This window comes from Cucumis melo, chromosome 4 (genome assembly GCF_025177605.1).
Source record: "Cucumis melo cultivar AY chromosome 4, USDA_Cmelo_AY_1.0, whole genome shotgun sequence".
NCBI classification, from domain to species: Eukaryota; Viridiplantae; Streptophyta; class Magnoliopsida; order Cucurbitales; family Cucurbitaceae; genus Cucumis; species Cucumis melo.
This window is the reverse complement of record NC_066860.1, coordinates 20751740-20895918: the sequence shown is the minus strand read 5'-3', so window position 1 is coordinate 20895918 and position 144179 is coordinate 20751740. Positions and strand designations below refer to the sequence as shown.

General features: G+C 32.6%; 6 protein-coding genes, 1 long non-coding RNA gene and 1 other non-coding gene across 28 annotated transcripts in view; 5 read left to right on the top strand and 3 right to left on the bottom strand.

Annotated features, from left to right (window-relative positions):
* LOC103499226 (GEM-like protein 2) overlaps positions 1–182 on the top strand; it is a 5013-nt gene extending 4831 nt beyond the window's left edge. For all 7 annotated transcript variants that reach the window (XM_051083735.1, XM_051083734.1, XM_051083733.1 and 4 more), the window contains one exon: positions 1–182. This exon is cut by the window's left edge and continues 214 nt beyond it. The gene's annotated coding sequence lies outside the window, so the exon portion shown is untranslated.
* A 25659-nt stretch (positions 183–25841) lies between these two features.
* On the top strand, positions 25842–28227 carry LOC103499224 (U-box domain-containing protein 9). Its single transcript, XM_008462172.3, has 2 exons — positions 25842–26457; positions 26878–28227. Exons 1-2 carry the CDS (start codon positions 26170–26172, stop codon positions 27973–27975), a joined length of 1386 nt encoding a protein of 461 aa, XP_008460394.1. The 5' UTR covers positions 25842–26169; the 3' UTR covers positions 27976–28227.
* A 3135-nt stretch (positions 28228–31362) lies between these two features.
* Positions 31363–52488, bottom strand: LOC103499262 (E3 ubiquitin-protein ligase CHIP). Its single transcript, XM_051083732.1, has 8 exons — positions 52131–52488; positions 51900–51967; positions 51674–51737; positions 50149–50220; positions 32809–32942; positions 32061–32214; positions 31885–31995; positions 31363–31806 (listed from the first exon to the last, which is right to left on the bottom strand). The coding sequence occupies exons 1-8, from the start codon at positions 52245–52247 to the stop codon at positions 31681–31683; spliced, it is 846 nt and encodes a 281-aa protein (XP_050939689.1). The 5' UTR covers positions 52248–52488; the 3' UTR covers positions 31363–31680.
* A 12178-nt stretch (positions 52489–64666) lies between these two features.
* Positions 64667–64739, top strand: TRNAE-CUC (transfer RNA glutamic acid (anticodon CUC)). The gene has a single exon. It is a non-coding gene; the product is annotated as a tRNA-Glu (tRNA).
* Positions 64740–72604: 7865 nt separating this feature from the next.
* LOC103503176 (uncharacterized) lies at positions 72605–77391 on the bottom strand. Of its 6 annotated transcripts, XR_007820250.1 has the most exons (11): positions 77119–77391; positions 76970–77041; positions 76770–76893; positions 76614–76688; positions 76455–76485; positions 76167–76242; positions 75799–75890; positions 75534–75589; positions 74032–74094; positions 73686–73765; positions 72605–72809 (listed from the first exon to the last, which is right to left on the bottom strand). It is a non-coding gene; the product is annotated as an uncharacterized LOC103503176 (long non-coding RNA). The 6 variants fall into 6 exon arrangements; XR_007820246.1 differs by having other exon boundaries at positions 75799–76242; positions 76970–77029; XR_007820251.1 differs by having other exon boundaries at positions 75799–76242; positions 76970–77021.
* Positions 77392–92490: 15099 nt separating this feature from the next.
* Positions 92491–96304, top strand: LOC103499222 (uncharacterized). Its single transcript, XM_008462171.3, has 6 exons — positions 92491–92958; positions 93865–94064; positions 94909–95049; positions 95179–95259; positions 95650–95777; positions 96150–96304. The coding sequence occupies exons 1-6, from the start codon at positions 92649–92651 to the stop codon at positions 96181–96183; spliced, it is 894 nt and encodes a 297-aa protein (XP_008460393.1). The 5' UTR covers positions 92491–92648; the 3' UTR covers positions 96184–96304.
* Positions 96305–119975: 23671 nt separating this feature from the next.
* On the top strand, positions 119976–121587 carry LOC103499221 (uncharacterized). The gene is made up of 2 exons (XM_008462170.3): positions 119976–120856; positions 120993–121587. Exons 1-2 carry the CDS (start codon positions 120370–120372, stop codon positions 121406–121408), a joined length of 903 nt encoding a protein of 300 aa, XP_008460392.2. The 5' UTR covers positions 119976–120369; the 3' UTR covers positions 121409–121587.
* Positions 121588–122310: 723 nt separating this feature from the next.
* LOC103499220 (uncharacterized) lies at positions 122311–125619 on the bottom strand. 10 transcript variants are annotated; one of them, XM_008462162.3, is made up of 5 exons: positions 125155–125582; positions 124414–124526; positions 123953–124055; positions 123386–123560; positions 122311–122607 (listed from the first exon to the last, which is right to left on the bottom strand). In XM_008462162.3, exons 2-5 carry the CDS (start codon positions 124492–124494, stop codon positions 122568–122570), a joined length of 399 nt encoding a protein of 132 aa, XP_008460384.2. In that variant the 5' UTR covers positions 124495–124526; positions 125155–125582; the 3' UTR covers positions 122311–122567. The 10 variants fall into 10 exon arrangements, with proteins under 10 accessions (XP_008460384.2, XP_050939262.1, XP_008460389.2 ...); XM_051083305.1 differs by having other exon boundaries at positions 125167–125582; XM_008462167.3 differs by having other exon boundaries at positions 125227–125581.
* Positions 125620–144179: the final 18560 nt, after the last annotated feature.

The window sequence follows — 144179 nt, the reverse complement described above, 5'->3', positions numbered from 1 at the left end:
CCTATCATAATCTCGTGCGTGTCTAAACCAACACTTAACTTCTATACTCTTTGCATGTACTTTTTTGTTTCAGTCAACTGAGATAGCTGATAATAATCATTTGATGCAATGCAAATAATATCTTATGAGACACATATCCTCGAGATTCATTTACTAATGCAAATAATATCTTATGAGATACATATCCTCGAGATTCATTTACTAATGCAAATAATATCTTTAATCAGAAATTTGTGTTATTTTTATAAATAGTTTTTATAAAATAAAGTTTAGATTGTATCTTACACTTGTGAAATGTAAGCAACCCTTTGACTTTAGATTATTATTGATTACTTTAATGCTGATTTGTGCAGAAATTGTAGTGGAGATCTTTATGATCTTTTATTTCACCTTTTCTTTTTCTTTTTTGGTATCTTCCAAAGCCAAATTCATATGTTATGCCCTAACTTTTAGGGCATATATTTCATCTTCCATTTTTATGACAATAACCATATTTTCTTTTTTGGACAAACTTTAAGCCAGAATATTGATCCATGACCATGAGCAATAAACACCTTATATTGTATAAATGTCTAGAAAGAAAAGAATCTAAACAATATATATATTCACACAATAAAATGAATGAAACAAAAGATGTGAAAGAGAACTAGATGCTTGCAATTTCACTTTAATAGGTCTTTTTGAGGAACTGTTTAGTGCCACTGAATTTGAAGAATCTGTTCTTATTGGGAAAAAGGGAAAAAAAAAAAAAAAAAACCCCATCAGTTAAAAATTAAAATAATAATAGGAATATTTTCTTTTGTTTCTTTTTATTGTTGTTGTTGTTAAAAAAAATCCATAAGCTCTCCTTTATGCTTTTTGGAGACATCTTTGAAAATACAAGCAATAGAATGGAGAGTATGCAAGTAGAATTTCTTTTTTTTTTTTTTCTTTTTTTTTTTAAGAAAAAGTAGAAAATTTTAGAATATGAAAACATCATCAAGAATGAGATATTTGTCTTTGGAATATGATGGAATAGAAAAGAAATAGTGAAGTGTTTTTTAATATGCAACAATGGGAAACATTACTATAATTTGCACCAAAATAAGGAGTTCAAGACATCTTAATTCTGTACATATTTCAATATATGGAATATACTTTGATATACTTTTCTTTTCTTTTGTAGTCCAACCAAATACGCGATAAGAGATAAACTTATGACTTCTTTATTAAGAATACGTTGTATATGATATGTCCGAAGAGTTGTATTTGTGTTAGCTTGGGTTTATTTAACTCCTTAAAGATTTGTCCTAAAAAAAAAATCTTTTGCTTAGAAAGTTAATTTAACCCGTTTTAGAATAATATTGAGTGTTTTTTTACAAATAGGATACATTGTTACTCATGTTTTGATGAGACAATTACAACTATTTTTATTTTAATTGCTCGTGTTAACTTTTAAAAATCTCACCATTCCAAACATAGTAAATTAAGATACATATCTTTTTCTCATAGATTAAAATTTTGAATTATCAACCTTGCATGTTCTTAATTTTTTCAAAAAAAAAATCTCTTAATCTTTTTTTAACTTTCACGCTTAAAAATCTAATTTATAGCACATCTTTCTAAAGTTTGCAATACTTTATCTGTTTGTAATTTGTATTTATTCATGGAATTGCCATAAAATGTAGTTTACAAAAATATCATTTCTTAGTTTCAAGTTAAAGTAAACTTAGTTCAACGATAATTAATAACATCCCACCATCGTAGAATTGTTGCAATCAAACTAAAATTTCTTAGTTTTGGATAACACAAATCTAACGTAGACTTGACTTTTGATTTGACAAGTAATCTAAAGATTTTTTTTTCCTTTTTTTAAGGATTGAAAATGGTTGAAAAATATAGGTTTTATATTTTGCAAAAGAATGATCGAGTTTTCCATCCATGTGATTAAGGCGTTCATTAAGGACTTAATCTCATCATTTTAACTTTTGACACAAATAATTTTGTGTCTCTCTTTCTTTTGAGATGATGATCCACTAAGCCAAATTTACTCATAACTTTTGGTTGATTATATTCCAAAAGTAAATACCAAAAAAAGAAAAGAAAAAGGGCATTTTAGAGAACAGCAAAAATGCTTTGATAAACTGGCAAGCAACTTCATCCTTTTCCCTCCTTACCGACCAATTTCATACTTTTAAAATAAATTAAAATGAAAGCAGAAGAACGAAAATAACCTTTCAATTATAGAAGGAAAAAAAAAGGAAGAAAAAAGAAGAAGAAGAAGAAGAAGAAGATTAAAATTAAAGCAGCAAAAATAATGTTTAAAGGAAATAAAAGTTTAAGAAAATGAAAAGTAATGTTCAGAATGAAATTACAAAATTAGGCTTGGGGCGTGTTTGGACAAACAGTCTTAAACAAATAAAATAAAATGAGACTGACATACCACCATATTTCTTTTCTTTTTATTATTATTATTATTATTATTATTATTATTATTATTATTATTATACTTTTTTTATTTGTTTAATTTTAATTATTAATTAAATATTAAATTATTGTTTTTGTGAATTTTAGTGAAACCGAAACTTCTCTTCTCATCTCTTCTCTTCTCTTGTTTTGTTGTTTTGGTGGCTTCTTATTTCTTAGTATTATTTAAATATCAGAATTAGTGTAATTAATGTATATAATCATTCAAGGTGACGTCGCGCCGCCCCACTCTCACTTAGACTCACTAACCCCTTCTTTTTTATTTTTTACTTTTTTTTTTTTTGTTTTTTGCTAACAAAAGAAGGGATTATTAATCCACTTTACTCATTTTTTAGTTTTCTAATTTCCCTTTTTCTTTTTTATATACAATACTATAATAATATTGAGTGTGAGCTTCAAATTCAATCTTTCAACTTTAAAGTTTCGAATAAATATCTTTTATTTACCTAATTTGGTTCTATTTCCACATCTTTTGATTAGTAAATTTAAACCTTTTGATTATTATATACATTTATTAATTAAATCGCAATATGGTTCTAACCCTTTTTTCAATCTTTATAACTTCCCTAACCCCCAACCATACTATAAATTTAACCACTTTACTTATATTTCACTATATATATATATATATATATATTATCTATTTATAATCTACACGCATGGCTATGAATTAGTATCTTCTTGAATTTTTAAATGCATAGAAAATAAATCATTTGTTATATATCACAAATAACAAAATAATAAAAACTAAAACTTAAAACCTATTTGTAATTAATGTTTAGAGGTCTTTTTAATAATATAAAAAAAATGGCAAGTTATTTACACTCTATAAAACAATTTCAGAAACGGAGAAAGTTCATAAGCCCACAATGCGAAATACAAAAAATACCTCAATAAACACGCGATTAATCATCCGCGCACGCGATTAATGTTAATAAACGATTATTAGACGGCATCATGTAGAATAATATACAATTGATACACGATCTTGTAAATTACCAAATACATAAACGATCAACAATAAACGCTAAACGATAACAAAATACTTTAACGATCGTGTAAATTATCTTTAACGATTATATCATATGTACATCTGATCATGTTTGAAAATATAAACAATAATCATACACGATTCTGTACATTATATAAATGATATCATATATATAAACGATAAGGTAATAAACAGTAAACGATGACGAAAAAGTTTAAGTATACATGATCGTGTAGAGAAATTTCAACGATCGTTTATATAAGTATAAACGAACTTTTACAGAAACTCCAATAACTCGTAATTACAAAAATGTCATCAAAATGAAGGGGTATAAAAAGGTGAAGGAACTTGCTCATACTTTTTCTTTCATCGTCTTCCTCGTCAATCGTTTATATCCTAGTAACTACTTCAACAGAACTGTCGCGATCGACGATCTAACTTGCATACAAAAAGGTTTGAATCTATATTCATTTTGATCTATCTCCATCATCCACATATATCTAGCACGATCTATATCGCATACAAAGAGGCCTTAATTTATATTCATTTCGATCAATCTATATGCATGATCTATCCCACATACAAACATGTTTGTTTCTATACTGATTGTATATATTTCATTGAATATAATTTATAGTAGTTTTCTTTTTTACAAATAGATAGTGAGCAAGAATCAACAAGCATCGTGTAGAAAATCAATAAAGTGTAAAGCAAAGACAGAATAAAGAAAAATAAAGAAAGAAAAAGGAATAAAGATAACAAACTAGAATGTGAATATCTGTGTGTATAACGTTGTATATTTGTGTATCTTTTTCTTTATAACGCTCTATATTTGTAAATTTGTTTAAACTTACCCTTGTTTGAAACATACTATTTATTATGTCATTCAACAGGTGAAACACTATCCAAATGATATTATTATGAAAGATGAACAAAAAAAAAACCTTAGAATTACTGTATACTACAATTTAGAAACATTGAATCAGATCAAGTCAAAAATAGACAAAAAAAATTTCTCTCGAGTTTTGACAAACAGTCCTTTTGGTCAGTTCCTTAACATTAAAATGACCAAAATACCAACACAATTCCTGAATTTTCTATTAAGAAAACAATGTCATACAAAAAAAACTAATGTCTTTGCTTTCAACTTCAATGGACATATAGCAGAATTAGGCTGAAAGACTTTTGTTTTGTGACTAGACTAAAAGGTCACAAATTTCTTGAGTTAAATCTAGGAGAAATAAAAGAAAATGGTTTGAAAAATGCTATTTTCCGTCATGATGACTTTATAACAAGAAGAAATATAGAAAGAACTTTCAAAGCGTTGTGCAACGAGGAAGACTCATTGAAAGAAAAACTAGTTAACCTCTATATCTTAGAAGCATTTTTAATTCCTAAGTAGCAACACAACCACATAAATCTCCTACACCTATACATATTGGATAATGAAGAAATCTTCAAAGGCTATCCATGGAGAAGGTTATCATATCAGTTCTTGAAAAAAATATCCTATAGTGACAAGGATGATGTATACCTTCAAGGGTTTCCCCTAGCTTTAGTCTATTGGGCTTTTGAGAAAATACTAAGACTTTCCAATTTAGATGTTGGGTTTGGAAGAAAGCTTGCAATGGAAGGGCCACCAATTGTAACATGGGAATGTTTGGAAACTGGAAGACTCTAAACATCGACATTTTTTAATATGAGAATGTAAGTAAACTTAGAGCATGCTTTATATATGTCTATCTAAATAGACAATGAAAGACTTTCTATCCATGTCTATCTTGATTTTCTATCAATGTCTATCTTGAATAGATTATGATATAAATCTATCACTGTTTATCAATACCTTTGCTACTTTTTCACTAATAATCTAATATCATTTTATTTGTAGTTCTCCATGACACCTCTAGACTCATCAGAAGAAGAGTCTCAAACAATTTTGAGATATTTCAAAAATATTGAGAAGCAGGAAAGAAAAAAAAAAAAGCAGAGCAAAAAGGAAAAAAAAATAGAAAGAAATGGAAAAAACAATGAAACGGAAAAAAAAACAATAAAACGATATATAATAAGTGAAATCAGAAAAAATCAAGAAAAAATAGAAACAGAACAAATATTATTAAGACAAGGAATAAAAGAAACTAAAAACATGTTGACAATGGTTATGACAAGCTTGAATGTTTCACCACCATCAACCAAACTTCAACAACAACAGAATAAGAAAGAAATTGCATATACAAAAGTCGTGGAGAAAAATAGACCACCTACTTGTAGCCTTGATCTTCTTGGTGATGATGAACAAGTTAATACAATGGTTAAGTATGCAACAACACATTGCCCTACGATTAGTGCCTTATTCATTATGTACTCCTTTGTTTTGTTTAATGTTCCTCAATTTTTAAATAAAATAAAACACGATTTTGTTGTTTCTTTTTCTTTACAGGAAACTGTTGTTTTGGAAACAGAAAGTAGTTTGGAAACAATAGCAACTACAAACTTAGAAACACCCAAAACACAAATATTGCCACAGGTTTAACTCTTTTCCAAACAATAAATATAACTCGTATAGACAACTATAATTTATTTGTCCAGATGTGTTTTCTTCATGATGTCTCTCAACATTCTTACTTTATGTGCTTGCAGATTGATGAAGAAGACGAAAAGAACAACTGGTTTATTCATTTAGGAACACCAAAAACATATGTATTGACACAAGTTTTAATTTGTTTAATATACAACTGGTTTCATGATCGTTTAATATAACTAAACGATCGTTTAACATAACCAAACGGTCGTTTAACATAACCAAACGGTCGTTTAACATAACCAAACGATCGTTTAAAATAACTAAACTAATTAAACGATCGTTTATATATTTTACACGACTGTTCGTTTAGTTTGTAATTCTTTAATTTATGTTTTTTTTAATTTTTTGCTACTCAACTGGTTTCATGATCGTATATAGATATTTAAACAATCTTTATATTGCACGGTTGTCTACATTTTGTTGCACAATCATTTTGACAGCACATTCTCTTTTTACATTCAGATAATTGAATTTAAAGATGGAGAAAAAGAAGAAGTTAAAAATAGGAGCCAGGAAGACAAAAAAAACGAAGCCAGATTCAATTGGGAAATATTGTAATCGTTGAAGAAAAAAATAGAAAAACAAGGGGAAGAAAATACAAAAGATACAACAAAAGAAAAACAAAAGTTGATCGAAGAAGATGAGTTTGATAAAAGTGAAACTGAAGAAGAAATTGACACTGATAGCAGTCAAGAACCACAAGAAGTTGAAACAAAAGGAAACAAAAGAGAAATTAAAGAAATGCAAAAGGAAAATAATGCTAGTCAGCAAAAAAAGACAGAAGTCTCAACACAAGAAGAAAGAACTCAAGAATACACTGATACTACTCCATTCTTCGACCTACAAATTTCTCAATATTTTAGAAATGATTTATAGTGTTTGTAAAGCTTCAAATCTTTAAATTTAACTTTCGAAAATTTCTTTATTTTATACTTGAGAAATCTGTATTCCATTTCACTCTTTATATCCTACACTATCTTGTAAAACGTATAAAAGGATCAATTACATTTATTACCACGATCGTTTATATTCAACAACACTATCGTTTAATCGTATAAATACATAGTCGCTTAAATAATATACTCCACGATCATGTAAATTGTACAACATCATCGTTTAACAACATCTTATAAATGATATCCTACACAATCGTTTAGTTGTACAACATCATCGTTTAACATTATATGTTTTTTCCACCGTTTAACAATGCGATCACTTACATTTTTTTTACTTAATTACATGATCGTTTATATATATATATATATTAAACAGTAAGAAATGAAATTCAACATTTTTAAAAAAGCACGTGAATTTACAATATTGCTCCTTTGGTAAAAACAACTAATATATACATACCACCTTCTTCGTTTTCCGTCACTTCGCAATACACAAAAGCAATGATCACTCAGCATTTCGTCTCAAAGATTCTCCATTCCATTTTCCTCTCAGTCCATTTTATCTTCAATTTCAAAAGGTATTTTGCTGAATTTTTCATACTATAACATTATGCTTTGTCTTCTTTATATTTCAAACGTTTCCAATTATGTCCTGAAAACTATCGTTTTATTCTTAAATTCTTATTCTCAAGCGTTTAGGTTTCCAGATTCGTTTAAACTTCTATTCTATAGATCGTTAAATGTTTCAATTTATCATTACTTGTCGATTAACTATATTACGAATGTCTTTCTGTTTGGATTAAACGATGTATTACATCAAGTAAAGGATAGTTTAATTTTAGGGTTTATAGTTTAGTGCTTTATAAACGATCGTGTACATAACGAAAGTATATTATGATCATTATTTTCAGAATAGCTGTATCTAGCGACAAGTACTTCCCTGCCACTGTCTCATGCCAAGTGCACAAGATTGACAGTCTTATTAAGGATAAATTGACCAAAGAACAACTGTAGACGTTCAACAAAAAAAATTTTGGTCCATTGCTGAATGTCAACATGGTCTTCAACGGCCAGTTGATCCACCATTTCTTGTTGAGGCAGATACTTGAAGAAGCCAACACAGATGGAATATGTTTTTCAGTTTTGGGGAAAAACGCCTGTATCACCCAATAGGAATTGATCAACATCATAACTGGATTGTGGCCAACAAATATAACATTTGAAAAAGAATATGATAATAAGCACCTACAATGCCTTCTATTTGAATCAGAAAACAAGAAAATAATAACATGCTTGGAAGTTGAGGAAATTTTCAAGAATTTTGAATTTACAAATGATCACGATGCTGTGAAAGTTGCCTTGGCCGTCTTTATAGAAACTGTGATGGTCGGGAAGGATAAGAAAACACAGTTTGACATGGATATTTTGGGAATAGTGATGATGATGAAGTATTTAAGAGCTTTGATTGATCAACTTTCTTCTACACTCGTCTGCTCAACAGTTTAAAGACAAGTCTACAAGGGAAAAAAGAAGCATATGGGCTAAAAAAGACAAAAAGTTTCAAAGCAATGACATACTACAACATCAAAGGCTAGGTGCTTGCTTTTCAGGTGATTTTTATTTGTTTATACACTTTAATTAAATGCAAATTAAACATCAAAGTTTAACATATTTGTTTAAATATTTTAGGTATGTGCTTATGAAGTACTCTCAACTGCAAGTGAGCACCTGGCCACAAAAAAAAAAAAATAAGAGATCAATCCCTAGGATATTGAAATGGACTTGTACACAAGCTCCATCTTACAAAATGCTGCAGAAGAACATATTCAACAACAAAAATGTAAGTAAAACTTGTCAGCGATCGTTTAATACAATTACACGATCGTTTACATTTTAACATATACGATTGTTTAGCTTAATGCAATATCGTTTATATTGAATACCATATGTAGTATCATATTATTTTATAAACGATCGTTTATATTAACAATTCTTTGATTGTAACATTGCTGACTGTTGTTAAACCTGAAGCTATCAACCCAAGAGAAAGCTTTCATAGAGAGTCGAATTCGAGGGGATGATAACATGGAAATGGAGGACGATGAATCTATTTGAGATATTAACAACAGTGATACCAATACTCCTGATCATGCAATGAACAATCAATCATTGGAGCTATCAGATTCATCTACACGAAGGAAACAAAGTCAAAACAGTGGCTGACTAGTCTCAAATGCATTCAATCACCAACAAAAAACGTTGCAGATCAAAGAAGTCCAATGACAAAGAACAACAAAGTCATTTGCAATCCTACAAAAAACTGAAGAAGGAAATAAAAAAAGTTCATAAGGATTTATCCACACTAACTTCTATAGTCTATAGGATGGATGACACAATCAAAAAGCAGTCATTGGAGCTATCTAAAATGAAGCAGATGTTGGAGAGATTGGTCTAGGTAAACTTTGTTTTTAGAAAGTATTTCGCTTATCGGTTGTTTAAATAAACGATCGTTTAACTAAAATACATGATCGCCTATTACATTTGAAAGATCGTTTATCAAAGTTACATGATCGTTTAGATATGATACATCATCATTTACTTTTATATACACGATCGTTTAACAATCCATTATTTTTTAATTTTATTTTCGTTTTTATTTGTTTATTAGAATCAAAATCAAAATCAAGGGAATGAACATGCTCATCATCGACAATGATAATCATCAGAATAGAGAAGATATGATCACCAATGACCAACCATATGTTGAAGAACAATATACTGAAGAACAACATACTGAACATCAAGAGGAAACCCAAAGGTTAATATTTCATTCATTGTTTACTGATTTATATTGTTGAAAATTGCTTACATTCTAAATAAGTAACTATATTTTTTCTTATTCTCATTTTTTTCTCATTTTCTTTAGGGAACATGAAGAGGAATCAGGTAGTGATATTAGCATAGATGGTAGGGATGCAAACTTTTTATTGACTATAAGACATTTATCGAATAATATAAATAGTCGAAGTCATAAAGAAAAAGACCTGCCAAAAATGATTACTGCCCTTCCACTTATGAGCCAATCTCTTCCACTTTGTGAGATACTACCATCATCAAGTAATACTCTCAAACAACTTGCAATGGCTCCATTAGATCAAACTGTACAAATTCATGAAGTGTCACCATCAATTTCAATTGTAAATGAAGAATCTCAAATAGTATGTATACACAACAAATGTGTAGTCCTTTGAATTAGGAGTTTGTTTCTTATCTAATATTATGCATTGTAAGAAATACAAAAAAAATGATCAAGCAGTTACTTTAGCTGAGATAGAAAAAGAAAATCAACAAATAACTGAGGATCAAACAATTGGAAATGTGCAGCAATCTACCTCAACTGAAAAAATAGAATCTCAATTGGTATGTATACACAACAAAATGTGTAGTCCTTTAAATTAATAGTTTGTTACTTGTCTAATATCATACATTATAGGAAAGATCAAAACAACAGGTTGAGATTAAAAAAATGATGAAGCAGTTACTTTGGTTGAAAATGAACCAGTAACGGAGAAAGAAAGTTCTGCAATTGATTTAGAATCTCTATTGGTATGTATATAAAAGAACTTTGAAGTACTTTGCATCAATTATTATTGTTTTTTATTTTTTCCTTAGTTAACAACATTGTGCATTATAGGAAATAAATGAACAACAAAAACCAATGAAGAGAAGGAAGCTATGTAAAGTAGTAAATATAATGGTGCCTGATCAAGATCAACAAGTTAATCCATCCACAATATCTACTGAGGTCATATCAGAACCTACAATACATGTCTCAGATGTTGAAATCAGAGATGTAGATAGATATGATCCCATGTGGCAAGTGGATCCAAAATTATGGAAGGCATATTTATCTTGGAAAAGATTAAAAAAAACAATTCATGAAGAAAGACAAATAGTCTCCACAACCAAAAAGAAAGAATTTTTCAAAAAGCTTGAAGAAAATACATGAATACTAAGAGATGTAAGTACCCTTTCCAAATTTTATTTTATATATAAAACTACACGATCAAGTACAACATACTTTATCTAACCAAACAATCGTTTATATATATTACACGATCGCTTAGTAAGGAAAATAATGTTGTAAACGATCACTTATATTTGCTAAACGATCGCTTCTGTTCACGAAACAATCGTTTATATATATTACACAATCGCTTAGTAAGTAAACGATCACTTGTATTTGCTAAACGATCGCTTAAACTCTCATTTCTATTCACTAAATGATCGTTTAATTTTTTTTTGTAGACCATGGATTTGCTATTGTCCCACTTGCCGAAAAAAATGTTGCATATCAAGCAACTTTGCAAGTATACTTTTAGAGTAATAGATTCGACATTTATAGTAAGTTGTTATTCTTTAATTTTTTTTTCTATAGAAGATAAACTGCACGATTATACTTTGACTAAATTTTTTTACTTGTTCTTCAAGACTAGAATCAATAAACCACACTGCATAGTTTGGCAACGACTTTTTGATAGTCATGTGCTGACAACAGACAGTAAGAAAGTTGAATGGACAGACACAACAACACACTTAGAGCTATGGAATGATCAAGATTTGGAATACTATTTTAATACAATTCTTGGTGATTTCCAAGACAAAGAAGGATGAGGAGATGTCAACTACATGATTGGTTGTATCAACATAAGAGAACATCGGTTGGCTATTGCAGCTGATATGAGGAAATGCAAGATCTACGTGTTCGACTCAATGCCAAATTATGTTGAGAAAAAACTTGTTGATGAAGCTCTTCAAATGCGTGCACGATGCATCCTCTCACTCACAATTGCAATTGCAATGAATCTCCATTCAAAACGCTTCAAATATAGCCTTTGGCTAGTAGTCAGATCCAATACCACATTACAGAAAGGGCGTTCATTAGATTGTGGCATTTTTTGTTCAAAACTTATTGAATGCCTTGTAATAAATGCTGACCATAATTGTCTAACTATGGAAAACATGAAACTATTTAGACAACAGTATGTACTGGAACTTTGGGCAAATAAATACTTTTGGTAAATAAATGTTTACTTAGTTCTTGTACTTTTGACTGAATGTTTGTATTCGCTTAGAAAAATATCACAAAACAATTGTATAAAGATATAAAAACATTCGTGTAGAGAAATGTTTATCGTGCATATATCTTTAAGTGATCATTTAGTAAGGTCTAAACGATCATCTTAATACACATAAAAAATATTAAACGATCATTTATAAACCACAGTAATATCTAAAAGAATATTAAACGATTTCATAAACGTGCATGTATAGAATATTAAACAATCGTTTATGTGTATCACACTAATGTAAAAGATCGTGTATATATCTTTAAGCGATCGTTTAGTAAGGTCTAAACGATCATCGTAATACACATAAAAAATATTAAGCGATCGTTTATAAATTACAGTAATATCTAAAAGAATATTAAGTGATTTCATAAACGCGCATGTATAGAATATTAAGCGATCGTTTATGTGTATCACACTAATGTAAAAGATCGTGCATATATCTTTAAGCGATTTTTTAGTAAGGTCTAAACGATCATCTTAATACACATAAAAAATATTAAACGATCGTTTGTAAACCATAGTAACATCTAAAAGAATATTAAGCGATTTCATAAACGTGCATGTATAGAATATTAAGCGATCGTTTATGTGTATCACACTAGTGTAAAAGATCGTGCATATATCTTTAAGCGATCGTTTAGTAAAGTCTAAACGATCTTCTTAATACACATTAACAATATTAAGCGATCGGTTATAAACCACAATAATATCTAAAAGAATATTAAGCGATTTCATAAACGTGCACGTATAGATATTAAACGATCGTTTATGTGTATCACACTAATGTAAAAGATCGTACATATATCTTTAAGCGATCGTTTAGTAAAGTCTAAACGATCTTCTTAATACACATTAACAATATTAAACGATCGTTTATATATCTAATGTCTAAACGATATCAACTCTTCATCAAATTTAATATCAAACATGTATACATAATAATGAAAGAGAGAGAGTATGCATTTTCATTAATTGTTCAAACCTTGTCTTGCTTACAAGTCCTACTATTATGTCCTTTACGATTACAATTGGAACATCTGGTTGAACTACTAAATTCGCCAACATATGAAATTCTTTGTTTTCTTGGTCTTCCAACTTTCCGTTTAAAGAATGGAGGTAATATTTTCATGATAGAATCTACAACTCTCCAATCAAAATGAGATCCAACAGGTTGAATACAACCATTGTATGTTGCTGATAGTGTTTCTCTATAATAAAATTTAGATACATAAGAATAGGTATCTAAATTAAGCATTCGTAGAACAGCAAAAGCATGTGCATAAGGAATTTCTTTAACATCCCATACTCGGTAACTACAACATCCCACTTTTAACTTCACAATAAACTGTTGATTTCCATCTGTTACTTGGTATTCAGTTGTACTTATTGGATCAACGTAATACATAACACAAATAAGGACAATTAATAAAATAAGAAGAAATAAATTTCAATCTCTGTATACATTAGATATATATATAGATATCAATCTACCAGTGCCTATCTGAGATAGGAACATATAAATTGCTATCTTTATTTATTGGATAGACAACGATAAAAATCTATGTCTAACTGTCCAAGATTAAAAAAAAATCTTACCAATAATCTTCTCGACTTTTCATGTTCTAAACGCAGAACGTTCTTAGCCCAAGAAGTTAAATGACTCTTCACTGTAGAAGCAGCTTTACTTCGTTCATAAAACCACTGTTGCAATACATCCCTAATTGAACAAAGCATCGTTGCCATAGGTAGTTCTCTAAGATCTTTAAACACCGAATTTACACTTTCTGCACAATTTGATGTTATCATTCTATACCTTTGTCTACGTGAATATGTCCGAGACCACTTCTCAAAACCAACACTACTAAGATATCTCTAAGTTTTGAACAAACTGACTCCATGCATCTTATGTGGTACTCAAATTCTTCAACAGTGTAGGCATAAGCACAGCTAAAGAAATACTTATCAAGTAGTAGATCCTTAAAATGGAGTTTCAAGTTACTTAAAAGATGTTTTGTAAACACACAATACTCAACATTAGGAAACACTCTTAAAACTCCTTTGGGGATGCTAAGATGCTTATCAGAAACAATGACTAAATTAGCTTGCTCTGAAAAACTACCTCGTGTCTTCTAAAAAAATCATGTACATGATACATCATTTTCAAAATCTACAATGACAAAAGCAAGATGGAAGATTTGATTGTTACCATCTTGTGATGAGGTTGTTAGTAGGATGCCACCAAACTTACACTTAAAAAATGTCCCATCAACAGAAATAATAGATCTACCATATTTTCACCCCTCAATTGATGCACCAAAAGTCATAAAGCAAAACTTGAAATTACCCCTATCATCCATTTCTAAAGCAGTGCATGTACCTATAATAAATAAAAACACATTTCTATCAGCACAAACAAAAAAGAACAGAAAGAATTTGAAAGATGCCAATATTGGTCTATCTAGATAGACTGTGATATTAGTCTATCCACATCTATCTGCAAATCAATTTAAATTTGATATAAAAAACTGATCATACCTAGATTAGATTCAACCAATTTATCAAAGAATATTGGAATCAATGCATACGATTCAACTGTGTCACCATGTAATAGCTTTACCATATATTCTTTTGCCCTCCAAGCTTTCTGGTAACTTATATTAACTCCAAAATTTGTACGAGCCTTATGCACAATTTCTTTAGGAATGGAACGATCAGTAGACATGAATCTAAAATTATCTATCAAACAATTGTCAATTACTTTTGAAGAAGCTTGCATGTGAGAACTTTGGGCAGTACTCAATGAACAATCATGGTCATAAGTGTATTTTCGTAGCATCCACAAATCACTCTTCTTATAACGAGATGCCCTTACATACCATTTGCAGCATTCTTGCAGACATCTAAATTCAAGAGACCTCAAATTTGATACTGTAGTCCTAAATTGAAAGTTGTTCTTCACTGCTATTATGCAAAAACACTTTGAAAGCACTTCTTTACTTTCAAATAAACTTTTTTCCTTCAAATCAAAATAATAAGAGATGTCTCTTATAACTTCATCATTTGAAACAGAAGAAGAAAAACCTATATTCAGTGACATATCAACATTCTCTCGTACATTGCTAGATGAAGAAGATGTTCCCAAACAATTAACACTTATGTGGGCAACTAATGGATGTTTACTAGTTGCATCTATAGCATAGCAAAAGCTAAATACCAAGCAACATAATTGTCCTTCTTTATCGACACCACAGTTTGAACATTACTTTTACCAAAATCAAGTAAAACAGATAATTCTACTAATTCATCCAATTCAAGTTGTTCACATGTCAAAGCAACCAAAGAATTAAAGTTGACTCGCATATCTACCAAAATTCCGGACACCGAGTAATTCTCATAAACATTGTAGTCATTCCATTGACCTACGTAAAAAACAACAATAGGAATAAACATTCTAATCTGAAATATATATATATATATATATATATATAATTAAGTATTTAGATGTAATAAGAGAATTACTAAACGATCGTTTAACACCAATAGACGATCGTATATAATAAATTAAATCATTGTATAGAATAAGCTATAGACGATCGTTTAAACCATCGTATTCAATTTGATACACTATCATTTAAAGATACTGATCGTTTAAACCATCTTATTCAATTTGATACACTATCGTTTAAAGATACTAATCGTTTAAACCATCATATTGAATTTGATACACGATCGTTTAAAGACGCTGATCGTTTAAACAACGTATTGAATTTGATACACGATCGTTTAAAGACGCTGATCGTTAAACAATCATATTAAATTTGATACACGATCATTTAAAGACGCTGATCATACAAAATATTGAAAATTTTCGTGTTCATATAACAAAACGATCGTCTGACAATCATGTTGATAGAGGTAAACGATCAAGTAATTCAATGAAAATTATCCTAAAAAACTTCAAACTATCGATATTCGTAATCAAATACAAGATGTCCTACAGTAGTACCTACATATTCTAAACATTTTATCTTCACGCCGAAATATATAATTATGAATGAAATTTTATAATCAACTAAATAGTTTAAAGAAAAAATACTATTTAGAATACTCACCGAAACCAACATAACTGAGACGATATTAATAGAGCAATATACACGATCTTGATTGTCCAAGATGACAAGAAGAGAAACGATGTTATCGAATATGATGGATATTAGAGCGAATATTGTCGAAAATTACGAAAAATGCAAAGAATGATCAAGATGAAAGATATATAAAAGACGAGATGAATAACTCGAAAACGATGATCGTGAAAAAATCGAGAAGAAGAAGAAAATTAGATTTGAAATATCGTTATAAAAGATTAAGGTCAAATAAAGAATTCTGAAAAAGTAATTTGTCTTAATGGATTTGTTATACGAACCGTAAATAGTTTACAGTTTTGTTACATTTATGTAAGCTTTCCTAATATTTATCAAAAATAATAATATTTTAAAAAATAACATTTTAACGATAATTGACTGAAATAATTTTATTAACTTGTGTAATTAAGAAAGTAATAAATTTCTAAGATAAAGTAAATTTTATTATATTTATAAATGTTTAAATGGTTTTCAATTTAAAACAGCTTGGTTGGTAATAAATAATTTAAGTTTCATTATTTACGAATAAATAATAATACGACACGTTTATTTATTCATTTCTTTGCTAACTATCCCATCACTTGAACATTTGAATATTCATATTATAATGCACAAAAGATCAAAACTAAATTGAAAATCCAATTATTTGTCAGTACTGGTTTGTATGATGATGAATTATTCCACATGACATTGCTGAAATTAATCCAACCAATAATTTTTAAAAAGAGTTCAAAATATAGGTAAATAATAAAATTTGAATATTGATAAAGACACCTAATTTTTTGGCATATTATATATTTGAGTGTTGGATTTGAATGGAAATAGTGGAAAGAAAAAAAGAAGAAATGTGTATGAGTGAGAAACCCTGGCATGGGACACGGTGTGAGAGTGAGGGAATTATTTGGCAATAGTTGAGGTTGAAAATGAGAACAGGTGGCGAAGTGATCTGACCTGCCACGAGGCTGATTGGTCCACGTGTGGGGCCCGCTTCTCCTATTTGACGGCAAAGGTGTCCTCTAGTGAGGGGTCCGTCCACACTTAGTCCACCTCATTCCTTCCAAGCACGAGATAACGACGGGTCCGTATTATTAATTGTATGTTTCAAAACCAAACCTTTCTCCCTCTCAAAACACTTGGTTATTAACTTCCTATTTCCTAAACCCTAGAACTTGATATCAACCCTTTCTAACGCCTTTTTCTTTTCTTACCTCTCCAATCAACTACTCAACTTTAATTATTAACTATAAATATTAAATATCACTCTCTTCATCCAAAATAAAATAATTAAAACATCTTCGTTTGGTATCACTTTGAAAAAGAATTAACAACATTTTTTTAATATCAAAAGCTTAAACCAACTAAATCGGCGGTTTATCAATTTGTACTCTTTCATAAAAAAAAATCAACAATAGTTGATTTAGCGACAATTTAGTAAAAAAAAAAACTGACTATGACCAATTAATCCTTACTCCTAAATATTACTTTATACTTCGAACATAAACTTATATAGTATTAAAAAAATTTAAAGAAACATAGATAATAAAGATTAAAAATATAAATGTAAGAAATTTTAAACAAAATTGAAAACATAGGAACTCAAAACTATTAAGTTAAAATTTCAAAATTAAAGAACGACAAAAAGTTAGCTATTGACTTAATGCACGAGTGAGTCCGTGGCGGTGAGAGTAGCGGCGGTGGCGGCGGGGGGTGCTCATGTATGGCCTAAACGACACCGTATGAAGTACGATGAAGACCGCTCAATACGCGTTGAAAATCTTCCATATCAAATACCATGTTGTTGGCACTTCAAGATTTGACACGTGTTCTTTTATTTCCCTTCAACAAAAGTATAATTTCCTTGAATAAATATTAAATTGTTTTTTTTTTTTTTTAATTTTGATTTATGTGTGTTTGGATCTTGATTCCAATATTTTATTTCCTCTATCTATCCCCTCATAATTCATTAGATCTACTTTCCTAGTTTAAGATGTTTATTAATTACTCTCATCCCAAAAAGAAAAAAAAAATTATTCCTATATATATGTCTTTATTTTGTATAAACTTATTCTACGCTGTCATATTTTAATTCAAATAAATTGATGGTGATTAACAGAGTAGTTGTGGTATCAATATCTTTCTTCCATTCAAGAATTTGAGTCTCCAATATTAACTTATACTTGAGAAAAATGTAATTAGTAATTAGTATGTTGTTTCATCCTTTTACTCAAAGGTATATTCTTTTATAAAAGATAATTACATTAATATGTGAAGGAGAGATTTGAAGAACCTCTTACCTCTTATCTCTTACCTCACATATAAAAATTATTTGATTATGTTTTAATATAAGTTACTGATTTGAAAATTATCAATAGAGCAAAACATGAAAACATATATGTATTATAGATCTGAGCCCAACGAATTCACGTTGTCTCCTTAAGCCAAATTTACTCACCCTAGTGCTTGAGTTTTGAGAGCAATTGTCTCTTAGTATAAAACATATCACCTTTCTTCTAAGAGTAGACTTTGTCTAGAAGATCAGCGAACAAAACTTTGTAGATCTACCGAACATGAAGATTGTGGATAATGGAGAGAAAAACTTTTTGTAAGAAGACAAAAATTATTGGAACCAAATAGAAAAGAACTATATTTATAGATTTATTCGTGACCATTCGAAAAGTCGTCTCCTTTTTCTATAATGCTTTTCATGAAGTGATGCATCCACTCATGATGCATCCATTCATGAAGAAACACGAATAATAACCATTTATTCCAACAATTACCCGCATAAATGGTAAGTTGACAAATGGAATAAGTATTCAGTATTTTCTAATGGAGAACCTGCATGAGGATAAGTAGTATAAACTTTGAACTTTCCCTAGTGAACATCAATCAAGTTTACTCGGTTGATCAGTGAACATGATGCCTTGAACTGTCAACCGTTCTAGAGTAAACTAAAACAATAGATGTCACACAGCTTCTCATTATAACAAAGTTTGTTCTCATGATTGTGTTTGTTTTGGCCTTGAACATTGTCTTGTCTCATGAGTGTTTTAGAGAATTTTCCTTAAAATTCTCACAGAAGCAGCCCCTTCACACTGACATAGGTGATTCCTGTACAGAACATCGTATATGCTCTTTTTTATTAATAATTATCATTCACAGAAATCATTAAAAGCACGATGTTTACCCTAAAACTATACTAGCACTACCTCATCATTTGTAGAATTGGTGAAAGATTTTAATGCAGTGTTTATTACGTTACCTAGAGATCGGTTTTCCCATTGAACCTAGATCTTGGGATCTCCAGTCAACTAGGTTGGGTTGCCTCTCTAGGTAACTTCATATTATAGGCTTTAATCTCATTCTTTTTTATGAACTTTCAACAAATTCCCTAGTTAGGTCTTTCGTAAGTGGATCCGCAATTTATCTTTTGTCTTACAAAGTCCATTGTCATAATTCCACTAGAAAGTAGTTGTCTAATTGTATTATGTCTCTGTCGTATATGTCGAGACTTACCACTATACATAATATTATGTCCTTCCAATAGCTGTCTGGCTATCACTGTGTATACATATTGCAGGCACCAGTTTAGACCAGTTGGGAATATCTTCCAAAAAATTTTGAAGTCATTCTGCTTCTTCTCCAGCCTTATCTAAAGCTATAAATTCATATTTTCATTGTGGATTTTCAAGATATAGCCATATCTAAAGCTATACATGTTTGTTTGAAAGATTTTCAAGATATAGCCCCACCTCCAAGGATAAAAATGTAACCTCGTATTGTGAGATTCATTCGTTATAGCATTAAGAGAACTTTTTTGTAATCTTTCTTCACAAGACATTTTGTGTGGAAAAATATTCTCAAAAAATGTTGCATTCCTTGATTCCATTGTATTAACATGTATATTTGAAATATCTGATTTATGAACTAGAAATTGATATGCACAATTGTTGCTAGTAAAACCAATGAATATGTAATCAACAATTTTTTGTCCTATTTTTAACCATTTTATGTTTAGGTATTGCAACATTTGCTAGGCACCCCCACACTTTTAAGAATTCGTATGAAGGTTTTCTTCTTTTCCATTTTTCACAAAATTTTCCTGTGTTTTCATATAGGAAATCCTTATACAATATAACTAACCTTCAAACATGGGGGACATATCACAAAATGCGTCATATCACAAATTTGGAATCATTCATTTAAAAGATCATAAAATTTCCAACCATAAACCTGATTGTTATGGCATTTTCTTTCGTGTGTGTGTATGTGTGTATGTATATATGTATGTATGTATGTATGTATGTATGTATGTATGTATGTGTGTGTGTGTGTGTGTGTGTGTGTGTGTGTGTGTGTGTATATATATATATAGCTTACTAATAGTTCTCATAAATTCTTGTCAAATTCACCACAATAATCATTATATAGTGTATTATCTAATCCACTCCAGGTGTGATTGTTGCATATGTATGTTGAATATAATTTTTATGCCTCAAGTGCAAGCAACTTTTCTTTATTCGCTTCTTCTTTAACATTGCAATAACATGAATTTTCAATATTAAAGCCAAAGAATAACATTTCTTATGGCCATCAATTGCAATTATTGCCATTAAATTTCTCATATAAATTACTTCCATGATTTCCACCAATAATATGTGGTACAACAATTTTAAATTGTTGATAACATTTATGTGAAATTAATCACTGAACATTTGTGAAACAAAGTAAATAACTTTACCAAACAGGTTCTCACAAACCAAAATCAAATAAAAGCACAACAAATAAAACTAAAGACATTATTCCATTAGGCTTGAAATGTAAAATGTCATGAGAACATTAGGCTTAACACCCAATGTGCATACACAATATACAAAAATAAGCCAATAATGACATAAATAATACAATACTTATGGCTTATTATCAAATACACACATATCTATTAATACAAAACTAGTGCAGAACATAAAAAATAATCCACTGAACATATGCCAAATGGCGAACTCATGCCAAAATTATACAAGTGACAAAAGAAAATTATTAAAATCTTGCCAAAGGGAAAATTTTAAAAGTCATTTGCCCAAAGGTAAAGTACATAACAATCCACTAAAATTTAAAATCATTTGAAACTCTTCATGCAAATATCAATTGAATGAAAACTAACAATAATTTTCATGTTTTGCATAGAGAACATCGTTGTGGAATAATATACAATGTACGAAATTCTAATAATAATTTTCATGATTTGCATACAGAACACCTTTGTGGAATAATATACATATATATGAAATTCTAAAACAGAATCTCAACATGATCCAACAACATATCGATATATGAATATTTCCACAATTTCTCAATTTCAATAATTCAAAGCCTCGTAACAAAAATAATGGAATTTTCAATATTATCATAAAAGAGAAATTCGTCTTAAGATTGTTACGAAAATTATCAACACATCAAAACAGGAAAACATATATGTATTATAGATCTGAACTCAACGAATTCACGTTGTCTCCTTAAGACAAATTTACTCATCTTAGTGCAGTTTTGAGAGTAATTGTCTCCCAATATAGAACATATCACCTTTCTTCTAAGAGTAGCACTTTGTCTAGAAAATTAATGAACAAAACTTTGTGGATCTACCGAACGTGAAGATTGTGGATAATGGAGAGAAAATCATTTTGGAAGAAGACAAAAATTATTGGAACCAAATAGAAAAGGATCGTATTTATAGACTTATTCGTAGCCATTCGAAAAGTCGTATTTTTTTTTTATAATATTTTTCTTGAAAAAAACACAAATAGTTATTAATTTTCATGAAGTGATACATCAATTCATAATACATCCATTCATGAAGAAACACGAACAATAATCATTTATTCCTACAGTTACAACTAACCATACCAATTTGAGCATGACCAAGTAATCAAGAAGACCTTAGATAGTATCTTTCACATACTCTTTTTTAATCCAAGTTTTTAAGAACAATGATATAATAATATAAATAAAAAAGAAATACAAAAAATTATATCTAATAAAAATAGATAAGTTAAAATGTTAAGAGAGAAAAGAATGTATAGAGAGAGAAAAAAGAATAGTGATGATAAAAAGAAATAATGAAACATTATTAATCACATGGTTCAAATAATGTATCTAAAGAAATGGAGAAACCAAATAATGTGACATAACTCTCTCACACACATGGAGAGAAGCTTAATGATTGAACTGAAAAAAAATAAGAATGAAGAATAGAAGAATTTTAAAACTATACATTATTTTTAATTATTTTATTTAGTTTGAAAAAATTGATGTGGATAAATTTTTGAAGGAAAAATAAAAGAAAAAAAAATGGCAATGGAAGAATCCCACGCGGCATGCCAGCTGTATTGGCATAGATTCCGTGATTGCCCCTACATCCCTACCCCACCTCTTTTTTTTATTATCCTTTTTACACAAATAATAAATCATCATTTCATCACCCTCTCCCCCCATTCATTTTTCACCTTTTCCATATTCAACATTTATATCCATTTTTTACGATAACAACAACTAAATAATACAATATAAATTTAGTTATATTTATATTAATAAAACAAATCCTTCATAATGAAAAACAATACATATTGTACAATTTGTATATATAATTCTAATATTCACTCATGTTATGTGTATCACACTATTTTCTACCTTTTCAATATACTTTTTTTTTTCTTTGACTAAAATCTAGGGTTGGTATAGTTTTTTTCTTTTTATCATTATATTTTCTAATCTATACAAACCTAATAAACAAACTATTTCAAATTAGGGGTTTTATAGAATAATAAGAAAAAAAATAAACAAACTATTTACGTTCCATAAATAAATCAAAATTTATTATAATTTGTTTTTCTATGATTTTGCCAATTTTGCTATAATTTTCCTTCAAATTTATATGCAATTATTACTATTGATGACTATTTCTATAAACTTTATTATGACATTGTTTTTATCTTTAAGCTAGTTTGTAGGTTTTGTTATCAATTTTTTTAAAAAATTAAACCAAAATTTGAAAACTAAAAATAATAGTTTTCAAAATCTTGTTTTGAATTTTAGATCTGAATCATAAATTCAAGTGTTTTTTTTTTTGTTTACTTATAATAGATATGAAAAAAGAGTAAGAATAAATTTTGAAAAGAGAAATAAAAGTGAGAGATTTATGAAAAAGAAGGCATTTAATTATTATTATTTTTTTTTTAAGATTTGATGATTTGATTTTAGTAGACTAAACTCTGGAAATCTAATTCATACTAAAAGCATTTTGAACTAAAACTATAAGATAAGAAAGGAATTTGATGGTTTGAAAACCTAAACAATGGACTAATTAAGAGACCAAGAAATGAAAAGTTGAAAGTTGAACAAACAAAATTATGAGTAAAAAAAGTAATATCATTATTCTTCATTTGTCTCCTTTCACTTTTATTTATTTATATTTATTCTATTCTTTAGTTTTCATTTGGTTTTTAAGTTTTAAAAACAATAAATTAAGTTTTAAAATTTTAAGAGTTTTTGAGTTAGAATTGTGTTTCAACCCTATTTATGTTTTAATCTTAAATTTTCATGAAACACTTGCTTTAAATTAATTTAAAATAATTATGATTTAATTTTTTAATATCAATAAAATTTTAGTAAAGCTTGATTAATTACATTAATTCTCTTTAAGTTAATTTTAAAATAACACTTTCATATTACTATTAATTAACAGACATAAACTTAAAAACTAGATGCGGATATTTAATAAAAATCCAATGATAAAATTGTAAATGTTAAAATTTAAAAACCAAAATAGAATACAACTCAAATTTTAAAAGTAAGATAGTAAGATTATGAAATTTATGAACCAAATTGAAATTAAATTCAATACTTAAAAACTAGACGTTGTCAAAGTTGTAAAAATTATGGCATTGATTAAGATAGAAATGAAAATTAGTTAAAAGAAGTAGATCTAAAATATTCTTTCGAAATTAAAAAAAGAAAATGTGATTCAGAATTTATTTAAAGATTTGGTAATATATATATATAAAAAAAAAAAAAAAAAAAAAACTAAAACTTGGTCAAAGACGTTGTTTTCAAAGTTGATTCATTTAATTTAAATGTGTTTAAATTAAAGTAAATAATTATTATGTTTCCTTTTATATTAAAGTCACTATTTTAGAACGTTATATATATATATATATATATATATATATATATATATATATATATAAAATCCATATTACAATTTGAGAAATAATAATTTTAAATTGTAAGGGGATATTTGAAAAAAGAAACAATAGGAAATAAATTTAGTATATAGAAGTTCGATTGAAAAAAAGTGAGAGAGATAGGGAGGAAAAGTTATGTTGTTTGATTTGAAATTAATAACCGAAAAGAATAGAACAATAAATAGAGGTAAGGGAAAGGCGTGTGAAATTTGTGTCTCTTAATTACTCAAACAATTGAATCAACATTATCAATGCACACAAAATTCTAATTAGGAAATTAATTGTTTATTAAATAAGGAATTTCTTTTCTTTAATTTTAGTATTTATTTAATGAGGGTTACCTAAATTCCATCTCCTTTTCTTTTCATATTTTATTATAACGCGGTTAAAATAAATATTCCATTCCCATTCCCATTCCCATTCCCATATATACATATTTTTTTTAATTTTAATATTTTATTCCAAAATGTCTATTTTAGATCAATTAAAATAAAATTAAAGAAAACAAAAACGTGTAAAAATGAAGATTTAAAGGTTAGACATCTAAGAAATTAGTATATTGCATATTCATGCTCACAAAAAATTTATTCAAAGTTATGTGAATGTAGAAGATATTTTACTCTTTCACGTTCTCATATTAAGAAGACTATATAAAATAAAATAAAAATATTTCTTTTATTAATTCAAAAATTAGTGTGTATATATATTACCATTTTATGCTTAATTAGTGTGTGAAAAAAAAAAATAAAGAAAATATTGGAAATATTTCAAATAAAACAAAACCACAAAATGCATTTTTTTTTTCATTTTACTATATTTAAATAAATTAACCATTTTTTAACCTAATCTTTTGTAAAAATAGCCCAAAAAAATGGAGCAAACTAAAAAAAAAAAGGGGGGGGGGGGTTTAAAAACACTTTTAATATTTAAATTGCAAGGATTCTTATCGTTAAAAATATGGTTAAAGTTCAACTAAAATTCTTACCCATAAGAATGGATAAATGGAAAGGAATCAAATTTGTTTTTAAAAAACTGTAAAGAATGATGATTGATTAGTTAGTAAAAGAATTTTACGGTTAAGTGGAAATAGTTTAAATACTAAATTGTTACAAATAAAAAATTACATTTCAAACTAAATTTGATTAACCAAATTGTAACTTAAAAAATAAAAAATAACGAAAAATTAATTAAGAAGTTTGACAAAATATTATTTTATTTTAGAAATGTAGGAAAATAATATTTAAAATTAAAAAAAAAAAGACAAAAAAAAAAAGAAAAGAAAAGAAAAGAAAAGAAAAGGAAAGGAAAAAAAAAAAAAAAAAAAAAGGATAATTGGATTAGAAGAAGAGAAGGGGTTGAGAAATTAGAAGAGAGTATTATTATATGTGTGGTAGTGGTAGCTGTAGATTTCATTTTATCGCTTTTTAAAGTTGAAAGAAACTAAGAAATTCCTCAAAAATTGAAACAAACTCTCAACAAAAAGAAAACTTCTCCTTTCTCTCTCTCCCTCTCTCTCTGCCTTTAATGGCGGATTGAGCTTCTTCAACTATTACACGTATAGAAGGGCAAGAACGAGAAGCACAAGAAGAACCCAAGAAGCTTAAGCCTTTTCAAATCAAACATGCCAACTTCCATTTTCAATCATCTTCCTCCCTTCTAGCCGACCCCCCACTCTTTTTCTCTCTTCTTTCTTCCTCCACTATTCCAACACTTCTTCCATGGCCAAAACAGGTGTCTTTGATTCTGATCCTACTGTTATCGGCAAAGCCACTGAGTTGAAGAAAGAGTTACAAACACTCATTCTTGCTATCATTGATGACGACAATTACTCCACCGACACCATCGATAACGCTAAAGACATCCTTTCTGCTCTCAAGGAACTGAAACTCAGGAAGAGATCCCGTTCTTCTTCTAATCTTTTCCACAATCTCATTTCTCCCCAAGAATTTCGTTGTCCTCTTTCTAGAGAACTCATGAGAGATCCTGTCATTCTCTCCACTGGCGAGGTTTGTCATCATTTCTTTTTCTTTTATTTTCTTTTCCTTTTTACCTTCATCTTCTAGGTCTTGTAATTAATTCCTAATTCTCGGTTCTTGCTTCTTTGTTCTTGACAAGATTTTTAGCCTTTTGGATTACGATTTTTAATTTTACTTGTTGTATGTTTATTGACATTGCATCTTTTGTATTTTTTTTTTTTTAAATTTAAATGAATTTAAACCCTTTGTATTGGATCTTCTGTTACTCTTAATTGTATAGAATAGAGTAGGAGGACGAGACGTTCTTGATGGATCTTTTGTTATATTATATGTATGGTTTTGGTTTTGGTGGGGACTGGATATGGATATGATCTTCTTGCCCATTATTATGAATCGTTTGATTTTCATTTCATTATGTTGGTTTTTGAGTTTTCTTCTTCTTATTTGCAGACATATGACAGACCCTTCATTCAGAAATGGTTAAATTCAGGGAACAGGACTTGCCCTAGAACTCAACAAGTTCTTTCGCACACCGATCTCACTCCCAATCACTTGATTCGTGAAATGATCTCTCAGTGGTGTGCAACTCGGGGAATTGAGTTGCAAGATCGTGTCCGTGTTCATTATCTTGATGACGATGTCATAACAGAGGCTGATCGAGACCGTTTTCTCATGTTACTTGAGAAAATGTCTATGACAATATCTGAACAGAAAGAAGCTGCAAAGGAGCTACGAATGTTGACGAAGCGAATGCCTTCATTTCGAGCACTTTTTGGTGAGTCCCTTGATGCCATATCTTTGTTGCTTAGTCCACTTAGTGGAGATAAGTCACAAAGTAATAGTAATATTCACACGGATCTGCAAGAAGATGTGATCACAACCCTCTTGAATTTGTCGATCCATGACAACAACAAGAAGCTTGTTGCTGAAACACCCTATGCAATACCTCTTCTAATGGAAGCGTTAAGATCAGGAACCATGGAAACAAGGAGCAATGCAGCTGCAGCCCTATTTACTCTATCTGCTCTCGACCCAAACAAAGCAATCATTGGGAAAGCTGGTGCCTTGAAACCACTTATCGAGCTTTTGGACTTGGGGCATCCATTATCAATCAAAGACGCTGCTTCAGCAATATTCAATCTTTGTATACTTCATGAAAACAAAGCAAGAGCCGTGCGTGATGGTGCAGTTCGAGTGCTTCTGAAAAAGATCATGAGCCAGATGCATGTTGATGAGTTGTTGGCTATTCTTGCAATGCTATCATGCCATCAAAGAGCTATTGAAGAAATTGGAGAACTAGGAGCTGTCCCGTTCTTACTCAGAATTATCAGGGAAAGTTCTTGTTCACGTAATAAGGAAAATTGCATTGTGATCATCCATTCTGTCTGCTTATACGATCGAACCAAATGGAAGGAAATGAGGGAAGAAGAGAAATGCTATCGAACCATCTCTGAACTTGCTCAGAATGGGACTTCAAGGGCAAAGAGAAAAGCCAGTGGCGTACTTGAAAGAATAAACAGGGTAGTTAATATGACCCATACCGCCTAATGAAATTCCTCGGCATTAAAAACTTGTAGATTCTGCATCTAAATCCAGCACTCTCCGTCTTTGCTAAGACTCGGTCGTCTGTTTGGATAATCTTCAATCATCTTTTTTTTTTTTTTTTTTTTTTTTGTATATTCTCTTATCCTGTGGAGTCTAATGTTAGATTTCACTGCCAGGTTCATCAGTTTAGTCACTGTGAATAAATGTGAAGTGAGTTCTATTGATAAAGGTTCTGTTTTAGTTTTTGCTTTCTTCTTTTGATATTGTTCATTTTGTCACTCCTGCGCTTTACAAATGCTAGTTTTTCTCATCTTTCTCTGTTTTATTGAATTGAACTGCTGATAACTGATAAGTTTAGAGCCTGTTCAATAGGAAGTGAACAAATGTGATTGGAGAGAAAAAGAGTAGGATATCATTTGTTGCATTGCATATGTTCCTAGGTGGTACCAAATGGGATCTCAAACATTGGACAAGAAAAGTAATGTGCATCATTTTGGATGGTGTTTGTGATATCTCTACTCGTAGTGTGTGGACCCTTTGAAGGTGAAAGGAATAGGAACATGGGATGCGTTAACACCTTTTTGTGAAGATAGTTCACTCTTTTAACCACCTCCCTTTTTGTTCATAGTGGAGTGAACCCTTAGACTTACCCCAACATCTCTTGAATTGCTTTATAGATTCATTGTCCGTTTCGTTCATTCTCTTCTCCCCCACCGGTGACTTTCACATTTTCAATTTATTCCATAACAAAATTTGGTGGTCTACAAATGTGGATTCAACGTAAATGACATAAATAGTAAGACTGATGAGTGATAAAGGTTCGATCTCCTCCCACTTAATGGTAAGGTACAAATAATGAGATGAAAATATCAATTTTATTTAGTTTGAAATAGTGAGATGAAATCAAAGCAGTTTGGTTTCCAGTTCCATTTTATTTCGAGAAAAGTCGATTCATGTCGCTGCTGCCAGCTTCATGTTTGGATTCTTTTACTAAATATTCTCTTTTATTTACCCTTCATTTACACATTTATAATTATATCATTTTCAAAGGTCAGATGGACAAAAACAAAAAAAAGACTTGAATATTTCATTAGAACCCAAACCTTATTCTTCTTCTTCTTCAATTACTTGTAATGCACCACAAGCATTTCTTTTTTTGGGCAAACTTCAATTGTTCTTTTTTTTTTTGTATATTGTTTCACTTCCATCCTCAAGTCTAGCCCATTAAGTCCTTTTGTCCTTTTGTTTGTATTGTATCCATGTTAAAATAAAATAGCTTAACTGACGTAAAAGTATATACTATCTATCAACTTTGTAGTTATCAACTTTACAGTTATAAATTTGATCAAAGAATGAAATGAAAGAAGAGAAGAGAAGGGGTCTACCATGTGGCATATAATGCAAAGTATGGGGTTTGGCAGTATATCCAAACAGCATAGCATTATATATGTTGAAATTAATCCAATCTCATTACACAACAATGCCACACCCCCTTGTTTCTATATGATATTTTCACTCACTCTAAAAAAACCAACTTCTCTTTTCCTTTTTTGTTTTTCTAAAAAACCAATTTAAGCAAAAACAATGCTAAAGAATAAGACAGAAACAATACTGTTGGGGACTTTGGACAACATTAATCAATACTGTTGGTCCATCAAACTATCACAGCCATTAACAGATTGAAAAACTTTCTAACACTAATGCTCCACCCTTATGAACTTTGTAATTTGAAATATCTTCTTTCAATTTTGGCCACCTTTACTCTTATGGAAACATAGATCAATGAGAATCATGAACCCTACGTCAAAATTTGGATGAAATAAACGCAATCCGATTGGTTAGTTTAGAGTGTCTCAATTCAATTATGTTACAGAATCGTTTCCTACCGCTACCATTATCAATATAATTACTAACATGATTATCATTATTGTTACTGTTACAATGGAAAATGTTGAAGTACGACATCTCTACCGTTATCCATACCAACACCGCTTGACCCTCAATGATAGAGGTAACGGTAACAATAACAGTAAGTTTTACAAAACAATCTAGTTAAGTTTGCGATTCAAGCTCATTACCATTAGTCCACTAATGAAATTTCATTACAATTATATCATTTTCCATTACGGTTTGGTAAACGTGACCTTAGTTAAAAATTACTTAGACTCGATTAGAATTAAACATCAACTTGTTGGTTTTAGTTACCATTTACTATGTCACGAGATTTAAGGGAGAAAAAGGTGAAAGATTATAGATAATAGAACAAATCAATCATATCATTGAATGTTAGTTGCACTCTGAAAATGAGAATTGAGGCATAAGAATGACTTTGGGGATGAAACCCTGAGAAAATGTGTTTGATAACAATTGAAAACTCAACAAATATCAAAATGGCTCTACAATTTAAGTAAATCATAAGTTTTTGGTCCTAAAACTACTCTAAACTTTTTTGTGTTTGGTTGCACTCAAGAATAAGAGGGAACATAGAAATCAAAATAAACCAACCTTCTAGTGGTAGCTTAACCATTGCCCTGATTATTGATTAAAAATGAACTCTAAGAACCACAAAAATTGGCTTGTTAGATTAAAAACAACTCATTAACATTAGATAAATTATTATATATACAATAAATAAGCCCTTAAAATTATATACAATAAACATATCGACTTGGTAGTAAGTCTTCCCGATTGTTTACTTTGCATCCATTCTTTAACCTTACCATTACCATTTAGAGTCAATCGATAAAGATATATGTAACAACGAAAAATTACGGTATCTCTTAATGCATCTCACATTAAATTTAATCATATTAATCGTTATTAGCTCTGCAATTGAATGCAAATTTGCATGAACCCCACATTTAATTAGGATTTCAGTAATAGATCAACGAACGCAATAAAACGAAAATTTCAATTGATAAATTATGTTTCCCCTAAAATAATCACTATTATTCAATTGGTTAAGTCGTTAAGAAGTATTTAAAGTCCCCTCATGTCTAACTAAAAAGCTATTAAAAGAAAAAAAGAGATTAAAATATATTTTGGAATTTGTTCAATTCTACTTCCAACTTCAATTCCAACTTGTAGTACTCTTAATAAATCGCAGTCTCACAAAGTTGAACCTGTAAAAATAATAATTCATAGAATAAAATATAAAAAGTGATATGTTTCCAAATGAAAATGCTAGCGGTTAATAAAAAGATTGAAAAGAATAGACAATTAAGTAGTAGTAAGAGCAATATCCAAATTACAGAACCAAAATTGAACAAATCTCTGAAATCTCTAATAAGTAGAGACACCAAATTGGTATTCTAAAAAATGGAGGGGGCAAAAAAAAGATAAAAATGGACAGTTTATCCAAATTTAAAGGCAGCTTTAGAAAGGAAGAAATGCGAGCTAAACAGAGCCTTCCAACAACTAAGCCATAATGGTTTTTAAGTAATAACTGTACAGCAAGATTAATAAGTTCGCAGTAACAATCTGCACAAAAGCAATTCAAAAAGACAGGACCTCACATACTTAATTGACGGTACAGCCTCACAATGTCATGGAAAGCACGATATCTTATGACAAACAGTTTGACAATCCATACAGACGAATTGAGGAGATAATCATCACATTAATGACACGGAATCGAAGTATTTCCATTCGTCCATGACAGGCATTACCATCAACTTGATTGAGTTCCCATTCAAAAAACAAATTGCCTTATTCCGTATTATAAGCCCATCCATGCTTATCTAGAAAGGATTGTACTGCTTCCTTGATGGCTAAGTTTGGTATAAGTTGGGACTCGTCGAGCAGCTCCCGCGTTATGGGATCGAAGTTACCAACCTAGATAAGGGAGAAAATAGTCAGGATTGTGGATACAGGACATGTAAGAGAGGGATTGTGATGTGAGAAAATTTCAACCTTATTAAAATGGTCGAGAATCACTGCTCTCTCGTATGTAACCCCGCTGGGAGTAATAACAGGATCGCGAAGAATATCGAGTGTGATTTTACAACAAAGATAATCAGGTACCTGAAAATATCAAATTAGCACCTCCACAATGGTTTAAATTGCAGATGTTATGCCAACATGCTTACCTCTGATGGCGAATCTGCCTCAGCAACTTTTTCAAACACACTTCTTAGCGATTTTAATTGTTTCCGATGAGCAATTTCAGCTTCATCTACGAACCCTTCTAGTTCAGATTGGTCAAGAAAATATTTTTGTTCAAGTGCAGCCTCACAAGCTTCTCTGAGAAACAATACATGTAGATTGGCCAAAATCAAAAAGGAAACGGAATGGACAATACCAGAGAAACCCCATCTTCCTTTCATTTCTTCTTTTCTAATGCCTTCCATATTTTCAGAATTTCCGGCGGGGAAAAGAAAGCTTATTTCAAGGTTTGCAGAAATGTGACAATCATTGACATCAATAGTGTGCACCCATCCAACTAGGGGTGTTCAGTGTTTGTGGAATGAGTTGAAACACTTTTTAGACTCAATACAATTGCCTGGGTCGTAAGTTTTTTCAACCAATATAACCCTTATTGGGTTAGTTCGAGTTTCTCATGTCATTTATTTCAATTTTTGTTTAAAAAATAATTAAAAGAAATTCCTAAGTGCTAAAAATTGTTTTTAGGAGTTTTGTTGAAGAATAGATTATTCAAAAGAATCATGGAATTAAATAAAATTAAAATAAATAAATGTAATTGTAATTGTATCACAAGTAAAAGACATACTTTTTAAAATTTATTATTAGTTCGAGTTGGTTTGAGTCATTGAATTTTTTGAACATCCAACTCTGAAAAGTGAAAACGAAAAGACTGAACTCAGAAAAACAACTTACTTCAATGTCTGCAATTCCCATGAACGTTCGGTGGATGCTTGTTCCCACTCCCTGTATTTTGCTTTAGCAAGTTCCTGCCATATCTCCTCTACTATATAACTCTTTGGATTTTCACCCCTACCAAGATCCAAAGCCTATAAAAGATGAGGTCGAATCAAATTTATGTTAGCATGACAAAGATGTCATCTTTACGAAAACTACATGCTCATTGTTTAATTAACGAACCAACAAATGGTTTTATAACTGAGATACAAAGCTATAAGCTCACTGACAAGATGCAACATGCATGCAAACTAAGTCTAATATTTTGAGTACAGTAATGGTTGGGTGGATTCGAATCACCGACTTCGTGGTCGTTAACACATACAAATGTCAGTTGAGCTATGTTCTTTTTTATTAAAAATCTATAATATTGTTGCATTCAAAACCCGAGGATGCCTCTTAAATTCTTGAGAGAACTAATTTAACCAAAGCGTTCTCAGTAGAAATTCATTCCAAATTTATTGTCTCTAAGTTCTTTTCTTGATTTTACATTCTTCCCTTGAACACAGATTAATTTTCATTATAGCAATGAGAGGTTGTTTCTAGTAAAAAAGATTACCGCAGCCCCCCAATCAGAATGCAGTATATTAGCTCTACGCTTTCTCTCACTAGACCTCTCCCCACCTAACCACACTGTAAACCCAGTATTTCCATCCTTTGCCAATGGCCAGGAAAAAATCCTCTTTCACTTTCGACGAAAACCTTCAACATAGCACCTGACAAACGAAAATATGTACATGCATTCCGTACACTGAACAACAGCGCGATCACATTTTCTCCTTCACCATTCTGCCTCATGCCCTTAAATGGCTAGCTTTGACCGTCCGACAACTCATTGAATCTCCATTCAACCAGAAATTTATCAAGAAAGAAAGAAAAGATGGCCACGTTTTCTGGGTTGAGAAGATATCGAACCAAAGAGGACACTGTGCGGAGATTGCAAAATTAGAAAGCAATGGAGGTTGTCATAAATTGATTGTTCTAGCCGGAGCAGAGATGATAGAAAAGGATGGCACCTTTTTATCAACCTCATCACCAAAGACACTAACCAAGTATGTCACAAGGGATTTATTGCAACTACAGCCCATTCCAACCACCACATTAACTCCCCATCATACAAATTGGTGCTAAAGAATGACTCTAATGACGCTAGATGGCCAGAACCAACCCACCCCATTACGTCTTTGAAAAGTTATGTCTCTCGAAGGCTGTAATTATTTATAGATCATGCTTCCACGATGATGGGCATGATTTATTAAAAGCCCTTAGACAAAACATCAGTGATTTTTGCACCATCAGTCCCCTTCAAGCAGATCAGGCTATCCTTAATTGTGCAGATGAAGAGCAAGCGAGGAATATCATTCAAAACCGTGGATGGAAAAATAATGGGGGCTTCCAAGTCAGATTTGCGAAATGGGACCATGAGATTTTCATGAAAGAAGTCCCTTCCAGGTTGGATAAAAGTAAAAAAAAAATTGATTGACTTGTGGAGCATCAAAAACTTTGAACTCATCGGAAAAGCCTGTGGAGGTCTCTATAACATTGCAAGAAACTCTTTCTAGGATGGATATGTTGGAAGCTTGCCTAAAGTGAACGAAAATCATACAGGTTCCCTCCCAGCTTTTGTTCATTTGCCATCAACATTCAAGAAGGCAATGATCAAATTGACCCATTTTTTCAGCTGGATAATTTTCTCGGATTCATCACCAACGTCCATGGTCATCGTTCAAAAAAGCCACACATGCCCACGCACACACAAGACAAGATATCATGGTTACAAATCACAAAATCACGCCTGATTTGCAGTCAACTAGCCAACCTACCTCTGCTTTGCCTAAGACCTTATCGTACCAACCTTCTCTGAACCTCTGCAGCCACCAACGACACCGTCATCATCAACTGATCACAAACTTAATCCCAATCCTTTAATCACCGGACGAGATGACAACTTTACCCCTAACCTTAATTTAGAGAAGACTGATGGGTTGGGCCATTTACCTATCTACTCTACCCCACTGACCAACAACCACCCCATGGGCCTACCCACCATATCCTACCCAACAGTCCATTATCTCTACAAACTATCTACCACCAAACAAACCAACCGATTGCCCCAGCAAGCCTACATCTGTGAAAAGCCCAAACCGCTCAAGCTCCACCAAACCCATACCCACCCGCGAAACCCACCCAAATGCTAAACTCAACCATAACACTCAACAGCCCAACTTACCCAGACCATCACTGTTTCATCTAATCTTGATAGACTGACCCACCCAGTTTCCACCGTGGCTATTTGCCCGGCCACCAAGGCAGTTGTTATCAACGGCAAACAAACCTTCCTTCTTCGAATTACATGGCACGATACTAAAAATACTACTAAAGTCCACCAATATACGGGTGCATTTGGATCGACTTTCTAAGTATTTATAAACACTTTTGTTACATTTACGAACACTTTTTTGAACACTTAGAAAGTCGATCCAAACATGCACTAAATCAAAATGTCACTTTTCCAATTCTTATTTAGAGTCGGTATCAACAAGTAAGATCCTCATACCCCCTTATCGAAAATCCCTACTGATTTCTATGAAGAGGAGAATGAAAAACAATTTGACACTGTGGATGATTATCAGACTCATCAGACTTATTCTGCGACGGAAAGAGCTAACAAAATATTTGCAAGGGATGATATCAAAAACAAATATAAATCCTTACTCCATCTGAGTCTGTGCACTTTGGCATCGTAGCTTTGGGAAAATGGCCTTTGTATCATGGCCATTCCTAAAATACAGAAGAAGGGAGGAAAGCCCACTTCAAAATCCAGAAGGATAAAAAGAGAATTGAAAAACCTCATGTCCTCTAAAAATTACAACAGGGAGCCTATACTCTCTGTTCGGGATGGGTCGACTTCTATCCAATGATTATCTTATCATGGAACATTCAAGGCCTCTACTCGAGGAAGAAAAAAGCGATCATAAAGGACCTTCTCAACAAAAGCAATGCCACTATTGTTATTCTCCAAGAAACCAAAAAATTGGATATCAACTGCCATCTTATCAAGTCCATTTGGAGCTCAAGGTACATAGCCTGGACTTCTTTAGATGCAGTGAACAGGGCTCGTGGCATTTGATCCTCTAGAATGATCCTGCCATTCATGTCAATGAGGTCATTGGAGGTAAATACACCCTATCCATTCATCTTTTTCTCACAGATGGTTACACTTTTTGGTTGATAGGTGTATATTGACCCTCCAAAGCCAAAGATAGAAATCCTTTTTGGAAGGAACTATATGATCTATTGTATCTTTGCAATGAACATTGGATCATCAGGGGAGACTTCAATGTCTTGCGATGGTCATTTGAAAATCCAGTGGCAAGCCCAAAACTACTAGCATGGATCAGTGTAATAAATTCCTCCATGATTGCTCTCTTATTTGCTCATCATTGTCGAATGGGAAATACACTTGATCTAACCTGAGCCACACATGTCAACCTACCTACACACTACCTATCTCTTTTTAAAATATCTTCTACAACATGCGATAGAATTGAGAAGCTATATAGAAGATTCTTGTGGAGTCGGCATAATAATAAAAGAGGTGTTCGCTCTATCAATTGGCATCCTGTTCAACTTCCTATTACCAAAGGAGGCTTTGGATTGACTGACTTGAAAAAAAGAAACAAAGGATTATTGGCTAAGCGGATTTGGAGATACCAATTTGAGAACGATGCTCTTTGGATAGGCCTTACAGATGCAAAATATGGCTCTTGTCTCCTGCCACAAAGCAAAACCTTCAACCCTCTATTGGATCTCAAATCCAACACAGAATTCTCAAGAAGGGAATGAACAATTTTATTGAAAATTCAATGTAAACTGATTACAGGATCAGAAGCAGAACCAAATGAATTACAAACTCGAATTCATTCCCAAACCAATCTCTCACTGTAACCCTATCTCTCAAGAGCCCACAGTAAGAACTACCACAATGAAAATATTCACTAACTAACTTTCTCTCTCATCTATCTATTTATACTCTTCTAAGTGGTCCCCTTATAACCGACTAACAAATTTCCTATCACTTTTTATTTACAGCCTTCTTCCATCTCTGATATTGATGAATAATCGGTGGTCTAACATTACATTCCTGCTCCAATTTCACCTTGTCCTCAAGGTGGTAATCGGAAATGATTGTTGAAAATCATCATATTTTTCCCATGTAGCCTCATGACTCAGAAGTCCTTTCCAGCTCATGAATACCTCCTATTCTCTATCATTTTTCTGGTACTCATAGGCCTCATCTGAAACTGCTAACTATTCGTGGTTTTCTGTCATGTATGGAACCAAGTCCTGCGGATTCTGGCATTAACCGAAGACTCAATTAAGAAATATGAAACACAAAGTGAATAGTTGCAGAGGACGGCAACTCCAACTTATAAGCTACAGCTCCTATCCTTTTAAGGATTTTATATGGCCAAAATATTTGAATGAAAGTTTCTCATTTCTTCGTTTCCTCATAGTAACTTGTCTATATGGTCTTAATTTCAAATAAACCATATCACCTTCCTCAAATTCAACATGTCTTCTCTTTAAATCAGCATAGGTTTTCATCTTGTCTTAAGCCACTCTTAAGTGTTCCTTCGGTGCTCCCAAAGCTATATCTCTTAGCTTTAGTTGATCATCAAGTATAGAATTAATTGTGTTGTGATCTCCATAAAACACCAATGGTAGAGGGGTTCTGCCATACACAGCCTGAAAAGGAGAAACTCCAAGTGACCTCTGGTATGTTGTGTTATACCAGTATTCCACCCAATGAATCCATTTGATCCATTCTTTCAACCTCTCCCCACAAAAACAACACAAATAAGCTTCTACCAACTCAACCACCTCTGTCTACCCATCCGTTTGAGGATGGTATGTTGTGCTCCTGTTTAATTTCGCTCCAGCCAAACGAAATAACTCCCTCCAGAAATGGCTCAAGAAAATTTTGTCTCGATCAGATACAATCAACTGCAGAAAACCATGCAATCTAACCACCTCCTTGACAAACAGTTCTGCCACAGTTTTGGCATCAAAGGGATGTTTCAATGTAAGAAAATGGTCATACTTACTAAACCAATCCACCACTACCAAAATTACTTCAAATCCAGCTGCTTTGGGTAATCATTCAATGAAATCTATTTGAAATGTCATCCCAAATTCTGCCTGGAATCTCTAACGGTGTTAATAAGCCCGCTGGTGACAAGGACAAGGATTTATTTCGTTGACACACTGCACACTCTTCACAATGTTTATGTACATCTCCCCCTTCATCTATCAAAATAATTTCCCTATTAGTCTTTTATATGTTCGCAAGAAACTCGAGTGACCCCCAAATACAGAGTCATAGTACGTATAAAGAATAGTTGGGATCAAAGTCGAATTCTTTGCAACGACCAACCTCCCTTTATACTGTAGCATATCTTGCTGTAGTGTATACTTCTGTACCTCTTCTCCTCTGATTCTTCTTATAATCTCCTTAAGATGATCATCCTTTTCCACTTCTTCTTTGATGACCTCTAAATCAATCATTCCTGGGGCTGTCAATTGATTTAGATGTACCATGGAAGACACTCTGGACAGAGCATCAGCTGCTTTGTTTTCCAATCCAGACTTGTACACGACCTCAAATGAATATCCTAACAACTTTGCAATCCATTTCTGGTATTGCGGTTGAATTACTCGTTGTTCAAGTAAAAATTTAACGGATCTCTGGTCAGTCTTCACCATAAATCTTCTTCCCAACAAATATGGACGCCACGTTGAACAACCAAGACTACAGCCATCAGTTCCCTTTCATATACAAGCTTGGCACGATCCCTTAAAGCCAAAGTGTGGCTGAAAAATGCAATTGGTCTCTTGTTCTACATTAATACTGCTCCCACACCATATCCCGATGCGTCTGTTTCCACTTCAAAAGGCATATTAAAGTCTGGTAACGTCAAAACTGGCAATGTCATCATGGGTTCCTTTAATCTGTCAAATGCCAAATGGGCTTCCTCATTCCATTTAAAAGCTCCCAATTTCGATAACTGAGTCAAAGGAGCGGCAATAGAACCATAATTCTACACAAATCTCTGGTAACCAGTAAGCCCTAAAAATCCCCACAATTCCCTCACGTTCGTTGGTACTAGCCACTGTTTAATGGATCTGATTTTTTCTGGATCAACTTCTACACCTTGAACTGAAACAATGTGGCCAAGATACTCCACCTTCTGAAAAGCAAAACTACACTTCTTGTTAGCATACAGTTTATGCTCACGTAATACTTCAGACACCAGTTCTAAATGATATATATGCTCTTCCAGTCCTCTGCTGTATATCAAAATATCATAAAAAAATACCAGGACAAATTTCCTCAAATATGACCGAAAAATAGAATTCATAAGAGACTGAAATGTAGCTGGTGCATTTGTTAAACCAAAGGGCATCACTAAAATTTCATAGTGTCCCTCATGTGTTCTAAATGCAATTTTTTCTATATCTTATGCATTCTTACTTGATGGTACCCAACTTTTAGATCAATTTTAGAAAAGAGATTTGCACCATTAAGTTCATCAAATAATTCCTCTATAACAGGAATGGGAAACTTATCTGGTATTGTTACGTCGTTGAGTGCACGATAATCCACACAGAATCTCCAGCTTCCATCTTTTTTCTTGACAAGTAACACTGGACTAGAATAAAGACTAGTGCTTCGTTGTATGATTCCAGGAGACAGCATTTAAATTTTGCATCGAAGAGACGTTTACTCGGACCTTCCTTCTTGGCTTCACCATTCACAGTACTCCTTTGTGTAATCGTTCTCATTGGAGTTGTATCATTACTCTTTCCATCGTTTGAAGTTGAAGTTGTATTCGCTTTATTATACTTGGCCGGGTTGTACAAATACTTCCCTCCTAAATATCCGTACAAATTAGCTTCTCTCCGAATAATCTCTCTAATTTCTGCCTTCAAAGCTAATCGCACCATTTGTGGTAGGCCAACTGGTTCTGAGTATTCGACTTCCGTTCTAATCCACGGAAAAAGGCCATTCGTAAAAGTCTCTTCTAAAACTTTATTTGAAAGATCGGACAATGGCGCCACATGTCGATCAAATAAACTCCGATGTTCCTCAATTGTCGTTTGCTTAAACGCGAAAAATCTGCCATACAGAGAACCTTCGCGGACTAATCAGAATCTCTCTAACAACCTCCCTTTTAAGTTTGACCAATCGGTAAACTTGTCGCACTATTCTTGCGAGTGATACCAGTCAAGTGTCGGCCCATTGAAACTTATAACCGGAACAGTGATCTTCTTGAAATCGGTTAATTTGTGAAATTGGAAATACCGATCGGCTCGGAATAACCACAAGTCTGGATCATTTCCATTAAAAACAAGCATTTCAACTTTTTTAAATTTGTTTCGCTCGACTGTCTATCTTTTTCGTTCTTCGATTCTTTTTTTGTTTCATCATTGAAATCTTCGCTAACCGCCACTTCTTTCATCTTACTCGACAATCCTTCCATGTCGGAAGTCATAACTGATTTATCGTTAACAATGCTTTCAATATACTTCATAAGTACCTGGTGTTGCTGCTGCTAAGTGTCGGCTTTTGAACTCAACCAATCCAAGTTTTTCATCAACACTTGTTGATGTTGTTGCTGCTTTTCGTTCTACACATTCAGGCGTTCTATGGTTTTCACGATCGTCGACAGCTTTTTCTTCCATCACCGGCAACTTCTGTAAGTCGATCTTCATTTCCGAAACCTCCTGCTCCATCGATCCAAATCTTTCCTCGTGTTTCTTAGCCATTTTCTTTGGTTTCTCCAGATTTGTGCTCTGATACCAATATGTTGGATCTCAAATTCAACACAGAATTCTCAAGAAGAGAATAAACAATTTTATTAAAAATTCAATGAAAACTGGTTACAAGATCAGAAGTAGAACCAAATGAACTACAAACTGTAATTCATTCCCGAACCAATCTCTCACTGTAACCTTATCTCTCAAGAGCGCACAGTAGAAACTACCACAATGAAAATATTCACCAACTAACTTTCTCTCTCATCTATCTATTTATACTCTTCTAAGTGGTCCCCCCTTGTAACCGACTAACAAATTTCCTATCACTTTTTATTTACATCCTTCTTCCTTCTCTGATATTGATGAATAATCGGTGGTCTAACACCCTTGTGAAGGCCCATGGTCATATGATGCTAAGATGGCTGATTTGATTCTTGATAACATTGAGTTTCTGATTGGAAACGGTGAGAAAACATCATTTTGGAATGACTGTTAGGCTGGATCCATCCCTCTCAAGATCCCTTTTCAAAGACTTTATACTTAATCGAAGAGTAAGGAGGCAGTTGTTGCTCATTGTTGGAACTTGACCTAAGGCTGAAATTGACGAATGGGCAGTGACCATTTTACTTTCCCCTGGAACTTGTTGGATAATGACCCATGGAAATGGAAATTGGAAAGCTCTGGTACATTTACATCAAAATCGACAATCCAACACATTGCTCAGTGTGGTGAAGATAGCAATACTGGCCTTTACAAGCATATTGGAAAGGCCCTATTCCAGTCATGGAGGCGTCAACACCCATGGTGTCTTATAAAACAGGCACCTTGGATGATTTTTGCTCTTAGTTGGTGTTTCTTGTGCCATAATTGTGGGGATTCTATTATAAATCTCTTTTTTTTTTTTATGAATATGCTCAATCCTTTTGGATGATGATTCTCTCGTATTTTAAATACCACATTGTCTTCCCAAACGACTCTCTCACTCTAATGAATATGCTCCTTATTGGCCATCCATTCAGAAACAAAAAAAGAGGCATTTTGGTGCTTCATCATCAAAGCTTTCTTTTTTTCGATAGAAACGGCTTTCATTGAGAATAGAATGAAAGAATACAATGGTATCCAAAAAAAAACAAGCCCCAAAAAAACCCCACCAAAGAAAGGGTTTCCAACTAGGTAAAATACTGCCTAAAGAGTAATTACAAAAAGCCTTCAATACGGAAGCTCAAAGAGAAACATGAAATTTCACCAATGACCAAATGTCATAAGGGTCCCTCTTCACCCCAAACACTATTGCTTCTCTCACCCCAGATAACAGCACACATCCCAACAAACCAAAGGAAATGCCCTTAAGGCGGATGAAGAGGGAATTCCCCACTCATCAGACGAACGTCCCTCTAACAAGCTAATGAAATGCAAATACTATACTTCCGAAGATAAGGAATCCGACTTCACTCACTTTTTCGATCATCTTTTGTATACAACCTTCACTTGATGTAAATTCACCCCACTTTCGTGATTACGACCTTACTTCTGTTATTTCACCACAGAATAGTATTTTGTAATCTCTTGTGCATAGGTGCCCTTTAGTAATTCCATCCTATCATCCTATCAATCCTATCATTGATAGGTTGTGATCACAAGAGTTGCAAATCTTTTCAAATTTGATTACCTCTGTTTCCTACCTAATGAATAATGATGCTGTCGTTACTTTCCTTTAGTTCACATTCTTGAAAAAAATAATTTAATCGAAACATTCTTAGAAGAAATAACTGAACACCACAAAATGTTTGATAAGATTTTCGTGTACTAATTAGTGGGTACTCCTAAAGGTATAGGGAAATTGCATACTCTTCCAAATTTTTTGGTTGCCTGTATATTCTTAGAACTCAAGGATACAATTGTACAACCTATAGAACAGATTCTATCCAATGGTTGCCTGTATTTTCTAATAATGCAGTAGCTAAATTGTAGCCATTAAACTTCAAGTCTTTGCAAAAGGTTCTGACTGTGTTACCATTGTGATGGGAAGACTTGTGATAGGGCACAAAGTGACAGGACGATGTGAATACATCAGGGAAAAGAAGATTCTTTGGTTTCAACTTATTACTACAGGATCCTTTTGGAATCTATGGTTATAAAGAAGCAAAAGAACATATGGCATTGGAAACTTAGAGAATGCTTCGGACACTGCTGTCAAACAACTATTAAGACAATTGGAAGTGAATCCAAAGGAAATACAGCCGAATACAAGAAAAATAGAAGTATTCAGGACTGTCAAGTTGCCCTTTCCAAACTGTTGAATTAGCAGCAAGACAAAAGTGGAGGAGGTTCTCGTCTGTAAAGGACCATGAAAGGAGTTCAGTCAGAGACTATGAAAACGAGGAGCTGTAGCATGACTGCCCAAGCAAGCATCCATCCCTTTGCTCTTTGTTCACGATAACATCTTAATCTTAAATATCTTTCCAGACATCTGTTAAGACCCTCACAATCCAAGTGATGATGGTGAGTTGTGTACTAGCAAACAATAATCTTTTGTCATAGTGCAACAAATTTTAGGCATACTACATATAATTTAAACTGAACAAGTCTTAAATGTTTCAAATTGACCTAATAGTGCACTTTCTTTTCCTATTAAGATCAAACTACCCAGTGTATCCCTCCTCCATTCAGAGTCATTACAAAAAATTTCCTCTCCATTTAAATGATTAAATAAGCATTTCCAAGATCAAATGATCAGAACCAAAGTATCTCAATTTCCCCCTAAATTTTAGGTTGAATATTTTTCAAAGTCGTGTCCAAAATTGAAAAAAGAAAATATCTTTTTTAGATGCGCTTTTTAGTGTGTCAGACACGTGTCCAATAATGTCCAATATGGATACTTTGCTGAAATCAGTGTGTTCATGCATCATAGTTCATATTTCATAACATTAATCCATCAAGATCATACTTATAAAATATAAGATATCCAACACCTTTTGCTAAACCGGTGCACTTTCCACCACAAACTCCAGCTGGAGCTGCTCCAGAACTCTTCAAATTACATCCCATTGATGATTGTCCATATTGTATCCATCAGAATTTCAACATTCCTCTCTACTCCCATTAGCATCAAAGGTCGTTTGTTACATGGATGGCTCAAACTATAACTTTTTTGTTTTGTTTCTAACCATTCTTCAGAATCTTATTGCTCTAATTTCTTCACGTTCATGTTTCTCAAAGCATTAGTGTATCTAAATACAAGCAAAATGAGAAGAGACTCCCTACCATCTTTTTAATCACTCCTAAACAAAAACTGCACGTCTAGCCAATGGCAGTTGCTTTCACATAACAATGATCCCGTTTCATTGAATTACTTGCTGTCACCATCTCTTTTACCCTGTAACTACAACAAACTATTAGGGACTCCCACATTTTGGTTGCAGCATTAATGCCTATTTTCCCCTATTCTCCTCACAAAATTTACATATATCATAGTAGATAATGCACTTCCTTTGGTGGAGGATTGTCTTTTTCTTTGCTTTTTTGGTGAAAAAATTGTCTTCGCCACTCAAAAATTGGAATCTTCCTACACACAGTTGGCTAAAAGAAAAGATGACATAGTAGGAATAATATTTTCACGTCAACTAAGTTCCATGAGGATTATTTGTAATGCATATGGGCCTTTCAATATGTTGTGTCAACTTTTCAATGAGCATTTTCAGAAAAGTTTAGTCAAGGGAAACACAAACTTCTAAAGTGTACAATGTTGGAACTCCAGCAAATTGAAATTATTTTCTGTATAGAATTTCTTTCTAACAATCTTTAGAATTGTAAAAAATACAACCCTAGGATACAAGAACAATTCAGTCTTCTCTCAACCAGAAGAATTCTGAATATGCTAACAAACTTCACAAAACAGAACATAAACTTTCCCCCCAAAAGACAACTGTCTTTTAAACAAGATTTTCCACTCAAGGACAGCTGTCACTCCACTAACTTTCCCGCCACTAACCTATTTAAATCTCACGTGCTAAAATTCTATTTCTTCCTTCTACTATACACATGTTTAATAAGAGGTCTAACAATACCCCCCCCCCCCCTTTAAATTCACCTTGTCCTCAAGGTGAAAAGCTGGATACTTAATCTTCATTTCATCATAAGATTCCCAAGAAGCTTCATGCTTAGGAAGTCCTTTCCAACATACTAAGACTTCCCATTGCCCAACCACTGTCTCACGATAATCAACAGCTTCTTCCGGATCAGACTTCCACACATAATTCTCATCAACAAATTGAATAGTTGGTTGAGACCCCTCATGATGTCCCACCATTTTCCTCAACTGTGAAACATGAAATACAGAATGAATCTTAGAACTTTCTGGCAGCTGTAATCGATAAGCCACTGGCCCAATCCTTTCAACAATTTTATATGGACCAAAGAAACGTGGGGCAAGTTTTTCATTTCGTCTACTGCGCACTGACAGTTGGCGATAAGGACGAATACGTAAAAACACATATTCTCCCACAGAATATTCCACAGCTCTTCTTTTCTTATCTGCATACAGTTTCATTTGTTCCTGTGCCAACCGTAAATGCTCCCGCAAAGAAACCAAAACAAGATCTCTTTCTTGCAACATCTCTTCAACAGTGGAATTCTTAGACAGTGTACTACCATAGGACAAAAGCGTAGGAGGCTGCCTACCATAAACTACCTGAAATGGAGTCATTCCAATAGAACGCTGAAAAGTAGTGTTATACCAATATTCTGTCCACGGCAGCCATTTAGACCAATCCTTAGGCTTTTCATTACAAAAGCACCTCAAATAAGTTTCCACTCCTCTGTTGACAACCTCAGTTTGGCCATCCGATTGAGGATGGTAAGCGGTGCTCTTGTTCAATTTTGTGCCTGACAAACGAAATATTTCAGACCAAAATTGGCTCAGAAATATCTTGTCTCTATCCGAAACAATGGATAATGGAAATCCATGCAACCTCACTATCTCCTTCACAAATAACTCAGCCACTGATTTAGCAGTATACGGATGTTTCAGGGGTAGAAAATGTCCATACTTACTCAATCTATCTACCACAACCAGAATTACTTCAAATCCACTTGATTTTGGTAGGCCTTCTACAAAATCCATTGAAATATCACTCCAGACAGCTTGAGGTATTTCCAATGGAACTAATAAACCAGCTGGTGATAGAGCCAAAGACTTACTCCTTTGACATGTTAAACACTCTTCACAGTGTTTTTTAATATCAGTCTTCATCCCTTCCCAAAACAATTCCGCTGCTGCTCTTTTATAAGTTCTTAAGAAACCAGAATGACCTCCAACAACAGAATTATGAAAAGTATCAAGAATTACTGGTATTAATGAAGATTGTTTCAGAATTACCAGACGGTTCTTATACATCAGCAAGCCTCTCTGCATGGAGTAGTTCTTCTCAGCCAGTTCCTCCCCTTGCTCTAACTGTTTTATAATCTTCTCATATTTTGGATCTTGATACACTTCCTTTTTAATCACCTCTAAGTCAACAGTTATTGGAATAGATAATCCAAACAGTTGCACCCCTTCCGGTTTCCTGGATAAAGCATCTGCTGCACCATTGTCAACTCCGGGTTTGTAAACTACTTCAAATGAATAGCCTAATAATTTAGCTATCCATTTTTGGTACTGTGGCTGAATGATCCTCTGATCAAGTAAGAATTTAAGTGCTTTCTGATCTGTTTTCACCTTAAACTTCCCTATCAACAAATAGGGTCGCCACCTTTGAACCGCCAAAACAACAGCCATGAGTTCCCTTTCATACACTGGTCGAGCACGGTCCCTTAATGCTAATGTGTGACTGTAAAATGCTATTGGTCTTCCATCTTGGACCAGAACAGCTCCAACCCCATAACCCGAAGCATCAGCTTCTATTTCGAATTGCTTAGAAAAGTCAGGTAAAGCTAATACCGGCAATGTTATCATTGCTGATTTTAGTCGTTCGAAAGCTAATGTGGCTTCCTCATTCCAATGAAATCCTCCCTTCTTTAACTGTTGAGTTAATGGGGCAGCAATAGTCCCATAATTTCGTACAAAGCGTCGGTAATATCCTGTTAGTCCCAAAAACCCTCGGATCTCCTTAACATTTGTAGGTTGTGGCCAATTAGAAATAGACCTAATCTTCTCCGGATCCACAGCTACTCCTTCCCCTGAAATCACATGGCCCAAATACTCAATTTTTTTCTGTGCAAATTGACACTTCTTCTGGTTAGCATATAACTCATTCTGCCTTAGAAGTGACAGCACCTTTTTCATGTGAAATTCATGTTCTTCCTCACTTCTACTATAGACTAATATGTCATCAAAGAAAACCAATACAAACTTCCTGAGAAATGGCTTGAATATATTATTCATCAATGCTTGAAAAGTGGCTGGAGCATTGGTCAGCCCGAAGGGCATTACTAAAAATTCATAATGACCTTCATGTGTTCGAAAAGCCGTTTTCTCAACATCCTCATCGATCATCCTGATTTGATGGTAACCGGACTTCAAATCAATCTTAGAAAACAAGATTGCCCCACCAAGTTCATCAAATAACTCTTCCACCACCGGAATGGGAAACTTATCTGGAATGGTGGCATTATTGACAGCCCTATAGTCCACACAAAATCGCCAGCTCCCATCTTTTTTCTTAACCAGTAATACAGGACTTGAATATGGACTAGTACTCGGCCTTATTACCCCCGAATTCAGCATTTCTTTGACTAGTTTCTCCATCTCTTCTTTTTGGTGAAAACCATATCGATACGGACGCACATTAATCGGGTTAGTTCCCTCCTTCAAGTGGATATGATGTTCTATTCCTCTTCGAGGTGGTAATTTCTCTGGCCATTCAAAAACATCTTGAAATTGTTTGATGACTGAACTGATGGATCCATCGCTCAAAGCATTGCTCACAGCTTCTGTACTGAACAAGCTGTATTCATTTCCCTCTAAGAGCTTGACTTGCAACGATCTACATTCTATCAAATATCCAGTATCCTTGTCTTCCCAGTTTTTTATCAATTTTTTAAGACTAATCCTTGCCTTCGTTAAACTAGGATCTCCTTTGATCTTGACTTCTTTCCCATCAGCTATGAAAGTCATTGATAGATTTTTCCAATCTACTGTGGTTACTCCCAAGGAATATAACCATTGCATTCCCAAAATAACATCAACTCCACCAAGCTCCAATGGAAGAAAATCCTCTACTATTTTCCAACCACTCATCTGCACTTCCAATTTTTCACAAACTCCCTTTCCTTGTACAGCAGCTCCAGATCCTAAGATCACACCGTAATGAGATGTTTCTTTAATGGACAAGGATAGTTTCTTCACCAATTTTTCTGACACAAAATTATGTGTCGCACCACAATCAATCAAAATTACCACTTCTTCACCAAATAGTTTGCCTCTCACTTTCATAGTACCCGGATCGTTTAAGCCTACTACCGAGTTGATTGATAACTCAACCACAGTAGCAACATCTTCTTTGAGCTCTATGCAATTCAATTCTGTTCTTTCGTTTTCTTCTTCAACAATTTCATATTCATCTCTTTCAGCCGTCACAACAAACATCCTCAGCTCCCGTTGTTCTCTTAGTTTACATTTATGATCAGCAGAGTATTTTTCGTTACAATGAAAACATAATCCTTTCTCTTTTCTGGCCTGAAATTCAGCATCAGGTAGTCTTTTATAAGTCCCTTCTCTTCGGTTCTCATTCGGAACAGAACTTCTCAAGGTAATAGTTCGTATAGGGAAAACAGTGTTGTTCTTATTGTCCCCTGCTACAGCTCCAATAGATGCCTTTCCCACAACATTATTATTCACTGATAACTTTCCCCCTGAATATCCACTCATTTTAGCTTCGACCCTTGCTAACTCTCTGTTTTCAACCAACTGGGCTGCTTCCATCATTTCTGCCAGACTTTTCGGTCGACAGAAGAAAACTTCAGACCTCACCCACGGTAATAACCCATTCATAAATGTGTCTAAAATTACTCGTTCTGGTAAATCATTCACCGGGGCTACCATTTTGTCAAACAAATTGATATACTCCTCCACAGTACCTTCTTGTTTAATTCTCAAAAACTGCCCAGAAAGTGTACCATCCTTGTTGGATCGAAAACGAATGAGCAACCTCTCCTTCATATTCGACCAACTAGTGAACTTATCTCTTTCTTCTTGTGAACGAAACCAATTTAACGCCGGTCCATCAAAACTAATTGTAGATACTAACATTTTCTCAGAATCAGTTAGTTTATGAATTTGAAAATACCTCTCTGCTCGGAAAAGCCAAGAATCCGGATCTTCTCCCGTAAAAACCGGCATCTCAATCTTCTTAAATTTGTTTCGATCAGCAGCGCCGTCGTCACTGTCGATCCTTCGATCATTTCTGTCTGCTCCAAAATTTCGGCCCGATTCAATCGCTTTACTGGAAGATGCATCGTCTTCCTTTCCTTTCATCTTTTCAAACTCCTTCGCGGCTGATTCTGTCTCCAGTCGACTCATCGTCGATCTCTCTTTCGTATTTGATTCAACAATCGTGAACAATAATTGCTGTTGTTTCTCCGACTGAAGCCTCATTAATTCCAGACTTTTCGCAATTTCGCTTAAACTCATTTCGATCGCCGGCACCTTGCTCAGTTCCTTCTTCATTCCGGCAATTTCTTGATCAATGCATTCCAATCGCTCCTCAATCCGCGTCTGTACCATGTTTCCTCTGTTTTTCGGAATCCTTGGCTCTGATACCAAAATGTTGGAACTCCAGCAAATTGAAATTATTTTCTGTATAGAATTTCTTTCTAACAATCTTTAGAATTGTAAAAAATACAACCCTAGGATACAAGAACAATTCAGTCTTCTCTCAACCAGAAGAATTCTGAATATGCTAACAAACTTCACAAAACAGAACATAAACTTTCCCCCCAAAAGACAACTGTCTTTTAAACAAGATTTTCCACTCAAGGACAGCTGTCACTCCACTAACTTTCCCGCCACTAACCTATTTAAATCTCACGTGCTAAAATTCTATTTCTTCCTTCTACTATACACATGTTTAATAAGAGGTCTAACATACAAGTTTATAATTGATTGATCTCAAAAAATATACATAGCAAAGGGTAATCAAGTGAGTCAAGGTTAGAGCCAAAAGTTTCCATAGGAGAGGAAAAGTTTTACATCTAAACTACTTTTTATCAATAGTTTCTGAAAATTCTGGAGCGGAAAATTAGAGAGCAGCTGAAATTTTTTTTTTTTTCTGTTTTATTTAATTCTTCAATCTAAGAAGAGTCAAGAGAGGCAATCCCCCCCCCCCCAAACTACACTGTCTTATTAAGGCTGTAAATGCAAGAGTTATTTTTGCAATTCACTATTTTTCAATTGAATCTCCAATCCGGTTTTCTATCAGATGACATCGATTCTTTACGAGAAGGGGAAAAAGCGGGAACAATAAAAAGATGAACAGTTACCTTCTCCAAATGTTTGATTCCTTCCGGATATTCTTTATTTTGTAATAACGCTAATCCTAACATGTAATGTGCCTGCACATAAAAAGAATTGCCAACAATTTTTTAAAAAAAAATTAAAGGAAAACATTAAAAAAGGGAGTTGAAGAAGCGAGAAGAGAGGATTATAGACAAGAATCCAAGATAAGATAAATACAAAACAAAACTGAAATGACACAGAGGGAGGGGGGATGAGTTATTACTTTCTCTCTTTCTCTCTTTCTTTTCTTTCCCCCTCTCGTTTTCAGGTGAGAAACCAAGCTTTAATTGAGACAAATGAAAGAATACAAAAGGGCATAGAAAGAATATACAAGGGCATACAAAAAACAAACCCAACAAAAAGAGGTGACCAACAAAAGTTACAGAACTCAAAATCGAACTAAGATCATAATTACAAAAAGACCTAGTGTCCATCTGACAGAACGCCCGCATGGAGGCATTAAAACTCACCACCTCCCAAAACCTCCTCATGGGACCTCTCCAGCTCTCTAAAAAACTTATTGTATCTCTTGAGCCAAGCTCCCCACAAAACATGAAAAGAAAAATTAATGTGCCACAAAACTTACCCAACTCTCTAAAGAGCAAACATCATAGCACCTCCTTAAAATTACTGAGGTAACTTTAACTCAAGTAAGACCTCCAACTTCCAACCATATAAAACACTGTGACAAAATATTCTTCTAAACTTTAAGATATTCTATTCATATTGATGAAATATTCTTATATCCCCCATTACATTTATTAGCATCCACTAGCTATCTGCATCGTGGATACTTCTCTTGGATTGAAGCTCCATGTGTAAAATTAATTCTAAGTTTGGGTCTATATGCTGCTTTCTCTTTCTCTCACACCCTTTGTAGTTTTTTATTGTATCTCTCACACACACACGTGTATATAATAAAAAGAAAAAACACTTTAGTTTGGTTTTTGGTTAATGCCCAATAAAGACTCCGACACTCCTATGCTTGTTGGACATATAACACTTCAAATTTGTTCATATATGTAAAGGAAGCAACACAAACAATTTTGTTTGGTAGCGTGCAATAGAGAAGAGACTCTTACACTTCGACACTTGTAGGATACTTCTGGTTTGTTCATAGAAAAAATGTGGGTTATGTGCGAGATGTATAAATTGTGAATGTGAGTCAGAAAATTTGTTAAGCATATATCCAACCACTATTGAACATGATAAATAGACATAAATAGTAGACAAAAAACTTATAGATTTCAAAGGAGAAATACATCAAACTCCTATTTAGGCATATAAATGCAGAAGTTCATGGATTTTGAATTTTATTCCAATATAGATACAACAAATACTTAAAAGAAATGTATATTGATAAACATGCCCGTGCCCAAGATTTCAAGAAAATTAGGTCTCACCATATCCATATCATGTCGTGTTAGTTTCCCAATCAACACTGCCTTATTGGACTCTAAGAAACAACCAAATTTCCAATGTTTAAAGAATATACCGCAAAAGCAGTACCTTTACAGAACTGCTATCAAGCTGAATAGCTCTCCGACAATCCTCCTCCACCTTCTTCCAATCACTATACACCATTGGAAAGAAATTATCACATCAATAAATTTTCAATTCTCTCGGAAGGAAATGAGGCAGGAAATAAAGAGAAACAATGTAGAAACCAAAAAGAAAAAGAATGTGCATATATATATATATAAATAAAGGAATAAGGATAGGTGCCCGTACATACTTCCGCTTGCGATGACACAAAGCACGGTTCGTCAAGTACACAGGAACATTGGGGCATAGAGTAATCGCCTAAATATCCAACCACCAAGAAGAATATCACAAAATCAACACCAAAAAAAAAAAAAAACTAAAGAACCCCACAATGAAATAATTCGATTTTGATACAATCCCAAACATTCTGAGGAAACCCAAATAGAAACTAGAAAGAAGGATTGAAGAGATAGAGAGAAACCTCGGTATAAGCTTCAATGGCAGCTCCAATTCGACCCTTTTGAAAATAGTGGTTCCCATCTTTCCTGAGAATCTCAGCCTGTTTTGCAGCGCCAGACAAGGGGACTCCTGGCCCCATAACCAATCAAGGAAATCAAAGCTGTGGTTAATGTAAATACGGGTTTTCTTTGGTTCCACAGATACAGAACATATAGAACTTTGTAGAAATGTAATTTTAGATGATTAATTATGGAAATGAGGAAGACGAAGAAGAAAAAAGAGAAGAAAGAGTTTTCTTGTGAAGAAAGGGTTAAGGTTCAGACAGTTTCACCCAAAAAGATGAGTTGACGCCAAAGTTGACATCTTTCCCTTTATTTATTTGTTTGTTTATTATTATTATTTTTGCCAAGTCTATTGTTTATTATTCATTTATCAATTTGTTTATCATTATTCCTTTATTTATTTTATGTGGATAACTTGAAATCCCTTTTATTAATATACTAATGATTTTAAAGTTGTAAATATTAGTTGGTTTGTAGCAAACAATTTAGAATTTTTCTTTATATATATTTGTGAATGTGTTCATGTCAGCCTCCACTAATCTTATACCATAATTTGTTCGATGCTACCATACTTAGATATCAAAGAAATTCTCATAAAATTAATTTTTAGATGACCATTATGAATTCAGCTAGACTTTTTATTCTGTTAATAAGATCATGTTGCCTTTTTTATTGCAAGGTTATTTATACCTACTTTTTAGAGTTGTAATAATTTAATTTGTCTAGTTTACCATTTTGTAAATCCTATTTTCGTCTGAAAAATTCGACTCTAGTATTTTAAAATCGTCTATTTTCTAGTCTATGAATGCTAAAGAGGTGTCTACTTTGATCCTAAAACTAAGATTCATTGGATGTTTAAACAAAATTGTGTTTTAAAAAACCTATCAAAGAAATTGGGCCATCTATTCTAAAAATTCTAGTGTTTCAATTTTGGATTAGGGAGTAAATCACTCATAGGACTACTTAAATGGCTTTCAAAATTTTGGTCATTTACGATTCTCCCGCATCGGTTGTTGGCATTTTAATTCATTAACTTTAATGCTTTGTTTCTTCAAGTTTGAGGTGTTTTTTGATTCATTGAGGTACTTTTTTCTTCTCTTCTTTCACATTCTTCTATTTTTATTTTTTTCTCGTTTTTGTGATTTGTGTAGGTAATAATTTTTAAATGTTTATTTTCTATATGAGTTGCATTTATTTGATTCTACTAAATTTTCATCTGATTTGCTAAAATTCTAATTTCTTTTAGTATCTAGTCATTTGAAAATATAATATAATGCTCAAAATTAAAGTAATTTTTAATTTAATTATCTTAATTTTATTTAATTATGTTTGAGTTTATTGAGTGTTAGTTTAAGTTATTTGAATGATAATTATTTGTTTTTTTTTTCAATTGAAATTAGAATTAATTAAATATTTGTTTTGGTGAATATTTAATTCATAAGTGGATTCGAGTATGGTTAGAATTATGGTTAATTATGTATATTTATATACATAATTATTATGGAAAATGATAAAAACAATTTTTTTTATGTAAAATTATTGTGAAAGATAATTAATTATTTTTTAGAAAGATAAATATTGCTGAGGAGGAGGTTGATATGATTGGGTAAAGGAGGAAAGGGAAGAAATAAGATTTATTTAAAAAGAAAATTGATAATTATATATTGGAATATAATTATTAAAAAAAATGAAAATATAACAAAGCAGCAAAGTATTTATGAAATTTATTGGGTTAAAAGTCTTTTAAAAACTATAACAAAGCAGCAAAGTATTTATGCACTATATAGAACTGTTCCGAAAACGGAAAAAGTCCACAGACCCACCGTGGAAAATACCAAAAATGTCATGTCAACCACGCGGTCAACAAAGTGCGCGTAATATATTTGGTACATGATCTGGTTATTGTTTGGTATATGATCGTTTAGATTTGGTTGTTTAGATATGATTACAATTTATTTTTTCAATTCTATCATTGGACTGTGGTGTTTAAGCTACCTTTGGCTATTAGGATGTGTACCTACATGTATGGTGTGCTTCAGGATCACTGTCTTTCACAGATTTACGACTGTGTATGTTCAACAGAACCACCAGTCTGTCATGCCATTATTCATATATGAGTGGTCCGACGTGATCACTTACAACTTGATATCATGTGTGTTCATTCAGGTTCATCGACCGATGAAAATGTTCCTACGGGATCACTAGATTGCATGTGTTCCATCGGACACACAATAATTTTTAGTACCTCCTAATGGGAAGTTAACAAATCACCTAATTAGACTAGTAGTGGGTCATTTAATGAGTATGTTTTTATACTCATCATTTTTCTATATTTAATATTTCCGGCAAGGACATATAAAATAGAAAGTTGACAAGCGATATGAATGGCCCTGGACATGTCATATGGGGACTCGATTTTACTTTCACTTTTCATTGTTCGTTTTGAATATTTTGATCTTAAAATATTTTTATTTATTTTTTCTTTAAAATTAGTTAGACTCAGTTGGGACATTTTTCATGATATTCTTACTGATTTCGCCAAATTATGTTTTATGAACAGTTGCTTGAAAATTGTTTTAATAAAAATTTAGTTTTACTCCTTCCAAGAAAGTGTCAAAATTGTGATCATTTAAAGTAACGATCTCAATTTAGTATAAAAAAATTGGATAGTTACATACAATCAGATCACCTCATCCTAATTTTAAATACTTAACACAAACAAACTTAACAAGAGAAATCAAAGTAAATATTTTTTCAAAGTTTAGGGACTAAAACAAACTCTCCAAAAATCTAGGAAAAGAAATAAAACAAGATTAAAAAAATTTAAAACTTTTGTTTTTTTGTTGTGAAAATTATTATTAAGGTTTAATTGAAATTATTTCATAAATCCAATTGCTATGTAATAAAAAATTATGAATAATTTTGAAGATATTTTAAACTACATTGTTATGGATTTTAAAGTATATGTACTAAACAAATTCTAAACTTGGGCAAGAATATCAATTTTTATGCTCTTATTCAGATTTTGTTTTAAAAATAGTGCGGGAAGCTTATAACTTTTAGCAATTTGGTAGGAGCGGATTTGAATCAAAGACCTTTTGGTCTTTAGTACATCAAAATGTCAATTAAGTTAAGACTTGTTGTGTAAAACCTATAATTTTTTTTAATTAGACTCTTAAATAGTAACAAGTGAATCAAATTCGACACTTAGATTACTTTTAAAAATCATAATGCTTCAATTCTTCTACGTGTCTGAACTTTTTGAAATGTCAAATTTTGTTTGAATAATTAGAGTTGATGCATGAATGATTTTTATAAATAAATTCATTCGGAACCAAAATTGATCATCTAATGTCAGTTTATGAGTTTAATGGATAAAATTATAAGTTTTAACTTTAGTCAAACAATATATTATAATTGGCAAAATAATTAAATACAATAGTAAAATCATGAGCAGATATTTTTGGACTTTAGTAATATTTTTTTATTTTTTGTAAATATATAATCATGAGTGAAAATTTTGAAGAACTAAATATATGTTGATCCTCTAAATTAGAATTTAACTATGATATGAAATTAATTATTAACATATATTATTATTTGTTTTGAAAAAAAACGTAAATTTAGAATATACATTTAAACTTAGTATTTAGCACACACTTCTAGATTTAGTTGGAAAATGTAGCTTATTCATTTAAGTATTTATTGAAATAGATTACCAAGAATTGTAAAAAAGATATACATTGATAATCTAAACAAAATAAAATCTTTATCAATAATAAGTAGAGTCTTTGTCATATACACTTTTAAAATTTAACTTTATTCTATAAATAAAGTTTGAAATGAAAACCGTTTACATGAGATTTCAGAAAAAATGTGATTCGTGGAATTGAACTTTGTATTGATTTATGTATGTTGTGGATATAATCTCTAGTATTTACTTCTTTTCGAACACAAATAAAACTTAGAATTTCTTAATCTTCGATCTTTAGGAAGTTATGGTTGCAAGTCTATTTGAGCTTCAAACTTCTGAAAATCAAAGAAAGTTTAATCTTCCTAGTCTTCAATCTTTGAGAAGATGATGATCTCGAAGTTGATAAGAACTTGTATGTCTTGAGAGTTTTTAGAATTTTGAAACTTCAAATTTTCAAAGCTTCAATTCTTTCCCCAACCAAAGATTTTCAAAATGAATGGGAAAGTCTCTATTAATAGAGAATTTACATGGGTTTCGGTGGGCTTCAGGGCTTGGGCCCATTTATTTATTGGGCTTGAGTTTAGACTCGTTTGCTTGTTGGACTTGGGTCCATTTGCTTGGTGGGCTTGGACTCGGGCCCACCATTTCTTTGGTCCAAATTTTCATCCAGGGTTTGAATTGGGTTAGATCTAAGAAAACTTGACTATCAAAATACAATCAAATTATAATCATCACAAATTTGCTGTGATAACGTAACGCAATTTAATTTGCTAAAATTTCTTATTCAACAAATCCCTCTTTTTTTAGATTCGTGCACATGTATGGGTGGGTGAATCTCAAAAACGATAAGCGGAAACAAAAAATACAATTAATTTGTTATTGACTTTTGCTTCATTGCTAATATGTCAAATTAACTGCACTATGCATTTGGACATAATGTGATTAAAATGCTATATGAAGAAGTTTAGAATATGACCTAATGTCAACTTTGTAGAGAATTTTGAATTTAATTCAATTATTTAAAATTTAAATCACTTGGAATATGACCAAGAAATAAATTGAAATGAAATTGGAATATGGCCAACTCATCCACGTATGAATTTAAGTTAAAACTTTGAATTTTTTTTTTTTTTTTTTTGCATAATGTCCTAATTTGAATTTTTAGCAAATTTTGTGCTACTTGAATTACACTCAAACTTAAAATTTGAAAAGTTTGTCTTTTTTTTTTTCTTTTACTTAATTTATGAATTTATGATTTAGGATAAAAATTTAAAAGACTAAAAAAATGATTGGAGGAATTTTTTTCAAGATTTGTGGTTTTTTTTTAAAATTTTAAATTTAATTACGAGGAGGATATGAATTGTATAAAAAAAAAAAGAATGTCATTATTTTTTCCTTAATGGACTTTTTTGAAGAAATTTGAAAACAAAACAACTCATAATTCTCATCTCCTCTATTTTTTTAAACCATTGCTTATGTGTTTTTGGTCTTCCAACTTTTTTCTTCTTGCTTCATATTTGGGAGAGAAGAAAATCTGATTTGCTTCATCCATTTGGAGTTGGAGCAAGCGTCGATAGTGATTGTTTTTTATTCGATTTGTTTAAATAGTCATCGAAGATAAACTACTGTCCAACTCATTTTTTTGGAGTGGTGCAAGAAAATATAAAGAGGAGAAAAAAAGTGGAGAAAACAGAAAAAGAAAGAAGAGAGGAATAGAAAGATTGAGAGAGATGGGGGCAGTGGAGAGGATGGTAGGAAAAACTTTTTTCCTTTCTTTCATCTTATTTTTACATTTTTTTCAATTTTTTTTCATTTTCTTATGTATTTTTTAGTTTATTTCTTTTCATTTTTCTATTTTTCCTTTCTTCTGTTCGTGTCTCTTTTCTCTTTTCTCTTTTTTTTTTTTTTTTATTTCTTTTTTTCTTTTTTCTTTTTTTTTTTTATTTTTCTTTTTCTTTTTTGTTTTCTTCTTTTTTGTTTTTGTTTTTTGTTTTTCTTGCTTTTTTTTCAATTACTTCTTTTTCTTTTTTTTTTTCAATAGTTTTTTTACACAAAATTTTTAGTTTTTTTTTTAAAAAGTTTTCTTTTCTCTTTACTCTTTTGTCTTTGTTGCAATTTTTTCTTTAATAATTTTTCTTACTCATCACATTCTTTTGTATTTTTTCTTTCTTTTTTTCCCTAATAATAACATATCCCTTTTTTTTTTCAGGTGTAAAGCTATAAGAGTTTGAAGACGGAGTACTTGAACAAATTTGAAGATAGAGCACTTGAACAAATTTGAAAATGGAGCACACACCAAGCTTGATTGAAGGAGAAGCGAGACTACACCAATGTATCAGCTGTAACACATGGAAAATGATGCTCCTATCAACGATGATCCTATCGACTTGAACCACATTAAAGATGAAGATGATGATTCTATCGACTTCAACCGTATTAAAGATGCAAATGATCGTCTCGACTGCGCCATTGAAGATAGAAATGATGATCCATGAAGATGATGATCATCTCAATTGCACCGTATTGAAGATGAAGATGATGACGTCTCGACTACGCCGCATTAAAGATGAAGATGATGCTCGTCTCGGTTGCGCCGCATTGAATATGAAGATGACGACCGTCTCTACTGCGTTGCATTGAAGATGAAGATGACAACCACATGTAAGATGAAGATGATAATCGTCTCTGCTGCGCTGCATTGAAAATGGAGATGACAACTGCCTCTGCTGCGCCGCATTGAAGATGAAGATGAAGACCTCCTCTACTGTGTCGCATTGAAGATGAAGATGACGACCGCTTCTGCTGTACCGCATTGAAGATGAAGATCATGATTGTCTCTACTACGCTGCATTGAAGATGAAGATGATGATCGTCTCGACTGTGTAACATTGAAGACGAATATGATGATCCTCTTGGCTGCAACACATCAAAGATAAAGATGAAGATTCTCTTGGCTACAACACATTGAAGATGAAAATGATGATGATGATCCTCTTGGCTGCAACATATGGCAGAAGATGAAGATCCTCTTGGTAGCAACACTTTGAAGATGAAGATGATGGTCCTTTCGGCTACAACACATGGGAGAAGATGAAGATGAAGATCCTTTTGGCTGCAACACATGAGAGACGATGAAGATGAAAATGATTATCTTCTTGGCTGCAACATATTGAAGATGAAGATGAAGATGAAGATCCTCTCGACTGTAACACATATGAGAAGATGAAGATGAAGATCCTTTTAGTTGTGGCTGTATTGAAGACGAAGATGAAGATGATCCTCTCAGCTGTGGTCGCATTGAAGATGAAGATGAAGATAATCCTTTCGACTATGATCGTATTTAAGGAAAAGATGAAGATGAAGATGATTCTCTCGGTTGCGGTCGTATTGAAGACGAAGATGAATATGGTCCTCTCAGTTGCGCTTGCATTAAAAATGAAGATGAAGATAATCCTTCCGGCTGCGACCGTATTGAAGACAAAGATGATGATCCTCTCAACTGCAACACATGGGAGATGATGAAGATCTTCGCCTGCAACATATCGAAGAAGAGCAAAGTTTAGTGATAGACATTTTGGAGAGGAGGCGAAGCCACACTTGCACCGATGAAGTTTAAAGCCTCTGAATTGGAAGCTTTGACTTTGCCCTATTTTTCTCCATTCTTTTTTTCATTGCAATTCTTGTAAGCACAAGATTTTTTTGTTGAACGATAATGAATTTTTTTTATTCTGGTGTGCTTGCTCCTTGATCTCATTTTTTATTGCTTACATATTCTTTACTATGAGATCACAATGAAGCAAATTTTTTTTTTTGCGTGCGACTGAACTTAAAGTAAAATTTAAGCTGCATACGTACCATTTTTATAACATAGGGATCAAGTCATAACGTAGTTCAACTTTTTTTCATTCACCTTTTGATCTCTTGTGGACTAGGAGCACCATCCAATTTAGACTCTTATGATAAGGAGCGTTGCATACTTATTAACTTTAATTTTCATCAAAAATTTGTTCATCCCCTTCGTTTGTAGGATTGGTGAATATAATAAGTCTTGATTTCACTGTCAAGGAACATTCTGTATTTATGTCAACAAATAGCTTCCTCTTCATGCATGATGGTACACAACTGTAAATCTTATCGTCATTGTTTTCTTCATGAAATTGTTTTTCCTTCAAAGTTTTCATCTCTCTTTCATGTTGATCGCTTGTCATCTTTAAACGACCAAAAGCAAATGATGAAGGTTGATCTTTCTTTGTGTTGAGATACTTAGTCTTTTGAAAATAGAAGTTCGAGCGGAAGTGGACGTAGGACATCGACTTTCTTCTTATTTTGTGGCTATACTCAATCTTTGAAAGACTGAAGATCGAGTAGTTGAAGGCTTGATATGATCAAGGACAGAAGTTCTTTGCTTAGTTTCATTCGAATTGTCGACTTTTTTAGAAGATGCATAATTGTTGTCGACTTCTACTATGCTAACAGCATGACATGCTGTGACTTTTAATACTTCTGTTAGATGATCATCAAGGAAGATTCTTGGGATAAATTCTATCAAAGTTCTCGACCATCGAGATCGAAGGAAGTCCTCGTCTTTTTCTTTGATACGCTTAGACTTTCACATTTTCTTATTCCTTTTTCCTTTCTTTTTATGGGAGATGCTTCATTTTGCATGATTTTGATGGAATGACGACTCCTTTTGATGGAATGACGACTCCTTTTGAATGAAATTTGGTTGTCTCCCTTTTTGACGAGTCACGACTATCCATCCTTCGTCATCATCCTTACCATGCGCTTCTTTGTTTTGAAAGTCTATCGTCACGATCCTTTGTTGGAATTGGACAACTATAGATTCGGAAGTCCTAAACTGAATTAAGCTTTTCCTTTGATCATAAAATTGTGTTGATGATGGAACACTTGAAGTTATCTCGACTGCAACATGATTCGTTTGTGCTACTTCATCAGTATCCAACTCGATCTTCTTTGCACAAGCCAACTTTAGAATCAGCTCCTTCAACACGAAACACTTGTCAACAGGGTGACTCTGATGTTGTTAAGATCATCTACTTTTCTTGCTTGTTCTAGTCGTCTGCATTTTGGCAACTGAATAAGTTGGTTCTCTAGCAGTTGCTCTAACATGTTGCGACATCAGAGTCAGAAAATGGATAAACTTTTTTCTGTCTTTCTTTAAGAGTTAGGCTTTGTTTTTCGTCGCCATCATGCTTCTTTCAATTTTTGTTTCTTTTCTTTTAGAGAAGGATTTCAAGGGAGTTGCATGAATAACCATAGACTCGTTTATGATACTATTTGCTATCTTTTTAGTGTCATCTATTTCATTCTTGTCACTCCTCATTTTTGGAATCAAGAAATATTTTGCTCCTCTGTTGGCAATACTCAATTCCATATCATGGGCACAAGTTGTCAATTTTTCAAATGTGCAGGGTTTTATTCTCTGCAAAATATAGAGAAATTCCCAATACATGCCTTGGGTGCACATCTCCACTGCAGATAGTTAGGTGAGTCGATCCTTACAGTCAAGACTCAGAGCTCTCCATCGGTTGATATAGTCAATGACTTGCTCTCCCTTTCGTTGTCTTGTGTTCGTAAGCTCCATCATACTAACGATACGTCAAGTGCTGTAGAAGCGGTTGAGAAAGTCCTTCCCAAGTTGCTCTCAACTATCAGTGGATTCAGGCTCTAGGTCGATGTTCCAATCGAAGGCATTTCCTTTGAGAGTTCGAACGAACTATTTTATCGATAAATTCCCTTGTGTACCATTAGTTTCACATGTTTCAATGAAATGAGCAACATGTTGTTTTGGGTTGTCCTTTTCATAAAATTGTTAAAACTTTGGTGGTTGGTATCCATTTGGCATTCTGAGATTGTCGATCCTCTTCGTATATGGCTTGAAATACAAAGAGAAAGTTTAAGCAAGTCCACCATATTGAATTTTGATGGAGTTTGCTATCATCTCCTACAACTGCTGAACAGACAACGATGTAATTGAGGTTGAATTTTGTGGTTGACTTTCTTGCATAACTGCCTTCCCTATGTCAGTATCCTTGACAGTATATGTATGGCTTGATTCAGCAACATCATGACTTTCAATATGATTCTTCAGAGATGCAATCTCATAATCCCTTTCTTCAACTACCTTCATGACCATGTTCACCTTCTTTTCAAGCTCTACCATTCTATTTTTACTTGTATCCACGTCAGTTACCATAACTGACATTATATTTGGGCGAGGTGTCTCCTCACTTGAGTATTTAGAAAACGAATTGTGTTCGTCAATCACATGATTTTCTTTGATTATAATTCCACCTTTTGGTGGCTTTGATAATTGTTCCCAAATATTCTTTGCGACGCCAAAGGGTGGCATATCCTCATATGATTGAGTCTCCCTTAAGCAGCTGCGAGTATTTGGCCGCATGCTGATGTCGTTTAGAGCTTTGGAAGTATTGCCTTTAGATGTCATGATTTCTTCAAATGTTCTTCAAATGTTCTTCAAAAAGAGAAATAGATGAAAGGTAGAGACTGTCCCACTGGGCGTACAAAACTGTTCACATGAGATTTCAGAAAAAATGTGATTCATGGAATTGAACTTTGTATTGATTTATGTATGTTGTGAATATAATCTCTAGTATTTACTCATTTGATTATTTCTCTCGAATACAAATGAAACTTAGAACTTCTTGATTTTCGATCTTTAGGAAGTTATGGTTGTGAGTTTATTTGAGCTTCAATCTTTTGGAATTCAAGGAAAGTTTAATCTTCCTAGTCTTCAATCTTTAAGAAGATGATGATCTTGAGGTTGATAAGAACTTGCACGTCTTGAGAGCTTTTAGAAGTTTGAAACTTCAATTCTTCAGAGCTTCAATTCTTTCTTCAACCAAAGATCTCCAAAATAAATGAGAAGATCTCTACTAATAGAGAATTTCCATGGGCTACAGGTGGGCTTGAGCCAATTTACTTGTTGGGCTTGAGCTTGGGCTCATTTGCCTATTAAGCTTTGGCTCGGGCCCATTTGCTTGGTGATTTGAGCTTGGGCTCGGGCCCACATGTTTGGCGGGCTCGAGCCCATCATTTCTTTAGCTCAATTTTTCATTAGGGGCTTGAATTGGTTGGATATGAGAAAACTTAACTATCAAAATCCAACCAAATTATAATTATCACAATTTTGTTGTGATAACAATGACACGGTTTAAGTGGCCAAAATTTCTTGTTCAACCGAAACAATATTTATTAAGGAACAATAATTAAATTCAAGCTAGGCCAGTGAAAACTAGTTATAAAGTAGGCAATAACATATTTCACTTAAAAAAGAGAAAACTACCCGGTACATTAGAAAACATTTGAGTGCAATAAATAAAGCATAAGTGCTCTTTCAAAAATAAATAAAATCAAATCAAATTCAGTGAGTTAGGCTACATTGTTACTAATACGGTTGTAATCTTTGCAAATAATATCCAAATTAGTGGAGCATCAATAACCAATTTGGGTTTCAAATATGATAAATGAATATGTTTATTTGGTTTATTCCATCAAAATCAACAACAAAAAAGAACAATCTTAGCAAAGTTAGTAAGGTGGTTGTAACGTAACTTCAAAGTTAGAGCTTTAATTTTCCAACTCTCTATATATCGTAGGAAAAAAGTCTTGCAGTGTCGTGGCGTTCGAAGCTCTATCTACACACATCCTTTAGTGTCGTGGCGCTGCTTGGTTATATATATATAATGTTTTTTGGTGCCAGTCGAGGGCATATCTAATCCCAGCCATTTCCCTTATGTTTTCTCCATATTTTCTAAGTTCTTTTTGCTAGTTTATGTTGCCGAACTCTCCCACGTCATCTAGCATGTAGATAAAAGGCTAAGGTACTCATTCTAGCTTGAGTTTTTTAGAAAACTTCCTTTTTTTTTTCCCTTTGAACTTGTTTCTATCGTAGTTTGGTTTCAATTCTATTATTGAATCATTTGTTATATGTTCATACACATGAAGAATGTATGAGTTCTGCTTTCAATTGAATTTTTGACTTGTGACAATTTTGATAAGATTTAGTTAGAAGTAATAGGTCAGGTTAGTTTGTTATTTTATTTGATAAACATTGTTCTAATCACCTTAGGATTGCACCTAATGAATATCAATTAGAAGCATGAAAATTAGGCATTCCACTTAAGGATTCTTTGAACTTAATGCTATTGAAAAATTCAATTACGCATGCTTAATCGTGTTGAATTAGACCAATTAGAACCTTGGGATAGTTTAGTTACCTTAAGTAATTAAATTGGTTAGGTGAAAAAGTTACATAGAAGCAAGTACTAATAATTCAATTAACTCATTCTTTGAATTGAGAGAGATCGATATAACCCAAGCTAGACTCTTTTGACATAAAATTTCTATAATTTACTCCATCTCATGAATTTTAGTTTTTTGGCAACTGAATTCAATCTAAACCTCCCTCAGTTACCTTGGTTTAGAAATTACTTTGTTTGAGAGATTAGTGGGCTCCCTAAGTTTGACTAAAACTTACCACTAAGACTAGTGCTTGATGAGTATTTTGGTAATTTATTTAGCAGGAGGATACGAAGAAGACAATGAGGAAAGGGAAGAACTTCGGTGGCCTTCATAAGAAGCTGTTTGGGAATTAAGGAAAGGATGGAGGAGGCAAAACTGCATTGGCAGAGACAAGAGAGGTGAAGAGAGCGAGAAAGGTGAAAGGGTATAATACTAAGAATAAGCATAGATGTGAGATTGTTAATAATGTTTTGTAAATTTAGGATTAAAAAAAATAATATGACTGAAGCTTCAGGTTCCGTTGTAGTCTAGTTGGTTAGGATACTCGGCTCTCACCCGAGAGACCCGGGTTCAAGTCCCGGCAACGGAATTCTTTTTGTTTGATGATTGTATCGATGTGTACTTATTTTAAACTACAGCGTCATTAACATGAGATGATGCATCAAGTCAAATTGCTCACTGGACTTTACTCATTTCCATATCCTCTTGTACGGTTCATGTTTATGTTTGGCCTAACATGGTAAATAACCCTTTTCAAACTTCCATTTTACAAAATAACTAGACCTATTTACATCAGCATAAATACCAAAACTAATTTTAATTTAGCTTCATTTTCATAAATATTACAGACATTTGTCTAAATATTTTTGTTTGTCATTTCTTTCTATCTTCTTTCTTTTGCAATTTTTCTTTTCATTTCCATCGTCTTTTTCTTCTTCTTTTGTAATTTTTCTGTTATTTGGTTCGTGTACCAAATATAAAAAGATTGTGCATAGTGATGGATTTAGAAAATATATTAACAGGGAGTTAGAGTATAGAAAATAAACTACATAAGCAAGATTTGAACCTAGGTTGGAGGGGAATTATCAATTAGGGTAACCACTAAGCTAAGTATAAATATTAAAAATATTAAAAATTAAGGGTATGTTTGGGGTGGGATTTTAGGAGGAAAAGGATTAGGAAATTTGATTTGGCCCAAGGATTATGATAAATGGGGATTAGGGTTATCCTAATCCCTAAATAACCATATCTTATCATCTCTTTTACTTTCTTACAACCCTACATTACCCTACCCAAATAACCTAATCCAAATCTAAATGATCGTGTAAGAAAGAATACAAAATCTAAACGATCGTTTACCAAATATATTATGTCTGTTGGGTGCCAATTAATTACAGGACATTTTTAGTATTTTTCATTTTGGTCTTGTGGACATTTTCTGTTTTCGAAATTGTTCTAATTATTTTGTGGTTTTATTATATTTTTTAAACGACCATGGCAAAAGTATCCAAGTAGTATCTACAATTAATTTATTTAAAAAAATACCTATTTTTTAAAATCATAACAACCTAGGTTTATTGGTATTTAAAATATATTTTATTCAAAGAAAATAAAATTTAATTGAAACTCCTAAAAACCAATTCAAACTCATTAAAATGAGCTAAAAAAAACTCGAATGTGATCTAAATACTTCAAATAAACTATTGTCCTATTCTTCTGAGATTAAAACATGTTATCAATATTATATCACAACAAACAAAAACTCATATATATATATATATATATATATTATGGATTTGAGCTCAACGAGTTCACGTTGTCTCCTTAAGACAAATTTACTCAACCTAATGCTTGATTTTTGAGAGTAATTGTCTCCTAGGATAGATCATATCAACTTTCTTCTAAGAGTAGCACCTCGTCTAAAAGATCATCGAACAAAACTCTGTGGATCTAGCGAACTTCAAGATTGTGGATGGAGAGAATTCTTTTTGAAAAAAACAAGAGATCATAGACAATGATCTCATCATCAACAAAATAAAAAATGACTTTATTTATAGACTTATTCGTGGTCATTCGAAAAATCATGTCATTTTCTATAATATAGATATTAGTTCTCATGAAGTGATGCATTCACCCATGATGCATCCATTCATAAAAAAACACAAACAATAACCATTTATTCCAACAAAACACACTAATCACAAGAAACATTTCATTGCAAATTTTGATTGATTGACGGTTAATCCTTGTTGAGAGATATTAAAAAAAAAAAGAACAGCTATGATAAAAAATATGCAAAATTTTGGTTTTGCAACCATTGAAGGAGTATTTTCGGAAAATTCTTTTACAACCATATTAATTAAAAAAGCATTAAAGAATCAAAAGGTAAAGATAGAAAAAAGAGATAGTTAATTGAAAGAAATATATAAAATAATTACTTGAAAAGAAAAGGAGCAAATTTTATTTGATATTTGGAAAAAAAAATAAACATTTGATTTGGAAAAAAAAATTAGTTACACGTTAATAAGAGATTGCCATGGAGAGTTTTGTGAAAGTTTTTTGGTGTGTTAATAATAAGATATCTAAATTGGATAATCAAGCCATCTAAATTGGGCTTGATCTATGCTAAAGTGGTTAATTGTAGCAGGAGAGTTGATGCCATGAGACTCCTAAAATAAAGTGGTTAATATCAACACAATCGTCCATAAGAGGAATCACTACGTACGTACGTACGTATGTATGTATGTATGTATGTATGTATGTTGAAATGATATTGTAATACAACTAAGGAGTGGAGGTTTGAACTGGAGACCTCTTGTCCTCGGATATATATAAATGCCAGATGAGTTGAGCTCATGTTGCCTAACTGTTATATATTCTTCACTATTTGTTATGAGTTCTCCCTAAGGAACACATACATGAATATAGATACACGATACGACATGACGACACATCGATTTTTAAAATTGTAGGACACGATATGACGAGGACACATTATTTTTTAAAAAAGTTTATTTATTTTTTATTATTAAAATAATATTAAAAACTAACCCAAAATACTTTAACTTTCTTACCCACTATTAAAAATAATTTATTACAAATTTTCAATAAAAATAATTACAAATATGTTGATTATTAAGTTGCTTGTTTGTATGTCATTCGTGTTTAGTTCTTTCATGGATTTAATGTTATAGTTCATTTGATAAAAATGGCATACCTTAATTTATTTTGTTGCTTAATTCTAATGCTATATCGTGTTGTGTACCACTTTTCCTCTCTCTTGTCCAAGTGTAAGCGAAAAGAGTTTCTTGGGTAAGTCAGAGTCGCTGCGATTTTTCCCACTTGAACTTCTAGATTTCGAATAGTGGCGGTTTGGCTCTTTAAAAGGACAAAAGGACATAATTTTTATGCATGTGTTCTTGACATCATTCTTATGCATGTACTCTTTCAGAAGACCCTCCATAAAAGAATTTGAAGAGGATACGATATTCTGATGTCGTGGAGGAGGGTTATGTGGTATAGAGTTATGGTGATTTTGGTGATATCCAGATGTCTCTCTGCGTCCACTATATTGGTTATCTTGTCTGTTTTATTATTGAACATTTCCTACCCACCCAAAGCTAGGGTGATTTTTCCGTCATGGATTGTAAGTGTTTGAGAAAGGGTCAGACTTCACATAAGCTATAGACTCATTATTTTGTGAGCATGTGTTCGTGTCATGTGGACCATCACATCCTACACATTCAATATCCTCTAGCCTCTTGGCCGCTTGAACTTGATTCCCTCCTACATTAACCTGCGTTGATGTCATAGTTTGGAGAAAATTGTTCATCTTAATCGCCCAGTTACTACAACTTTCCATGTCTTGTTGTCAATAGATTTTAAAAATGCTATCATCCTTGCTTTCTAGTAGGCGTAGTTAGAGTCAACCAGAACAGGGGGTCTTGTAGTTGAACTTCCTTCGTGAACAATTTCCATATCATAAACAGACTTCGCAACTGCTATGATACCAAAAAAAAAATGAAAACTTTAACTTGATGTCTTAAGTTAACACCCGAGTTAATAACTGAGGGAACAATTGAGGAAATAAATAGTAATGATAACAATCATTTCACTAGACATTGGTAACCCAATTCAATGACAGGACATCTACATCTAGGGCATCCTTGACCAATGGTAAGAAATCATATATTGCTTTGTGATATAATTCATGATTATAGAGTAGTGATCCACAATACAAACATCATCACATATACTCAACATGTTGTACATAGTGATACTGATATACTGATATATATATATCAGAACAATGATCACTCATAATCACACGCCATAATAACAACGAGAGAAATACTTCCCCTTAATCAGAAGTCACCATGCAATAAGTCTATCAAGCTTTACTTGATCGTCTTTGATCTCTCTTAACTAAGAATCTCTTCACACATACATAGTGTAGAATTGACGATAATCAGCTTTAGAAAATACTCAATCTCAATATCCACCATGGGCAACCCTGGACAAAATAAAAGCCAAACAAACAGCAGCCCAACAGAAATAAAAAAAATAGGACCAAATCCCAATAACCAACCAAAGTGGAAATATCCCAAACTAGAATAGATAAATAATTAAATAAATAAGAGGAAGAGGGACCATAATTCTAAAAAACCTCCCATCTGAACCAGCTTCCTTTATTTGTCTAAGCAAGCACACCAGAAACCACCAACAGACAACAAACAAGCCACTGAACCAGCGCACTCTGTAGCTTATAGAGATAAAATAACAAGAAGAACCAACCAGGTAGAAAATGAGAATTGAACACAACCCTGATAGAAAACATCCAGCCAACACCATTTAAAGAAAACAATTATATATCCAAGCAACTAATTCATTAAAAAATAGAGAACAAAACTACAACCATTAACAGAAGAGTCAACATAATCCAAAATCCACATAAACAACCTCCACTAAGATCCAAAAACTACTCCCCTTGCTTGTTGGAAAAATAAAGCTACGAGTAAGAGGATGAGGATCAAAAGAACCAACACGAGAGGAAGAGACCAATGCCTGAAGATCATGCAACAGAAAATCTACAACAGAAAGACGATCCGTTAAACTATGTATTACACCACATAATGCCTGATGGAGACACTAAGATTCCGAGGTTCATCAGAAAAAAGACCCAATAACTCAAAATGTCAACTCAGTAAATAAAATATCATACCATCAGTAGACATCCACACATTAGAAGAAAAGGTCTGAGAACTACCTCGTGAAAGACGAAAACTGGAAGACAAATCAGGAACTTGAGATCCCTGAAATAGTCTGTAGCTTAAAGCCATAGTTTTAGGATTAAGGCCAACAGAATCTAATGCCGTAAGAATAGAGGAGTATTGAGACAACATAATTTCACTTAGCAACCAAGGAAAACATATTGGGATGTTGATGCCGAACGTATCAACATGGCATAAAACATGCTTATAGACAAAATCACTAGCGTCAATTGTAGATCTAATTCCAACTAAATAAATCAAGTTTGCAAGAGCAGTAGAAATTGTAGAAGCATGAGTGGAAGGATACTAGTTAGTAATAGAAATCTTATGCAGAATGACATATTTCACACTTAAGGAAACAACCGACAATTGACCATCAAAGGGCCAAGAATGCATAGTCCCACCAAACAACTCTACAACCAATTGTCAGGAGAAGGAGGCACATGAAAATAGTCATCTGGTAAGGAAACATCCAGAAAATTATTAATAAGACTACGAGAGATGGTGAAGCAATGATCACGCCCATGAACTTTTTGGTACTCATTAGCACTTGAATTATTAAAATTAGTAGGTAATTAGTTCATAAGTAATTCCCTAATTAGATAAGGGTAAAATGGACCAACCTCAATAACAGTGCGCAAAAGACCAGCCTCAGTAATAGTGCATGAGTGATGCTTGTAAAAAATCTTTAACTCATTAGCAACTCAATGTTGAATCACGTACTTCCACTTATGCACACTATCTTCTGAATGGAAAGAGACTCCATTAATTAGAAAAATTGGAACATTTGGAGAAAGTTTGCGCCGTCTAGCCTTAGTAGTAATCACCTTTTTCCCTTTGGTAGGTGGTGTACGAGGAATTTTTAGGACTAAAGAGGGAACAAAAGGTGGAACAAATGTGAGGCTCTGATCGCGTGCTACCGATGCAATAAAGGTCCTGTGATAAAAACACAATGCGAAAAAACTCATGAAAGTAATTTGCTATTCGTAAAAGGGTTATGCGATGGATGGTCTCTATGCGAAGGGGTTACACGGCAAACAATTAGGCAATTTGAGCTTTCTCACGAAGAAGCAGTGATATGAGTCTTGTGTCAGAAAGCCAACAATTGATGTGACCTTTCTGCCCAATCCAAATTTAGGATAAGAAATGAGCATATACTGTGGCATTTTGAGATTGGATCACTTCTCGCTGTCGGCAAAGATAATCATTTTGACATGGAAAAATTCACCAGAGAGACCTATAAATAGAGAAATTTTGGCCATTTTGAAGTTGCTTTTACCCTGAGGTTTCTTAGGAAAGAACTAAGGAAATATCTAAGACTTCCAAAGATTCAAAACGAGCTTGATCTCTGTGAGGATGATAAAGAAGTGTAAGGAAACTCTTAACCGAGGAGGCTAGGTAGAAGAGCTAGTTGATTGTGACTGTGAGTTGTTCTTCTTCTTATAAAAATGTTTCCAAAATGAAAAGGATTCCTAAAATGTGTTTGAAACCTTAAATGTATTTCTATTGAAACCATGAACTATATGATTTCTCTTACGCTTTCCAATTCATTTATAAGTCATATGCATTTTAAGAATTGAACTTATTATGAATTGAAATGATGTATTCTGGAGAATGCATGAGATTTGATAAAGTTTGAAATAAGATGATTTGTGTACCCTATGCAATAAAAATACCTTATACTTGATGTGTGATCTGGTAAGGGATGCCTTATCCTTGTTGTGTGATATAAGATAATATGCTCTATTTTTGCTGTGTAATCTAGAATACAATGTCCTATTCATGCTGTATGGTCTTGAATAGGATACCTCATACTTGCAGTGTGATCTGGTATGGGATGCCCTTTTCTTACTATGAGATCTGGCATTGGAAAACATTTTATATGTAATGGAATTGATGGAACTTGCTAAATGCGTTGAGATTACTCCACATAGTTGCAACGTGGCAAAAGAGTGTGCTAAACGCTTGAGTTGAGGAAAGAGTACAAAGATGTAATTAAACATACAAAATGATTACGTGAGATGATTATGTCATACATTATAAACAAGCTATGCGATATGAATTACGATAAAAGAATTGAAAAGAAATGATCTCCATGAGTTATGATGAAAGATTTTAACAAGGAGATAATTTCAAAATGATTTATAGAAATGGTCGATGATATTATATTGTGAATCACCTAGAAAATGAGATTTGGTTTGATTTAAACTCAATGTTTTATTGATGATACTGTATATTATTTATACCATATGATTTGACAAAATGGATTTGAAGCGTTAAGGCAAACTTGAATTATTAAGGCAATTGATAAAAGATCCCAATCATTAGACGTTTTCGTCTAACCTTTCAAATGCTTTATTTTATTCTCCCTCCCCTCCCCCCCCTCCCCCCCCCCAAGATAGCGAAGGACATCCAGTGTTGGACTTGCAGCCTTGATGCCTACCGTGTTTCCTTAACCACATCATTTTGGTAGTGGCCACTGTCAACTTGCATAACATGTAGTACCTAGGCGTGAGAAATACAAGTGTTTTTTGGGTCATGATTTGTAGTTTTGTGATGAATGTTGAAAAACCACTAGTAGAAAAATGGCCTATAATGACAGTTAAATGTTGTCATTAAAGGTTTTCATGACAGTTTTTTGCAGTCATTGATGTGGGAGTCATGAAAAGTATCTTATGACAGTTGTAAAAAACTGTCACGAAATGCGGTTTTCATGACATATAATAAATGTCACGAATGAAATATTTTATGATAGATTATAACTGTCATTATTTAGTTACGATGATAGTTAATAACTATCACAGTTTACATTTTATGACAGGTTGTAACTGTCATTATTTATTTTCGATGATAGTTAATAACTATCATTGTTTATATTTTATGATGAAGGATAACTGTCATAATTTACATTTTATGACGGAGGATAATTGTCATTGTTAATATTATATGACTGATATTAAATGTCATTATTTATGATTTATGACACTTTAACATTCATTATTTAACTTACCATGACTTTAATTAAATGTCAATAAAACTTTTTCAATGACAACTTTATTTTTCAATTTAAATGTCGTATTTGTGTTTTTAGTCACTGTTTTCAACAGCCCTCTTTCTTATTGAATCCTGTATTTCTTGTCGCCCTGCCATTACACATACCATTACAGACCAATACAATCACATATAGAAAAACGGTGAACGCTTTAATAGAAAGAAACACACTTTGTAATATTGCTTTAATTGTTGGTACAAATGTATTTTGGTATGAACAAACTATTTAAATAACTACATTTGAACAAAAAAAATTCCTACCAAACCTATAAAAAAGTCTATACATCAATGAATTGGCGTACATATGGCTTCATTGCTCCAATGGATTGTGGCAAAACCTAATAAGATAAGAAAAGGAAAAAAAATGATTGAACAAGACAACACATTCACCCACGTAAACACATCACATTCACTTCATGATGAACAACACACTTCAACAACATAGAGCACATACACACTTCAAGAATAATAACTTCTAAGCTTAACTAAATTCATCCCCAAAACTAAGCTAAATTATATACACACTTGAACAACACTTCATGATCAACAAAACACTTTAACACTTCATAATCAATAACACACTTGAACAACACTTTTTTATCAACAACACTTTTCAATAACACTTCATGATCAACAACACACTTCAACAACATTTTTTTATCAACACACTTCAACAACACTTCATGATCAACAACACACATCAACATAGAGCACATACTTAGCTAAATTACATACACACTTCAACAACATTTTTTTATCAACACTTTTCAAGAACACTTCAAATTCAATAACACACTTCAACAACATTTTTTTATCAACAACACACATCAACAACACACTTCAACAACATAGAGCACATACTTAGCTAAATTACATACACACTTGAAGAATAATAACTTCTAAGCTTAGCTAAATTCGGCCCACAAACTAAGCTAAATTACATACACACTTCAACAACACTTCATGATCAACAACATACTTAGCTAAATTACATACACACTTCAACAACACATAAGCGCAAACACCAAATTCAGCCCGCAAACTTACCTAAATTACATACACAGTTCAAGAACACATAATCACAAACACCAAATTCAGCCCACATACTTAACAAAACTCAAAGCCAAAACACCTACAAGCATATCAATGGCTAAAAGTAAAAAAATTGATCGAATGATGCACTAGCACAAAGTACAAAAGGAGAGAAAACCAACCTTTTGAATGAAAATGGATTATGAAGTGCTGGGATTTGAAGTAGAAGGTTGAGAACAACTTTTAGCGCCTGGCAAGTAAACTAGAGCGTCTCATCTTAGCAAAAAGTGTATTCAAGTTACAGATACTAAATCAGTGGAGATTTTAATCAACAACATATGCAAGTATATAATTTGATGAACTTCAAAAACTGCATTTTCCAAAAGATATCGAAAAGGTTAGTACTTCTTCCTTGACTAAAAACCAATTTGAACCTAAACATAACATGATTATATGAACATAGTTACATATCAAACCATTTTAGAATGTTACATACAATTAAAGAATACAAGAGTGATGGAAGCTTACACATTGTCTCTACAAATTTAACTCCAAGTCCGATCGTGATAATCTTTCGGTGCCAAAGGACACCTAAAAAAATACATAATGTAAAGAAGGGAAGCTATACTTTCGACCCATGAAGAGTGAAAAGTGGACAAAGAGATTACCCTAAAGGCATTTAAAACCAAAATGTTTTCAGTAGTGTAGGAACCTTAAAAAGTTCTTGACAAATAATGCACAAAGAATAAGTCCAAATCACATACCTTAACTATAGAAGATGTGCTAAAAATAATAATTTTACATGCCTAGACCATTATTGCAGGGCCTCCATTATTGTAAAGAAGGGGAGCTACTTTCAGAAGAATAATCTCCCACCATCTTTCAACATATAATCAGTGATACCAAATATTAAGAAAAAAAGTATACCTGGAACTTGTTGGGTAGACAAACAATTCAAGAGGAAATAATAGGTCAAAACATATGCACCAAGCAAATCTAAAACATAAGATACTTCTTTCACAAGTTAAAAACTCAGGTAGACTTCAATCTCACACTTCTTAATAAAAGAAAGTTGGATCACATAAGAAACGATTACATAATAAAAGAATTTGTTTGCAGAAGTAGACAGTGTACAAGATAAGAGTGTCAACATGGGTACATATTATACTTTCCATCTCAAAATAAAAAAATAGAAACATATGAATATCATGGAATGTATATGAGGTAACCATTTCTATAAACGACTCTTGTTTTATTGTTGAAGTTATAGACAAATGTGAAAGAAAATATGTTATTACAAAAAGAACAAAATTGTGACTACAAAATTATACAATTGGAAGACAAATTCATTAATGAACTAGACAAAGTTAATAATAGGGTGGTAGAAGGACAAACCATGCATTTTAACTCAACAAGAAGGACAAATCCGATGGAGATACACCTAACCATTTTCCAATCAAAAACTCGTTTGAAATTGCTTAAATTGCTTTTTATCCATGCACGTACGTCGTCGTACATATATTCATGGTTTTTTTTTCATTTTACTCATGGGTTAATTGTTTTTGTTTGCTAGGGTGATGCAAAGTAGACAATACTCTCAAAAGTACCGACTCAAACAACTTCATTATATTACACAACTTGAATCAGAACTCAAAGAAAAATTAATATAAGAATATAAAAAAAATAGATGACTCTTATGCAAACTTAACACCAAAAATATGGTTTTGAGTACTAGAGATCTAGTAGGTCAGAGAAATGACGTGATTATATTAGTGACTACTAAAGTCTATGATACCCAAATCTGCAACAAGAATCTGGGCATCTTCTATTTGAGTAATCAATACTTGAACTCCTCTTTAGAAATTAGTGGAAATGAGGTTAGGTGAAAGCTTACAAACATACTTTAAGAATTAGTGGATCCGCTCACATATAGTTATCAAAAAAATAAGAGAGAACACGTGGGACGGTTGCTCACGTAGCTATCAAAATAGTTTAATTTCTTAATGCAGTTTAGATGATAGCAGAAATACCTGTTATACTCAGTAGCACACCTCTGAGAGACACCCAACCATCCATCCCTCGCCTTCTAAAATAGCAAACAATATACACAAGTGAAAAAGGCTCTTATAATGGTTTTATCATATTTCCAAAACATCTTTATAAAGAATTATAGTATTTATTATTGGGTAAATGAAAGGCTACTCAACCAAAAAGAATAAAAAGTTTAAGTAATAAACTCGGAAAGCACACTAAATGCCATTCTAAACAAAAGATAAAGAATATAGAATATAGTACCTGTGCCAAACCTCCCCAATGCAAAAGCTGACATTTCTCGAAGTTGTACATCAGGTGACTAAAGCAGCTCAATTAAGGGTCAAACAACACCTCTTTGTACAATATTAATATGCAAATTTTTTATTCATTCAGTAAGAAAATCAAGTAAAAGGAGGAGGATGAGAAATAAAAATTGAAGGGTGAAAGACATTCTTTGTAATAAAACAAATATTTAATGAAGTAATGGTATATACACACAACAACACTCTTATAAAGTGAATAATTTACCCTTCTGTTTTCCAATAAATCAAATTTAATAGGTATACAGATTCTCAACTCTCCATTTCAAAATTGTTGCTATAAAATAATAAATCATCAAGTTTATTCACCTTACAATCCAAATCAGTTGCCGCAAATTGTCCAAGTAATAATGTTGCCTCCCTTTGCCTCTCAGAGCAACAAGAACTAACACAAAAGAGTAAACATGATTTAGACTACTGGAGATCAACTTTGTCTTCACAGCATAACTAGTTATGATTGACAGAGCTACGATAGACTAGAGGAAAATTGAGATGATGGGCATGAGATATGGGTTGAAGCAGTAATATACAAAACAAGATTCCTGAAATTACAAGTAGTGAAGCAGTAACAAACAAAAGTTCTGAAGATTGGCATACCTGAGTAATTCAATAACAGGTTGCAAAGCTCCTGCGATAAGAACTTCTCTCTTTATATTGGGGGATGAGTGCACAATTCATATTTTATAGAATGCAAACCAAATATCGCTCCATTAAAAAGTACTAAATATTCCAGTTTGTGACTTGAGAAAATCTTACTGCTTCATAATGTATAGCAACATCCTCAGAATGAAGCATCAAAATCAGTGTGGGGAGAGCATTGCACTCAACAATCTGCCAGTTAGCGAAGATAACAAATGATTTACATGTTAAACCTAAAGTTAAACATCCAATTTGAAGTAAAATGCCAATTACCTGGTTTTTATTCTCATCATTCTTAAAGGCCAATGTTCATAATGCCCCAGCAGTAGTCTTTCAACCTTGGTGTCAGTAAAATTCAAGCAACTCAACAAGCGGAGGAATATTCCCACCTTCCATCCTAAATATTTAAATCCTCATTGAGAACAGGCTTCAATGAAACTTATAAAACTTAAAAGTGAATCAACTAAACATACCTAACTCGCGTTTTGATGAAAATGTTCTCATGCGCAAGATTTGTAATGGCATCTGCAGTTCTACGAATAACACTGTTTACAGTTCAAGAAGAACCCAAAAACCAACATAAGAAGTCGACAAGAAGTTCAAAGGGTTTAAAAAAACTTACAGATACAATACCGTGAGTATGAGAACCAGCGAGGTAGAGCTTGAATTGACAAGGGAGAGAGGTTCATAGGGAGAAGAGGAAGGAGCACAAAATTTGGGATGCTGCAGTGCTGTTGTGCCCTAGCGGAGGAAGAAGAAGAGGAAGAAGATGGTGAGGGAGCCGTCGATGAGAGAATAAGAGTGGACACCGCTGTGGGCATGGGGAAGATTGGGGTTAGGATTTTTAAGATTGCCCAGCCGTCGTCGATTGAAGAAGGAAAGAGTTTTTGGAGCCTTTCGTGGAGATGAAGAGAGAAAGGAGATAAAAAAATATATAATTAACAATTAAATTATTTTATTATTTATATTCAATGACAGTTAAAATTTGTCATAGATTTATGACAGTTAAAAATTGTCATAAATTTTTCAAATCCGAAAAATTCCGCCTTTTCACGCCAAAAACGCGCATTTTGACCTTTTATGACAATTTTTTCTTTCCTCCTTTTAATTTTGGATGCAATGAACTGTCATAGTAGATACCTTTTCTTGTAGTGAACGTACTAAATGTGGTTGTATTCGTAGTATCAATGAAATTTCTACAATTCATCCATCCACATTTTGCGTAAAATTTCCTTGTGATTACCTTTTAATTCTGCTTAATAGGCGTTCGATGCGTTACTTCATGGAGAATCTCACCTAGAATGTCTAGGTGGTCTCATTCCCATTCCATCGCATAGAGTGAACTAGAGCAGGGCGTGACAACAAATGATGAGACAAGTTGAGAAGTTGTACGAGGATTAGATGTAGCACGAGAAACAACAGGATGAATATCAAACTAATCAATAGAACAAAAAATAGAAGGATAAGCAGCTGGATCAATAGGGAGATCAATGGAAGTAGCACCAACAGGATCAGAGGTAAAAGTAGGCACATAAGAGGCAGAAAAGGAATGTAAGTAGAATTATCAATAGGATCAGGAACAGAAGCAACAAAAGAAGTATCAAGAACTACAGATTCAACAAATGAACCAGAGGCCATCAAAAGCAAAATCATTAGTACTAGAATCAACCGAAGAGTCAAGATGAGCAGACTCAACATTTGAATAACATGAAGGAGAGAAAGAATCACCAGGAGCATCAGACATAAGAGTCGTAAGAGGAGCAATAGGAGCAACAGAAGCAGCAACATCGGATGTAGGAGGAACCCAATCAGATTGAGAAACAAACAGATGTCGTAATAACTTAGGCAAAAAATATAACATGATCATCATCATTAGAGGAATCAGAGACAGACTCAATGGGAACCCTATTTTGAGCAAGAACCCTAGTAGAACTCATGGTAGGAGGTTGGAACGAACTAGAAAGCTTGTGAGATAAGACAAATGTTGAAGCAGCAGAAACATGGGGAGGCTTGATAACACTAGAAATAGATCGCTCTTATGAGAACTAGAAGTAGAAAGAGCCACAAAGGCACCAACAAACGAACCAACATAATCATGCAACAAACCAGATGACTATGAAGCTTGTCGAAAAGCAACCTGACTACAATGATGCATCAATGGACTTTGAACCAAAACCATCTTGAACCTTTTAGGTTTTGGAGGAATAACAGGTTCAGAGTTGGAGTGGGAAGAAGTTGACATTACAACAGGTGAAACAGAAGCAACAAATCGATAATGCCCTTAGTGAGTGGAAACCATTTTGACAAATGAAGACACTACAAGTCACCAAAGTGCAACAATTGAAGTGACGGACATGACTGGTAATCAATGGAAGTAAACACAACCCAAGGGAGAAGAAGAGTCTTGCGAAAATGAAAAATCAAAGAAAGCAAATTTAAATATCTACCTTGTGGGTCGAATAATTGAAAGAGGCCCAAAAATAATAACCCCATAGAAAAGCCTAAAAAAAACCCACAAAGAAACTTTAATTGCTATGGATGTATTTACAAACAACAAGCCCAGTCCGTAAATCTTAAAAGATAGTGGTGTCCAAGGGTTTAATGATAATATTATCAAACTGAACAAGATTTCAAACATGGTTTAAAACAATCACTTCTGTTTTAACCAATTCTCGTATAAAGTGATAGAGAATAACAATGTGTTTAATACGATTACACTGAATAGGATTCTTGGATATGCTGATCGCATTCATGTTATCACAATATAGCACCATAGAATTTTGAGAAATCTCATATTAAAAAAGCATCTATTTCATCCACACCAGTTGAGTACAACTACTACTAGCTGCAATATATTCTACCTCTACTATAGAGAGAGATACACAATTATGTTGCTTGTTGAACCAAGCAATCAAGTTATTCCCTAGAAAAAAAACCACCTGAAGTACTCCTGCAGTCTTCAAAACACCCTGCCTAATCTGCTTTACAGTACCAACAAGCATCGAGGTAGTATCAAAAGAGTACCATAGACCATACTCCATGGTAACGAGTGTTGGGCTTTATGTCCTAAGACTTGTAGATAGTAAATATAATCAATTGACCGTTATTAATAAAGTGTTTTATTATTATAGTTTCAATAAATGTTATTGATTATATTATTAGTTTTGTCTTAATAACCTAAATCCAGTAAACTAACATCCTAAGTTGTTTGATGAATCTTAAACAGTATGTAGAGACATACGGGGATCAATGCTTAAGATCAGCTTAAAGGGTCTATACTATAGGGTTAAGATTAGGTACCTTATCCTGTTAACACTATGGATACAGCTCATTTTGTATTTGATACAAACACATTGATCCAATGCGTTTATGTATGCGACATGCGAGTGAGGGTATCCTATGCAATGAGTTTGCATAAGACTGGATCACAAAATAATAATCACTAGATGTAACTCCGTTAACTAGTTGGATTTCTATTTCATTAGGATGACCTCGGTGACTTAGTCTTAATCCTGAGTGTATTATGAACTCCTGTTTGCGAGGGATTGTCCTTTGATTTGTAAGGGTGAGAGTGGCCAGATTACCGACTCAATATGCTTATCATTTTGGAAACAAGATCGAGTGGGAAGCTAGGAACATAATCACACAAGATGGAATTCACTCATTCCCACCTTTAGCGTAAGTAGATAAGTGTTCTCGTAAATGGTGTCTCTGAGACTTGAACAAAGGGTCCTACCCTCTCTATGGTACAAGAGAGGTTTCTGTTTAGTGGTTGGATCATAAACAGGTTGTTTATTAGAGGAGTACTGGTATTTAAGGACTAGAAGTAACCCAGGGGTAAAACGGTAATTTGACCCAGCTGGTGTTATGAACACTTGTGAAGGACTAACTTACTGGTATTGGTCTATATCCGTGGACACATAAATATATCTACAATGAGAAGAGTTCAGTTGTGAGTCTTTAGTGGAGTATATACACAGTTAACAAATATAGATTAATGTGGTTAATGAGTTTAGTTAATTAATCTCATATCGTTGTAGCTTCTGATCTGTAGGTCCATTAGGTCCTCTTCCTAGCTCATAAAGAGTATTGAGATTTATTTATATTGGTTGTAATTTAAAATGTTCAAATTTACTTTGGAAATTAATATAATGTATATTGATACATTATAATATAAAGTTTATATTTTAATTAGATTTTATTATATAAATTCAATTTTGGATATGATTCAAAATTAAATTACGATAGAATAAAATATTTGAATGAGTTCAAATATTAGTTTAATGTGAATTAGATTCATATTAAAACTATAGGTTAAAATTTAATGTGTATTTGATATATATTAAAACTATAGGTTATGAGAGAAATTTATATTTGAATATGATTCAAATTTTGGATTAAATTAAATATAAGATATTTAATTTAGAAATTAATTAATTTGAGAATTAATTAATAGTTTAGTTTAATTTGATTAATTAAATTAATTAAATTAAACTATAGGTTATGCGAGAGATATTCATTTAAATATGATTTAAATGAAATATTAATTAAATATTATTCAATTAATTATTAATTTAATTTAATTTAATTAATTATTTTAATATATATTAATTTAATATTTATTTATTAAATTAATAGGAACGTGGGTGTTTTTCCCACGTTTTCATATATTCTCTCAACTTCCCACTTCTTCCGTCTGAAGAAGATGGAATTTTTGCGTAACAAAAGTTTTGAGGGGTGAGTTTTATGAAGACTGAGACACTCCCATTCTCTCTGAAAAATTTTTCTCTGTAAAGAAAAATTCCTTCAATCCAATTTGGTTCCCATAAACAATCTCATTCAAAGAATAGAAAGGTTTCCAAGTGGTGGTGCCCCAAGTTGGTGTTTAGTAGATTTAGAGTCGTCAACAAAAGTAAGTTCTTCTTCTCTGTATTTTCTTCAAAGCATGTTTAACCATAAAAAGTTAGTTTTGTAATTTTTGCCAATGTATTGGTATTTTTTAAGGTTTCAATTAAAATTGGGTCTCAATAATTCTTCCGTTATAAAGGGCTTTTTATCCCTTCACCAAGAATGTATTTTAGAATTCTTTTAGCATAGTGAGGATGAAAAGCACAAGGATCTGATTGATAATGAGCACAAACTCAAACTACAAAGGTAATATCAGATCTACTAGCAGTTAAGTATAAAAGACTTCCAATAATACTGCAATACATACTCTCATCAACTTTTTCTCTAGAATCATCTTCTGATATTTTGGTATGGGAAGCAGCAGACATCCTTTTAGGTTTAGACTTATCAAGACAAAACTTCTTGACCATGCTTTTAACGTACTTCTCTTGAGATAGAAAATTCCCATTATGACACTGTCAATTTTGGAAACCCAAAAAGAAAGTCAGCTCACCTACCATGCTTATTTTGAATTTGGATTGCATTTGACCAACAAACCTCGTCACAAGAGCTTTAGGCGATCCATCAAATATGATACATCAACATACAATTGTGCAACAAAAAATTCTTGTCCCGAATGTTTGATAAACATATTCCTGTCAACTCTTCCTCTACAACAACCTTGTTGAGAAATAAACTCAGCTAAGCGCTCTTACGAAGCCCAAGGAGCTTGCTTAAGCCCACACAATGTTTTGTGCTGTTTATACACATGATCTGGATTTAAGGGATCCACAAAACCTTTTCGTTGAGCAACATGCAGTTCTTCATTGAGAAAACAATTTAAGAACACATTTTTAACTCCATTTGATACAACTTAACTTTGCGAATAAAACCTAAACCAAGTAGCAATCGAATGGCCTCAAGACATGCAACTGGGACAAATGTTTCACAAAAATCCACACCTTCAATTTGAGCATATCCTTGTGCAACAAGGCAAGCCTTGTTCTTGGTGACAAATCTTTACTCATCAATTTTATTTCAAAATACCCACTATGTTTTACTAATATTAGCTCGAGCCGATTTTGGAACCAACTCTCAGACTTGGTTATGTTCAAATTAAAGTAACTCCTCTTGCATAGCAACAATCCACTATTCATCCTTCAAAGCTTTCTTAATATTGGTAGGTCCAATAGGGGACATATAACAAACATTCATAATCATTTTAGCATAATCACGACGTTTCTTTTTACAAGCTGTAATTCCATTGTATATCTCTTATATAACACAGTTGGATGAATGATTATTGATAATGTGAGCTGACGGAGAAATTGCTTTGACAACTGATGAAACAGTTAAATTAATGTCTATGGAGTCATCCCCAGAGTCAATAACTGGCGGATCGACAACGGGAGCACTGTTTGGCTCATTGACAGTTAAGGACACTACGGAGTTAGTCCTCCTACTATTGACTGGAGTAGAATTATTTGAACTACATTTACCATTAGGAGATGAACTCATAGGGAAGAAAACATGATCATTATCTCTATGCTTTACCGATCATTCAATTGTGTCATTATTGACAACGTTTATAGACTCCATAATAGTTCTGTTGCGTTTATTAAACACTTTGAAAGCTCTGCTATTTGTAAAGTAACCAAGAAACATCCTTTCATCTGACTTAGAGTCCTATTTACGATGAAACTCCCTATCTTTCCTAGAATATAATAAGTACTATCGAAAACATGAAAATACCTTATATTTAGCATACATCCGTTCCACAATTGATAGTTGGTGAATGACATACCGGGATGAAGAGAAATATGATTACTGTGAATGTGGTAGACACTATTCAAAACTTCTGTCCAAAAGTATAAAGGAAGAGACTTGTCATACAGCATTACAAGAGCCATTTCCTGCAACGTTATGTTTTTGCGCTCATCAACCTCACTCTTTTCAGGGGTTAAAGGAGCTGGAAATTCATGAAAAATGCCTTCATTTAACAAAAGTCATCAAAGACGGCATTTTCAAATTCTAGCTTCGAAATACTCAAATTCTCGAGACATGAATTGTAACTTGTCACGAACTTTTGTCTAAAAGACTCTATTGTTGAAGCTGCTTCTTTACTTTTTCTGATTGTGATGTGATTTCAATAACCATAATATTCATATTTGCATTTTGATGTCATTTCTCTTTACCCTGGTAAAGTTTTATCTTTTATTGATCTTTCCCGAAGTGGTAAGCTTATTACATTCATCTTTTTCTATAATCCTTCATCATTGTTCTTCTTATATTATAGCTATACTATACGTATATCTGTAAATATACTATTTTTTGAGTTTTGCATTTCAACCTTAATATTGAAGCTTCAGCTACCACATTCCCCTTCGCAATTGAGTTTTAAATTTTATATCATAATTAAAGTCTAAACTTTACCTTGTTCTTGTTTTTTTTTTCAACCATTTTTTTTCCATTTTTGAGTGAGGTTCAATCCTAATCTTGAAGCTTCATTTATCCGGTGCTTCTAAAGTTCAAGGCACGATAAAGCTCATCAGTCATAGGCAAAAAAAAAAAAAAAAAAAAAAGAAGTAAAAGCGCAGATTGTTGTTTGTGAGGCTGACCATATAATACTATATAAAGAAAAGAAATCATAGTTGTCATGGACATGAAAGCAAGCCTCTAAACATAAGGAATTTTGCTTTCAAGCTTAGTAAATTTGACTATTTTAGTTAATAAAGAAGGAAAAGTCGTAGTTATTTTACTAGTTTTCGAAAATAATTAAAGAGTCTAAGGGCTAAGGCTTTGAGCCTTGGGGCTTCACAAAAGGTGTGCACCTTATTTTTTTAAAACATAGCATCTACCACATGCTCTCTTAACAAAGCTCAATAAGGATCATAGGTATAATACAAAACTCGGGGTGTAAAATATGGGTTGGGTTGGGTTGGGAAATTAATTCGGGTTATTTAGGTTGCCAACCCAACCAACCTGTTTACACCCCTAACCAAAGAAACTAAATTATTTGACAATTGTTATCTCTGGGATTTTGATTTGGAGAATGTTGTGTACAGCTTGTCTAAACTAGATGAAGCAAGTTGTGGCATAAGTATCTAGGACACATAATTCTTTCTTCCAAGGGTCAATCAGAAAGGGGATCCAGTACCGCGAGAGTTCAAACAAGGGTAAAAAATGAGCAGTTTGCTAGATCTGCATAAGAGATTGGTAGGCCAGATAGAGCAGGGTTTAGTGATCCAGAAAAGATATACGGAATAGAATGACTGAAGAAATTAGGAGCCACTATGTTTGAGGGTTCCACAGATCTGGCTGGCGCTGAGGTTTGGTTAAATATGCTAGAGAAATGTTTTGATGTGATGAGTTGTCTTGAGGAACAAAAAGTCAAATTGGCCATATTCCTACTGCAAAGAGAGGCAAAGGAATGATGGAAATCCATATTACCCAAGCGTAGTGATGTACGTACTTTAGACTGGCAGACTTCTAGAGTCATATTTGAAGATAAGTATTATTCTAGCACATACTGTGAGGCAAAGAGGGATAAGTTTCTGGGGTTGAAGCAAGGGTCACTTTTAATGGTCAAGTACGAGAGGAAGTATATCGAACTTTCACGGTACGTTGATGTTATTGTGGCATCTGAGAGTGACACGTGCTGAAGGTTTGAAAGAAGGTTGCATTTTGAGATACGCACCCTAGTTACAGTCATTGCTAAGTGGACAAATTTTTCAGAGTTAATGGAGATTGCTCTTCGTGGAGCAGTGTATAGTAGAGGAGAAGTCAACAATGAAGCTTAATCGTGGGGCTTCAACAGCTAGCAATTATTGAGGTCGTGAAAGCGGAGGTTTACATATGGGGTAAATGTTTCAGGCCGTTAAGACTTTAAGAGTTGGTTTAGAGGCCAAGTATCGAGATATATGAGTTCAGATAGTGCTTATTAAAGGTAGAACAAGAGAATACCTAGTCAATCTGCTAGATCAGTAGTAAGATCACAGATAGGTTAGGAGTCTGTTGCTAGTGTAGTCAGGTGAACCCCATGTAAGAGTTGTGGCGAGAATAATCGAGGTCAGTGTCTTGTTGGTGCTAGTATGTGTTACCAGTGTGGACAAAAGATTATAGTATTCTATTTTCACTAATAAGTCCTCAGTAACTACTTTATTGAATAAAATATAATTTTAAATCACAAACTACGAGTTTTATGACATAAATTTCAACAAAGTCTTAGGCATTTGATTATATATTCAAATAAGAAAACTAATACATAAAAAAAAAAGTCCCACAGTATTCTTTAGGTTACATGTCAAAATAAATAAAATTAACTGAAATCTTAGGGATTTGATTACCTATTCAAAGATGAAGAGTTACCCTAATGACCCAATTGACGATAGAGGCGTGCATTGTAGAGAGACAAAAGTAGCTACTTGGATTCATTGGCAGTATACGAGTCGACTGTCTGTCACACCCCACCCCAAAAATTACTTTATGCAACCAAGTGGAGGTGTTCTGCCTAGACATTCAACACATCACACCCATGTGATAAAATGTTAATCGCCTAATAAATGAAAATGAATGCATACATAAATGTAAAATACAAAAATTGACATAAGTGAAACAATAATCTTCATTGATAATTAAACCAGGAAAATACATTTAAGTTTCAGTACACAAATTTTTCAAAAGAGCTAAGTACAGACTTAAGACCAGTGACTTGACTCTTCTCGCCTAGCTCTACATGCTATGTAAGGTAACAGTGGCCACTGCCAAATGATGCGATTACAAAGGCATAGCAGACAATCAAGGTTGCAAGTTCAACGTAGGATATTCTTTGCTACCTGGAGGGGGGATAAAACAAACATTGAAAAGTTAGACGAAAACGTCTAGTGAGTGAGATCTTTTATCATCATCCTTTTTTCATCAAAATCATGTTAATGCGTCATAAACATTTTGCCAAATCAGGCGGTGCAAATAGTCTTTAGCATTATCGAGAGATTGCTTTTAAACCCAAATCATTACTAAACCATTTAACATAATTATCAAGGAATACGTTACGTTTCAGTTCTTTCATCGCAATTCATATTTCAGAATCATTCTGCATCTTTGTACGCTTTCCTCGGCTCAAGCATTTACCACACTCTTTTGCCAGGTTGCAGCTACTCAGAGTAACCTTAACACATTTGGCAAGTTCCATAAATTTCACTTCACATAATGCATTTTCCAATGCTAGATCGCACAGCAAGTATGGGGCATCCTACTTAAGAACACATAACATGAATAAAACATTTTATTCCATATCAGACAACAAGAATAGAGCATCTTATTCCATATCACATAGCAAGATAAGTCATTCTTATCGTATAGGGTACAAAAGATCATTTCCTTTAATCTTATCAAATTCCATGCATTCTTTATTATTTCGTCACATTATCCTAATCCAACAGATGTTCAATTCATATTTAAGGCATAAACATTTTGAGAATTGGAAAGCATAAGGTAAATCATATAGCTCATGGTCTAAAGGAAATACGTTCAAGAATTCAAACACATTTTGGAGATCCTTTTTATTTTGAAAATATTTAATAAGAAAAACCACTCACACTCAACAATCGACTAGCTCCTTCGCCTGACTCCTAGGCCAAGAACTTCCTTGCAAATGTTCTGTTGGTACTCAAGCTTTAGGGAATTCCTGGAATCTTGGGAAATTTCCTCAATTCTTTCTTAACTGAACACTGGGTACAAAAACAATCCCAATTGACTGGATTCCTTCTTATTTATAGGCTTCTCCAGTGACTTTTTCACTTAGAAATGATGACCTATGTTGGTGATGAGAACGGTCTAATCAAGAACGCCACATGTCTCCGCCAAATCCTTATCCTGGATTTGGATTGGACGACGAGGTCAAATCAATCGTCGACATACTAGCACAAGGACTGCACTATCTTCTAAGTGGAGTAGGCTCAACGCCTAATCGTTCGTCGCACCGTCTCTCTCTACTTTCTTTATCGCATCACTTTCCCGCAATATGCGAGTAACTCTTTAATGATAGTCTCCTTACACTAATTATTCCCTTTGCTTGAATCTCAGTGCATCAAGAAAAACGCGTTTAGGGTCTCAAACTGTTATATTATTTTAAATATAATATTTATTATTAATGTGGCTCATGTGCATTATATGTTATTTTATCTCTTTTGAGCCTATTATTTTATTAGGTAAAAAGATAATGCCCTAATTAAACAGCATGATGGTTTAGGGATTGATACTCCCATTGCCTCATTTAAGTACTTTATTCTTCTCCACAAAGAAACCTAATTAAGTTCTAAAGGGAAATCAAGTGAGAGAAACACAATCCCTCGGAAGACTATTCATGGATCAAGGTATGTTATTCTTTGGCCAAATTTAATTTGTTAATCGTTTAGTTCAAATATCTTGGTATTTACTATTTCATACAATGTTAGGGATTTATTGTGTAATCATGAAAATAAACTTACATAAATGTGTGGCGGAAAAAAGCAGGTTGTACGACGATGAAGCAGTAGGCTAGCTGTATGACGATGAAGGAGGGTCTCATGAAGGAAGGTCAAGTGAGAGAAACACAATCCCTAAAAAAAGATCATTCATGGATCAATGTATGCTATATTCTCTAACTAAATTTAATTTGTGAATCATCTAGTTCAAATATTCTTGGTATTTATTATTTTATACAATGTTAGGGTTTTATTATGTAATCATGAAAATAAACTTACATGCAAAGAGCAGGTTGTACGAAGACGAAGGAGAAGGCTAGCTGTGCAGCGACAGAGGAGCAGGCTAGGCGGAGGGGAACAAAGATGATAAGAAGAGATAGAGAGAATAGAGGTGGAGTTTTTAAAATTGATAAAAACAAGAGGAACAAAAAATCAGGGGAGCAAAAAGAATAGGGGGGGGACAATAAAGAGAATAGAGTTTTTAACAAATTGTGGGGAAATAAAAATGTGGATTTAAAAGTTTTTGCCCACGCCTATTGCGTTGACAAATATTGAAAATTTCTTTACACGTAAAATGCATGGGCAAAATTAAAAAATCAGCATTGCTAGAACTCCAACCTAATAATTTTTACTAAGAGCACATAACTTTTTGCTTATACATATATTTTCGATCACAAAAATGATGTTTTGCTCACTCATTAAAAATGTGTGGACAAAAGATACATTTGTTGACATGTATTGCTACGAAGTTCTTATAGTATTAGAATGATCCAATGTAGAGGCCTGTTAGTATAGATATTTGATCCTTGTCTTCTTCTATATACATAATGGGAATTATATTTCATTTTAATGATACTTTCCATACATTCCTTATACTTTTTGTGAAAGTTATATTAGGAGTTGTTTCTAAAAATAAGTGTACAAAATATGCTTTACGATTTTTGTTATAATAAAATTTTAAAAAATCACAATTACGATTGAAAATTTACACTCCCTCTCTTTTATTTCTTTTTACGTTATTGTGTAATATTGCCACAATCGTGGAGAATAAATTACTTAAAAAGAATTAGTGTCATATTTACTTCAGACCAAAGGTAATTCATCAAATCTTAATTTAAAAAGTGGATCTTATGTTTGTTGTTTACAAGTGTCATGTAATCGTAAGGGCTGATTAAAATAATAGCAAATTTACAGGTTTACTTTTAATGACAAAAGTTTATTTAAATTGTTAATATAACAAAATTGTAAAAATTTGAAAAAAAACCTGCAAAAATGTCTTAAATGCCCCTACTCTAATAAAAAAACTCAATCTCAAATACAATTATTCCAAAACAAAAAATACCTCATAATTGAATCAAGCTCTCCAACCACAATTATTTCAGCCCCCACCTAGTTTTACTCTACCAAAACAATCAAAGCACTTAAAACCATCAAATCATCAATTTCCCCTAAACTCTTTGTCTTCTTCATCTCCATTGAAGCCAATTTGTAAAGCTTCCTTCGTTCGTCTTCTTCATCACCATTGATGTAAATTACCCTCGAAAAAGTAACAACCATTCACAATAAATCCTCTCAATTGAAAGAAAAGCCTACACCTTCAATCTTTGTAGAAACAAAATTTGTTTTGCTTCTTCTTCTTTCATTCAAATTCGGTTCTTGCAACTTAGTTAAATTGATGGTTAATAAAACATGCCCAATTACCTTGACATGCCCAATTACCTTGACAACATTCTCAATTCTTGATAGACCGATGCAAACAGTCATTCACGATGGGCGCAAACAGTCATTCACCACGATGGTCATTCACCACCATTAATTGATTGCGATAGCATCTTGATTTTCTCCTCTAAAAAATATCAATACATAACAAATTTTAAAATACCAAATAAGATACTTTTAATAAAAAAAAATCAAATTGTTACAAACCGAAAATCCCATCACAATAAAAAACTAAATTACTATTTGATTAAGACGAATCTTAATTTTCTTTAAAAGAATTCTTAAATTTATAGAACAATTTCAATCAATTTCAAACCCCAACAACTTCAATTGAATAAGAAATAAAATTATTAATAAATAAATAATAATTTTCTTATATAAATTATTAGTAAAAAAATAATAAATTATGATTTGATTAATAAAAACCTCAAATTTAAAAAATATAACAAATTTCAAATCCCAACAATTTCAATTAAATATCAAATAATCTTAAAATTTATAAGATAATTTTTCCCATCTTTTAAAATTAGGAATTCAATAACATAAATTTATTTTTTTCTAAAAAGATATGCTTTTACTTTACATTTAAATAACAAACATAAATAATCATTTAACAAAAGAAAATCCTTATCATCTAAAAATTATACCCTCTAAACTTGGTTTACCATTCTAATTGAATTAAATAAATAATTTTTTTTGTTAAGATTGAAAAATAAATTTCAATACGCAAGATAGAAAAATTAGTATATCGACAAAAGTGAAAGCTTAAGCGTACTTAAATTTTAAAGAATTTAATCAAACTTTACCATTCAAAAAATGAAGAATGTAAATACAAAATACATCGTATTTACCTCCAAATATAGAATTTTTTAAAATAAAAAAATATGAATAAATGTAATTTGCACTGAGATTAAGGAATCTATTCTAAAATATAATTTCAAATTGTTATTAAAAATATATATTATGTATTATTTAATAATAATTACCAAGATTGTTAACAAATTGTTTAAATTATAATATCAAATTGTTATTAAAAATGTATATTATGTGTTATTAAAAATATATAATTGGTTTCGCGAAGCGACTAAAAATTAATTCAAGACGTCTAAAAATAATTAACTGAAAACTATTGTCCTAAAATATTATTAAATTGGTAAGATTTGAGGGAAATGATAAGAAATTTAAATTCAAGTTAGATTTTGAAAAGCAAAATAAGAATAAATTCAAAACGTATAAAGTGGAAACGGTTATACTAAATTATTATTAAATCAGCACGATTTTAGGAGAATGAAGGAGCTGAAAATTCAAATTGTTATCGTTAGCATCATTTTAGATATAAGGTATAAGATTTGAATTCAAAACAACGATTTAAGTTTAGCGTCATTTAGGGATACGTATTATGTATTATTTTAGAGATAACAATTGTAGATTTTTTATTTAAAATAACAATGTGAGGCGTCGTTATAGAGAGAATAAATCTCAAATATGTATTATGTATTATTTATGTCAATTTTTTATAAATAGTTTGAAGAATAAAAATTCAAAATAGTTGAATTTATCTTTGTCATTATTCTAGAGATACGAGGTATATTTTGAATTCAAATTGACAATTTTAGGAGATGATATAAAATCTAAATTTAATTTTATATTAAAAATATGTATTATGTATTATTTAATAAAATTTTAATAAATACTATGAAATCTAAAGAATCCGAAGTATTGTATTTGTATTTTTCATTATTTTAGGGGTATTATCTAAAATTTGAATTCAAATCGTTATTAAACATATATATTATGAATTATAAAAATATAAAAAATTGTTAATTGATTGATTTAAATTTTAATAATTTGTAAATCTGGTTGAAACGAGAGCCATATATCTAGGGGATGTTGAATGCAATTTTTTCCAACAAGAAAATATCATATTTAGTTAAGATTTACAAAAAATGAGTGTTGTTTAAAAATACACTGTGATCGGTAATATTTTACCTAATTTTTTGACTTATACAATGAGAAGAATTGCCATTTATAGAGGGTATATTCGGACAAAAAAGTCAAAAAAAAAATCTCCAGTTTTGCCATAAATCAAATTATTTTTGGGATTTGCTATTTTTCATTTCCCTATTTATACGGTTATCTCTAATCATAGGGATGGTAATGGATTGTGAGGCTCATATAGCTAAATCTAAAATTAACAAACATAATTTGATTGCAAAGTCGAGAATGATCAATTCGATTGCATTTAAAAATTATAGTGGACTCTTATTTTTTTTTGAAAAGCGAATACAAATAAGATTAGATTATTGATATTATAATTTCAGTTGATGATGGCAAAAATTAAACAAAAGGCTTTGTTTTGAAAGGTATTGAATGAGTTAAGAGAAAATTATAAATGTCCAAACCTAAGGATCAAGATATAAACACCAAATTAGCAAAAGGAAACAAATAATGAGGACAACCTACCAAACATAAAATATAAATAACTTACAACTCAAAAGGGAAAAATGATTTGAAGGAGAGGAGCCTTGTTCTGCCCCCGCGCGCGCGCACACACGCAAACATGATATTATGAACTCTGTGTTTTTAAAAACATGTTAGATTTTATTTGTAACTCCTAACGAAAGGCCATCCAATGACACCAATCTTGCTACAACCTTTTGGATTTTTTTTTCTTATTAGGTTCTATAATACACAAAAATAAATAAATAGCATATCCAACAAGGTTGATGCTGTAAAAACAAAAACCACCCTATCTTTATCATTAATTTACTTCCTACCTCAATTTTAGTATTAATTTTTTTTTTAATTAACACAATTTAAATTATAATTATTTCCAAAATTACTCTAAATTTATACCTTTTTTGTCATTTTTTCTAAAAAAGAAAAAAGAAAGACTGGATGAGTTCATTTCACCGTATCTCTTACCAATTTCAATTAAATGTTCTTCTCTGCATAAATGGCAACCATTTCAACCCCATCGGAAAATCCTTCACATCCATTTCCCCCAATTCTTCCCCTCTTAAAAGCGCCTCTCTCTCTCTCTTTGTCTCTCAATTCATCCTCTCGATTTATCTCTTTGTAGATGACTTCCCTTGGTTCTTATCCGATCAATTTCGGTTCGGGTAGGGTTCCGATCTCGAGCGACGGCGATGAATCGAAGAAAAATCGCCCGATTTGGAGGAGAAGGATGAGTCAAGCGGTGGCGGAATGGTTGAAGCGGCGATCCTTCGCGGCGAGGATTGGTATTTTGGTGGCCGTTGCGATGTTTGCGTTGGTGATTTTGAAGCATACTGTTCACAATCATAATTACTTCTTTATGGCCGGAGAATCAATTCACGCCGTCGGGCTTCTCGTCCTCGCTTACAAGCTCACCACTCATAAAACCTGCTCCGGCGAGTTCTTCTTTCTCCTTATTTTTTTTTTTTTTTAAATTTTGGGATTTGTGTTTGAAAATGCCGCCAATAATTGAAATTTTAGTAGGTTGTTTGTTTGGTGAGGATTAAGAATTTCTTACATTAGGGTTTTTTCCTTTTTCTTTTGGCGATTTTAAAGGTCAATTGATTTTCTTTTTAAAAATAAAATAAATGAAAATGTTTTTTCCAATATATTTATAATATTTGGTTTTTAAGTTTTAAAATATCTTTCTTTATTTGTGACATTTGAATTTAATTGCTATTTTTTTTATTAAGCCTCTTTGATACCTATTTTTCTAGTTTCTAAAAATTAAGATTAATTTCTTCCCATGTTTTGCTTTCTAAAATCAAAAATAATTTTTTTTAATTTTAAAATTTTGACTCAGTTTTTGAAAGTAGCAGTAAAAAAGCATTTAATAAAATACAAAATTTAAAGTTGGAACAAATATTTTTAGATTTAATTTTCAAAAACTAAAAACCAATATTTACGAAACATGGCTTAGGTTTTGAACTTTTTTTTCAACTTGGTAGGTTTTGAGATGTACAATTTTATTTTATGTTTTGCTTTTACTAAATACCTTCTTTTAAATGTTTATGAATAATTATTCTTCACTCAATTTTCATCACTATTAAATTTAATTTAAAAAAAAAAAAAAAAACTTAATGTCATAATTATTTGAAGTTAATTAACTGAAAGTCAAAGTCAAATGCTAAGCGTGGAATAGGAAGGTGTATAGCATATTAAAATTTAGGAATCAAATAAAAATTTGAAAGGCAAAGTGTAGGAGAGATAGCGTAACTATGATTCAATGGTACCCAATTGAATAAACATACATAATAAATATGTGGTTTCTTATAGGGGTATTTTTTTGGTAATGAAAACAGGTCTATCTTCAAAAAGTCAAGAACTCACAGCATTGTTCCTTGTTGTAAGATTGGTGTGTGGGACAATAATGGAAGTTGATATTTACACACTTTTGGACCTCATTACTTTCCTCTCCACTGCTTGGGTTATCTACATGATTCGCTTCAAGTTGAAAAACACCTATTCCAAATCCCTTGACAACTTCCATTTGTATTATGTCGTAAGTACAATCTTTCCCTTTCTCTCCTCGTTTCTATTCCCTATCTTCACAAAATATTTATACAACTAACTGACCTTATGCTAACTTATCACCTTCATGCTTCTTTTAGTTTAGTGGTCATGACTTTGGACATAAATTGTACTAAACTAGATAGGTGCCTCATCACTTTTAGTTTTGGTCTATCTATTTTCAAAATGTTCGTTTTGGTCACTTTACTTCTGAAAATCTCAATTTATACCTCTAAACTTTGAGAATTTAAACTCACTGTCTACATTTACCTTTGAAAAGCGTCAATGCATCCATTGTTATACATTTTGACTTCTTCACATGTCAGATTAATGGAATGAATATAATTAGAATTGGTACATGGACTATTTTCTAAGGAACCCTAATTGATAGTCCATACGTTGATTCGTTTATAGAAGTCCCGGTGTTTATTCACAAAATAACGTCTTACACTACGTTTATCCCAAGCAGACCATGATATAGGGTATAAATTGATAACTTACCAAAAATTTCATTGTTTTAAATTGATAATTCTAATTAAGTTTAAGAGTATCAATTGATATTTTTGGTATGTAATTTAAAAAAGTGACCATACTTTAACTTCTATTTGTGAAATTCAACATCATTAATTCAATAAAAAAAACGTTTAATTCCAATATATGGCTAATGTGGAGAATAAGAAGTGTTTCGTGCAAAAAATTTCAATCCAAAAATAGATAGATCATAGTAAACTGGTATTTAAACATAATTAAATATACGGGCATTTATGAGTTAGCATTTAACTTTGATTATTTTTAGAGTAAAATTGATTTGATATTTAGTTATTGTGTGAAATTAGGTGGTGCCTTCTATGGTTCTTTCATTCTTCATTTTTCCTTACACACACCATAATTACGTGGTTCGTGTGTTGTGGGCGTTTGGTGTTTACTTAGAATCTTTTTCAGTGTTGCCTCAGCTTAGGCTTATGCAAAATGCTAAGGTAATTTAACCTCAATTTCTTTCAGTTTTTTTTTTTTTTTTTTTTTTTTTTTATTATTATTTGATTTATCAAAATGATACTACTTTAATAATTTATTGGTTCCATTTTGATAATGCATTTGTTTGGCAGATGATTGAGCCTTTCACAGCCCATTATGTGTTTGCTTTGGGGATTTCTAGATTCTTGGCTTTTGCTCATTGGATTATTCAGGTTTTTTTCCATAGCAATCTCATGCATTACCCTTTGTTTTTTCCTTTTCTTTTTTCTTTTTTTATTTTAGATTATAATAATATTCTAAATACAACTTCCAAATCCAATTACAATTTTTATGTCTTGTATTTATATTGTAAAAACTAAATATTTCTTCTGTTTCAAAAACTTATTTCCATTTTCTAAATATTAACTAAAAATACAAAATATCTTTACCTTGAAAATATGAAAACAATTATAACAAATTGGAAAAACTCATACAACTCTTTTCAAACCCTATAAAATATTACCAATATGGGACCTAAATATTTTATCTAATTACATTCGCATTTTTTAGACAATAATTCTCAAAATTTATTATCATATAATTGTATTAAATATTTTTTTTAGGTATATGAAACTCGTGGAGAATATTTGTTATTGGTTGGGAATGGTTATTTTTGGTTCATGGCGGCTTTCATTGCGGAAATGATTCAATCCTTTATCTTAACCGACTTCTGTTATTACTATATAAAAAGGTAAAGATTCTTCCTTTTTCAAATTTCAAAATTGTAAAATGATCCTCAGAGTATATGGACATTATATCTTCGAACTTTCAATTCCAAAATTAAACCCCTTAAAACTCACACAACTTGTAAAATTGAATATTCAAATCTTCATTTTTATAGATACGGTAACAATTATATAGTTTAAAGAGAGTTAGATTTCTATCGCTATTGTAAGTCTAGAATTCAATTTAACATTAACATTTTAGAAGCGCAATTATGACTACACCATGTTTTAGATCATTCTTTCCCTTTGATCTTTTTCCAACTATGGGCTGAGTTTTTTTTTTTTTTTTTTGGATTATATTATGTTTTCTAATTCATTTTATTATTTTGAATTTGCAGTATTGTGCAAGGCAAATTGAGGATGCCTGTTTAAAGTCTTTTTTCTCTCAAAGTAAATTGAAAATTGAACATTATTCTAGAGGTTTCAAATTTGGCATATACTTGTAAACCTTTTGTTGGCTACACTTAATTGCTAACTCGTGGAAATTTAATCATGTATCTTTTTCCAATCATTACTATTAATTTCCATAAGGAATGTTCTAAAAATATAACAAATCGGTAAAATATTTACACCATATAAAATAATTTTAAAAGTAGAAAAAGTCTACAGGCCCACGGTGAAAAATATAAAAAATACACGCGAGATTAATGGGCCACATGCACCCAAGTAATCATATTTTAAACGATCATGATACACATCATGTAGTTTTTTTAATAATGGAATAAGAGCTTCAAATCTAAATGATCGTGTTGCTATGGTAAACGATTGTTTAGATCATATCCACCTGATCGTGTAATTTCTTTTTTAAACAATGGATAAATAGCTTCAAGTTTTAACAATCATGTTGACCAGGTTAAATAATCCTATTTTTCTTGTTGCCCTGCCATTACACATACCATTACATAGACCAATACAATCACATATACTTTCTAATATTGCTTTAATTGTTGATACATATATATTTTGGTACGAACAAGATATTTAAATAAGTACATTTAAACCAAAAATTTTCTTACCAAACCTACAAAAATGCCTATATATCAATGAATTGTTACAAAAATATGGTTTCACTGCTCTAATGGATTCTGACAAAACATAGTAAGAAAAGAAAAGGAAAAAAAATTGATTCAACAAAACAGCACATTCACTTCAACAACACACTTCAACTACATAGCACATACACACTTCAACAATAGTAACTTCTAAGCTTGGCAACGAATTATTCTTTTCTATAATTCTATGTTTGGTATTGGAAATGTAGAGGGTATTCAAATGAAAAGTCTTACATATGCGGGTCACAAAATTATGCTACTATTTAAGTACACAATGCCCAATTTCATCACTAAAAATGAAATCTACAAAATTCATCCATATGAAAAAGAAGAAAAACAGAATCACAAACACCAAATTCAGCCCACAAACTCAGCTAAATTAATTACAGAACTTCAAGTCCAAAACCAAAAAAGAAACATGGAAAGAGAACTAACTTCAAATATCTCTCCTTGGCGTCATGTTTGGATGCAGGAGAGTTCAAGAAGGATGCATTGAAGTTTCACTTCTCATACCATATCTAGATGCATGGTGCATAGCAAACATTAGAACCTTGAAATAACAAACAAACAAAAGGAAATTAGTTATGTATTATATCTTATATTTATCGATGGGGAGTTGAAATGGCCACATTATTCGAGATAAAATTGCGGTCAACTGCTCAAATAAAACAAGCATTATAGAGTTAATACCACATGTTTAACTTCCATTTAAGACTTTAACACTTCTTAGATATTCTTAAAAAACTATATGCAAGTAATGTCACTAAATCACACAAACTAAAGCGTCGCTCAAAATTAAAACATGCCTGTGACAACATTCATTTGAGATTTAAAATATCTAGCATTGGCAGAAATGCTAACAAACAGAAATTTATATGAAGTTTGTATAGGAATTTAAATGACCAATTGTAAATTGATAGGTAAAATGACAAACATAACAAACACTGCATGAAATTACATACTATAACAATAAATTTGCAGATCGCCACAACATTAAACGAACTTTCTTAATTCAAGTGGTTAAGTATAAAAAAATCTACCAATTAAAGAACCTCTTCAATTAAATACTTAAATAAAATAAACTCAAATGAGAAATGCGGGGAGAATGATAGTCATTAAAATTTTTCTCATTTTCTAACGAGTTACTCGATAGTCTTATAAACTGAACAGCGTGGACTAATATTATATAATAAGTCTCCAAAGATTTTCTAACCATTCCAAATGATATATCTTGCTAGCATACAACAAAAACTAATTACGAGAAATTATATTGAATAGCAGAATTCAAATCAAAATATACCAATCATAAATAGTAAAATAAAATTATGTTAACAAAACTTACAACCCAGTAAGGCAATGTCCCAACCACCTTCATACCTCTTTTAAGTAAAACAAAATCACTCATTTCCTCAACCCAAATCAAATAGAAAATACATATTACAAAACTTAAAAGTTTACTAAGGCATAGATCTTCTATAATTAATTTTTCACCTTTATCAACCCTTTCCTTGAACAACTTCTTGAAAAAGAAAATATTCAAGACCAAGCACCATAAGGCAACAAAGATCGATCAGCCCTGTTAAACAATCAATGATAATGCACCGAAAAAAATATCAACAGATTTCCAAGAATGTTGTTTGAATATCAAAAACAATCCTATCTATTGATACATTTTTTCAGTTCAAATGACCTATGAAACTCTTTAGTGGAAGGTTTTCTTAATAATGACTCAAATGTACAAATTATAAGCCATCCAGGGAGAGAGAGATAGAAACCAACATCAATTCTTAAGTGTGAAAAATGAGAACTTACTGCAAGAGCCTTAGCTAAATCTCCTTCTGAACAAAAAAATTAAGGTACAAAACAAAACAAAACATTTCTATGTATTAAACAAAACAAAACATATTAAAGGCAACACATAAATACAAAGCGCCTACAGAAACACACCCATGATCCGTAAACGCCTACTATATTATGATTTATATATTATAATACAAAACACCTACCTTTCTGCATATAATTTATCTTGCTTCAATACTTCAACAAAACTCACCACTTAAAGTCTTAACTAAATGAATTCTTAAGAACCAAAGCATAGCTAAGTTCTTGAATTGACGAGTTCACAAAAACATACCTGGTTCCAAATTGGTAGCATGCAACAAATATATATATATATATATATATATATATATATATATATATATATATATATATGAAACTAACATAGACAAAAATGGAAAACTGATTGATAGAAAGAAAGAGTGAAATTGAAAAGTTTGTGAGATAATAGTAAAAAAAAGCCAAAACTAAACAAAGAAACAAAATCTTAAAGTAAAATCCTCAACAATTTTTAATTGGAACAAATAATCTGAAAGTTTTTAGTCCTCAACTTGCCTTGGATGGACGGGCTATTATAATTGAACTTGGGAGGTTGAGATCGATCTTTGTTTAGCTTGTTATATTATAGAAGAAAAATCGAAAACCAAAAGTTGTCCAAACACGTAATCATACTAATAAATTTCATTAGATATGAAGAATAAGCAGTGCAGGATGCGAAACTAGTGAAAAAATGTTGAATTCAGAAGCAGATAAAGAACAGAAATAATATAAGACCTTTCATTAATCAAAGACAGCCAGAAACGAGTTGAAGCTTGTTCCAGATTCTATCTTCCATTCACCCACGAGCAAAAATCATTTTTCACTGCCGAGTAACTTCCACGAATTCTTTGTTGACCTGCATAAGCATAAACCTAAATTCTAACAATTCTCAGCAAATCATTCGACCAGTAATCTAGGCCAATATTTGAAGAAGAAAACAGAAATATATTATAAATTGATAGGCTATTAAAGACGTAGAGAATAAAGATTAACCTAATATTAAAATCAGAACGAATGGAACTTCTTGTGCTATAGAGGATATCAGAAGTTTACTTGCATAAAATATAAATGTGAACGACACAATACTAAAGTATAATATGATCGAACTTCATAAATATATACACGTCAAAGGATAGACCTTTAGTATTTATAAGAGGGTTGTGTTATTGATAATATTGATTTGTTATAAACAATAAATACCGTAACTCCATGCTTTGTCCGTCCTAGATGGGTCTGAAAAGTTGCAAGTTAATGTAATCCATCTTCAGGTAATCTACACAAAACATTATACAACCACAAAAACACACAAGATAATTTTTTAATATTCATACCCCCAGCCATTCTCTGTCAGATATCACTTTAATGGACGAAGGAACATCTTCATTTTTATTGAATGACCTCTTATTATTAATTAAAGTTTCCTTGATCTAAAGTATTATAGTCCGTCGCATTTCCTATATGCATCATACAAAACAGATGTACAAAATTGTGGGAGGTGGCTTAAATAATAATAAGCCATTGGACGAACTTTAACTTTTCTAACAGGAGTGACATTTTTTAAATTTAATGAAACTTTATACAAAGGTCAAAAGTAACTACCTTCATTTGATTACAATTTATGAAAACAAGAATAGTCATCCCCACACCATAAAACTATTAATCTAGATCAACAGTTCATACAAATTGCATCAACTTTGGAGCCAACTACTAAAATTCAGTAACATTTGCACAAAATCGTTATCTTTACTTCAAAGACAGGTTCAAAACTTTTAGAGAAAAAATGAAAAGAATTCCATTCTTGGATGACAGAATGATGATAAAAAGGATTCTATTCTCAGAAACATAGAAGGCACGCTTAAACTATTGATCATTAAAAAAGGATTATCTAAATCTTTCCTAGCTTGTTCAGTTTTCCCTTGTTCTTGAAGCCTCATGAATCGCTTGTAAGCCTTTTGTTTCTTTATCTCTTCCTTGGTAAAAAGAATAAATACAAAACATATTACAGGCAACACATAAATACAAAACGCCTACAGGCAACACACGAATGATTCATAAACGCCTACTATATTATGATTTCTATAGCAAGAGTTGATCCATGTCAAAGAAAAGCAAAAGGAATAAATGTAGAAGAGCAAAAGTGAAACACATAAAGCAAGCACAACTTCGGTTGTAAAGGAAAATCCTTCTCCAATCATAGATCTCATATTCTCTACAATATTTTAATAGCCACAAAGATAATTATAGAAAACTTTAATAAGGCCAAAGAGAAGCATAGCACCTAACAATCCAGACGTCCTAACGATATTACCTACAGCTGATACTTGTGCACTTCCATTATAAACCAATATTATAAAATTATTTCAAGGGCATTTAAAATATTTTCAAGGCAAGCTAAAGATATATCTGCATGGGAGGATGGAAGATCGAAAAATTCAAGTAGTTAAATTTTATGTAAAACAGTAACCAACAAGACTAGTAAAAAGGGCAGTTATTTGTTGAAAAGCTCAGATTGTTGAATACAAAAAGGAGAAGCTGAATATGGATGTTTTCCTATCAATTGTTGAACCATTCTTTCAAGGAAGAAATGGAGAATCTATTCGGCTTCTTTTGGCATTTCACAAATTATAGTTTGACAAACTTTTATGTAGTTGGAAAGTTTTTATGTAACTTCCTTTAGAATTGAAATTCTCCCTTTTTTGTATACTCTATCTATATTCACCTCAGCGCAAGGTACTCTATCCATTCTTTAAGTAGCGGCCGATTTTGCCGACGGGAAACTGAAGGCCAGCTTTGATAGAGCGAGAGACAGGCTTCTTCTTAGGACCGCCACCGCCACCACCTCTTTTGCCGGTAAAGCCTTTCTTTGTCTGAGTGGGAGGTCTCTCGACATACTTCCTTCTTGCTTGACACTAGCATAGGACAGTGGGGTAAGAAGAAGAAAATGAGGATTGACTTCGGAAATGCATGTTGGAAGAAGAAAACGTGGTTGGCGGGTTTTAAAGAGTTGAAAGGGTTTGCGTGAGATGGGCTCCAATTTTGGGGGAAAATTGAACTAAAATTTATTAAAATAAAATAATTTAATGTTTTTACCTTTTATGACGATAAATAACTATCACAGACAAGTAGAATCTGAAAATAGCATTTTTTCCAGCAAACAACGCGCATTTTGACATTTTATGACATTTTTTTCTTCTCTTCTCTCCATTTGAGTTGTAGCGAATTGTCATAGTAGGTAGTTTATCTTGTAGTGATTGTTTTAAATAGAAGAATCAATTTTTTTAAAAGAATAAATAAATTTTAAATAAGAACCGAAGAAAATTGAAAAGAAAATGAAAAAATCGCAAAGTAGAAGAAGAAAAAGAAGTGACGAATCAGCCGCAAATTCAAGAGCAAATTCGAAAATTATGAAAATATTAATCTGCTTCCTGAGTTGTAAATAAAAAAAATAATTAATTAATGAAAATTTAACTATATTACTAATAATATAAGCTGAAAGAATTTGTTTGAACTTATATATTTTAGTGAGTTGCCAAATCTGATTGAATTATTTTCAAAACAAAAATTCATGCCTAACTCCAATGAACTTGAAAAGATTAACATCAAACTTTCATACATTTGTTGGTTTTAGTTGAAAAAAAAATGCAAAGGAAAAAGAAATCAAACCTGATACAATATTGAGTGAAATTCTTCGTCTGTCGTAGAACTTTATAGTGCAAGGAGTTGAGGCTCAAGAACACCCGACCAAACTCCTCCTTAGCTTTTAAGTCGTACTAGTGCAACATAAACTTTTGATTTCATCAAATTATAACTCAACATACAAGAGTTCCAACCTTAATAATAACTTAAAAAATTATGGTCTGTCACAAATTTTGGTTGCTTATTTTATTAAAATCAAAATTGAAACTTAATATTTATTATTAATTAATAAAAATATTCATAAGTTTTATTTATGTTTTATATAACATGGACGGGTATATGAGATGTTATGCATTTGATATTGTATAAATTTTTTTATATTATTGCATATATTCCTTAATAATGTTCTGATCCTATTTATTACGATGATTATTTTAATGATTTGGATAACTATATTAATTATAAAGTATCAAACGTAAGTTTGCAAGACCGAATATCGTTGAAAAGAATTACAGGATACACGGATCTCCAAGTTAGAGACTATTTTGACTTGAGATTTTCGTTTGTACTTTAATGTTTGAGAATTGGAGGTTATTAATGACCATGACGCCAATGTTGAACAAAATGTCTCTCTTATTATTTATTATATTGCGCGTTATGCCATTATTATGGAATCTAAATCTCCCAATATAATAACAACTGATATTCATGATGGTGGGGGTCGATATTGATATGTCCAAGATTTTCCCCACTTTTGAAATTAGGATGCACGAAACATTTTCAACAAAAGGAATGTTGTAAAAATCTTTGCGAGCAATTGCCATTAAAGGATAATAATTTTCAATACAAGACTGTTAAATCTAACAAAGAAGTTTTGGTTCTATAATGCATAGTTGAAGAATAATGTTTATGGTCTGCATGTGCTACTTATTATGGTGATGGTAGCAGATATTTCTAGATTATTATTATGTGCTCTTTAGATGTCTCATTATCAAATCATAGGCAAGCAACTTTATTGTTGTTAAGGACCTAATCAAGAAGAAAATTAGCATTTCTGGTAAGGAACTGAGCACCCCGAAAGATATTGTGCATTTCATTCATTCAAAGCACGAGTTGAACATAAGTTACCAAAAAGTTTGGTGTGCATGTGAAGCTGCATTAGATGAGGTTAGGGGATCTCTTAAAGACTCCTACAAGATGATACCATTATTTGCCTACATGTTGAATATGAAAATCTCAGGTACCGAGTTTTAATATATACCAGATGTTCTATTAAAGTGAATTTCATGAAACCGTATATATAACCCATGCCATATTTTGTACATTATTGTTTTCATTTTACATATACTCCTATTATTATTTTTCTAATTTTATTTTTATTAATGTAGGTTCTATTATTGAATGTAAAATTGATGGTCAGGGTAGATTTCTATATTTCTTTATGACCTTATCTACTTCTATTTCTGGGTGACCATATTATCGTCATATTATTTCTCTTGACAGCACAAGTATGAAAAACAAGTATAGTGGTACTCTTTTAACTGCTTGCTCACTGGATGTTAATGACCAAATTCTCCCATCAGAGTTTTGTGTTGTCGATTTTGAAATTGATTCTTCATAGTCTTGGTTTTGCACTCAATTGAAAAGAATAATAGGTAAAATGAATGATGTTGTTATAGTACCTGATAGACATAAATGTCACGCCCAGTCCCGCATGCATCCTTAAACTCGCTATGTTGTACGCGATGCAACTTACGCAGTCCTGACACCTCAAGTTGATACGCCAGAACACTCACTTAAATCCTTATGCTTAAACTTAAACTTGAATATTAACAAAAAGTGAAAAATTATTACACTTCAAATATATCTGATAAACAAACCACCTCTTTATCACTTAAACCATGCGTTTTACAAATTATACTTTACATGCATCCTTAATACAAGAATTATAACAAATAAACTTAAACGTCTTGCTTAGATTCCTCGCATAGCAACCCATTAATACCCTTACTTACTTGGCTTTAACGCTTGATCACCTAGGGAGAAAAAACTTAAACTATAAGTCAAATACATAGTGAGTGATAACTTTGAAAACCTTTTTGGGCATACAAACATATATGAAATCATTTTAATAAATATGGCTTCAATAAAACACGCATTAGCCTTTCACTATTTCTTTTGTTAGGAACATGGACCATTCCATGCATAGACTACTGCGTTGACCTTTTCATCAACAACATTCCTTGGAGAATTTTGACAACATGTAGAAATGTAAGTTATTGTAGCCTCTTTTATAGAATAACAAAGCCAAAATGTAGAAGAAGTACTGTGTCAAAACGCCTTGATTATGTTGAAAAAGCAAAAGTATTTAGAAACACACTTTACATAAGCATCCATGCTTGTTTTACCGCATTTTAGTGTCTCAACGTAGGAATAAAAGTAAAAGAGATTAGTGAATCGCAGAGGATATCGCACAAGAGCTACGCGAGAAGAGCCCGATCGTCTGGCGAGAACAAATGCTAGGCGAGGAGCTCATCATTATGCGAGTACGGTTCACTAAAAGACAAGAATGATAGTTGAGGATGATGTGACTTGACAATGGCGGCTTTCAATGCTAACATGATTAGAAAAGTAGAAGTTTTCAGTTGAAAGTTGCCTATATAAAGAACTCTTCCATTACCAAGCAAAGGGGTAGTCGTTTGTCTGAAAAGTCGTATGCTTATATTTGGTCAGAGGTCTGAGTGAACCTAAAAAGTGCATGAATGAGCCAAAACCTAGAAAGTGGCGAAAAGGAGTAGTCTTTCTATTCTGCAGTTTGTAAACAAATTATTCTTCTTCTCTGACCAAGCTGTGAGTGAGAACTTAAAGTTTGAAGGAAAGGAAGTCCATTTCCCATTTTCCCCTAACTTGTAAATATTTTCCACTCTCTTTTTTTCCATTTTTGTATTCTTTGTAATATATATTGTTCATATTGCATAATGGTCGAAAGCATATATTCTTTTTAATATATTAACGTTTATATCTCTTCAATCCGTTCATCTCTTTACTATTCAACTCTCAATGTGTTATTTGTAGTTTAGTCTCATGAAAAGTTCTTGATAAGTTCTTTTGCTTACAACTCTTATCGCATTATTTGAGCTATTTAAATCACTTGGCCAGTGTATATCGCCAACTACCTGAAAGGGCAAGTAACAGTATATGGCTAATGCGCGCAAGGAGAATTTCAGAGATAAACTCCACCTTGGCGAGATAACTTCCACCATTTGTATCATGAAAAGAGAACAAGTGTGGGCAATAGGCGCTGAGAGGTTGTTGTTCTTAAATGCGACGTTCTATACGTTTTATAAATGAATTCTTTAAGATATATCTTGCCTAATTAGGTTGAGTTATTTGTACCCCGACATGAAGACAAGTGTGATGTTTAAAGACTCTGAGGGACCATATCACTTCAAGACTTTCACGGTCTAATCGCCTAATCAAACATAAATATTCTCTCACCCTGTCACCACGTACCCGAGACGACGCAAAGCGGCCGACATCCTTAACAAGGTTTTTTTTTAAAAAAAAAAAGAGGAGTCGCCACCAATCTTTTTTACGGTGTGATTGGACACCGAAATAAAGTGAATCATTTTAAATAAAATAAAAACTAGTCTACGAAAAAATTAGAGTTGAGCTCGGGAGTCATTTGTGTACGGGGAAGGTGTTAGCACCCCATAACACCCGTTTTAGAAAACGGTGGCCAAATTTAATGTCTTGAATAAAATTTATTTTTTAAAAAAAGAACTATGTCTTGTTTCATTGCTCACCACTCCAATATTTGGAGCAATTATACCATAAAATAAGTGGGATACACCCATTAATTAGACAATATTGGGGGAAAATTCCTCACCTTAAGAGAATGAGAAATTGTTACAATTTCTCAAATTCTATCATAGGCTAGTCTTCGAATAAAGTTTTTTTTTTAAACATTGATTAAATATATTTTCTCTTGGGATCAAATCTCGGACTCCCTAAGATATTGATCTCTCACCTCAAGAATCTAGAAATAACGGACTCCCAGAAATTTCTAGATTCCATCGTAGAATTTTTTTATCGAAATCGTCGTGGTTATTATAAAAAATGTAGATTAGGAAACCTTATAAAATATCTATTTAATTTTGAGTTTTAAAATAAATAATTTTAAAGCAAAAAAAAAAATTCTAAATGGTTTAAAGAGAAAAAATTAAAAAAAAATAAGATTTCAAAATTAAATACAATTATGGTTAAAAGTATTTTAAAATTTTCAAGAAATTTTTAATGAAAGTCAAATAGAAATAAACAAATATACCACACAATAAATTAGGCAAATAGTTTAGGATATCAATGTATGCATATACTAAATATAACAATAATAATAAAAAATAAGTTAAAAGAAAAGGAAAAGAAAAGATACATAATAACGATAAAGAAAATAAGAGGAAAAAAATGAAAAAAAAACTAAATGAAATAATAAACAAATGAATATGTAAAAAAGAAATTAAATAAATAAGTGAAGAAAAGAGGACATAGGAATGATAGTAAGTTAAAAGAGAAAAAAAAATTATGAAAAGAAATAATAATAATGGTATAAGAATAAAAATAGCAAAAAATTTTAAAAAATCATAAATATAAAAAAAAACTAAATAAATAAATAAATAAAGTTATATATAGAAAATAAAAAAACAAACCGAATGTTAAATAATAATAATAATAATAATAAAATTACAAATAAAATTTAATTAAAATAAGTGAATAAATAAATTTAAAAAAAAAAAAGAAGAAAGAAACAGAGGGGTGACGGCAAGGTTTGCCGCCACCCTAAAAGAAAAATTATATATAATAATAATAATAATAATAATAATAATAATAATAATAATAATAATGATAATAATAGAAGAATTTTTTGTTTATAACTTTTTCTTTTTCTCTATTGTTTTAGAGAGAAGAAAAATGTTAAAAGACCTTTTTTTTAGCATGATGATAAAAAGGTAGTAAAATGAAAAAAAGAAATTTTCCTTATACATTTTTTTCTCTCTCCATGTTTAAAAAGAGAAGAACAAAATAAGGATTCAATCCCGAAGAAAATTACTTGTTGTACGAGGTGCGGATCATTGGGAGTAAACCCTACCTAATGCAACCTCCAACTAGGTTTTTTCTTCCTTATGGGATTAGAATTAGGGTAAAAAAAGACGATATGAAGATAAAAATAAAAAGAATAAAGCGAAAAAGCTAATAACCCACCTTTTTGCAGAGGAATAAGTTTCTTCAAATTCTCTCTAAACACTTTTTTTTTTCTGTAGAGATTATCTAATTTTTTTTTTGTAGAGATTCTCTTTAAAACATTTTTTTCCGTAGAGATTCTCTCTAAAACAATTTTTTTTCCTCAAGAATTTCTCTAAAACAATTTCTTCTCCCCCTTTTCCAAATGACAAAGGACCTATTTATAGACCCGGGGTGTGCCACAAATTAGGAAAATTTAATAAGTATAAAATCAAATTAGATATTATGTAATTTTATTAATTTTCTTTTTTCTAAAATAGTAAAAATATGATATTGAAAGATTTTGTCCAAAATAATTTTTTTGCTTTTTTCCTAAAGTGATAAAGATAAGTCAAATATGGTATTAAAATTTTTTGTATAAAATAAATTATCTTGCTTTTCCTAATATGATAAATCAAAAGAGATTTTGTATAAATAAATTAATTTGTTTTTTTTTTCCTAAAGTGATAAGTCAAAAAAATGATTTGAATTTTTTTTAAAATAATAGATATTCTCATTAATGACTTTATTTTCCATTTTAATCAAAAGATTAAAAAACATAAGATTTCATATTATTACAAAAAGATTTTACCTTTTTCTTTTTTTAACAAAATAAATGAATAAAATATCTTAACCATTGCTACAATTAATATTTTAAAGAATAATAAAAAAATGTAGTATAAAATTAGGTGAATACAACATGCCCCCTTCGTGCATCCTTATACAATTAGAAGGTAGACGAAGGTGTAGCCACTAACTCATCAAACTAAGATATTTTAAATAAATTAACAGCGTTAGGGGCCAGGAATAAAACAAGCGTCTCATGACAAAAGAATGAATAAGCTGGAGGCCAGGGACAAACCAAACGCCATCCAGCAACATGGTGTCAAGGGCCAAAGATAAAACAAGCGCCTCGTGACAAAAGAATAAACAACTTGGAGGCCAGGGATAAAACAGGCGTCATCTCAGTAACATGGTGTCAAGGGCCAGAGATAAAACAAGCGCCTCATGACAAATGAATAAATAAACTGGAGGTCAGGGATAAAACAAGTGTCATTTCAGTAACATGGTGTCAAGGGCCAGGGATAAAACAAACGACTCATGACAAAAGAATGAATAAGCTGGATGCAAGGGATAAAACAAGCGCCATCTCAACAACATGGTGTCAAGGGCCAGGGATAAAACAAGCGCCTCATGACAAAGAACAAATAAGCTGGAGGCCATGGATAAAATAAGTGTCATCGCAGCAACATGGTGTCAAGAGCCAGGGATAAAACAAGCGCCTCATGACAAATGAATAAATAAACTGGAGGCCAGGGATAAAACAAGCGACATCTCAGTAACATGATGTCAAGGGCCAAGGATAAAACAAGCGCCTCATGACAACGAAATAAATAAGTTGGAGGCCAGGGATAAAACAAGCGTCATCGCAGCGACATGGTGTCAAGAGCCAGGAATAAAACAAGCGCCTCATGACAAATAAATAAATAAACTGGAGGCCAAAGATAAAACAAGTGACATCTCAATAACATGGTGTCAAGGGCCAGAGATAAAACAAGCGTCATCGCAGCAACATGGTGTCAAGGGCCAGTGATAAAACAAGCGTCATCTCAGCAACATGGTATCAAGGATCAGGGATAAAACAAGCGCCTCATGACAAAAGAATAAATAAGCTGGAGGCCAGGGATAAAACAAGCGTCATCTCAGCAACATAATGTCAAGGGCCAGGGATAAAACAAGCATCTCATGATAAAAGAATAAAGAAGTTGGAGGCTAGGGATAAAACAAGTGTCATCGCAGCAACATGGTGCCAAGGACCAGGGATAAAACAAGCGCCTCATGACAAAAGAATGAATAAGCTGGATGCAAGGGATAAAACAAGCGCCATCTCAACAACACGGTGTCAAGGGCCAGGGATAAAACAAGCGCCTCATGACAAAAGAATAAATAAGCTGGAGGCCAGGGATAAAACAAGCGCCTCATGACAAATGAATAAATAAAGTGGAGGCCAGGGATAAAACAAGCGCCATCGCAGCAACATGGTGTCAAGGGCCAGGGATAAAACAAGCGCCTCATGACAAAAGAATAAATAAGCTGGAGGCCAGGGATAAAACAAGCGCCTCATGACAAATGAATAAATAAACTGGAGGCCAGGGATAAAACAAGCGTCATCTCAGTAACATGGTGTTGAGGGTCAGGGATAAAACAAGCGCCTCATGACAAAAGAATGAATAATCAAACTAAATGTCATATATTAAATTATCATATCAATAATGTATACCATGCCACCTATGGAAATGTAGACAATGTGAAAAGTCATGTATCCATGAACAATGTTAAAAAAAATTGAATCATTGTTTACTTTTCTCAAGAAATAAAACCAAAACATGTGTAATAGCCCAATAACGTTCATGAGTACTAAAACCTCAAGTACAAGCCCATATCATTGAAATATTAGTGACTTGACGAGAAAATGTTATAACCAAAAGCTAATCGTCGCTCTATGCATAGTACTTCTTCACATAGTTTGTACTTATCGCGTTAGGCAAGTCATCTCCGTCCATATTTGTCAAAATTAAAGCTCCTCCCGAGAAAGCCCTTTTTACTATATATGGTCCCTCGTAATTAGGAGTCCATTTTCCTTTGTGATCCTTTTGAAAAGGCAGGATCCTTTTTAACACTAGATTTCCTTCTTGGAAATGGTGATGTCGAACTTTTTTGTTATACCCTCGTGCTATTTTCTTTTGGTATAAGTGTCCTCTACATAATGCAGTCAGTCTCCTTTCTTCTATGAAATTCAATTGCTCGTACCTTACTTTAGCCCACTTTGCTTCATCTAGTTCTACCTCTTGGATTACCCTAAGGGTTGGCACCTCAACTTCAACAGGTAAAACTGCTTCGAAACCATACACTAGTGAAAAAGGGGTTGCCCCTGTTGACGTGCAGACTGATATTCTATATCCATGTAATGCGAAAGGTAGCATTTCATGCCAATCTCTATAAGTGACCGACATTTTCTCGAAAATCCTTTTGATATTTTTGTTTGCTGCTTCCACTGCCCTCATTCATCTTAGGACGATAAGGAGTAGAATTAGAGTGTTTAACCTTGAACTGATTGCATAACTCCTCTATTAATTTATTATTCAGGTTTTTTCCATTATCGGTGATGATACGCTCAGGTAAACCATACCGACATATAATGTCCTTTCGTATGAACTTGACAACAGCCCGCTTGGTGACACTTTTGTATGAAGCAGCCTCTACCCATTTCGTGAAATAGTCGAGGGCTACCAAAATGAATTGATGGTCGTTTGATACCTTTAGCTCAACTTGTGAAGCTTTTGTCGTATAGGTTTACATTCTAGTTTAAGTGGTAATCGATGTATTACAATCTCTGTATCAAAACCAAGCATATTTTGATGCCATACAAAATATCTTTGAACTCGTGTAGCAGGGTCACATGACCTGATCCTGCTCTGGAACTAAAGTGCCAATTCACACTTCTTTCACTTCTTCTAGTGTTCCCAAAATTGATAACCCTCAAAGTCTCTTGATAGTTGATATGACATAGTCCTATTTCTTGCTCTATCAATCTTAGTAATTCAGGAGATATATCATATCCATCCACTTCAATATTTTGCTTTAGATTACAGATTGAAACCTCAAAATCAATAACGTCATCGATGTCACCTTCAACTTTGGTGCCCCTATTACAGATACTAAATTGCACCAGTAAAAAGCAAAAAAGGAGAGACAAGAGAAATAGACACGGTATTTGGGATAGAATCAACATTGTTCATTTCTTAAAGAAAATAAAGGAAGTACATAATGACTAGGGTATTAAAAATGCAACTTTGTAAAAACAAGGAAGGATGCCCTTATTACAAAAAGAAAAGAAATCCTGTGACCTTAGGCATAATCAGAGGGTGCATAAAACACTATTACTTTTGTGATCCTTTAGAGACTTTTAGTGTCCTCTTGATCTCCCAATTGTTCAACTCAAATTTTGGTGGACACTGATAAACCAATAGATTAAGCGAAATAGTATTCTCGGAGATAACCGTAATTGAGGTATCATTTGAAGTTTTCTTATCAATAATTATATCGACCTCGATTTCTTGCATGCTCATTTGTCCTACCAAGAGAATCTTTGCATCCATCAACTTTTGTACCTCATTCTTGAACACACAACAATCTTCAATGAAATGGTCATCTATCTCAGGGTGGAATAAACACTACTTCTCGTTGGCGCATCCAAACTTCTCCCCCTCATCATTGTTAAACCTTGGTGACAAATATCAAGCTCCACAAAGGATTTGGAAAAGTGTATTCATTGAAGTAGTCACATCACACACCTTATTCTTGTATTTTTCCGTGAATGTGTCAACAATATTTATGGCGGGACCCTCATGATTTGGTAAAGGGTTAATGTCAGACTCTTCTCCCGTCTTCTTGAATTTCAACCAACCGGCCTTGACTAGACTTTGCACTTTAGCTTTCAAAGAAAAACAGTTCTCTGTAGAATGTCCAACTGCCCCAACATGATATTCACATTTTACGTTGGGGTCATACCACTTAGGATATGGTGGTTGCAAAGGCTCTTGTGGTATGATAGCCATTTGATGACTGTATATGACATAGGTATGGGATCAAAATTGGTTTACTTCCAATTGTTCCTTGCGTTTCTCTGAGTTGTCCGACCAAACGGGCTTTTACCTCAATTCTGATAACTAGGGGAGTAATTTGTCTGCCCCACAATTGGTGAGGATACATGCACTACTCTTTGAGTCGAGCTCAACTCATGTATTTCTTTCTCTTTTTTCTTTGGGGTCATCCTTCTTCTTGTCTCTGAAGAAAAATCGGTGTTTCTTCTATTCTTCACTCCAAATTCAATCCTCTCCCCAATTGTTATGACGTCCGAGAAATTAGTCGAAGCACTTCCAACCATTCAATCATAGTATGGGGCCCAAAGAGTGTTTATGAATATGGTTGTCAATTCTTTGTCGGTTAGGGGAGGTTGCACTTGTGCAGCTAACTCTCTCCATCGTTGTGCATATTCCTTAAAAGTTTCAACATTCTTTTTTTTCCATCCTTTAAAGATCCATACAGTCGAGTGCCATATCAATGTTGTACTTATATTATTTTAAGAATGAATCAACAAGATCCTTCCACCTGTGTACTTGTGAACCATACAACTGCATGTACCATCGATAAGCAGGGCTAACTAAGCTGTCTTGGAAGCAATGAATCAACAATTTATCATCATGAGCGTAAGCTGACATTTTCCGATAGTACATAACTAGATGACTTTTTGGGCACGTGGTTCCATTGTACTTCTCAAAATCTGGAGTCTTGAATTTGGGAGGGATCACCACATCTGATATCAAATATAGTTGTGTTGCGTCGATACTCCCATACATGTCTGCACCTTCAATGGCGCGTAATCTTTCTTCTAGAAATTCCACTTTTTTTCTACTACCCTGCTCTTCTGAAAATTTCTTACCACTTTCTGTAATTGGAGTAGACATTGGATCGCTCACATGGTTTTCCTGTTGGGTGATCGAATTAGGATTTTGTGTAGGATAAGTCATGCGAGGACTAACGACCTTTGCGGAGTAAAACCTGGAGGGTATGCAGGCATGTCTTCTAGCACCTGGTTCAGATCTACTTCCACTTGTGATGAAATCCCCGCAACACTCTTTCCTCTTCCAGTAGTGAGCAGTTGTAAGATATTTGCCAATTGATCTTTCAATCCTTCAACGTCTTGACGAACTGCTTGAACCTGATCATTGGTTTGCTCATCCATTATTCGAGCCTTTCTTCTTGTCCAATATGGATGCTGAGGAGGTGAACCTTGAGCTATTTTGCAAGTTTTGGCTTTAATCTTTTCCAAAAAGAGAATAATGATTCAATTAGGATGAGTCTAGATGTAAATGCTAAATGTGAGAAAGAAAACCATCAAATAATGCAATGGCTCAAACAAACTTGGTGAAGTTAATGCTAGTATCCTATATGACACAGGCCCTCAAAATGGTGTATAGTCACACTTGATCATACAACCAAATTGAGTGAGAATTTTTCGTGTGCCTGCACGGGAGCAACAACTCCTCGAAGGTCAAACACTACTACATTCTCGAATCTAATCCTATAGGTACAACCCGGGTAGAGGGCTTGTGCTAGTGTGTGAGAAAATAATATAATAAGGTATAAAATTAAAATTCTAAAACATATGAATTAACATGATATGCGAATCATAATGAGTGAAGCTGAATATAAGTCCTAAAAGATAAAAGACCCTCAATTTGATCACAACCGTCACATGTGATTGTATGACCAAATTGAGTGAGAATTTTTCGGGTGCCTGCACGAAAGCATAAGCTCTTTGAAGGTCAACACTACTCCATCCTCGTTTCTAATTCTATAGGGTAGAGCTCGGACAGGAGACTTGTGATTGTGTGTGAAACAATAATAAACAACACACTAAAAAGAAAATAAAACAAAAAAAAATGTAAAAGATCAAGACAAAGAAAATGCAAAACTCTCAAGGTGGAACCTCATGTTCCAAGTGGAGTTGCCAAGCTGTCGCCACGTACCCGAGATGATGCGGAGCGGCTGGACATCCTTAAAAAGGTTTATTTTTTTTTTTAAAAAAAAAGAGGAGTCGCCACCAATCTTTTTTATGGTGTGATTGGACACTGAAATAAAGTGAATCATTTTAAATAAAATAAAAACTAGTCTACGAAAAAATTAGAGTTGAGTTCGGGAGTCATTTGTGTACGGGGAAGGTGTTAGCACCCCATAACACCCGTTTTAGAAAACGGTGGCCAAATTTAATGTCTTGAATAAAATTTATTTTTTTAAAAAAGAACTATGTTTTGTTTCATTGCTCACCACTCCAATATTTGGAGCAATGATCCCATAAAATAAGTGGGATACACCCATTAATTAGACAATATTGGGGGAAAATTCCTCACCTTAAGAGAATGAGAAATTGTTACAATTTCTCAAATTCTATCATAGGCTAGTCTTCGAATAAAGTTTTTTTTAAAACATTGATTAAATATATTTTCTCTTGGGATCAAATCTCGGACTCCCTAAGATATTGATCCCTCAGCTCAAGAATCTAGAAATAACGGACTCCCAGAAATTTCTAGATTCCATCGTAGGATTTTTTTTATCGAAATCGGCGTGGTTATTATAAAAAATGTAGATTAGGAAACCTTATGAAATATCTATTTAATTTTGAGTTTTAAAATAAATAATTTTAAAGCAAAAAAAAAAATTCTAAATGGTTTATTGTTTAAAGAGAAAAACTTTTAAAAAAAGATTTCAAAATTAAATACAATTATGGTTAAAAGTATTTTAAAATTTTCAAGAAATTTTTAATGAAAGTCAAATAGAAATAACAAATATACCACACAATAAATTAGACAAATAATTTAGGATATCAATGTATGCATATACTAAATATAACAATAATAATAAAAAATAAGTTAAAAGAAAAGGAAAAGAAAAGATACATAATAACGATAAAGAAAATAAGAGGAAAAAATGAAAAAAAGAACTAAATGAAATAATAAACAAATGAATATGTAAAAAAGAAATTAAATAAATAAGCGAAGAAAAGAGGACATAGGAATGATAGTAAGTTAAAAGAGATAAAAAAAATTATGAAAAGAAATAATGATAATGGTATAAGAATAAAAATAGCAAAAATTTTTAAAAAATCATAAATATAAAAAAACTAAATAAATAAATAAATAAATAAAGTTATATATAGAAAATAAAAAAACAAACGAAATGTTAAATATAAATATATATATATATATATAATAATAATAATAATAATAATAATAATAATAATAATAAATTAAAAAAAATTAAATTTAAATAAGTGAATCAATAAATTAAAAAAAAAAAGAGAAAGAAACAGAGGGGTGGCGGCCACCCTAAAAGAAAAATTATATATAATAATAATAATAATAATAATAATAATAATAATAATAATAATAATAATAATAATAAAAGAATTTTTTGTTTATAACTTTTTCTTTTTCTCTATTGTTTTAGAAAGAAGAAAAATGTTAAAAGACCTTTTTTTTTTTAGCATGATGATAAAAAGGTAGTAAAATGAAAAAAAGAAATTTTCCTTATACATTTTTATTAAAAAAGAGAAGAACAATGGAACCGAGAAAGAGAGGAGAAGTAGTGACGTCTTCGAATTTTTTCTTTCTATTTTGGTAATTGTTCTGTGCTCTCTCTGTAATGTAATTATGTACCTTATCCTTATTTACACCACATAATTCTGCCTGAATATAGGAAGACAAAGTCGTGGATGTGATATCAAGTAGAGTGGCCTTTTTGGTTAACTTTCTAGTTGATATTGTCAGATATGATATCTTAACTATTTCTATCTCCACTTCATCATTCATATGCAAACTTGTGCCTCATCTGACCCATTAAAACCCGTCATTTCCTATCCACTCTCCTACTTGAGTTTCTGACCTAGGCAAGAACAAGTTGGAAAATTCATTGAGTGTGCTATGCAAATTGATGATTGTTGAATATGGCATCTATCTGTGTATGGCCTTGTTACTTCTATAACTAACTAGTCTATTTGTTCACCTACGTGTTGTGCTAGTCATTATAGTTAATAAGTTTTAATAGTTTTTGTTTGATGTGCAAACTATCTTAGGATAGTTATTATAATTCATGTTTGAGTTGTAAAATCATATGCACCGAAGCAAAGAGGGGGTTTGAAATAGTAATGTCATGTTTAATTTATTGCTTGTTTTATTGGTAGCAATCTATTGGGCTTTTATTTCTTAGTAAACTAATGGCATTGGTTGATTTCTTGCTTTCCTATTTATGATCATTCATTTATGTTTGTTGTACAATTGTGGCACAATATCTCAGATTTTGGGCCTTTGGGATATAAGAAGAAGAATAAGAACAACAACAACAACAACATCTTTCGCCGAATAAAAGGATTCAAAACTCTTCGGAAACTTTAGAAATTTCTAATTTCGAAAATAAGATTCTTGTTGGAATGAACAAGGGTATTTTGAGTATTAAGCTTGCCACGTTTTGAACTTAGAAATGTTTTCATAGCAAAAAGTATGCGATGAGAGTAAACCATGAATAACAAATAAAACTTCATCGCATTTTGAGAAGTTTAGAAACGCTGAGAAGGTAAGTTTTTTATGACGATTTGTGCTTGAGAACAAGCATAATACGGAGCGATTCTTGAGGACAAGTATTATTCGAGATTTGGGGGTGTGATAACTAGTGGAATTAAAAGTTATTGTAGTCTCTTTTATAGAATAACAATGCCAAAATGTATAAGAAGTGTGTCAAAATGTCATGCTTATGTTGAAAAAGCACAAGTATTTAGAATCACACTTTATATAAGCATCCATGTCTATTTTATCGTGTTTCAGTGTCTCAACGAGAAATAAAAGCAAAAGAAAATATTAGTGAATCGTAAAGGATGTCTTGCAAGAGCTATGTGAGAAGAGCTCGTTTGACGAGAACAAATGCTAGGTGAGGAGATTCATATTACGCGAGGATGGTTCACTAAAAGACAAAAATGATAGTTGGAGATGATGTGACTTGACAATGATGACTTTCAACGCTGACATGATAAGAAGAATAGAAGTTTTCTGTCGAAAGTTTCCTATATAAAGAACTCTTCCACTACCAAGCAAAGGGGTGGCCGGCTGTGTAAAAAGTCATATGCTTATATCCGGCCATAGGTCTGAATGGACCTAAAAAGTGCCTGAATGAGCCAAAACCTAGAGCGTGTGGCGGAAAAGAGTATTCTTTCCATTTTGCCGTTTGTAAAGAGATTCCTTCTTCTCTGGCCAAGCTGTGAGTGAGAACTTAGAGTTTGAAAGAAAGGAAGTCCATTTCCCATTTTCTCCTAACTTGTAAACATTTTCCACTCTATTTTCTTTCCATTTTTGTATTCTTTGTGAATTGATATGTTAGCAGGCAAGTCAATCTTCTCCATGGATAGTCATTCAAGATTTGGTCATCATCTAAAATTTCTAGATGTTGGAGATCGATAAGGTTTTCTTGTTTGGGAATCAAGAAAGCTTATAAAATGTACAGGTTAATTAACTTCACTTTTAAGGATTCTTCCTCATTTCCTAGTCCTTTAAATGTCCTCTCTATATACCTCCCAGTTATATACTCATCATGAGCAAAAGAAAAGAGCATTTTTCAAGCTACTCTTTTTTTCTTGCAAATTTAATGGAGGGAATTTATGTCCTTTTAGTCTAGTAACCAAACAGAATTCCTTGAGCCTATATTTTGCTATATGTCCATTGAAGTTGAAGGCTAGAACATTGTGCTTCTTCGTATGACGTTGCTTTCTTACTAAAAAGTTTAGAAAATGCGTTGGTATTTTGGTCATTATAGTATTGAGGAAATTTCCCAAAGGGCTTTTCAAAACCTGAGAAAGAATAGTTTGATCCAAATTTGTTTTAATCAAACTAAGAGTATCTAGACTATAATATATTGTAACGTCCCAAGTTTAAGAGAAGGACATGAATGAACCGGTATCACAGCTGAATAAGAGGGATTTTGAGGACATGAAATGTAAAGGTTAAGAAAGACTTAAAAGAATTCAAAATTACTATCGATACCAACAAAATGTACCTTTCTTTTCGGTGGCTCGATCATAGGAATTCCAAAGTTAAGTGTGCTTAGCTTGGAACAATTCTATGTTGGATGACTTTTTGAGAATTTTCTTAAGATGCATGTGAGTGAGGACGAAGTATGCGGAAAGGACTCGTGATGGTTTGTGGGAACAATTTTCACTCTAATAAGCTTTTAAGACAAGTAAGATGATGTTGTCAGGTCATAGATGCTTGATGAAGAGGAATGGAGACAAAGAAGACGAACTAAAGTTGAAAATGTCGATTAATTATATATTTAGTAGAAAACAAAAATTGCATGATGAGGGTATTCTTTATAAATTCACCTTTGGGGCTTAGACTTTTGGGTGGACTTTTTCAATTTTCAATATTATTATATACAAGGTAAATATTTTTTCCTTTTGTTCTATATTTAAGAAAAAACTCCTAAAATTTTTATTTATATTTAGTTAAAGTGAGTTTTTCAAATAAAACAAAATGAGTAAGAATTATTAACAAATATAACGACAAAATTGTTGTTTATTATAACTTTCCTAGTTAAAGGTTTAAGACTCTAAACTAAAGTCTGATCCAATGATACACGTGGGCGCTCCAGACCCGTTGATTATATTAATTTTGACGTCCCAAAGTGGCCACGTGGCAAGCAGAACCGGAGTGTAAACGGTAAGAAAAGAAAAGAAAAGAAAAGGATATTATTCCATGGGCTGTTTAAGTTAAAAACCGGGGCCCACAGAATTATTCGTCACCGTATTTGATGTAATCCAAACAAACCCTGCCACGTTTCAGACATAGTTGCAGCGTTACGTCGCCGTGTCAATATCAACAGTCTTTCTCATAAAAGTTGGCGCTTCTTAGCTGTAATGCCTCCACGTGGCATGCAGTCAGTCCACCAGGAGCCGGGCCCACTTAGAAACAGAGAAATGTGTACGTGGCGTGGTATGGTTGGCGGGCGGCGATATGAGATTTTAACGTGAAAAGAAAGACCTTAGTAGAGATTCGTGGGGACGGGAAAATCTTCCAACACGTGTCCTTATTGGCCAGCCCGTCAGACAGACCCCTTTTCCCGCTCAAGCTCCGCAACGTGTTCCTCTACGATATCCACGTGTCTTGTTCTCAATGCTCATCCGTGTTAGACGTGGACCCCGCGGCTCTTCAACTCTATCCTCTCATTCTAATTTGGAAAACCTTTGATTACGTCGAAATAATCTCAAACTTTAAGATAATATAAAATAATAGTAACAAATAAACAAATGTTTAATCGAGTCTCCTTACACAATAACTCCACCACAAGTTTAGATTTTAATTTTTTTTTTTATCTAATAAAACAAATCCATTTAACAATTACACAAACTCTTGCCATTATATTTTTATTTATTTTTTACTCTAATAATTTAAAATAATGATGTAAGCATGTATTATCAACCTCTCAACATCCATTCTTCTGAATTTTTAAGAAATTAAATCTCAGGAACTTGAAAACCCTAATTATAATCTATAAAATGGAAATGTTTTTACATCTTTTTTCACAATAAATTTAAATATTTATTTTAATGTTAATAAACCTCCTACTATTTTGAACAGACTATAGCATAAGAAGTCATAAAAGAGGAGATTTAGAGATTTATATATCTACATAACCCACATAACTAAAAAATAATTGGTTAGTATGATTTGAAAATTTTGGAGCAGTACCACAATATCATACTTTCTAATTTGTTCATACTACAAAAAAGAAAAAAAAAAAAATCATTCGATTCTCTGAAAAAGAGAAAGAAAAAAGTGACACGTTGAAGGTAGTCATAGGAGATAGATAAGAGAAAGGGATTTGGAGAAGGAAAAGGAGATAGATTAATGGCGTACGCGCAGGCTTCGGTTTCGCTAAAAATATCTTTGCTTCTTCTTCTTTATTCCTACGTGTTTCCTTCTTAACCCCACCGCCCCTTTCTTCTTCTCTCTCATCGCCACGTCGCCAATTCTCCTTTTCCCACAATCACTCCATCCTTATATTCCAAACCCACCAATCTTCTTCCTCCTCCAAATCCATTCTTTCACAGATGAAATCGATGAACCTACATCAACAAAACCTCGATTTACGCCTTTCCATCGGCGGACCTTTCAATAATTTACCGGAAAAGCTAAATGGGTCTGATCTAGAAAGCGGAGTTACGGATGTCAACAACAGAGTCGACATCCGCCGAAGACACGGGAAGAGGAAGCGAGAAGAAGATCCGAACAACAATCCGCCATTCAAGAATCGGAGAGGTAATTTTACGAACAATGTCGACCTTAACAAACCAGATCCTCCTCTGCAGATTTCATATCCTTATTCCTCGTTGCAATACGTTCCGTTTTTCAATGGCTATGGCTATGCCTACCCCTGTCTTGTTCCGTACTGGCCCCCCGATGAGTCTCCGGTGGGTTGCCGGATTGTTTCTGATGATGGGGTTTCGAATAAGAATTCTGGGTCCTGTGGATCTTCCCCAGTTTGTAGTTCCTCTGTTGTTTCTGATAATCATCACCATAGTTCTTCATCTCTTGAAGGTACTTTTCAATTTCTTTCAAACCCTAAATAATTTTTCTTTTTTTTAAAAAAAAACCTTAATCTGGTTTTGTTTAATGGTTGGTCATTATGAGAAATCAGATTTAATAAGTTTTGTTGTTGTTCATCTTATTTCAGGTGGTTGTAGCAATTCAAGTAATTCATCAATATCTATGAAGCATGTTAAACCAAAGCCTTGTAATAAGAAATTTGTTGAAGATGAATCCTCTCAAGTGAAGAAATCTTCCTCATCTTCAATGGAGAATGGGAAACCTCCAAAGCCTCAAATCCAAACCCAGAATAGTGTGGCAAGTTTTGAGCAAATGCCTTGTGTTTCAACAACAGGGATTGGTCCTAATGGTACCAAAATCGTAACTACTGGCTTCTTGTATCGATACTCAAACTTGGAGGTTAGTATTTTGTGTGTCTGCCATGGACGATCCTTTTCGCCAGCCGAGTTCGTTAAGCACGGTGGCGGCGGAGAAGTTTCTCACCCTTTGAAACACATTACTGTTCTTCCACCTAATGGATTTTTCCCTTCTTCAATCAGATGAAACTTCATAGATTTTGTAGCTTAACATTGTTTGTAGAGATCTGGCAATGTGGCCGACGATTTTGATCCGGTAATATTTTGCATTTGTAATCAGTGGGATTATTAGAGGTGTGTAATTTTTTTAATCCCTGTTTAACTAAATATTAAAAAGACAGCCACATTAAAACGGCTTGCAACAAATATTGCAACACCTAGATTATTAGATTATTAGCTTATTTACAATGGAGTTGGAGATTTGAACACACACCTATATTCTTTCTGAGTTTAAAGTATGTTAAAAGTTTTACAAGTTCTGTTTTTGTTTTCTTAAATTTTATTATTTGTTTCAATAATAACTCATTTTAAAAAGTGAAGTGAAAGTTAGTATTGGTTCTAAGACAACCATTTCATGAGAGACGTTAGAGAGATAAACAAAGAGTCAAAGCAATTATTCATTTTAACTATTGTATTGACTTTTTCTAGTATTTGATTATTCGTAATCAAAGAGGTTGTCAATTTATATAGTTGTATGAATATTCTTATAGTACATAGCTTTTCCTCCCCTTCTGTAGTGAAATTAAAATTCCTACGGTTCTAAAATAATTTGTCCTTTACTTGTTTTGTTCTATTATGATTAAAACCCTTCAAATTTTTAAGCTCGGAGTCCAAAAAGCATGTCCAAATGAGATTTTTAATTTTCGGTTTCATCATTCTTGTATCTTTTTAGCAAAAATTTTAGAATGACATGAGAATAATTAAAAGAATAATTGAAAATAAATCAAGAGTTGAAGGGCAAATTTAAAGCTACCACTCATGCTACATGTACTTATGTCATCGTTAAAGTCACTCATCCATCCTCGTTTTAACACAAATGCTTGACGGCTATTTTAAGACAAATTTGAAGTTTAAGATAACAAAAGCTCAAAGGCATAATTAACATCTAATTTAATTCTAATCTAAATTGATTTATATTACAAAGAGAAGTCATATGATGCACAATTAATCACGATAAAGATTAGACTATATTTTATGAAATAGAAGAATAAAGACTAAACTTGTAATTAAATGCTTTCGTTTTGTAACAATATATGAATAGGGGTGGAACTACAAAATTTTCCCTATATCAGATGAACTCCTAGTATTTTCCGATGAACTTCTAGTATTTTCTAGTTCACGACATGTCATTCTTCTTGTATCTCGAAATCAACCTTTTCCCGCGGCCTAGAAAGAGAGAGGAGAGAGAGAAAAGAAGACGAGAAATATGAGTTCAAAAGTTGGGAATGCAAATTGAGAAGCACAGCATTTAACTAAAGCACAATGTGCAAGTCATTAGGAACACTAAAATACCTACACGAAATTATAATAAGGTTCAAATGATACCATACGTTTTTTTTTATATTCGTGAGTGGAGTAACTCACGTAAGATGGTAAATTTTTCTAATGCAAGATCCTCGGCATGCCTCCTCTTTCTCAAGATCTTTTTGGGTTCACCTTCCTTGGGTCAAATTTTGTTTTGTCTTTTTTTTCTTTTTGCTTTTTTTTTTTTAACAAATACTCGATGGGACTCCATATATTTGATATCATATAAGATAAACATAAATACCTCCATCTCTATACCAATTGATTACGAGAGAAGTAACTTATATATCTTATGCATAAGGCCTCACATCTTCCCAGCGTGATTCTAAAAACCTATCTAGTGCTGTAATAAGAAAACACAATGGAACAACCACCACTCCAGAGTACTGAGCAAAAATATTAGGAACGGACATGATCAAACTGATCTACTACTATCCAATGCATAAGTTCTATGGTGAAAATTCATATGAATAGAAGGCTTTATGAATACCAAAAGGTTAATGTAGTTGTCAAAAGGCTTTTTCCCCTGTTAATATGGAGTATTAAAATAACAAAGCAATAATTAACATGACATTTCACTATTCTTTCCAAAATGTGGTCTTGAACAATACAAACACAACTACATGTAAATGGTACCAACCTTTTTCCCGGTTTCTTCCTTCTGTCTAAGCAGATACTTGTCATTATCTCATCAATTGGCAAACTTTTCTCAAGATTGCTATCTAACAAGTTGCACGCATTTAAGGCAGATTGAGACAGATCCGTAACATCTGATGTCCTAAGTTCTCCTTTAAGATGTTCCATCAAAACAAACCCTACATTTATAGAGCCAGAAATACAAAATTAGTTCAGCAACTAATATGGAAGATAGCTAACAGTGGATGTACGATAATGATGCCAGAGAGAGAATTTACACCTACTTTCTGGACAACTATTTTCCCTAGTTCATCAGTGTTAGAGTGGGAGATCAAACATATTGACATTTGGATTGAAAGGTAATCGGTTCAACAACTAATATAGTAGATAGCACCAAAATAGTGGAGCGAGATTCATACTTTTGTTTTAGCTTATAAGGTGGGTGAAGAATTGAATTGTTGACTTTTGAGATGAGAATGGATATCTTGTCCACCTAGATATGCTTAAAATAACGACTTAATAGACAAAAGGCATAACTAGAGGTTATACAATTGGAATAAATGCAACATACCAATAGTACGTAGCGTCTTCAAATCAAATTTCTCAGCTAAATTTTCATGACCAATTGCTTTTGCACGTTGGAGAACTAGCATTTTAATGCTAATCAGCAGGTCCTGCCACATACACCATAATACCGTGTCAATAAAAATGATCGGAAAATGATAGTAAAAAATTCTCATAAATCAAAATAAGAAGAAAAGCCCACACAGCTCATAATGTCTGTACTTTCAGCAAAACATGAGGATACTAAAACATATCATCGTCCATTGTTATCAATCAAGGTCAAGAAGTAGATAATAATCCTTTCCAAGAAAAAAAAAGTTTAAAAAGAACAAGAAACATTGTAGGTATACAACATCCACAACAAGAATGCTCGGATTTTCATGAGCAAGTTAGCACATAGGCAAAGAGATTCAATAAATCAATGACGAATGCAAACAAGAAAGAAACTATGATTCCAAATGAACTTACAACTTCAGATTCAGATAGTGAACAAAGCCAACTGATATCTTCAATTCTGTTATTCTTCAAAATTTCATTCGCCTCTTCCATTGAAATCTTCCGCAATATTACTCCAGAAAAAACTTCAAAGTCAAATGATTAAACTGTCACAACAAGAAGCAATTTCATCTACTCCCACTGATCTTCCCAAAATTAAAAAAAGAAAAAAGAAAAAAATTAGTACACAGACAAAGCTAAAATAGTTTGAGTAAACTTGTCATACCCCATTCTAGGTTTTCCCTCCTAACCTAGATCATGGCATGAAAACGCTTTTCGAAAACAAATTTTTTTCAATTTAAACTTCTATAGAAAAAGCATTATAAAATTCTACAGAAATCCGGCAGCATCTCCCTCAAAGTTTGGGTTAGCCAAACCTGAAAAGGGAGGGATTTTCACATCTATATATATATTATATAAAATCTTCAGACTCAACAAACACATCAAGTGTGTCTCATCGCACACTCATCCGGACTACTCTAGAGTTTCAAGGAAAGTTCATATCCAAATTAGATATTACTTACAAAATAATTACAGTCCAATAAGAATCTCTCAAAACACATATAATGGCATGATTCTCACTACTTCTAACTACCCCTTGAAGGAATGAAAAACTTAGTATATACATACAAAAAGAATGAGAGTCTACAATCGGTAACATTTTCATTCAAACCATCCAAGTTTAATAACAGATCAAGGAGATAACGAAAATACTTGATAATAAACCATTAACTATGAATGGAGAATGGATATGAATAGCGGCTGAGTTGGTATCCGGCGAGTTACCGCGCACGGAGGCTGAAGGGGCGGGTGTTGGAGAAGCGGCTCGTGACGGGTGCGAAAAGTTGGACGCGAACGGCAAGTGAGACGCGAGCTGGACGACGACGACGTGGAAACTTCGACCTTGAGATCTAGAAAGGACGGCAGAGGGCGGGGTTTGCTGGTCTTCGTCCGGTGAGTGGAGCAGCGCCACGACGGTCCACAGGTGGAGGTGGTGGAGAATGGTGAGAGTGGTGAAATTTCCTCGAATATGCTTTCGTTTTTCTCCTTTTCTTTTTTGTTTCCTATTCTCGTGAAAAAGGAAAGAAGAAGAAAAGGAAATAATAATAGGGCGGAGAGTAAATGACAGATGCTCCTTCCCTTCAAGGGCTTTCATCTTTTAACACTTTAAATTCCCACGTCTTAATCCAAATTAAATTTGTTTCAATTTCTTCTATTAAAACAATTCAACAATTGGATTTAGGCTGAATGAGAGCTTACAAAACCAACCTAAAGGAAAAATCAAACCTAACTCTCACTTGAAATAGACCAACAATGAAAGTAAGAACTCAACAAAGTAGATGTGTAAGCTCAAGCTAACTCCATTTCCATAGCATAAACAACGTCTTGTCGCTACCCGTATAGGTTATTACATGTAGAACATGATCACATTGAACAGAAACCAATCACACAACTTTCTTTGACCTACCCATTACATGCACAATGTAAGGAAGATTCCAAGGTTAATATGCCAAAATTAGTCGGTAACCACTAATGTAAATTACCTAAACAAAATTAGTCCCTAAGTAATATTTCGATGATCTTAGAAACGAAGAGATTCAATTCATGAGATTAATTTACAACATAAAAAAAAAATGTAGGAAATAAATGTCGATTCTAGTTGTGTTGTGTCGAACCACTACTGAAAGCGAAATGGCGCATGACCTTGGTGCTAAATCGCTTATGTCAATTGCTCCCAAGGTTAATACAATTTTTTCAACTCAAGCGTGCCCTCACGGAAGTCAGGAGTGGAATCAAAGGAAAAATTACTTAGAGAAAGTAATTTGGGGTTTTCTGGGAAGAAGAAGAACTCTTCATACAAAATCTTTTCTTTGAAATATATATATATTTATGAAAGTTTCATAAATATAACAAACTACTAAAATATTTACGGTCCTACGAAGTCCATAAAATTAGCCATTTTTTAAATATTTCAAGTTTGTCCTTCCATCTTTCTTCTTTTCTCCTTTACTCTCCTTTTTTTAGCTACAATTTCTTTCCATCTTTGTTCTTTTTTTATGTCGTTTAGATTAAAATAACCAAAACTGATTTCTTTCTATCGTGTTTCTTGTTTTCTTTTTCGCTGCGTGCATGTCTTTCTTCTTCTTTCTTCTTTTTCCTTTTTTTCGTTCACTGCGTGCATCGTTTTTCTTCTTTTCTTTTTTTTAAGTTGTTTAGATTAGGGTAACCAAATCGTGTATAAAGAATCTTAAAAGAAAATTATTTAGTCATTTAGATTAGGGTAACCAAATCTAAAAGATTGTAAATAAAGAATCTTGAAAAAAAAAATCATTTTGTCAAATCTAAACGATCGTGTACCAAATTTTGAAAAAAAAATCGTTTAGATTTATCCCTAATCTAAACGATTGTGTACCAAAATTTGATCGTGTACCAAATTTAAAAAAAAAATCGTTTAAATTTTAGAGTAGCTAAATCTAAACGATCGTATAACCAAATCTAAACGATCGTATAACCAAATCTAACCAAACAATAGCCGAATCTAAACAATCATGTATCAAATATATTATGCACATTGTTGACGGTGCATTTTTTGTATTTTTCATGGCAGACTGTGAGCTTTCTCCGTTTTTAGAATTGTTCTATACAGTGTAAATATTTTTCCGCTTTGTTATATTTTTTAAAATACCCTTATATAAGAAGAATAATGACTTTAAGAATTATAAAATGTATTAAATAATTATAATTATTAATTGCCAATTGAAACATCAATTATAAATCAGTACAATAATAGTCATTCTCAACAATCCCAACGAAGGATTACCATTGTATTCTAATTAAAATAGTTGAAGCATTTTCTCTGCTCAAAGAAAGTAATATAAACTTAAACATCAATATCTTCCGATTTGAATTGATACATAGGTGGGTCAACAATCTAATTAAAGAAAGTAAGTTACCTTTTGAACTTTCAATAACTATGGTTGAGACCCTGCAACATGTTTTACTTCTTAATTTTTCATCGTTTCTGCAATAAAGTCTATCACAATAGACCACTCAAAATTGTGCTATTTAAGGCCAAGCACCTAGAGCCTCAAGTCAATGTGAAAGCTCTAGAAAATGATCTTTAAACTTTTTCATAGAAGGCAACCAAACCTTTACAATCACGTTTATTGCTTCATCAAGTCTATCACATTTGACCACTCAAAACTTAGCCATGAAGACTTCACATATAGTCCATACCAAGACCAACTTCATCAAGTCTATCAAAGAAAGACCACTCAAAATTGAGCTATGAAGATTTTATTGTTATCCATCAAGTCCATACTAGAACCACCTAAAGAAGGGCTATGGAATTTTCAAAGGGTTTAGTTTCATCAATCAAATCTATTTAAGGATTACCCACATGTGGCTATGGACCATCAAGTCTACTATAATAGACCACCTAGAATAGGGTTATGGACCATCAAGTGTATCGCAATAAACCACCTAAATAGAAGGCTATGGACCATCAAATGTTTGAGTCCCATACTTGTTGAAAATCCTAGAATTACTCTCCTTGTTAGGTCTTTGGAGAGATGATACACAAAATTCCTTTCAGATCTCACATACTTCAAGAAGATAATTCTTTCATTCAACTATCATTTCATAGCTCTATGTTTCAGGCAAATATGTCTTCTTTTGCCATAACATACTACTATTCTTGGCAATATCTATAACAGTGTATGAATCTCAATAAAGATATATTGGTATAGAGGCTCCCACAATGGTACATCTTCTCCATTAGGATTCTATGTCATTTATACTAATGTCCCCTTACAATGATACATTTCATATTAAGAACACATACCCACCGGTAAAGCTTACTTCGTCATTTTGAGTTATCCAGTTTGCATACACTGCCTCTCTAGTATGGTAGACAATTATTAAAATGCAAACCAAAATCTATTGTAACCTTAAGATATATTAACAAATGACGAAGAGCAATAAGATAATCTTAATCCTTAATTAGAATAATGTGTATATATATACTCAATTTTCTCACAACATATACAATAACAAATCTTCTATAGTTTATCAAAAACATAATACTTTCTATAATCTCTTGCATATTCAGATTGAGAAATACTATCTCATTTATTTTCCTTAATGCTCATACTAGCATCATAAGGGGTTCTTACAAGATCACCATTAAACTGTCAAATCTCTGTAATAGCATTCAATGTGTGATTGACATAAATCAAAATATTCTCAATAATACTTAAGTGCATTACAGTAGTCTCACATAAATTTTTCACTTCAAAATTTGATAACTTTATAGCATTACAAACATTTATGTTTGTCTCAAAGATTGATGTATTATCAAGATACAAACAGATAATCACACAATCAACTCCAAACAACTTTTAGTAAATACATATATCAACAATTCACTTCTCAAGACATTGTTTACTAAATTGTTGTTAAAGATTTTCTTATAACACCTTCAGGAACTAGTTAAAGACCATAAAGAAATTTGACTCTTCAAAGTTATCATTAAGGAATATTATCTTTACATACACTTGATGTATCAGGAGACCACATGCAGCTACAAACGCTTTTAAGATTCACAATACCCAAATACATTGTTACATTTGTTACATTACACAAATACAGTGTAATTAAATGCATCATATACATGAGAATTCAAAACATACAGTGTAATTCACAAATGAGTTACATTCACAATACACAAATACAAAACATGAGTTACATTCAAAACAGGACATGAGCTACATTCATAATACCATACTCCACATTTAGAACATGAGTTACATTTAGTACATACACACATAATACCATACTCCACATTCAGAACGTTCAGAACATGAGTTACATTCACAATACACAAATACAATGTAATTGAATGAATTACATACAATAGAAGTCACAAATACTATGTAATTATCATACTTCACATAGATGGCAGTACGATACAATACATACCTCAAATTTTTTCGGTTTCATTGATGCTTTTCCCTTCCTTCTTCGATCTTATCTTTTCTTTTGCTCCTTTTTAATAGCCTTTACCTATGTTATAAAAAGAAAATTTATAGCCAAATACAGAAAATAATCAACACTTTATCAAATTAACCACATGCTTACCTTCTTTCCCTTTTTTGTAGTCTTCTTTCTCTTCTTATTATCTGTTGGTCTTTCATTTTGTTCACTCGTCCATGAACTCGAATATTCATCTACCGCTATCTCCCTCTCCCCTTCTTCATCATTATCTTCTTGTACTTGTTTTATCTTCTTCTCGTTGTTCATATTCTTCTCCTTGTTCCTCTTCTTCGCTTTTGCTTTCAATATTTTCCTGTTTGCCAAAGTTATAATCAATTTATATAATACATAATTGAAGTACAACAAAGGGTAAGACATATACCTTTTCTTCAACCTTTTTTTGTTTCTTTTCTTCAAGTTTCCTTCTGTAAACTCGACTTTTTGAAACCTACACAAAGCACAATATCAATAAGCTACTTTTTGAAACCTACACAAACCACAACTCATTAGAAAATAAAACTACAGTTTACCAAGCTTTTGATTCTTTGTTTCTTCTGTATAGTGGCATCTTCTTTTGATGGTTTAGTCCTCCCCCTCTTTTTCAAAGCTTGCTTGCTGACCCCTTCACCATTGTATCTTCTGGTCTCTGCTAGGCATGGAAAAATTTATAAACATCTACACCTTTGGTGTAATTCTTAAAAACATACGTTACTAGCTCGTCGGAAGAACTTGACAGAGTTTGAATCTCAATTGGCAATTGTTTCTCGAACCAATGATCTCTACAGCTCTTAATCGGTCACTTGTTCTCATTCTGACCTCTCCATTCTCCTTGTTCATCTTTAGTTTTTCTACAATTTATAAAACAATATACATTTATAAGTACACAACAAATCCCACTTATTCTTCCTAAAATAAAGGGCACATCTGTTGCTATATTGTTTATATAATCTAAAGAGATAATTAAATAAACAAAAAATATATATAAAAAATATCCGTTCAAATGTATCTATAAATATAACACATAATAAAAAATAAAAAATTGGTAGTCTATTTTCAAAATACGATAACATCAGATATCACAACAATGGAAGCTACTAAGAAATCAAACGAATTTCAGTTAAACGAAGAACTGTAATGTGAAGAAGAAAATACAATGAAGAATTTGAAGAACTCACCAATTTGAAGAACTCACTGAAGATTTGAAGGTACCAGACCAAGGGAACTCACCGATGAAGAAAAAAATGGAGGAGTTGAATCTCTTTTGAAGGAAACTGGAATGCAGAGGGAAGATTTTGAACATTTTGAAGAAATGATTGTTCAACGACAAAAAATTGAAGAATCAAATTGTCTATACTCGATCAACATAATAAGACTAAAGGAAATGGCAGAAAATGAATGGCGAAAAATGGCAGAATACAACAACGAACGGCAAAATATGAATGTTGTGTAGAGAGGGTTTCATATTCCTAATTTGGTCTATGAAATTATACAGGAACGATCGGTAGAATAAAAATATTGGGCAGAATGCGGTATAATAGGGTTTCGAGTGGCAGAATACGAACGTCATGTAAAGAGAACGTTGAAGATGTTTCAAACGACACAGGATACTGAAGAGGTTTCAGACACTGGATAATAGGGATTGAAGGTGAAATGGACGAAGCTTGAAGTGATTTGGACGAAGCTTGAAGGGATTGAAGTGAACGACACAGGACGAAGCGAAGGAGATACGCTGGACGAAGTGAAACAGACAGAATCTTCAACGTCCGAAGTGAAACAAGCTTGAAGTGAAATCGACGAAGGAGATGTGCTGGAACAGACGAGGCTTGAAGTGAAATGGACGAAGGTGCAAGGTAAAGATTGAAGTTAGGGTTTAAATCTAAATAAGGGAAGGAAATGCCAAATAAAGAAGGAAATTTCAAATGATAAACACCCTTTGTTTCCAAATCCCAAATAATGAAGGATGAAACGGTGGCCTGCACAAATTGAATGAAATGTGATAACTTGTACAACTTTTAATGTGATTTGATGGGTTATTTTCTGTTTTGGGGGGAAAGTAGAATAATCAAATGTGGGTGCAAAGTTTTATTTAAGTAGAGGGTATCTAGGAATTAGTAAACAAATGTATTTAGTAATCACATTTGTCATTTAGGTAGGAGCATTTAAGGCATTGCTCCCCCAATTTTTAACTACAATTTTTCTGTCTTGCTATTTTGTCAATTTAAAAACAAATTTGTCATTTTATCCAAAGTAAACCTCTAATTTTGCCATTTTTCTTGTCAACCCATTTTAAAACAAAATTAAATTACACTTGGTGATAAATTTATCAATTTACCTCAACTTTCCAATTGATAAAGTGCATCAATTTTAAATTTTAAGAAATTTTAGTTGTTTCAATGCCATTTTATCCCGTACTTTCAATTTTGTATGAGTTTTTATATAAACTGATATATTTCTTTGATAGAATCTTCTTTGTCATGCGAAAATATTGATGATGATAGTATGGTATCAATGATAGATGTCTATAAGAGAAGTCTAACAATGATAGGTTGTTATCAAGTCTATCAATGATAGGCTTCAAATATTGAAAATATCATGCCTTCAATAAGTTCTTTTTGTACATTTTCTAGGATTAAATAGAGGCAAATTTTGTTATATTTGAATTTAGTTTATAAAAGGAGCCCATTAATGATAAACTTTTATAAAAGCAGTCTATAAATAATATACTTCTATCTGCGATAGCAGTGAAATTTATCAATGATAGAAGTCTATCACTAATAGACTTTAGAAACTGAAAATTTCGTGCCTTAAGCATATTTTGGTGTCTTTAATGGTTTTTTTGTTGGACATTTTTATAAGGGCTTATGGTAAATTTTACTATATTTACTATTAGTTTTAAGTTTTGCTATCTTTCCAAAATTTTAATCTTATTTTGCTACATATGCCCATCTTTATTGAGTAGTTCTTATAGTTTTGAAATGTTTGATTCTAATTTCTTTCTTACAATCAGTCAGACAAAAGTTATTTTTTCTCTTTATAATCCCAATTTATGGTAAATTTTAAATGAATTTTATTAATAAAGTGTGTGGTTAAAGAAATGTTAAGTTCTGAAAATACATAGAACTAAAATCCAACCTTTTTGAAAATATAAAACCTAAAATTAAGAGTACATACAAAATAAAAATATTTAGTTTACTAATCCAACGAGTATTAGAGAGAGAAGTAAAAATTACAACACTTATCAAAATTTAAGGTACAACTTGAAAAAATGGAAACGACTATCAAACATGTTCAACCTTAAAAATGTGAAATAAGATCAGGCTCAATAATTTAAATTAAAGTTCGAATCATTTTTACAAGTTAGGATAAATTCTTTTGAAGAGGGAGTTGTCAACTTTTTACCTATTTATTTTTTTGATTTAATTTTAGTGTCTAACAAATCTATAAACTTGAATATTAATTTATTGTCTAACAAGTAATCTAGTAGTAGGGCAATGACTTATTAAGTATGAAATCAAAATTTAAGAGACTTATTAAATATTGTTTATAGCTTTAAGGACTTATTCAATAGCTAAAATGAGTTTAGCTCAACATTAATTGACATGTCCTTCATTCTAGAAAAAAGAGGTTCGATCCTTGATTCTACAATTGTTATACTACAAAAAGAAAATATTCAATAAAAAAATCTAAAATTTAGGTTATATATGCTTAGTAACCGTGCAAATTAAGAAAATTAAGTTTATAAACTCCAATTTTAGGTTATCTACTTTAATTTCTAGCAACGTTTTTTAAATTAATGTTAAGTTCTAAAAACTAGAAAAATATATTAGGCAATCAATTCATTTTTTGTTTTTGGTTTTTAAAAATTAACTCTATTTCCTTCCAATTTTTCCACTAATTTGCATATTTTTTTTTAAGTATAATAGTTGAATTATTTTCTAAATTAAAAAAAAATAAAAATAAGGTTTTAAATATTTTCTTTTAGTTTTTAAAATTTTACTTTGGTTTTTAAACATGGGTAAAAAAGTAAATAATAGATGAATTTGAAGGTAGAAACAGTGTTTATAGATTTTTTTTTTTAAAAAAAAATAGCAAATTTGTTTTTGAAATGGGTGAAGAAACGAACAAAACTTTCAAAAAGAAAAATAAATAACCAAATGGTAAGTAATCAAATATCAAATTTACACTGTCGAAGTGAGTTTACTGGATCACAATCGACATAGCCTTTTTCTCTAAAGGTGTAGCCGTGTAGGTATAATCCTCCTTCATATCTAGTAGTTGTAACGAAAAAAAATACCATATCCCTGGGAAACTCGATTGGCAGTGCTTCTCCCAGCTTCAGTTCACCCCCTCTCAACCAACTATCAACCAAACCACGAGTGTTAAAACTTGACAGGATCAACTTCATGTTATAGAAAACATTGGCAAGTTACAAATTGGAAGGACACTTATCTGGTGCAAAGCCATGCCCGACAATCTGTTGTGATCGCCGATAAAGAGATGATGTAGGCGGAAACCAATCACATCAGTCAACATAAGGTTCCTTTAGCAGAGTCGCAACAACTGTCATGAATCCAATGTATGAAATGTGGGTTGTGGTGGACCAACTATTATCGGGATGGCTATACAACTCCATGATGCCAAAGGTTGCGATTCAACTTATGGGTCTCGAAACTGCTTAAGAACTCGGCAAGCCATCCAAGAATTGTTCAAAGTTCAGTCAAGGGTAGAAGAAGACTACTTCTGACAAGTGAGCAAACCAAGAAAGGTAATTCGAAAATGAGGGAATATCTAAGCTTGATGAAAACCCACTCCAACCATCTAGCACAGGCTGATAGCTAGTGCCTATTCGTGCATTGGTTTCGCAGGTTCTGTTAGGACAGGACGAGGAATACAACCCAATTGTAGTGAAAATTGAAGGCAAGTTGGACATCTCCTGGCTAGATATTCAGTCAGAACTGTTAAGTTATAAGAAATGGTTAGAACACCAAATCATTCTGAGAACCACATGAGCTTTCAGCAAAGTATCTCTATCAATTTCGAATTACCTTTAACCAAAACCTAGGAGAAAATCGAAATCATTCAGTTCAGTCCAACAACTTTCACTGAACCTTTGGACAAAGAGGAAACTCCAATTTTAACAACAATAGAGGAAAGGCAAAGATAGAGGAAATAAGCTAGCATGTCAATCATGTGGAAAGTATGGCCACTCTGCTGTTGTATGCTACAACAAGTTCAACAGGGAGTTTGTTCTAAATTAGAATCATTCTAAATTAGGCAGCGACGCCCCTCTTACGAATAACCCTCCCTCTGCGTTGATCACCACCCCCAACAACAACCTCTTTCTGGCAACAAAGGATACTAGGGTCAGATCAAAGTTGGTATGCAGACAGTGGTGCTACTAATGATGTCATTATAGATTACAATAATATAGCCAATCCAACAGAGTATGGAGGTATGAAACTCATTACAGTAGGCAATTGTGTTGGAAATTCATCTTTAACATCTAATGAATCTCATTTAAGTCTTGAAAATACTTTATGTGTTTCTGCCATAACGAAGAATCTTGTAAGTGTTTCCAAACTATGCAAGATAATGATGTGTATATTGAATTTCACAATGATTGTTGTCTTATCAAGACCAAGGATACTGGCAAAACAATTCTGAAAGGAATGCATAACGAAGGACTTTACTAGTTGAATGGAGCAATTGTTCATGTTGCTAACCTGTCGAGTCTTGGACTGAGCAGAAGAACCAGGGTCTGGAATACCACAATAAGTCAGCAACTGTGAATGTGTCTAGTTTTGGAATAAGTGTCAATGTTGCAGGAGAACCAAAATCTAGAATAACACATCAAAAACGACTTATAAATTGACGTAAACAAATTCAAGCATTCACTTTAATTTTCATAACAAAGATTGGTAACACAAATATCAACCTAACTACACAAATGATCAATTAATCTCAAGAACAAAACTCGAAGCAATAAAATTTAAGAACAAATTAATTGCAAAATCAAATAGTTGAGATGAAAATTTTATGGTGGTTCGACACAACCAGCATACATCCACTCTCCAAGCTTCTCTAGGGTACTCAACTCAAACTTGACTCTTTCCATGGCTTATAGTTGAATCGTACAACGTTCCTTTTCCAAGTGCAAGAATAAACTTAATCCTATCCACGGTTTAGGATCAAACCGTTACAATCACTCTTTTTAGGGATCAAGAGCAACTCTTTATAATGAATATGAAATGAAGCACAAATTGAGGAAAACTCTTTCAAATAGTAGATTTACAAAATTGCAACACTCAACAATTCAATCCTCACAATATAAAATTTCTCTCTCAAGAATAAGATGAAAATAATAAAATTTAAAGTTCGGAGAGAGCAACAATTCAAACTTTCAATCTTTGGAGAGGATTGAAAAACAATATGTAATTGTTGCTTAAAAGGGGTATGTCTTAATTTGGAGAAGAAGATGTCTTCTAAAATCAATTTGGTCCATTGGATCTTGTAAAGGAAAATTAAATGGTAGAGATTTAAGCCTAACTAGCCCTTGTTAGACACAATCAAAAAATAACAATAGAATAATATATATCTTTATAAAATCATTTCTTTTAAACCCTAACAAAAATATATAAGTCCATCATCTTTCAAAAAACTAGCAGTTAAACACAAACATAAAATAATATTAAATTTATTTTCTTTTTAAAATAAAACAAATTAAATTTTAAATTTCTTTTCTTTTTAAACCAACCAAATTTCACCAAGCGTAAACACTTTCAAAGATCCAAATGTCACTCTTTGATTGGGTCGATTTGGATAATCTTGTCCCAACGTCAACACTCTATTTTTTCGTCAAGCTTGTCTTGACAACACTCCATTTTTTCGTCAAGCTTGTCTTGACTCTAACTTTTCTTTGTTTGAACTTTGATTTAGGCGATTCAAATTGCATTCGAATCGTTGTTCCGAGCTTTACATAACACACTTTAAAATACTAAAATTATTAATGAATAAAATCAAACCAAAACATTCATTAAATTAATTAAATAACTTTTGGGATTAAGTAGGGGTGTTCAAAAAACCTGGTAACCTAATAACTCATAGAAATACAAGTTATTATGACCTTTTAGGTAGAATAAGTCCCGACACAAAGAAAAAGGAAGAAAACACGTAGTAAAATAGATAAAATAAGTCAATTCAGTGTTACAAGTGACAAAAAAGCTTTATGCCTGTTTTTCACATTTTTCATGTCTAAGTGCAGGATTTTAGGCGAAAAAGAGAGAAAGTAGTCGAGTGACAAACATTAGACGAAGAGACATGTGACCACCAGACGATTAGAAGAATGAAGCTAGGCGATCCACATCGCTAGCAGACAAAAATAGTTGGCGTAAATGTCAGAAAATGACAAAATTAATGGCGTTTGCAATGTGGAACAACTTTTTCGGAAGAATTTATGAAGTTCAGACAATGATAAGTCCTATCAATCCTTGCTATAAATAGAAGATGCATCTTAAAGAAGGGTGTGCGGATTTACGAGAGAGCAAGCTCATCCATCTTCCAATTCCCCTTTTGTGTTTTAGGTGAGAGCTTAGAGCAAAGTTAAGAGAAATTCCCCTACCATTTGCCCTTAATGTATTAAGCAAAAAGTTGAGCCAATGAGTATGAGAAATCATACTCAGCGGCTTGACGCGTTTATTTGTACTTTCACTTGTAATTTTTATCATTGCGTTTGTAATTTGAACATCATGATTGAAAGACCTAAAGTTTTAATTTTAAATGCTATTTCTTTCTACTTCCATCCTCCCATCCTCCCATTTCTTTATCTACTCATGACTATTAAATTCTAAGTAAAAAGGAAATGATGTAAGATGTAATCGATGCTAGAGATTTTGCATGTCTGTGTTATTTGTCTTGTTAAGTTAAGTGCAACAATCAATGCCTCATTCTATTCGAGAGAAAGAATGAAGAAATGATTGTCATCACTTGACAAGATGATGACTTAGATTTAACTAAAAAGGCGGTGAAAGGAATGTAGCAATATATTCTTGTCACCAAACTTATCCTTAGCATAGATATCAGTAATGCAAATGTGTGCGGTGATAAGGCACCGAGAGGTTGCTCGCCTTGATATAGGATGAGTTGCATATAATTTATTCAGAAAGATTAGATATAAATCATCTCTCAACTTCAAGTATTTGGATCCTGAAAGGCGAGCAAGTATCAGAAAGCATCGAGAGGTTGCTTGCCTTTGATGGAAAACAGTAGACATGCGCAGCAGACAAATGGATCGAAAAAAATTTACTATAAATTGCATCTAAACTATTTAGATGATTAACATACTTAAAAATCCCTAATTAAAGAAAATTAGGGATTATTGAAAAAACTTACCTTCGAAGCCTACCGATCCTCGTAATCTTCTCATGAGCTCGAAGTTGGGACCACCACTATAGTTGACCCCCCCCCCCCCACTATTCTCCGAATGTAGAATCGGATTGTGGGACCCGTTAGGTAAAGGAAATTAAGAGTAATGAAAATTTTGAGGTGAAAAAACTAGGATCGAGATTTTGGAAGAGAGAAAAAATATTTAGTAATTCAAAATACTAAAATTAGCAAAACAAGTTAACAAATTGAAAAATGAACCTTTAAATAGATCAATTACATGCAAAATTGCATGTAATTAGTTTCTTAAATCTCTACACCTAATAATCCACTAACAATTAGTGAAACTTAGTGGGCTAGGTGTTTACATCTCATGTAGCCACCAATCTCACTAAGTTTTAATGGGATTATCCAACAAAATGTTGGATCTTTCCACTAACTTAGTCCAAAAGCAATATAGTCATATGACCATCCAAATCAAAGTCAAATTTTGACTTTTTCAAGTCAAAAGTCAACATTTTAACTTTTTACCATTCTGTCTGTCTTGACTAATTTCGACCTTCGAACATGAATCCACATTCATTTTTCTAAAATTCAAATCACATTTGAATATAAAGCTAGTCAAAGTTTGACTTTTCAAAGTATAAAATTAACATTTCGACTTTTAACTTTGACAATTTCCATAAATTTCAAGCTTCTAAATATGAATCTATATTCATATTTTTAATATTAAATTACATTCAAACATAAAGCTCTATCTCAAACTGTTAACTGATGTGGCTATATCACATATATTCATTGGTTTCTTTCTCTTTACCTAATTCGAACAATTCGAGTTGTTCCAACATATTGTTTTAAGTTAATTCCATATGAGCTAGCAAGGGAATCTAATGGACCTATAGATCATAGGCTCTAATGATCCGAGATTAACTAGTTCAACCCTTTTAGACCAAGATAATCAACATTCGTTAACTAATAGGTCGTTCCACTAAAGTCTCGTAGTTGCACTCCCCTCACTATAGATATATTCCTTTCCATCTGATATAACCATGATCAATAAGTTAATCCACACAGGTTGTTCGTAACCTTAACTAGGTCAAAATATCGTTTTACCTCAGAGATTACATCTTGTTTCTTAAGTCTCACCAATCCATTATTGAACAATTGGTTTAAGGTACAACTTATAAACCGAATCCCTGTCGAACCAATGAGAGGGTGGGACCCCTTGTTCAAGACTTAGATTCAATTCTTAAGGGAACAACTTATCTACTAACCCTAAAGTAGGTATGAGTGAATTCCGTTTTGTACCTTATATTCCTAACTATTCACCTGATCTTACCCATAAAATTGGAGGCTTGTTGGGACAGCGTAGTTGAGCTGCATTCACCTATGCAGATCTAAGGATAATTACGTGTGAACAAAAGTTCATATTTAGCTCAGGATTAAGTTAACTAAGTCATCATAATTGAAATAGTCAGTTTTATATAATCAACGGTGTTATAACTTAAAAGTGACTATTTCATTGTTCCAGTCTAATGTAAACTCTTTACATTGGATGCCCCCAGTCCTATGTCTCTACATGAACGATTCAAGGTCACATCGTTTGTACTAACTACAGAGCAGATCCCGTTCATAGCGTCCTCAGAATAAGGCGCCCAACTTTATTCGTACACTATAGATTGTTTGGGCTATATACTTGAACTTGATCCATATTTTATGTCTCTACATAAAGTTTAAGTCTACACTAGATAGCCTCGAGACCTTAGTTTATTGGATTCAAGATTATAGTATTTTATTTTCACTAATAAGCCCCTAATAACCAATTTATTAAATAGAATATAATTTTAACTACAAACTACAATTTTTAGGACATAAATTCCAACAGCCTTAAATCTGAAATTAACAAATGCTTTGTATGACCTTAACTCATTAGTCACCTTTATACCTAATTATTTAGATATTCCTATAAATATACACTAGAGTTCATAATCCATAACTCCTTAAGGCCATATCCATCTTGCTTCTCCGACGCACAGTGTAAATACATAGAGTAGATAATATTGTTCATAAATCTATACTATACAAATACTGCATGATTAACCCTCTAACATCACTAATTCTCTAACTTCAATCATGGCTACCCAGTAACCTCTCTCTTCACATACACTTGGACAAGAGATAAGAAAATTTGTACGTAAATGATGAATATTTGAAGTTAGAAATGCATAGGCAGGATTCAACACATTTTATCACATGAACCTAGCCTAGACGCCTACTCTAGTCGCATACTTAAAGCCTAATTAGAATGCATTCACGAAATAAAACAAGTATAACCCAACCAACTCGGATTAATTCATTTACGGTTTAGGTTAGATTTGGGTTGGGTTGGTTGCAAAAATTAAAAAAATATATATTTCTGGTTGGGTTGGGTTATATGATTTAGTAACCTGGTCAACCCAACCCAACCTAGTTATTGTTGTTATTATTGTTATTGTTATTGTTATTATTGTTGTTATTATTATTATTATTATTATTGAATGAATTTAAATGTAGACATAAACTTTGCATATAATGCTTTTGAATGCTTTTTATTTTTATTTTGAATGAATTTGAATGTAGACTTGGATTTTATATGAACTTAGATTTCATGTATTTGAGGGTAAACACTTGGACTTTATATAGAATGCTTACTGCTTGTTTTATTATAATTTTTCTTTAAATTGATGTAACATATTTAGGTCATTTACGTAAATATGACATTTTGTTCACTACAAAAATTCAACTTTTAGAGGAAAATGAAAGAATGAAAAAATATTCTAAATTATGAAAGAAAAAAAGTAACTTCGTGACCCAACTCAACCCAACCCAAAAACTATGGGTTGGTTTAGGTTGGGCTGACTCTTGCATATTGAATCGATGGTGATCAATTTTTGCCAATCCAAGGACCTTGGGTTGGTCCATATTTTACCTCCAACCTGGCTTATATATAATACCCCTAGGTTTAGGGAAAACAACCCAACAATATTATGTTATTTATTGATGACTTTAGTAGATACGTGTGGATATATCCACTTAAACAAAAGAGTGATGTCTTAGTTGCTTTTAATCATCTTTTGGCATCGCTTAAAACTCAATTCAATGCAGTAATCAAGGCTCTCCATGTTATTGATGAGGGTGAGTATAGCGGAAAGTTCATCAACAATGCAACAAGTTAGGCATCACCTTTGAGTTTTTGTGCTCGTACACATCAACTCAGATTGGACGTGTTGAAAGAAGGCACTGTCATTTTGTCAAGACGGGCCTTACACTCTTTGCTTAGGCATCTATCTCACTAAGTTTCTAGTGGGACACTTTTGTGACAACAATTTTTCTCAACTTGCCTATAACTGTTCTTAATCGTAAGTCACCTACTGAAATATTGTTCAATTGCAAAACTGACATTTCAGCTCTCAAGACATTTGGTTGTACTTGTTTCTCATGCTTGCGGCCCTATCAATGCCACAAGTTTTAGTCTTATACACAAAAATGTACTTGTTTAGGATTGATCCTAGCCCACAAAGGATACTGATGTCTCAATCCATTTGGTAAGGTATTTATTTCACGACATCTTGTCTTTAATAAGTCTAATTTTCCCTCTGACAAAATCTTTCTTCCTCATACCAATCTGTGTCTCAACCCACATTTCGCAACCCAACTTCTCCTATATTGTATCAAACCTTCCTTTACCTGTGAACACTAACCCATTACCTACTACATCAATACCATAACCAAATGTTGATCTGTCTCACTCTCTTACACACCCAAACTCGTCGATCCAACACCATAACCCACAAATTATTTTAATTTCCTTGGCCCAATTCCTTTGACTAAACCTTTTGGCAACTCCAATTGTCTTGAAAACCCAACAATATCTTCTTAGTCTCCCCTCCCCATCTCGTTTGCCACTCCTCCTCTTAATTACCCACCGATTTATGTTGTCACCTCCAATCCCACAACCCCAATTGCTCCCTCAGTTTGGTCACTCTATGACCACTCCGAGCAAGTCTACCACATTTAAACCCAAAGATTAGGCTTCTTCCTTAACCAAAGATTGGATGTTTTCTGAACCCACGCTTTTCTTGGATGCTCTTACTATACCCGCTTGGAGAGAATGCCATGGACGCTGAATACACATCGTTAATGGCTAACAACACTTGGCATCTTGTCTCACCTACTCCACATGAATATTGTTGGCAAAAAATGGATCTTCTGACTCAAGCACAATGTTGATGGTACTATTCAACCATATAAAGCGAGGTTAGTGGCTTAAAGGTTTCAACAATACCTAGGATTAACTTCCTCGAAACATTCAATCGTGTCATTAAAACCTCTACTATTCGTGTAATTCTCAGTATTGTTGTGCAAAAGGTTGGGTGCTTGGTCAACTTGACTTTAATAGTATGTTTCTCAATGTAACCTCCATGAAGCCGTATACATGAAGTAGCCTATCGAGTATATGAACAAACAAAAATCTGACTACATATGTAAACTTAACAAAGTTATTTATGACCTTAAACAGGCTCTCCGAGCGTGGAATCACACACTACAAGATGCCTTACTAATATAAGGATTTCTTAACTTCAAGTCAGATACATCTTTGTTTATATACTCATATGGATCCACTATCGTCATATATCTCCTTGTGTATGTCAACGATGTTGTCATCATTGACAATGATGTTTCTACAATCAATTGGTTGGTTAGAACATTGAATAATAAATTGGCATTGAAGGATCTCAGAACTTTGCATTATTTCTTGGGTATTCAGATTCACTAGCTTGAGTTCATTTTTCTCATCAATCAGGCTAAGTATGTTGGTGATCTCCTCCACAAACTTAAGTTAACTTCTCTCAAACCAGCGACATCTCTTGTGTGTTAGGCAAACATCTATCACAAGACGATGATAGCCCCCTAGTTGATCCTTTCATTTATAGCAACACCATTGGAACACTTCATTATATCTAACACACAACACCCACCCTAATATTGCCTGCATAATAAATCATCTCAGGCAGTTCCTTCAACGTCCAAGGGATCTTCATTGGCAAGCCACAAAGAAGGTCTTGCTTTATTTTATTGGGACCAAGCACTTGACCTCTTATTTCAAAGTGGACATTGTTTGGACATCTCAACCTTCTCAAACACCAACTAGGTATCTAACGTTGATGGCAAAAAGTTTGTTGCTGCCTACTGTGTTCCTTGGCTCCAATCTTATGTCCTAGCCTTCCAAGAATCAAAATGCTATTGCACGTTTAAGTAGAGTCGGAGTATTAAGCGAAGCCTCTATTGATACTATGTGGCTTCAAACAAGTCCTCAAGGAGCTTCACTTACCTCATTCACATACTCGTATACTTTGGTGTGATAATCTCAGTGTTTGTACCCTTGTTGCAAATATTGTGTTCTATGCTCGCACAAAGCAGATTGAGATCGATAACCACTTTGTCTGTGATCAGGTGCTCAAAGGCGCTCCTCAGGTTCAATTTGTTCCTACCTCTAATTAGCTTGCTGATTGTCTCACGTAGACTTCCACTCATTCTTAATTTCAATGCTTGTGGTCTAAACTTGGTGTCGTTGACCTCCCATACGAGGATATTAAGGAGTTTACTAGTTCAATGTCTGCCACCTATGTAGGGGTGTAAGAATAATTCAAATAACCCGAGAACTTGAACTATCCAATAGGTCGAGTTGGATTAGTTTAAATTTGGGTTGGGTTGGGTTCAAAATTTTGGTTTTTTACAAGTTGGAGGTTGAAAAATTCGGTTCAATCCAACCCAACCCGAATTAATGATATATATATATACACACACACATACATACGTACGTACATATATACATATATATATTATTAATTTAGTAAAGTAAATTTAGGTCAACCTTACTTCCTACTTTACGATTTCACACTGCCTCAGGTTCACGTCTTTCTTTGTGTTACCATCTCCGATTCTCCCTCTCGTCAGCTCATCTGCCAACGTTAGAGCAGGTGTCGACTTCTCATCCTCTTGTCAGATTCTCCCTCTCTACGTTACTATCCCACTGCGTCTCTGACATTATCCTCTCACTTTCCTTTCGGCTTCTTAGTGTTCGTCACTGTCGACTTCTCAGTGTTCATCGCTGTCGATTTCTCATTTCACCATCTCTATTGACGTTCTCTCAGTCTACCTCTCAGACTTCATGTTAGTGATTATTTATTTTGAACATTTAAAAAAGTTACTAGATCTGAACTTTTAGTAGTTTTATGTGTTTTGAGTTAAAAAAAAAAGGAATAATAGTTAGATGGGGTTTGATG

Bases quoted from the DNA above. Each gene is read 5' to 3' on its own strand.
- LOC103499224 (XM_008462172.3), top strand. From the start codon at position 26,170: ATGGCCAAAACAGGTGTCTTTGATTCTGATCCTACTGTTATCGGCAAA. The intron at 26,458-26,877 runs GTTTGTCATCAT...TCTTATTTGCAG, and splicing joins TCATTCTCTCCACTGGCGAG to ACATATGACAGACCCTTCAT.
- LOC103499262 (XM_051083732.1), bottom strand. From the start codon at position 52,247: ATGGGGCCAGGAGTCCCCTTGTCTGGCGCTGCAAAACAGGCTGAGATT. The intron at 50,221-51,673 runs GTACTGCTTTTG...TTTTATGTGCAG, and splicing joins TTGATAGCAGTTCTGTAAAG to GCACATTACATGTTAGGATT. The intron at 31,996-32,060 runs GTAAGCATGTTG...TGATATTTTCAG, and splicing joins AGGCAGATTCGCCATCAGAG to GTACCTGATTATCTTTGTTG.
- LOC103499222 (XM_008462171.3), top strand. From the start codon at position 92,649: ATGACTTCCCTTGGTTCTTATCCGATCAATTTCGGTTCGGGTAGGGTT. The intron at 94,065-94,908 runs GTAAGTACAATC...GTGTGAAATTAG, and splicing joins ACTTCCATTTGTATTATGTC to GTGGTGCCTTCTATGGTTCT. The intron at 95,778-96,149 runs GTAAAGATTCTT...TTGAATTTGCAG, and splicing joins TGTTATTACTATATAAAAAG to TATTGTGCAAGGCAAATTGA.
- LOC103499221 (XM_008462170.3), top strand. From the start codon at position 120,370: ATGAAATCGATGAACCTACATCAACAAAACCTCGATTTACGCCTTTCC. The intron at 120,857-120,992 runs GTACTTTTCAAT...ATCTTATTTCAG, and splicing joins TAGTTCTTCATCTCTTGAAG to GTGGTTGTAGCAATTCAAGT.
- LOC103499220 (XM_008462161.3), bottom strand. From the start codon at position 124,494: ATGGAAGAGGCGAATGAAATTTTGAAGAATAACAGAATTGAAGATATC. The intron at 124,056-124,413 runs GTAAGTTCATTT...TGTATGTGGCAG, and splicing joins CACTATCTGAATCTGAAGTT to GACCTGCTGATTAGCATTAA. The intron at 123,561-123,952 runs GTATGTTGCATT...CTATAAATGTAG, and splicing joins GAAGACGCTACGTACTATTG to GGTTTGTTTTGATGGAACAT.